Genomic DNA, 144,179 nt, shown 5'->3' with positions numbered 1-144,179 from the left:
ATAAAAGCCTGAATTTGATCCCCAAAATTCACTTTTAGAAAAGAGGGGTATGGTGCCACTTGCTTGTAATGAGGGAGGAGACAGTAGGAGAATCCCTGAGGCTCACTGTCCAGTCTGCCTAACCTTTTTGGCAAGTTCCAGACCAGTAAGGGATATCTTAAAAATAGTACCTGAAGAACAAGAGTAACAGTTGCACACACACACACACACACATACACACACACACACACACACACACACACACACACACACATATCAAAGCCCTGCCCCTGTGTTTGCACAGGATATGATTCTGGGTATGCTTTCTGCTTTCTGCATATACACCTCAGGGAAAAATATGAATCTTATGCTCTCCAGACATCCCTAGCACCACACTGGGCACATCAAAGATAGCCCAGTGGTATGTTCCAAACTTATTGGCTAAAACTATGTTAACAAATTTGGTGTTACTGTGGTACCAAGTAACCACCGGAGGGATTATCTGACTCCATTGTTCTGGTTAGGGATCCCTTACTGCAAGGTGGCCTGGATTGATTTACCTGATTAGAGACAGTGCTACCCGGCAGCTAAGACTGCTTGTCAATAAGTAAACACATCTCTCATCATCGGGGCTTTTAAAGTCACACTGACTCTGTGAGGATGACGAGCAAATTCTTTTTTCAGATTTGCACAGCAGAGCTCATAGATACCCTGCCCAGAGGGAGAAAGGCAATGGTACGAAAGATAACCTACTCAAATCACCTCCTTTGCTAAAGGACTGTGTAACTGCTGCAAACTGAGTTAAGGCAGCCTGGAGGTGACTCCAGGGCTTTGTCTGTTTTGATTTGGAGTGTGCTGTGCCATTGAGACAGCATCTTATTCTGGAGCCCAAGATGACCTGGAACTCATTCTGTTGCTCGGTATTCTAGTTTCCTTTCTGTGGCTGTGATAAAATATTTTGATCAAACAGCAACTTAGGAACCGGTTTATACTGTTTATAATTCCAGGTCACAGTCCATCACTGAGGAGACAGAATGCAAGGCAAAATCCTGAAGGCAGACGTGCTTCCTGTTCTACCCAGCATTGCCCCCCAAACGAGGAACTCAATTCACTGTCAAATAAGCGTGGTGGGAACTAGGAAGGATGCTGCTGGCAGGCATGAAGGTTTGTACTCAGTTATCCTTACATGGTTCTGGTTCACCTACCTAGGGAATGGCATTGCTCACAGTGGGCTAGGACCTCATACAACAATTAACAACCAAGATAATCGCAGAGACACGTCCACAGGCCAGCCTGGTTTAGGCAATCACTCACTTGAGACTCTTTCTGAGATAATTCTAGGGTGTGTCAAGTTGACAGTTAAAGCTAACCAGGGCACCCAATCTGACCTTGAATTTTAGAGGCAATCCTTGGCCTCAGCCTTCTGAGGGCTATGATTACAGGGATGTAGTACCATGTCCAGCTGTCCCTGAAGCTATTCATTTCAGTTTCAATGAAAGGTATTTTTAAAGCTAATTACATTTGCTTTTTTTTTTTATGCATTTGTTTGTCTTGACCAAATCTGCTCTCTGGATTATAAAGTTTACCCAGACTTAAGTGTATTTGAAATGGGACAGTAACAACCTATATTTGCTCAGAAATGAACTTTAAGCCTTGACCCTGGATCCTGGAGAGGCTCTATTTATTAGGAATTATCTACAAGTTTCCTTGGCTGAAGAGGGGTCTTTCCTACCAGAAATGCCATGTCTCTGGGAGGTATAGTCCTCTGAGAAAATGGTAATATGGGAAGGGACCCCACCAGGCAAACATAATCAAACCAACTGAGTTGGGATACACTGATGTGGCTGATGAGCAGCTGTCTCTGTGTCCCATTCAGATGGCAGAGTGGGGGGCAGGGCAGGGGCCAGGCTCTGCAGATACTGAGGGACAGAGGGGGATCTCTTTGTCTTTGTTACACTCAGACCAAGAGACTCAGTGTCCCTAGGAACAAGACCCTTTCAGTTCCAACTCATGTACAGAGAACGTGTTTATTTAAGGCGTGAATACAGAAACTAGTAAGATGGCCTCAAAGGGAGTTGAGAAAAATGGTGACTTTATATTTCCAAGTTTAAGGCAATTTCTCTATATTTTTATTCCATGTGTTTTACTTTTAAACTAAATGTTCCTTTTCCCCCCTGTCATCCCAAACATGACATATTAAAAAGTGGTGATACCCAGGCTGTATAGCTTCGTGGTCATGTGCATGTTTAGCAAATGTGAGTCTCTGGCATCAATTCCAGACAATAAATAAATGCCAGATTAGAACTCACACAAATGTGAACAAAGATGTAATGAGAAATTAGCTGGACTAGGACATTTAATTCTAGGAAAATGGTGCATTCAGTAGCGCTTTGGTTAAGACAACAACAATATAGCCATATCAAGGGGTATCATGCCATCGTCCACAGGAATGGCAGGACTCTGTCTGCTGAACAAAAGACACCAAAGAGGCATGCCAGTGAAAGCACAAACAGATGTGAGGTCCAGGGGTGTGGCAGTACGTGTCAAGATTCCATTTGGAGGAACATTAAGGAGTGTGTGCCTTGGTTGTGTGCACACGACATAGGCCTGGAAGGAGGTTTATAAAACTTTGCAGTGTTTTTGCCTGAGGGTGGGTTGGGGTGGGCATGGAGAGGAGAGAGAACACATACTCCATCCACACACACACATCTGGTGGGATGTTTTGTTCCACAAGCCTCTGTTCAGGTGGCAGTTCTGGATAAATAGAAACTGCCACTATCTATCCACCGACAGGGTGCTTGTACTTACTAATTAACTAATTAATTAAATAATGTTGAGAAAGGGTCTCAAGAAGCCTAGGCTGGCCTTCAATTCCCAACGGAGCTGAGAATGACTTTGAACTCCTGATCTTCCTCCCTTTCCTTCCCGAGAGCTGGACTATAGGATTACAGGTGTGTACCACCATGGAGTTTTATGAGTGTTGGCAATTGAACCCAAGGCTTTGTGCATGCTAGGCAAACATCCTACCAAATAAGTACATTCCTAGCCATTAATCTACTCTCTGGAAGAATAAGTCACTGGTTGAGCCCACCATCTCAAATGAAAGTGAATCCTTGACAATAACAGACATCTGACCACATGAACCACCTTCCATTAGCCATCTTTCTGCAGTCTATGCAGCCCCTACCCCTAAACTGGCATCCGTTATTATTTGTACTATGAGCAAATTATAAAATATGAAAAAACAAACATCAAATGCATTCATCTGTGGCCCTTTTGATTTACTGCTACTAAATCAAACGAAAGTATCAGGAAGTTAGCCCAGGCTTTACTCTTACAGCATCCCCATCTGCCATCTCACAGTATTGCAGGGGGGTAGGTCTTCTGGGCCACCCCTGTGGATCCAAACACCCACTTCCTCCCAGGAAGCACCAGAGGCCAAAACACCACAACAAAAATGATGTAGCCGTTAGAGATGACTTTTCCTAAGAACAAAGAAAGTCCTATGGATGCTCAAGCTTGATCATCAACTGGATGTGATTTAGAATCATCATAAAACACATTTCATGGTACATCTAGGAAGCTATTTCCAGAGAGGTCTAACTAAGTTGCTATCCTGGTTTCCTCCCTGCTGCTATGATTTAAAAAAAGAAAAGTGTAACTTAAGGGAGAAAGGATTTATGCAGATCACAATCCCAGTTCATAGTCCATCATAACAAGAAAGTCAGTGCGGCAGGAACTTGAAGCAGCTAGTCATATCCACAGTCAAGAGCAGAGAGAAAATGAAAACATGCATGCCTACTTGTGCTCAGCCCCCCCTGCACTTAATACATACAGTCTGGGTGCAATGCCCCGCTTAGGGAATGCCCCGCTTAGGGAATGGAGCCACCCACAGTGGGTGAGATTCTCCCACGTCAATTAATATAACTAAGACAACCCCCTACAGACATGCCCACCAGTCAACCTCATGGAGACTCTGTTTCCAGATGATTTTAAATTGTGGCCAGTTGACAATTACAATTAATCACAGTCAAGAAGAAACCAGCTAATTAACTAGAGTAACATAATCTCATGGGCTGAGTCCAGGACTGAATAAAAAGGAGAAAACCAACTGAACATCTGCACTCATCTCTCTCTGCTTCCTGACTATATATGCAGTGTAACCAGCTCCCTCATATTCTTTCCACCATGATTTCCCTGCCATGATGAACTCTGACCTCGAACTGTGAGCCACGCTAAACCCTCCCTTCCTTAAATCACTTTTGTTGGGCACTTTGTCACAGCAGCGTGTGAAGTGACTAATACAATAGCTGATTGAAAGTCATCCTAACTACATAATTTTTAAAATGTCTACGGTGATTAAACGGTACCTGGGCATCTCTTCAATGAGGGCATCTCTTCAATGAAAGCCTAAATATTTAGAGATAGCAAATGAAGCTCTCTTGACTATAGTTTCTCTGGACATTTTAGTTACTGTAATTTAAGAAAGAAAAGGATCAGGGGCAAAAAAGCCAAAAGTATTCGTACTTGGGATATATTTTATATTAGAAGGAGACATCATCTCATGTTCTTGACTATATAATCTACACACCCTGGCAGACCCTTGCCCATGGTGGGCAGGCTTATAGACAGGCTGTGTTAGCATTCTGTCTAACGCCAGCCATGGAAGAGTTTCCAAGGTAACCAGGAGTTAGCTATTAACTAGATCAATGATGCCAGGTTGGCCACCATATCCAAGGAAGGTGAATAATAGCAAAGATTCCTGCCTCCTGGCACTATTGAACCAGTGAGGAATGTAGCCAAGACATGCGCACATGACACACAACCATGAACATCTGCTTGTGACTTGGCGGGGAGGGGGTGTTCCCCAAGCAGGGGTTAGCATCCAGTTTCAGCATCCCACTTACTCCTCCTTCCTCAGGAGCTCCTCCTCAGATTCCGTCAGTCGCTGCTTCAGCACAGCGATCATTTCCACGGCCACATCCACCTGCCTGTTCAGGGCCCGTTCTCGCCTCTGAACTTCCTGCTTCTTCTGAGTCAGCTGCACAAAGGCTGCCCGGACTTCCAACAGTTCGGCGGTTTTCTGGGCCAGCTCTTTGGTGAGTTTATCGATTCTCTTCTCGATGGTCCTGTCCACCGCCTCTACCATGCGATTGAACTTCTCTCGGACGTGGGCCTCGAAAGCAGCTTTGGTGTCTGGGGTGGGGAGTCCAGGGCTCGATCGGGGGCCTTCCAGAGAGTCAGCCCGAATGTCCACGGCCGTGTAGGTCTGCACATAGGACACGGGCCTCTCTGCCACCATCTCAAAGGGCTTCGGGTCCTTGGCGTGTCCGTGGGAGATGCTGTACAAGTTAACATAGCTCGGCTTCTGCTTGGTCACCTTTGCGTGACCCCGGAGCAGTTTTCCCTGCTTCGGGAGTTCTGAGGACCTGACTAGCTCCGTGTCTTTGAGAGACGGCAGGAGGCTGCATTTTGTCAGGAGGGTCCTCTCCTCGTAGCTGTGACTGAATTCCAGATGGGCCCTCAAGGACGACAAGCTTCTAAATCGGGTGTGGTCTCCACACCTCGGGCAGCGGAATGGCAGGCACACAGCGACATTCTCCAGCGAGTCCTGCCAACGGTACCGGCTTTCCTCAAAGGTCGTCTGTTGCATCCCTCTGAAAGTCCTGGGAGGGGGAGAAGACACCAGTTGACATGTCTGTCAGAAGCTACTGAAATGACACCACTGACCACCAGGACGTCTGCCCCTCTCCAGAGAGGAGGTGACTCTTTGTTTTTAATTCGCTTTTTAGTATCAGCTAAGGAACTGGTTTCATTGTGGCTCTTTCATGCTTACTTTGTTCTTATTGGTCCTCCCCGCCCCCAATGCCCTCCTATATCCGCCTGCCCTTCCAGATGATTCTCTTTCCTCCCGTCCCATTATCTACCCCTACTTTCAAGTTACATGTTTTCGATTAGCCTTCCCTCTCTTTCCTAGACATGTCCTTTAATCCTTACTTCATGTCTTACACCCACCTAAACACACACACACACACACACACACACACACACACAAACACACACATTAAATTCTAAGACCCTTGCTTCAGAGAAAACGTAATACTCGTCTTCTGAGTCTCGCTTATTTCATTTTGCACAATGCCCAGTCCCTCTCATTTTTCTGCGAATGTCATTACTTTTAATTTTCTTAACAGCTGAATAAAATCCCATTTTGTATTTGTACCGTATTTTCTTTACCCATGCTTACGTTGGTGGGCACCTAAGCTGGTTCCAATGCTTAGCGATTGTGAACAGTGTAGCAATAGACATGGATGAGCAAGTATCTCTGCAGTCGGCTACAGAGTCCTTTGGGGATATGCCCAGGAGTGGGATAGCTGGGCCATATGATATTTCTATTTTTAGTTTCCTGAGAAATCTCCATGCCAATTTCCATAGTGACTACACCAGTTCAGGTTTCTTGGGTTTTAAGCAACTATTGCATATAGCATTTAGAGTTGATTTTTATGTTGAAATTAAAACCTAAACCCTGACGCTAAATGCAGCCACATCCGCCCACCTCTGTGCTGTACAATATCACCGCAGGTGGCATGCAGATGTCAAGACCTGCAGGGGCAGAAACATGTCTAATCCAACTCTAACCTAGCTGAGCGAAGGTGGCTAACACACTTATGTAGATGAAAAGGAAAAACAGAGCAAGGAGATGAAATAATAAGCCCCAGGGAGGGAGGACAGTGGTCCAGAAACAGAACTCGAGTATTTTGCCCTCCTGAATTTGGCATACTACACGGAAATGCGTCCCACATGAATAGGTCTTAAGAGAGCCAGCTTGGCAGTCTTTTCTCAAGTTTGGGGACGATGGATCTAGCTAAGCACAGTGGCTTTAAGCACACCATGAGCTTAAAAAAATTTCAACCTCACATTTTGCTTGGTATTTTTTATTTTTTTGTTTTAAATAGCATCCCCACCCCCCACCCCGTGTGTGTACGTCAGAAGACAACTTGTGTGTATGAGTTCTCTTCTTCCACCATGTGTGTCCTGGAGATTGAACTCAGGTGATCAGGCTTGGTGACACACGCCTTTACCTGCTGAGCCATCTTGTCTGCCCATGACTTTAATATTTGTAATTACTGGCTTGACGACATAAATCAACACAATAATAACAACGATCCAACACCGCTGAAATGTGAAAACCCAAAAAGGTCAAATTATCATTTGATATAGACAGAGCCATGGTCGATAACAGAGAATGTTCTAGGTGGAGCTGCCTTGCCTAGGATGCTGTTTTCAGCACAACTTCTAGAGTGTTGGAACCAGGTGGGCATCAGCCAGCATAACTCCTCCAAAAACAGGAAGTACTTGCTGTCTTTGCAAATTCTTCACCTTTGCCCTAGCAACAGATGACTATACAACCCAGTGTTGCAAGGGGCCCGGTGCTCACTTCCTCCAAGAATGATAATGAGCACCGGGTCCCAGAGAGAAGGAGCTCGGATAGCATCTTAGGGTGAAGAGTCTGTGTTACACCCTCAACTGCACCCAGAAGCTGAGATGGAAATGGTGCCCGGTTGGCTAGGCAGGCACATTTTCCAGGTTACTAAGTCTCTGGACCCTTCCGGTGCTGCGCTGGGATGTTTAACAGGATGCAACTCCTGGCTCAGCCCAGGGCTGAAGAAGCTGGGGAGGGGTGCAGGGATGGATACGAAGAGAGCATTCCAGGGCGGCAATGGGAAGGGAGGCATGTTTGGATGGGGAAGATGGGATAACCACGCACTCCCCCAGCACCAGGCTTCCACCCGCGCAGCGGAAACCCGGGGCACAGGTTAGCAAAAAGGGCTGCGATTTCCTGTGCAGATCTGGGCAAGCTGGGCAAGCTGAGCAAGCTGGGCAAGCTGGACAGCCCCTGCCTGGGGTCCCCTGCTTTCCTAGCCCTCCGCTCTGGCTGGTGATTGCGTGGATTCGTGCTCACGCGAGTTCGTGCAGGTGGCTGCGGGGAAGCCGGCCATTCCGACTCCCCGTGACGCTGCGCAGCCAGGACCAGCACCCCGTGCGTCCGTGGGGCAGGGGGCGCGGGCGCACGGCTCCCGCCGAGCCCACTTACCCGACTTGTTGCTGCCGCTGCAGCCGCCGGTGCTGATGCTGCGGGAGCCGCGCGAGCGGTTTTCAGCAGAGCCGTAAATCAGGCTGAGCCGGGTCGGCTCCCACGCGGGACGAGCGGCGACCGGGGCGGAGCGTGGCGCGGGCGGGACACGGGGGGGGCGCCCGGGGACGCGAGGCTAGAGCTCCCGGCCCCGGGCGGCCACCCCTGGGTCCACCCCATACGGCCTCCTCTGTCGGAGATCCTGGGCCTTTCCCTCAATCCAGCTCAGGATTCCGCTGACATCACGGGGAGGGATCCAGGATGGTCCCCTGGGAGGGAGGCGGGGACGCATGCCAGCCTTGCCCAGCTGAGATGCGTCAGGCCCAGGAAAGTGCTTCCCAGTTACAGGGGCCAGGGAAAGTGGGTGTGAAGATGGAGCCTTGTTGGCCAGCCCCCGCAAAGAGCTGCCAGCAGGAAGGCCCTGGTATTTATGCTAAAACTTCATGCAGGCAACCTGGCAAGGAGGGACCACATGACTACCCTGCTCCAGCCCTGGAAGAAAGTGTCCTGGGGCTAAGTTAAACAGAACTGAAGCTAGTAAATGTGCAGAAGTTAAGAAACGCTTAAATTCAGCACCCCTGAGGTCTCCGTTCTGAGAGGATGCCCCAACACCAGTCTCTTGGTGGAAGGAAGGTTTAACCTCCTGAGAGGTGTCATTTCTTAATTGAAATCTCAGCTTGTTGGGGTGTTGGTGTGTGTGTGTGTGTGTGTGTGTGTGTGTGTGTGTGTGTGTGTGTGTTTGGAGGGGCTTTGAGGGGCTGGAGAGATGGCTCAGCAGTTCAGAGCACACACTCGTCTCATAGAGATCCTACACTGATGAGATCAGCTACTGCTGTCAATATTATTTCATTGGTATTTACTAATAATTTGACAAGAGGGGCCTGCATGCCTGTAAAATTCAGAAAAACAGGACCAGAGAGTCACTCCCACGAAATGGGTGTTGGCCGCTACGCTGGGCCCAGCTCTCTTGGAAAATGTTATTCTTCGCTGAGGTTACCATTTTAGATCACTCTCTGAAGTATGTTTATTCCAACGGTTTATTGAGAGAGAGAGAGAGAGAGAGAGAGAGAGAGAGAGAGAGAGAGAGAGAGAGAGAGAGAGAGAGAGGGAGGGAGAGGGAGGGAGGGAGGGAGGGAGGGAGGGAAGGGAGGGAGGGAGGGAAGGGAGGGAGGGAGGGAAGGGAGGGAGGGAGATCTAGCCTGAGGGTGCACACAAGCGAGAGCCAGGGTGTATGGGTCATTTTAAGCAAGCAGGAAACTCACCCGGGCTGCCTTTGGGGACAGTGTGATCTGGGGACAGAGGGAAGACCAAGGTCTAGGTCTCAGCCCTCTCCCATCATTGAGGCAACTTGTTCCCTTTCTTGGTCCCAAAGTTTCTCCACTTCAAGTGAAAGCCTGGAGATTTTTCTAGGATCTTTTCTCCAATAATGGCATAAATATTATCAAATTCTTCATTAAACTATAATTTATGTATAACAGTACAATTCCCATATTAAAGAGCACAATGGTAGAATGATTTGACATAGTTTTAAACAGAAGCAAAAGGGGAATGCTTTTCAGTTTTAAAAAAAAAAAAATCCAAGAACCATTTTATTTAAAATCACCTCTAAGTAGGTCAATGTGACAGATGTCAGTGACAGGTCACTGCCACTTCATGTTGTGCTAAGGGTCAGTGACGCTAAAATAAAGCCGACTTCCACAACCCCTGCCTCAAGAGAACAATGCATGCTGGGTCTTTCAGAATGCATATATGGTTCTTGCTCCTTCAATACACAGAAAGTTGAATTCACAAATCCACAATGGAGAAAAAAACCTATGACACAGTTGAAACTTCAAAAACAAAAACAAAACCATTTTATATGCTCTTTCATGACTTATGTCCTTCTGTCTGTGTTCCATCCTTCCTAATTGCCCAGGACTTCCCTCTCTTGGTCCCCTTCCTGAAAATTAGATTATACCCCCCACTTATATTTGTCATCCTGTGTACATGTATACATTATGGGCTAGGGCTTGTTTATGAGGAAGAACATCTGGTTTATTTCTGAGTCTGGGCCACTTGGCTTAATATACTTTCCAGGTCCATCCATTTTCCTGCAAATGTCATGATTTCGTTTTCTTTACAGCTGAACAATATTCCGCACCTTCTCTGTATGCCTCACCAGTGAACAGACATCCAGGCTGGTTCCATTCCATTGCTATCGTGAATAGAGCAGCAATAAACATAGATGTGCAAGTGTCTCTCTGATGGGATGCAGAGTTCTTTGGCACATGCCTAGGAGTCATGCAGCTGGGTCACATGGTAGTCTCTTTGGCTGTAATTAATGGTCTCTACTTTGATCAGCAGTGAATCAAGGTTCCTCTTTCTCCACATCCTCTCCAACATCTGTCTGGGTGGTGGCCATTCTGACAGGGGTTGGGGTAGTATCTCAAGGGAGTTTTAGTTTGCATTTTCCTGAAGGCTAGAGATGTTGAACGCTTCTTGAAATACTTAAAAATTAATACAAAGAGGTTGTGCGCAGGGTTGAATCCGGCATTATGGGAGATTTGGCTTTGGTTCACAGGCAGAAAGGACCTTATAGTTTAACCCAGTGGTTTCTGAAGTGTCACTAGGGGCACAGTGCTTTGTCCCCAGCAGCAGGAGCAGCTGACCCTTGTTAGAAATATGTGTTCTTGGTGATGTGTCATACACATAGAAATCTGTGTTGTTACTGATGTAGTGCATGCAGTGATTTGAAACCTGAGTATGGATCCCCAGCAATCTGCGGTTTGACATGCCTTCCTGGTAATTCTGATGATAAGTCATTTCCCGCACAGCATGGCTTTAATTATGAAAATTCACTGCCATCATTTCTCAAGGAAGGGGTAAGTGAAGCTGTTCCAAGGGGCCTCAAACATTCACCCAAAACATCAACAGATCTCTGCTGGTCTGTCTCCCAGCTCAATGACGGGCCTGCCGTCATTCCATGGTGTCACAGTATACCTACTGTGTGCCAGCACAGTTCACTGATAGTCTTTAAGCTTTAAAGTCATAACTGTAATCTGCTTTAAAGCCCCCACCAGCATAATCCTCTAGAAACTCTATTTCCATTATATTTTTGGTTGTCATGGCAACCACCAGCAACAGCATGGAAAGTGTCTTAAATGCAGCGGCAGTCTGTGAGCCTGAGTGAATTTGCAGGGAGTAGGCTATCACAAAGGCTAGAAATAGACATCTTTCAGCAAGCTGCACCCCCGCTCAGTACCTAGGATGAGCGCTATGGGGTACTTGTGCTTTTTGGTGGAGTCAAACATGAGCCAGACAAGAAGATGGGCTAATGCTCCATGTTGCAGGCCTCTACAGAACAGTGTTTGAGCTAAACTGAAAGGCCCCAGACCTAATACCTGCTGTGCCCCTAGTTAGCGGTGGGAGTTTGGGTTTAAACTGGGCAACCGCCCTGGGCTTCAGTGTCCTCGTTGGCAAAAGGCACGAGTTAGATGGACTGAAGTCTTTCCGATGTGATCACCCTAGTAGAGGGTTCTCATCATTCACTTGCATCCCAGTGACTGCCCGGATGGGTGACCAGGACAGAGAACAAAGCAGGTAATCATGTTGGTGGAGTGCTTTGTCGATGGACGAGTTGGCAGAACTCACTAGACACTGCCTGTTATGGTAACAGCTACATGAGTTGAATCCTTGCCACGTGCCAAGGATGATTCTCAGCGGTTTTCACATTCTGTACCACTTGGCTTTCCTAACAAGGGCAGGAGAAAGGGATGATGAATAGCCTTAGTTCAAAGTGAGCAATTTTACCCATAGGCAAGGTTATAACTCACTTTTACAAAGCCAGTGCATTACATAGCTAGGATTTGAACCCAGGCTCCTTAAATTAAGCATCCAATGTGGGGCTGGGAAATGGCTCATCAGTTAAGAGCACTCAGGCAGAGGACCAAAGTTCAGTTCCCAGCACCCATACTAATGTTGGGCAGCTCACACCACCTGTAACTCCAGCTCCAGGGGATCCTACACCCTCTTTCTGGCATCTGCAGGCACCTGCACACACACACACACACACACACACACATACACACACACACATCTCCATCCATATTCAAGCCACCCACCCATGCACACCTACCCATACTAGCACCCTCACCTACTCATCCCCCCGGAGAGAGAGAGAGAGAGAGAGACAGAGACAGAGACAGAGACAGAGAGACACAGAGAGACACAGAGAGAGAGAGACAGAGAGAGAGAGCCCACAGATTATTCTATCATATGTCGTCTGATGCCTAGGTCCTCCCCTAGCCCCCTAAGGACATTGAGAAGTAATTGTTGAGCATGCAATATATGGTTGGTGCCCTAGAAAAGTCCCCTGTATTCACAGATCTTCAAGCCCCCTCCCTTCTTGGCAGTTTGTAATCTGCAGAAAAACCTTTGAGACATAGTCCCCTAAGCAAAATGGTTGCGGGGAAAGCTAGAAATCATGTTTCTATGGAATGAAATTTAGCAAAGAGGATACTGTAAAATATGGGGATTGTTAAATAAGGGAGTTGGAATTATGCAATGATGTGAGGAAGCCCGCTTTCTAGGACCTAAAACACACAGGTAATTTTATTCCCATTTTAAGTGAAAATTACCTGTGTTCTTAGATGCAGAAAGGCAGAGTATTTCGCTATAGGTAAGAGAGAATTGAATTTGAAAATAAATATACATAGACTTTTCCCTAGCACAGAAACATAACAAGTGGAACACATTAAAATGTGATTAACCTGCACCCCAAGAGTACATTCTGAGATGAATCACTTTAACCTTATACTCCAATGCAGGCCCTGAATGTTTAACTGGAACCCTTTATTTTTTTTATCCTTTACTGGAATATTTATTATGACTAAAAAGGCAAAATAATCTCCTCTGTCACCCCCATCAGTACAGGCTTGGCTTCTTAGATTGTACTAAGCAATGCATTTCACCAGGCATAATGCACTAAAAATTAATTCAAGATATAATTTCTTTAGAATGTTATTATGGTGGTGTTCTTCAATCTCTACTTTCTAATCTAATTCTACCCTAAAGCTAATTTTTCTGTTATTTTAACCTTTATTGAAAAACCAGCGTTTTTGTGTCCTAATTGGAAGTCCCAGTGAGTTTCACAACTGGACAGAGCCGTGTAACCAGCAACGCAGATTACAAAATACAGCAGTTGTCTGGTGGTGACCACCATAGGACCAGCACTCAGGAAACTAGGGTAATGGTGAAACTGAGGACTGTCTGGGCTATATAGCAAGTTTCATGTCAGTCTTGCCTACAAAGCAAAAACAAGTTTGTGACACCACGCAGTTTTTGAGGTGCTGGGACTCAGACTCGGGGCTTTGGGCCTGCAGGGGCCACCACCCTACCAACTGGGCTACATTCCCAGACCTTCCCAGTCATGTTTAAGACATCTTTTACACTCGTGTGTGTGCATGTGTGCATGGTCTCATGCCAGCTCATGTCCAGTCATGACACACCATTCATGTGAAGGACAGAGGGTGATTTATGGGAGTCAATATTCTCTTTCCACCCTCATGGGTTCAAACCTTTGCTCACTAAGCCATTTTGCTGGCTCCTAAGATGTCCTCAGGACTGGGGTGATCAAGTCAACTTAGGTGTCCTTTAAAAGCTGGCTTCCTTTTCCCATTTAGCTCTGCAACCCATCTGTAATTAAATTTTGAACAATGATATTTGGAAATGGTATTTTTTTTAAAAATGTATTTTTTAAATTTTATGGTCAATTTTTTATAATGGTCATTTTTTTATAATGTGGTCAATTTATCTAGCAAATTTTTCTGGCAATATAATTCTTTCCTCTAATACATCATAGGCTTTTTCACAGACCAGGTGACTATTTATGTGAAGGCTTTCTGAGTCATTGGTTAGTTTACCCTACATTGTGCTGGTCCTGATGTCCTCTTTAGAATGAGTTTTGTTCTCATTACGAATCTTCCAGTTTTGATTTTCCCCTTTAAGTGCTTTAGATATTCTTGGCCCTTCGCATTTCCATAGGAATTTTAGAATCAAATGTTACTTATTGCCCGCCCCCGATTTCCTGATGGGATTTTTACTGGATTAATATTGAATGTATAAATTAATTACTTAATTAAGTTACTTAATTGATTAATATATGATTAATGAAAATATAATTAATTTATAATTAATTAAAAATATTAATACCTTCATCTACCAGAACTAGATGGTAAGACTCTGCTGCTAAAACACACCACACACTTTGGATGCAGGATACAGACAAATCAGACTGGAAGCTTCCTCCCTGCCTCCTTAACAAGCATAAAGCCAGAGGGGCTTCTCAGGTTATTTGGGGAAGAAAGGTTTCAACATCCTTAATATAGTAGCTTGATGAGAAATGCCCCCTTTGTCTCAGACATTTGAACACAATCCCCAGTTGATGGCGCTGTTGAAGGAGGTTTAGATGGTGGGGACTTGTGGAAGGAAGTATGCCACTGGGGATGGGTTTGGAAAACAAAATGTCTAGCTTCACTTCTAATTTGCTCTCTCTGCTTCATGCTCATACTTCAAGATGTGAGCTCTCAGCTTTCTGCTCCTGCCACCATGCCTGTCCCTTGCTATCCCTTCTATCATGAACTCTGACCTTCTGGAACCATAAGCCCAAATAGACCCTACGCTCTACAAGTCACCTCAGTCTTGAGATTATATCACAACAACAGAAAAGTCACTAATACACTTATTCATCTTTGGCTCTGCATACTACCATACAACCTGTCAAACAAGATGTGTTCACTTGGGTTCTGATTATTGGGGGGGGGGGGGCGGCTAACCAACCCTTTTCTCATTGGATTTGAGCCCTTCGCCGCTGGTACTGTAAACCGGCTCAAATGCTTCTGGTTGGAGACTTCTGTAGTAGACACAAATGTACTTCTGATGGTATGCTAAATGGACATGTATCCAAACTGCCTTCTGCCTTCTACATATTTATGTTTATACCCCTTGACTCATGCTGTTTTTAGCCTTGGCCAGAGAAGCTTCCTTTTGTAGTGGGAGGTGGGTTAATACAGAGATTTTGAAATTTCTGCGTTCTGAGAATAAGTGACTATTGAATGCTCAGCCCTAAATGGAACATCTCTATCTTCCCTCCTGGCCTCTAGAAGAAAAAAAATCACAGAAGTGGGGATGGAAAGATTGTAAGAGCCAGATGATGGATGGGGCAGGATGCTATAAAAAGCCGTCTTCTGGAGATAAACACACTGCAGATGTGGTTTGCCTTGTATGACCCCATACACTCAAAAAACATGAAAGCTGAGAAGAAACAAGTTGGGAAGAAGAGATCAGCAGGAGTTAAAGGGGTCAACAGAGGGGGACTTGGGGGGACTGGGATCACAATGTGTAATATGCATGCATGAAACAGTCAAAAAAATTAAACAAAAAGTATCGAGATCTTTACAATTTTTAACTTTTCAAGATTAAAATTTTACATTCCATGCTGGGCATGGTGGTGCACACCTTTAATCCCAGCACTTGGGAGGCAGAAGCAGGCAGATCTCTGAGTTTGAAGCCAGCCTGGTCCAACATAGTGAGTTTCAGGCCAGCCAAGTTTACACAGTGAGGACCCTGTCCCCAAACAAACAAACAAATGAACGAAAATTTGCATTTGTTATTGCCAACATTGCAATGAAGCCGATTTTTGTAGAATTAACCAAATATATTTTTACCTTGATATTATAAATTGTGTGATTTAAAATCTCTCAGGACTGGGACTGCACCTCAGTGGTAGAGTGCATAGTATGTGTGAGGACTTATATTGGGTAGAAATCCCCATTATGGGTAGAAAAAATGAATAAAATATAATTTTCTGTCTGTTTCTGGATAGTGTAGAAAAATAAAAATTAAGGGCTGGAGAGATGGTTTCCTAGTTAGTTTCTGGTTGTCAACTTCTCACAGCTTGGAGTCATCTGAGGGAATGTCAGTTGAGGGGAATGTCCAAATCAGATTGGCCTATGGGACTGTGAGCATGATTGATGGCCCAGTCCACTGTGGGTGGCCCTGAACTGGGGAAGAAAGCTAGGTGCACATGAGTTGGAGAGGCAAGTCAGTAAGCAGCGTTCTGCATGGTCCTGCCTTCAGATTCCTGCTTAAGTTCCTGTCTTGGCTTTCCCTTGATGAAGGATAGTAACCTCTTACTGTCCTTCTAAGATAACTAAGATGCAATAACACTTCCCTCCTCCTGTTTCCTTTTGGTCCAAATGGTTTATCACAACAGAAAGGAAGCAGAACAGATGGCTCAGAGGTTAAGACCATGTACTGTTCTTGGAGAGAATCCACGTTCAGTTCCCAGCACCCATGTCAGGTAATTCACAACTGCTTCTAACTCCAGCTCCATGAAATCTGACGCCCTCTTCTGGATTCTATGGACACCAGGATTCACACGCATATACCCACACAGAGACAAGCATATATAGGACATAATTTTTTAACATGATAAAAATACTTATTTTTTTTTAAAAAAATAATGACCATGTATTCAGTCACATTGCACATTTAATTATTAGCTCAAATAGTTTGTATATTATTTTGTATTTTCTTACCATAAGGATTATGTCTATGAATAATGGCAGCATGATTTCTTACTCCAGATGCAATACCCTTTAAAAATATATTGGTTATGGCTAGAACCACTTGTCAAATGCTGGATGTAAGCATGAGAGCCAGTATCCATGTCAATTTCAGTCCATGTAGAAAGATTTTCAAGTATTCACTACTATATGTGATGCACCACAGGCTTTTTATAATGTTCATTGTTTTTCAACGTTGGGGAGTGGGGATGTAGCACAGTTGGATAGAGTATTTGCTTAACATACACACATCCTTGGGTTCAAATCCCCAGCACCAACTGAACTGGGTGTGATGGCACACACTTGTAATCCCAGCACAAAGAGGTGGCAGTGGTAGGATCAGAAGTTCAAGGTCATCCTCGGCTACACAGCCAGTTTGGGACCAGCCTGAGATACATAAGAGAAAAATACTATATCTTTTACTCCTAGTTTTCTAAGAATTAAGGAAAATGGGAGTACAGAGAGGGACAAACTTTGTCTAACTATTTCTGCCTACGTTAAGATTTTCCTATACAACCTATCTGCTTGTCATGGTAGTAGGTTGTGATTGTTTTTAAATGTCAACTCAATCTTACATTCCTAGAATGACCTCAACTTATCTATCATCAGGTTCATTTGTCTAACGTATCATTAGAGATTTTTATGTCTATATTTATGAGAGATTGATATAACTCTCTTTTTTTATTGAAGTTGCAATTGTTTCATAAAAGTGTAGGAGAAAAAATTCTCTATTTTTTTGAACAAAAGATCTTGTACAAGTTTGGATTACATTCTTATAATTTTATTTTAAAAGGAATTTACTAGTAAATCCATGTGACTTTAAACTTTCTGTACTGGCTGGTTTTGTGTGTCAACTTGACACAAAGTAGAGTTATCAGAGAGAAAGGAGGTTCCGTTGAAGAAATGCCTCCTTGAGATCCAGCTGTAAGGCATTTTTCTCAATTAGTGATCAATGCAGGAGGGCCCAGCCCTGGGCTGGTGGTCCTGGGTTCTATAAGAGAGCAGACTGAGCAAGCCAGGGGAAGCAAGTCAGTAAACAGCACTCCTCATGGCCTCTGCATCAGCTCCTGCCTCCAGGATCCTGCCCTGTTTGGGTTCCTGTCCTGACTTCATTCAATGATGAACAACAATGTGGAAACAATGTGGAAGTGTAAGCTGAATAAACCTTTCCTCCCCCAACATGCTTTTTGGTCCCATGTTTCATCACAGCAATTGAAACTCCGACTAAGACACCTTCCTTCAGAGATTTTTAGGTGAAAGTTAAGTACTTTTAATACATACTAAAGTATACTCTTTCTATTTCCCATCGTGTGTTAACTTGGTATTTTTTCTAGGATTTTTTCATTTTACCCCACCAGGCAAATTAATTCAGGCTAAATTTTTCGTATCTTCTTATTATTCTTAGGTTTCTTAGATTTTTTTATTACTGTTTAATTTGTGTGTGTTTTGTAAGACATGTGGGAGTGCACATCATAGCACTGAAATAGTAACTATTACACTGAGCATTTGGGGACAATTGATGGGGAAAACTGAATAGAAATTGAGGGGGAGGTTATTGGGGAATGTGAGTGCTGTTTGAGACCATTGGGTAGCAGTGGTGGCTGATGATACATAGCAAAAAAGTTAAGTGAAGAAAATGTTATTGAAAGCTAGAAAGAATAAAAAAGAAGACATCTATTACAGAGTGGTGGGAAGCTTAACATATGGTTGCCCAGGGTAGCTTGAAAAATGTAAAATACAGCCATTAAGCTGGAGGAGATTTCTGAGAGAAGTTTAAGCCAGGCAGTTAAATGTGTTCCTTGGCTTCTACTTGCTGCTCCTGGTGAAACAGACAGGCACAGGGAGAAGCTGCAAGGACTGAAAAGGATTCAAATCCAGGATTATTTTTTTGTTAATATGATAAAATGGCATAACCAAGGCAATTTATGGAAGAGTTAATTTTGGTTTACAGTTCCCGGGGGGGGGGGGGGGGGGGGGGGGGGGGAGGTCCATAATCGCAAAGGAGGAATGCCCACGAGCAGCTGAAGCAAGAATCTAAGAGATCACATCTTCAACCACAGGGAGGAAGCAGTAAGGACAAACTGGAAGTGAGGTAAGGGTATAAACTCTCAAAGCCCGCCCCCAGTGATGTACTTCCTCCTTCAAGGCCACAACTCTTAAAGATGCCATAACCTCCCTAAACATCACTGGCAAGTGGGGCCAAGTATTCAAATACCTGAGCCAAAGGGGGACATTTTTATTCAAACCACTACAAAAAAAAAAATCTAGGTACTTAAGAAATTAGCCCCCACAGTATTCAGCATTCATTGAAAACTTACTAGACATAAGAAGGGTGAGAAATATGTCATAACCAAGAGAAATAGAAATAGATTTAGAAATACAAGAGATGGTAGGGTTGGTATTCTAAAGACTTCGAAGCCTTAAGACTAAATGCTCAAGGACCTAATGTAACTATAATGGGGAAAAATACAGAAGTTATAAGAGAAGCCAGATATAACCGTTATGCCTGAAATGTGCAATACATGAAATATAAACTCACTGAATAAGATTATTCTACAATTAAACACAACAATATAAAGAGATCGGTGCACATAAAGAACTAGTTACATAAAATATACAGATATAAAGCAAAGGTAAGAATTAAGAAAGCATGAACTCTCAGTGACCTCAGAGACCTGTGAGATAAATAGCACCAGTCTTTATGTTGTTAGAGTCCCAAAAGAGAGCAGAAACAAAGAAATGCGAAGTAATGACTAAACTTTTCAAATTCAGCAAAATCTATGAACACACATATCTAGGTAACTTTTAATTTCTAGAGTGAATTCTGGATCAGATCAAATAAAGACAAACCCATGTAGGATAGACACAGCCCTGTACCATGAATGAGTATGATTTCACAGCCAAATTCTCCCTTCAGTGTGTGCTCATGAGGTTGGGAGGGGTTCGTTATACGTATTTTCCCTATGTAATAAACACAGTGTGAAACTTCATCACTAGTGTGTGCTGGACATGAAAAGGGCAGATGTCTCCTGGGTCCAGTGTCTGCTACTTTGTTTTTTCGGATGGCAGTCCTACTGTGTGCCAGAGGAGCATGTGCAGAAGCATCCCAAACTCTGCGTCACATGCAAGTAACAACACACAGTCCCTTAGGAACCTTGCAGCCCAGCTCCTGCACAGGCTGGAATGTCGAGCCTCTCTGACAGAGCGCTCCCGCAGCAAATCTGCCTTTTGTTGAGTGTGTCCACCCCCAGCCTTAAATGCCTTTTCACGTTCTCTTTATGGGATGACTCACTGTCTCTTTGCTGCTTTTAAAATTCTCTTTGTCTCCTGACAGGTTAGCATTGATGGATTGGGTGTGGAATCTTTAAACGTAGCCTGCTTGGGACCTGTTGAGCTTCATACTTTGTTGCTTAATGTTTTTCATCAACTTTGAGACATTTTTGCTCTTATTTTCTTGACATGTGCTCTCTCTCCCACTCCTCACCCCTGGGAATTGCACCGTGTGTCCTTGATGGTAATTCACAGGTTTCTGAGACTATTAGCCTTTCTGTATAATTTTTTATCTGTGGGTCTGCCCAAACAGATGTACTTTGCTGGTGTCACAGCTCACCAATTATTTATTTTTTTAAGATTAATTTGATTTTTGATTGTGTATGTGATGGGATATGTACATGTTCACATGTGGATGGATGCCCACAGAAGCCAGAAGAGGGCATCAGATCCTCTGGAACTGGAGTTACAGTTAGCTATGAGCCACCATATTTAGATGCTGAGAACTGAACTTGGGTCCTCGGCAAGGGCAACGTGTGCTCTCAACCACTGAGCCATCCCTCCAGCCCCTAACCAATGCCTTGCAAACTGCTATAATTTCAGTCTGTTTGATCTTTGCTCTGCGATGCATTAAAAACGTTGTCTTGACAAAAATCTGACTTGTGAAATATTAATAAGTTTTTTCTACCATTCTCAAATGACAAGTTATGTCATTGGTTTTATTGTGTGCTCAGTTTCCCACATGTCTGTCTCCCTTGACCATATTAAATTTCATCTGTTTGTGCTACACATTGCTACCCAGAATAAGGACTACATTTTCAAGATCCTCTCAGCTGAGTGTGGCTATTTGGTTCCCATCCAAATGGAAATGAAAATTGTGTAAACAACTCCCTAGTGTCCTCTCTGAAGGGAAGGGGTCTGCTCTTTTCTCCTTTCCCATCTCCTCATTGTTCAGAATATAGATGGAGATGTGAGCCATCCTCAGCCAGGTTCTGCCTGGATGAAGGCAGGCAACTCCTTCAAAACGGAGGAATACAGATTGATAAACCAAAAAGGAACTGCTACATTTAAATAAAGCTTGGCACATGAGTAGCTTTTACCTACTGTTTTGTGACTTGTTGCTATGGGAACAAAATCAAGCCTGTTCGCTTACATGTTCTCTATCTCCGCTTTCACACTGTTGCAGCAGAGGTAAGTCCTTGCAAGTGAGCTCTTATGGCTCCCTGTGAAGTCTCCTGTGGCTACCATAACAAATTGCCACAGATTGGGTGGCTAAAGCCTCTGAAATGGATTTTTTTTTTCTTACAGTTCTGGAAAAGTTAAGGTATCCACAGGGCTCCAGGGGGCATCTGACGCCCTCTTTTGGCCTCCACAGACACCCACACACATGTACACACACACATGCACTTGACTTAAATCTTGAAAACATCCTTCTACATGGAGTAAGGTAAAGATTTATTCTCATTAACTTGTCAAGATGAAAGGACTGCAGAGTGTTTTTCTTTACTTTCATGCCATGGTGTGCTTATTACTATCACACAGGGTCAGTCAGCCACCATTTATTTCCTGTTTGTCTTACTTTAGAAACACTAATCAGTATTCAAATTATTCCTTCACAGTGAATAAGGGCAACACAGAGCTTATCCACATACTTCCTGGGTGTTGGATATCCAGTTTATCCGTGGAGTAGATTGGACACAGGAAGTGACTAACACAGTTAAACTGCATGATAATATAAGCAAGGCGTCTCTGGGTCTGAAACTTATGAGACAGCAAAAGTCCTTTCCCTCTATTTCAGTAATTCTCAACTTGTGGGTCGCGACCCGGACCCGTTCACGGGGTGGCATATCAGATATTTACATGATGATTCATAACAGTAGCAAAATTACAGTTATGAAGTAGCAATGAAAATAATTTTATGGTTGGGGGGGTCTGCACAACATGTGGAGCTGTATTAAAGGGTCACAGTATTAGGAAGGTTGAGAAACACTGATCTATTTGGAAAACACACTCAGATATCAAATAATTCATTTTTAATAGTCTTATTACATTATTTATTTATTTATTTATTTATTTATTTATCTACTTTGTGTGCATGTGTGTGTGGGTTAAAAGATAACTCACAGGAATTGGTCCTCAATTTCTGCTGGTGGGCCTCAGGGATTGAACTTAGGTTGTCAGGGTTAGTGGCAACTGCCTTTACAGAATGAGATATCTCATTGGCCTGATTTTCTAGTTTTCTATTAATATACTTCTTATTTTCCCTCTTGGTTACTCGAGCTGATGGTCCTTATACCAGACCCGTCTCAAAACGACAAAAACAGACAAAAATTGTCAAGACAAGGAAATTCAGTATAAGTGGATGGGGGAGACCCTAGGCTAATAGGAAGGTATAGTCCTCTCTCTCTCTCTCTCTCTCTCTCTCTCTCTCTCTCTCTCTCTCTCTCTCTCTCTCTCCTCTCTCTCTCTCTCTTTTCATTGTTGAGTATCAAATTGAGGATCTCACCTATGTTAGGCTGTGAAAGGTAAGTACTCTATCCCTGAGTTACAAGCCCCAACTGAGTATATGAACTTTCACCCTGAGTGAAGGCTCAACAGAGAGGACTAAGAGTCCAGTCTCTTGATTCTAGAGCTTTCGGAGATGATAGAAACAGGAGGTATGTAAATCTAATAGAGAATAGATGCTGTGGCAACTGGGCATTTGGAACATCACTATTTGGTCTGTGGAACTGGATTTTCACTTTTATTAGATTTTAATTATTTACATATAAGTTGACATTTAAATCTCATGTGGCTAATAATTATAATGTTGGATAATACAGTCACTACATCACATTAGCTGAGGAGCAAAGACCCTAGATGTGGGCAATGCCATCCCATAGGCTGGGATCTTGGGCTAAATAAAGCCAGAGAAAAAGAAGAAAGCAAGCTGAGCGCTAGCATTCATCTCTCAGTTTCCCAACTGCACGTGCTTAGTGACGCCTCCTCCTGCTGCCATGAGTTCCTGTCCATGATGGGCTACATGCCCTCAAATTATGGACCAAAGTGTGTCCTTCCTTCCAGAAGTTCCTTTTATTGGGCATTTAGTCACAGCAATGAGAAAAATTAACTAATACAAACAAACAACAGCAAAAAGCAAAAAAACCCTCTGCCTTTTCCTCCAAGTCTGCAAGTGAACTTGAGGGGAAACCTGTTAACACAGGAATTCCTAAGAGCTCAAATTTGAGTAGTATTTGAAATTCAAACCCAAGTTTATCGGTATGCATACTTTGCTCCTCAAACACTTTTATAAATGATTTACCCATGGAACTTTTTTAACCTCTTGGACCACATTTGGGAATGCTGCTTTAAAAAACAGCTGAAGACATTTTAGTAAACTGGGGTAAATGTCACAGTAAAATATCGAATACTTCAGCCATGAATTCTGCATGGTAACTTTCCGAAATCAATTCCATTTCCTTAATTATAAAATTAATCATTTGATATTATTAAGCAAATATGAGGCAAGATTGAAATGATGATATTCATTTCCTTATACGTTAATTTAAAAATATTTATGGAAAACAGTATAATATTTTTCTTGGAGAATGCAAGATTACAGCTAAGAGCTGATTCGATTACCCAGCAACTAGGCTGCAAACCTTTCAAACCTTCTCCTGTCTTTTTTGTTGTGAGTGTATCCTTTAACAGCTGAGCCATCTCGCCAGCACTTAAACATTAAAAAAAATGCTACCTCATGAAGGCAATATTGATGTGTATGTGAGCAATGCCATCATTTTCTACTCACCTGGTAATGAGCCATAATTTTTCCAATGATCCAAGGACGAATGACTCTTTCAAGTACTTTTATTAGAGAGAAGTTTTTTCTTTCTTAGGAGAAGGGCATTTATTCTGTCTCCCTGTCTAATTTAACATCACAGAAAATAAAATTGTTTGTTACTTCCACTGCCCAGGAAGCCTCAAAGGATTATTTCTAGAATCCATTTTGATGGAGCCAGCTGGTTGAGGAAAACCAACTAATTATCCAACCACTTAAAGATCTGGTTAAAATGTGAGATGATGTTTATTCCCAACTTCCTATTCTCAAAATTTTATTGTGACTAGTGGTCTCTAAAGATCATTTTCCTTTCAGGTCACTCCTGGTGGATGGTAAGACCGACAGGTTGGTGGTAGAGGGGTAGTCTTTTAAAAAGGCAGAGTCCTGGGTCCCCAGTCCAGAGTGATTTCAGTGGGGAAGGGGGCAGAAAGCCAATGCAGAGATTTCTGTTAAAGCTGTTGAAAGATCAAATGCCAATCCCACCACTGAGTGGAGTCTTATCCCTCACCATACACAGGTGGGACCTGGAGACCAGCTGGCTAAGGAGGTGGTGGCCATTTCAGTTTTTTTGAGGACCATCAAGACATGAATTTTAACATGGCATTGTTTACAAGTTTTTGTGTGAGGCTTGTAAAAGGGATGCCTCTGGGGCTACCTCAGACAAGTGAAGGGGTACCAGGGAGAAAGGAGAGACTGACCTCCCTCCAGGATACTACTCCATTCTGTCTGTATATTGAGGTCCTTCTATTTTGTTTGGAAATAGGTTTCCACTGCTCAAGTATGCCAACACTGAGATTGGCCATCTAAAAGTGGGACCATAGTGTAACCAGTGTCCATGTTTGAAATTTTTTCACTGAACCTTAGGAATCAGACCTCAGTTCTGTTAGAGAGATGTAAAAACACTTGAGAGATGAGTGTTCATTCTTTTTCTTTCAGTCCACAGGTGTTTGTTCTCCAGTTTCAGATTTTCAGATATTTCATGAACTTGAAAGACAAACTGACCTAAAAATAATAATAATAATAATAATAAAAAAAACCCCTGCATCCCTGAGATATGGATGGGCAGATAAAAACCTAGGCTCTCAAGTGTCCTGTTGGTGCTGAGCTTGTTACAGCCTAAGTCAACAGGGCATGGCAGAAGAAATGTTCAACATGACATCCCAGACTTGACCCCTAAAGATCATGCACCCTCTTCCTTGTTTCCTGTACCCTTTTCTTCTTGGCGCTTTGACCTACCACATGAGACCCTGACCGCCTTTGAGCTTGCCTTGCTGTGAAGTGCTGGGAAGGCCCTCGGATTACCAGTCACTGCAGATGCAAGGCTCTCCATCAGCCAACCCAGCCATCAACACCGATAGACGAGTGAGGCCGACCTCAGTGTTCCAGACTAGCTCATTTTCCAGCTAACTGCCATCAAGCACACAGAGAAAAACAAGTAAAATAAACCTAGAGAAACCATGCTGAACTGTTAACTCTCAAGCTCATGGAAAGCTGTTACAAACAGTAAGTTAGACAACCATCGCTCCACATAGCATTAAGAGACAAGAGAACGCCGGGCGGTGGTGGCGCACGCCTTTAATCCCAGCACTCGGGAGGCAGAGCCAGGCGGATCTCTGTGAGTTCGAGGCCAGCCTGGGCTACCAAGTGAGTTCCAGGAAAGGCGCAAAGCTACACTGAGAAACACTGTCTCGAAAAACCAAAAAAAAAAAAAAAAAAAAAAAGAGACAAGAGAACAATATCAGAAAGATAGGAAATGGAATTGCAAAGTCGTGATACTTGTTTTTTCATCACAATATCTTTTCCTTTGGGTTGGGAAAATTTCCAACTAGGACCTGAAAAGAAAGGATGGATGGAGGGAGGGAGGAGGGAGGGAGAAAGAAATGTCATCAGGGAAAGACATTTGCCACAGAACAACATGTAATCCAGGTCAGGCAGGGCTACACAGTGAGACCCTGTCACAACCAGAGAAAAGGAAAGCAACAAGCTAGAGTAACCCAGAAACAGAGTCACACACTCACCCCACCCCCGCCGCCCTTAGACAGCCGGGCCATGCACAAAAGAGCACAGACCAACGTGGGGTGTGTCAAGGTGCCAAGACACGTTTACCCAAGTGTATTAGCTTTGTGATTTTCTTCAGCTTTGTCTAGGGAGAGCTCCAGGGATGTCCCGGAGTGCCATCCTTTCCAGGTAGCATCCAATACAACATTCCATCAATCTAGATCAAACTACACCCAAGTGGGAATAAGCGATAAGTTTCAAAACAGAAAAAGGCCCTTTGAGAGGATCTGTGAGGGTGGGCCACAAGAAATCAAGGCACCCCAAGTCAGCCTCCCAAATCCAACCTTCCAGGCATGTCAGCTGCGGAGCCTGCAAAGCCAAATAGCTGTCGGTCCCCAGTTGACACAGTGGAATCTTCATTTTGGAAGGTGCCAAAGGTATATTTTAAACTTTCTATTTTCACGTGCACTTAAAAAGATGAAGGGTCTGCTGCAAGCTTTGAGAACTCAAGCTGTAAGAACCATCTTTCCAACTCATTCTCTTCTTTCAAATGACTCCAATTTTGGCAAATTCATCTGCAATTCATCCACAAACGTTACATTTCATGGCTCCTAATTTAAACTCGAAATGTGTTTTTCTCTTCATTCAGTGGAGAAAGCTCTTTTTTTCTTCTGGCATTGTTAACATGGAGTAAATGTCCCATAGCGAACTAAAATTCTCACGAGGATCCATTTTTATTCTATATGAATGGCTAGGTTTCACACCTGAAAAATGTAAACAAAAATATCTCACAAAAACATCTCCTGATGAGTGTAATCATGGTGGTTCCAGTGGTGTAGGTGATGCTGTCCCCAACCTTGTCCCCAATTATCTACATAATAGGAATAAACTGTGACAAATATTGGATTGTGCCTCTGCTAGGCACTGAAAAAAAAAACACAAAAGTCCTTTAAAAATCAATCTCCTTTGTGAGTTGTTTTTTTTTTTTTTACTTCAGGTTTCTTTTCCTATAGAGCCTCCTTTAAAATATTAATATGGGGCCCAGAAGATGGCTCAGGCAATAAAGACATTTGCTGCCGAAACTTATGACCTGTATTTAATCTCTGGGACTCACAAGGTGGAAGATCTGACCTCTAAACGTGTACCATGGTGTGGGCACACACACACACACACACACACACGTACACTCTGGACTTTGTGTGTGTGTGCGAATTTTTTTAAATTAACGTGAAACTTAACATATACTTATGTATCTCCCCCAAAGAAAGATGACTTGTTTGTGGCTCTGGCTAGAAGTGTTACATCTTTGTGAGTCTCTGTGTGTGCATGTTTGCGTGTGTATGTAAGAGTGCTAGTCTGTGCACGTGGCTGTGGAGGCCAGGGGTAGACAGTGGGATGTCTTTCTCCACTTAATTTTTGAGACATGGTCTCTCACTGAGCCTAGAGCTCCTCATTTTGGTTAGACTGTCCGGCCAGCAAGCCCCTTGGGGGTTCCCCCATCTCTTCTCCAAACCTCTGAGATTCTGAGGGCACCACCATACCTGCTTTTAGGTAGATATTGGGGGGGGGTGCACATCAAAACTCAGGATTCCATGTTATAAATAGCAAGCCCTTTACCTCCTGAGCCATGGCCCCAGCCTGGGTTGCATCTTAAAACGGTATTCCTACAACACCCCACACCAGAGAACGAGGACAGGAAGCTGCTGCTTCCAGTAAGCTTGTTTTGTTCTGTTTTTCTGGGTGGAGAAAGTCATCTAGAAACTGAGGCTGAGGAAAGCGTGTCAGTTTGGGAACCCCGGTATTGTGGGGGAAACTAGGACTGAACTCATTTGCACCCTTAAACCCTCCTCCTCTCACAAGGGGTCCTGTGAGAGTGCAAGTTGGTTCATTCTGTTCAGTTGGCAGCTCTGCAGAGGCCTCACTCCCCCCCCTCCACCCCCCACCCCCCACCCCCCACCCCCCGCCCCCCGTTCCAAACCCTGCCCTTCTCCGAAAGCCCACCAAGTGGCAGCTCTTCCCCCGGAGCTGCTCAAGACCTCGCCTGCAGGGTAGTTAAACTCCAGTCCCTAGACCTACCATATGCATTCTCTTCCTCCCTCCTCCTCCTCCTCCTCACTTCTGGGGGGCTTAAGAGTCACCCTGGGGTGCTTGGCTCATTAAACCTGGGCTTTTAATTCAGCTTGATCTGGCTTATTGTGTTGGTGGAGAGACCTACTACTGGGGATCCAAAAATATTTCCCTCATTCATTTATTCATTCACTCATTCATTCATTCATGGGCACTGGATCTCTTACTTTAAATCACAATGTTTATCGGGGTTGGCATTTCCATGCTGTGGGATGTTCTGTATGGCAAATGTGTTGCTAATTAGTCAATAAATAAAACACTGATTGGCCATTGGCTAGGCAGGAAGTGTAGGCGGGACAAGGAGGAGAATAAAGCTGGGAAGTGGAAGGCTGAGTCAGAGAGACACTGCCAGCTGCCACGATGACAAACAGCATGTGAAGATGCCGGTAAGCCACGAGCCATGTGGCAAGGTATAGATTAATGGAAATGTATTAATTTAAGCTGTAAGAACAGTTAGCAAGAAGCCTGCCACAGCCATACAATTTGTAAGCAATAAAAGTCTCTGTGTTTACTTGGTTGGTTTTGAGCGGCTGTGGGACTGGCAGGTGAGAGAGATTTGTCCTGACTGTGGGCCAGGCAGGAAAACTCTAGCTACATTTTCACACATTACTTATTTGTTATCTGTCTCTCCAACCTGACTGCAAGTCCACGAGGGCAGGGAACCGAGCAGCTGAATACCAGTGTATCCTGCTCAGAACTCACCCTAGCACCCCATGCAGAGTGGAAATTCGATGTGTTTTTGTTAAATATAGTAAACACGACAGAAATGAAAGAAATTCTTTTCTTAGCCTGTCTCCCATCTCTAAGCTCCAGCAGCATCAAAAAGCTTATTTACCATCAGGAGCGAGCGGCACTGGGCAAATGGTACAGCCAGGGCTGGTGCCAGGGACCCGGGATCTGTCTCTAAAGACCTGATCCCTCTCAGGACCACCCACTGACATTTATTCTCAAGTACTAGCTGTTTGTCTCATTCAGAAGCTGCTCCCAATAGACCCTGGCACAGTCTGCAGTTGACTTTCTGCAGAAGAAAAAGAACATTTAGAATTCTTTGTTTGCTAGACACTTTGTTTTAAACATGTTTTAATCCTTTTTGTGGTGTGTGTGTGTGTGTGTGTGTGTGTGTGTGTGTGTGTGTGTGTGTAGCTCTGGCTGGCCTGAGATGTGCTGTGTAGAGCAGGTTGGTTTAAGCTCACAGAGATCTACCTGCCTGCCTCTGCCTCCCAAGTGCTGGGATTAAAGGCATAAGGCACCACACCCAGACCATGTATTTTTTTTTTTTTAATTTTAGAAAACCAGCATGTACTTGATGCGAAATTCAAATATAACTCTTTCAAGAGTCTGGTTCTATTTATTTCCTTCCTTCCTTCATTTCTTTCTTTCTTTCTTTTTGTTTTTTTGATTTTGTTTTTCAAGACAGGGTTTCTCTGTGTAGTCCTGGAACTCACTCTGTAGACCAGGCTGGCCTCAAACTCACAGAGATCCGCCTGCCTCTGCCTCCCCAGTGCTGAGATTAAAGGTGTGTGCCACCACTGCCTGGCACTGGTTCTATTTTCAAAGAAAGCTTCTTTTCATTTCTTCTGTGGCCTTTCACTAAGGATTTATTCACTTGCTCCTCCCTCCATTCCTTTCTCCCTCTCTCTCTGTCCCCATCTTTCACTCCCTCCCTTGTGTGTGTGTGTGTATGTGTGTGTGTGTGTGTGTGTGTGTGTGTATGTGTGTGTGTGTATGTGTGTGTGTGTGTGTATGTGTGTATGTGTGTGTGTGTGTGAGTATGTGTGTGTGTGTATGTGTGTGTGTGTGTGTGTGTTCTCAAATACTTTGAGAGCAGATGTATTTGTGTTAGTTTTCAGCATATAGTTCAGAGCATGAGCAAGTCTTAGTGGTTCACAGACATCACCTCAAAAGTTTTCTCAATTACTTGAGTAATAGAGCCCCAACTCCTCCCAGAAACAAACAAACAAAAATTTTGGAGGTCTGCGGCGGGATGGTCCTTCTGTGTGCTGTGAATGTGTGTTGCTACCATTGGTTAATGAATAAAGTTGTTTGGCCAATGGCGAGGCAGAATAAGGTTAGGCGGTACATTCAAACTGAAGACAGAGATGAAGAAGGGTGGAGTCAGGGCAGACACCAGCCTGCTGCCCAAGGAACAACATGCCAGCAGACCAGTAATGCCACAGCCGCTGGGCAACACATAGATGAATAGAAATGGGTTAATTTAAGATGAAGGAGCTAGCTAGCAAGAAGCCTAAGCCATAGACCATACAGCCTGTAATTAATATAAGCCTGTGTGTTTATTTGGGACTGAATGGCTGCAGGATTAGAGTGGACAAAACTTCCATCTACAAAGAAAGGTCTTAAGATAAAAAACAAACAAGCAAACAAAAACCTCTGGATTATTACTAAATGTTTCACTGTGTTGATTATCTCATGATTTCTTCAACCTTCCTTTGGTTCTTTCCATCTCTTTTTAAAATTAATTGAGAATTTCATGCAATGTATTTTGACCTTATTAACCTCTGTCCCCCGGACATATCCGCCTTTCCCCACCCACCGAACTTTGTGTCCTCATTTGAAATACAGCCAGTTTGTGCTGCCCACCGACTATTGGATGCATGGCCTTCCACTGGAGCATGGTCAGTCTAGTGGGAACCACACTCTTAAAGAAAACTGATTCTTCCACTCCCGGCATCTCTCAATGGCCACACAAAAGAGCAAGCAAACAAAAAACCTTCATGCCCACCTTCCCTCTGCATGATGCTCTTTTGTCTGAGTGGCACATGCTCAGGTCTCGTGCATGCTGCTGGCACAGCTATGGGTTCCTACGTGCAAGTGCTCTGCTGTGTTCTGGAAGGCAGCTAGGCTAACCATTACATCACTGATGCTCTGTTGGGTTCTGCTAACTCTGTTTCCTCACACTCTCTGGCTCTTACGGTCCTTTAGTCTCCTCTTCTCCAATGATCCTGGAGCCTTGGGAGGAAGGGATGCCATGAGAGTCACCAACCACTTTCTGATTAGATTTAAGGCCACAAGGTGAAACCCATTACTGGGGTGAAGAACCTGTGACCAGACAGGTCAGAGGCCCCAAGGGGGAACCTATCTATCCTCCTCTGCTAAACCGACGCAGTATTAAACCGACTCCTAATAACTTACCATTAAGCCATAGATTAAGGCCACTCCCAGCCCTGTTTATAGAGCAGATGGTGATTGACCCGGAGACCTACAAATGACCAAGGTGTGGAGAAAAAGAGACCGCTCAGTCCTAAATGGTACATCAGTGTCACCGCGCCTCCCCTCCCCCGCAGTGAATCTGCTAAACAAAACATTCCAGAAACCACTTACCAGCATAAAAGTCATGTAATGTGTTAAAAGAAGAGTGAACGTCCAGTTCTGAGAACTAATCTCAAACTGGGATGGTTGGTTTTGCTCTCTAGGGAAAGCCACTGAATTTCTCTCTGTGTTCATGTTCTTGTTAGAAAAAAAAAATCAAGGTAAGAATTTTATTTCTGTGTATCTCAGAGATATTGCAGAAATAAAACTGGATAATACAGTATTCGCTGTCAGAATATTGAACATCTAATCAATATATTTCCTAAAGTAGTTTATGAGCCTTTTGGTCCTGGTATCCAGACCAAGTTCATGCTAGTATGAGTTAAGAAAGACACATTCCCTTACACCAGTGGTTCTCAACCTTCCTGATGCAGCAACCCTTTAGTACAGTCCTGCATGTTGTGGTGACCCCCCCAACCATAAAATGACTTTTGCTGCTACTTCACAACTATAATTTTGCTGCTGTTATGAATCATAATGTAAATATTGTATATACAGGATATTTGATTTGTAACCCCTGTGAAAGGGTCATTTGACTCCCAAAGGGATCAGGACCCACAGGTTGAGAACCACTGCCTTAGACTTAATGTTCCTTTTGTAGTTTTGTGGTAAAGTTTTCAGTGATTATAGGGAGCCTATGTGTAACCTACCAATTCCAGTGTACTTTCCTCTAATTCTGAGGAATGAATCCATCCTAACCGATTTTTAAAAAAGAAAATGCACTAATGTTTATGCCCACGATTTGTACTGCCTTCGACCTTGGTCAGAAAAGCTGCTTCTTGCAGTGGGCAACAGTCAATATGGAGACTCCTAACCAGTCAAGGAGCTGAGAAAAGTGTCTGTGAGGTCTCAGCCATAATCAAAGCTCCTCTCAGCCCCCACCAAGGCTCAGAAAACACCAAGGAAGAGGAGGCACAAAGAACGTAAGGGACTGAGGATGGGGAGGAGAGCTGTGACATGCTGTCCGTCAAGCTGGACATGACACGCTATTGCACTCATGAACGCACAGCAGCGGCGATTACCTGCTTAAGGCCTGCACAAAATCCGGTCAGTCAAAATTCCAGTGCGAAGCAGGGCGGGGCTCCAAAAGCTCTGCCCCTAGCTGAGGAACTCTTGGCCATTGGTCAGTTGATAGTTGCTGAAGGAAGGAAAATTGGGTCTTATTGTGGGTGTGGCCACTGGTAGGCTGTCCATGCTTCAGTGGATGGCCCCACACATAGGCACATATAGGTGGCCCTGATTGGACTTGGTGGGTTAATTTTAAAAAGGAAAGAGGAGGAGGAGGAGGAGGAGGAGGAGGAGGAGGAGGAGGAGGAGGACGAGGACATGAAGTTTAGAGAAGGACACGTTGGAGATGAAGTCTGGTAACACTTGGAAGAGAGAAGTAGACAATGGAGGTGACCATATTTCATTGTATACACATATGAAATTCTCAACAAATGTAACTTTTTCAAAGAAAACATTTAGATGAGGAAGATCAAAATGTGCAGCAACACCTTTAAGAAGTATAATTTATCATCTAAGTCAAGATAGTTTCAAGGGTGAACAAAGTAATTATTCAGGGGTAGCAAGCATAAACCAAGGCTAACTTGAATAATCCTTGGCATGAGGTCATCCAAACTTGAAATGTTACCCGAATTCTTGTAGTGTACATCAAGACTGTGCCCATTAATGGCCTTGTGCCTTAGAATATGAAACTAGACAGATGCCCCATCCTTTTCCTTTAGAGATTAATCTTGTGTGTCTGTGCAAGAGACTGAACCCTGGGCTTTGCACATGCTCAGCAACTAAGCCACATCCCTAACCATTTGCAACTCAGCCTATAATAAAGCTTTTCTTCTACCAAACAAAGAACTACTAATATCTCACTGGAGAGTATAGTATACAGTAAATTCCTTAAGCTTGAAAACTAAACAACTCAGCCAGGCAGTCATGGTACACGCCTTTAATCCCAGCACTTGGGAGGCAGAGGCAGGTGGACCTCTATGAATTCAAGGCCAGCCTGATCCGGGACAGGCTCCAAAGCTACACAAAGAAACCCTGTCTTGAAAAACTAAAAAAAAAAAAAAAAAAAAAAAAAAAGTAAACGAAATAGCTACAGGAAGTCCCTGAAACTGAGAAGAATCATTAGGCCTCCCCACAACCCCTGCCCTGAGTATATAATCTATAAGAACTGCATACAGATACTCTCACACAAGCCAAACCACCTAGAAAACTGGCAGACAAGCTGTGCTGCCTGGAAGAGGCTCAAACCAGCTGAGCCACCTAAAAGAAACAGGATTCAGTCAATCTGCCTCAAAGAACTGGAGACCAGTGAGACTGTCCGTAAGACACAGACCATCCAGCTTGCCTGGAAGAGGCTCAGACCAACTGACCTCCGTGAGAACACTCTCTAACCTGTCTGGCTGCCTGCAGGCTGTGCAGTGTGCTCCAGGCTTCCATCTTTTGTGAGCTCTCATCCATGCTGCAGTGGGCTTTGGTGATGGAACCTTGGACTCATCTCTGCTCCCATAAGTAACCCCGCACCCATTTTCCTGTAATTAACAACTCATTGACTGACCAAGTTGGACTTTGGTGGTATCCTTATGTTGGTCTGTCATTTATTCCTTATCTGGGGGTGAGCGGATACTTGTTCACATTTCCCTAGGAATAGTGCCACACAATACCTGCATGTCCTGTCCTTGTAAGTGGTAATGGTCTTTGTCTTCTTTCTCTTAAGTTTTACATTAGTTCCAGTTTCAATTATGTGCAACTACAAAAAATCATAACCCATTAAAACAGAAACTACAACCCACAAAAGTGTTTGGAAGTTGCTGTCTCACTGCTGCTACAAAGACCCAGTGATGTCATATAGATGGTTGCGTACTGTCTGTACCACCCATGGCACGATGGTGTCTCACTTAAGGGTGGCAAGACAACTCCTGCAACTCTAGGCATCCCAGTCAAGCTCTGAGCAGGAAGAGCTAAGGAAATATAAGAGCCTTCTGCCTAGAATATTTAGGCAGAATAATATCCACTGTTTTTAAGTCTAGCAGGAGAGGCCTTCTACAGCAGAAGGCTGCCTACATTTCATTAGGCAGGATCTTAAGCATCCACATGAATGCTTAATTCAGTGAATCAGTGGGTCACCACCAGACTCATGAGCCACCCTTAGCCCTGAAGCAGAGGCCTAACCTTCCTATCAGGAGATCTTTCCTTTCTAACTGAATGTCTGACCACTCACAGGAAAGAGGAGAAAATGGCTGCTGTGTTGATAACAGGCAGTGTGAGCCACCATGCTTTCCCTTGGGAAATTAAGACATGTGAAACCTTACTTGGGTTCAAACTAACTCTAAAACCCAAAACTAAGGCCATAAACTCTAGAAGTCTCGTGGCAACGAACATGACTATTGATCTGTAACTCAACTTTGTCCTACCCCTTCAATGGGACAAATGACCTTGGGTTCTGTCCCCCTGAGTTGGAAAGCCCTTCCAGGTGGAGAATGACCTCAGCTGTCAGACTTTTCTGACTGACTCCCCAAGAGCCTTTTCCTTCCAGAGTGACCCTGTAGGCAGCTCCTTTGCCACCTTAATCTCCCTGCTGTGGAAAAGGGTCCCAAAGAAATAAGAGACTATTCTATATGGGCTAAACTCCTAAGATGCATCCCACTAATAACTCCTCATGACCACACTGGGCCTTGAGATCAACTGTATTTGAATAAGAAGACACTAACAAGAAAAATTTAGGAGTTAATAATTCCAAAATCATTTAAGTGGAACCCCTGGAAGGTGAGTTCTCACTCTGCCATCTTACTGCCTAGAAGTGTTTTGGCCTTGAACAGTACTCACTATTGGAAATATATCATATTCATAGACATGTGTTCTTTTTATTATTTGTGTGTGTGTGTGTGTGTGTGTGTGTGTGTGTGTGTGTGTGTGTGTCTGTACTTGTGTGCATGTGGAGGTCAGAAGTCAACCTTGGCTGTTATATTATTTTTCAGGTGATCTCCATCTTGTTTTTTGAGGCAGGGTCTCTCACTATCGTAGGGCTCACTGATTGGTTAGGAAAGCTGGCTGACCAGTGAGCCCCAGGGATCTGAATGTCTCTGCTTCCCGGGTTGCTGAGGTTACAAGTGTATGCTACTCTACCTTGTTTTTTATGTGAGTTCTAAGGATTGAACTCAGGTACTCATGCTTTCAAGGCAAACATTTTACCAACTGAGCCATCCCTTCCAAGCCAAAAATGCATTTGTAGTTTGTCTTCTAACATTCATAATTGTTTTCATTGTCTAAGCTTTCTCAGCCAAGCATGGTGGTGTATACCTTAAACCCAGCACTTGGAAGGCAGAGGCAGGTGGATTGCTGTGAATTCAAGGCCAGTCTGGTCTACAAAGGGAGTTCCAGGGTAGCCAGGGCTACACAGAGAAACCCTGTCTCAAAAAATGATACACACACACACACACACACACACACACACACACACACACACACGTATATATATGCTTTCTCTTTTAGCTTCTACTTATTCCCATCCCTTGATTGTTATAAACTAGTGTTTGGGATGCAGGTCATTACTGACCTAAAATTCTGTATGTACACATGCACATACGTACCTATGTATGTGCATATGTGTGTGCTTGTGTGCTTTAGTGCACACACACACACACACACACACACGCCAGTACATCCTGAATGTTTCTGTACAATCTAGGAGGAATAAATAGGGCTGTGGGTGAGAGACAAGCAAGGGAAGAACAGATCTCCACCCCCTGCTTGTGTGGAACATCTGTTTCATTCCATTAAATAGAAAATCCGACTCACCACAGCACAACAAAACAAATCCTGAGCTGTAATTGAGTAGTTAAGGTTCAAAAGGAATAGGATGTTCTGAAAAAAAAATTTTTTGTTTCTTGGAAAGTGGGACTTCAGGAATTTTGTATAAGACAAAATATCCTTTTACCACCATTCAACACTGAATTTCACAACAGTGTTGAAAGTGTTTTATATTCATTCGGTCTTAAAATATTGGGCTGGAGGGATGGTTCAGGAGTGAAGAGAGCTTGCTGCTCCTGCAGAGGACCCTAGTTCAGTTCTAAGCATCCATACTGGGTGGCTCATAACTGCCTAGAAATCCAGCCCACAGGGGTCTAACACCAGTCTGGCCTCTTGGGACTTGCACACACATGGCACACACACACACACACATACATACACACACACACACACACACACACACACACACACACACACCTAAATAAGTTATAAACACAGTCCGTAGCTTTCTTTTTGAGTTAGACAATGCTAAGACACCAGTAAAATTAGAGGAATAAATTGGGAAGTGAGTTTTTTCTTCCTCCTCCTCTTTCTCCCCTCCTCATCCTCTTCTTTTCTTCTCTCTTTCTGGATGTCCATAGATGGGCTGCAACTCTTATCACAGGCCTCGGCTCCCTCCAGACAGCCCTGTCTATACAGTCACGGCCACACTCTTTAAGTCCTTCCCACACCTTGGTAATTGCTTCTTTCATTATGTGATCCTTAAAGCAGCTCATCTGCTGCCCATAGCATCAGGAACTTGAGGGATAAACTAGAAACAGTGTGTTGCATTTTTACTCCCAACAGATTCCAGCAGAAACTTATCATTTGGTTTATAGTCACTTAGCATCATGCCATAAGCACTTTCCAGTATTTTAAAATATCATTTATAAATATTATCTCCATTGTTCCATGATTTAAGCATTCAATAATAATCAAACATTTTGATCTCTTCTGACTTTCTTGTCATTATGTAAGTGACCATAATGAAGACCATCATCTGGAATTCCTACTTTGTTTAAAAACATTTTCTCCTGTGATGGTTTGAATAACAATATGGCCTCTATAGACTCATATATTTGAATGCTTGGTCATCAGAGAATGGCACTACTTGAGAGGGATTAGGAGGTGTGGTCTTTTTGGAGTAGGTGTGGCCTTGTTGGAGGAAGTGTGCCACTGAGGGTGAGCTTTGAGGTTCCAAAAGCCTAAGTCAGACCCAGTGGCTCTCTCTTCCTGCTGCCTGTGAATACAGATGTAGAACTCTCAGTCCTTCTCTGTCACCAATCTGCCTGTGTGCTGCCATGCTTCCCGCCATGCTGATAACAGACCTCTGAAACTGTAAGCAACCCCCAGTTAAATACTTTCCTTTATAAGAGTTGCCATGGTCATGGTATTTCTTTGCAGGTCAGCAGGGCTTAAATAAGTACTCGACCACCCTAAGGACGGAATGTAGAGACAGGAGATACAAGGAAATACACCAAGTCTAGATTCTGATCAAGGTGCAACTTTATTTTTCTCCAGGAAGGTTTATATAGTTCCTGCAAGGTGGGGGGAGCAAGAAGCTGTCATCTGCATAAGGTGGGGCAAGCTAACAGGATGTTTGTATAGTATGTCCACAGGGTGAAAGGGTCAAGGGCTCTGACTCAATGTCCTGTTGCTAGGCAACCTGACTGTAAGATAATCTAGTTCCCTGTCTTATGGGGGTCTGTATTTTTCCACTAATTAGAGATTCTATCCTTGTTCCTGACATTTCTTCACAGCAATAAAACCCCAACTAAGGCACTCGCTCCCCCACTATGGTTTTGAACATGTTTGCATGTAGTAGTTTCTGAAAGCTTTGCTGAGAGCAGGCTTGAAGATTTTCATATGTACACTCAAGCTGTCCCTGTACCACTTATTGACACGGCCATCTTTCCACCAATGTTTTTCTATGTCATCTTCTATACCAGCTCAGTCTCCATGTGTGCATAGACTTATTCCTATGCTTTGGTCTGTTCCAGGGGCCTCAGTTATCCAATTCTTATAACCTAACTATAGCATTTCAGAGCCACAGCCTTATAATAAGTCTTGATCCTCAGAGAGGAAGTCAGGATATGCATAATTCCCGAGCATCAATGCTTGCCCACGCTGTCCCTCTGTGGGAATATCTTCAGGCAAACATCAAAACACCTCTATCGCTAGAGTCTCTTTCTTTTTTGACAGAGTCATCACAAATGGAAGCACATAGCATGTAGCCCTTTGAAATGTATTTCCTTCACTTGGCACCATGCTTCCAATAGTCATCCAAGTGGTTGTGTGAATCCAATCATTGCTCTTTTTATTACAAGCACAACACTCTGTTGGATGGTGGTACTAGTTCTGTTTATGCATTTACCATTTGGGTTGTCTCCAGAGTTTTATTTGCTATTACAGAGAACAGCTATGAACAGTAGTGTATGTGGGTTTTTTTTTGGGGGGGGGGCTGGACATATCTTTTCATTTTATTGGGGTGCATGGGCTGGATAGTAAGTAGATGTTTAATTTTGTGTGTTGTGTAGTACACCACATTGAATTTCATCAGCAAAGTTGGGAGGGCTGCAGAGGCCAAGCCCTTGATTTTGGTATTCTGAACCTGACTAATAGTTTTAAAATGGTATTGATTGGTAGTTTGGGTTGGCCTTTCCATTGATGTTGAAACTCTTAGGATAAGCACAATTTCCAAAGTATGTTCTCTTTGGTGAAGTGAACGTTCAAGTCTTTTGCCTGTTTCTTAGTTGGGGGACTTACTGTCTTATTATTGAGAATTTAAAATTTCAGTGTGCGCATGTGTGCTGTGTGTGTTTCAGAGGAATTGATTTTCTCTCTTTCTGCTGTGTGGGGTTCAGGGATTGAACCCCAGGTTGTTGGTCTTGACTACGAGTGTCTTTACCCACTGAGTTATTGCACCAACCCTTACTGTAGAGTTTTAGGAGTATTTTCTGTACATAGAATATGAGTATTTTTATAGGACATATGATTTGAAAATGTGCTCTTATTCCATAACTTCTCATCTTGTTAAGTATTTTTTCACAGAGCAATTTCTAAAATCTGATGAAGTATAAATTATAGGGCTTTTCTTTAGGGATTAAGCCTTTGGCATGAAATTTATACATCTTACCTAAACGAAGATTATTAAGACTTTCACCTATGTTTTTTTTTTTTTTTTTTTTTTGGTTTTTCGAGACAGGGTTTCTCTGTGTAGCTTTGCGCCTTTCCTGGGACTCACTTGGTAGTCCAGGCTGGCCTCGAACTCACAGAGATCCGCCTGGCTCTGCCTCCCGAGTGCTGGGATTAAAGGCGTGCGCCACCACCGCCCGGCTACTTTCACCTATGTTTTAATCTAAAAGTTTTATAGTGTTGTTTTTACATTTAAGAGAACATTAAGCAATACATTTTAACTTAATTTCTAAGTTAGACATTTCCATTAAGCATCTGTGTCTGTGTGTTTCCTATTGCTTTGGGTGGTCTTGGCCTTGCCTGTGGATGACCCATTGCTCGTGTTGAAAAGACAACCCTTTCACCAATGACTATCCTTTGTGCCTTTGTCAAAAGTTCAATCCGACTTAATACTCATAAATAAGAGCTAGGCTAATTATGACAGTACTTAGGAGTCAATGATGGAGTATGGGTGGTAAGATGGGGGGGGGTACAGATAGGAGGCACTGAAAGAGGAAATATATATGCAGTTATCCACACTTAAAATATTTATGAAGTATGAATGGGAAGTATACTTTTTTTCGTTTTTTTGAGACAGGGTTTCTCTCTGTAGCCCTGGCTGTCCTGGAACTTGCACTGTAACCCAGGCTGCCCTGGAACTCCCAGAGATCTGCCTGCTTCTCCTTCATGGATGCTGGAATGTTGTGGGAGAACTGTTCATCTAATCAATCCACTGTGTTGATAAAGCCACCTTAAATCAAAGGATAGAGTCAGCAATTGGCTGACTGGAATTAGCCGCAGAGTTCTTGTAGGATTTAGGAGGTTTGCTAGAGGGACAGGAAGAGAGGAGGGAGGATTTCTGGGGCTGGTGGATCTCAAAAACCGTGGAGAGAGGGTCAATCGACTCTCTGCTTTCCTTGGATTTATCAGGTTTTTATCCCAGTTTCTGACTCCCGAGTTTTTATTATACTGGAACAATTTATGTAATCACTACACCGGGATTAAGGACCTGTGCCACTGCTGTCCAGCGGGGAAGGGTACTTTGAACAGGATAACTTTGGGTGCCTTCGGATCCACATCCGTGTACTGTCTACTGTGGAATATGGGTGGATTTGACATGCTCAGCAGCCCTGTTTCTCTGACAGCTGGTGGAGCTCGTTCACGGTGCTTCTTCCCCCTTCATAATCTTCCTTTCTTGACTCTCAGTGCAGAAAGATAGTGGGCCACATCCCCCAGACAGGTGGTATGTGTGTGAGTAGCTGCTTTTTTGTTAGAAAAGTAGATGAGCAGTTTCCATAAACTGAAGGGAGATCTCTGCGCTGTGAGATGTGGCACCAGTGACCATGGTGAAGCTTCAGAAAGTTACCTGAGAGCCTCAGAGATGGCAATGATATTGAGTCATCAAAGATTGGTATGATAAGTGGTAACTCCCAAAGACCTTACCTTCCAAGAACAGACCAAGCCTACCAATAGCAGATAGCAACAGGCAGTGCATGACGATGAAATTAGATGTTCTGTGTGTGTGTGTGTCTGTGTGTGTCCCCACATGTGCACAAGCACACATGCACTCTGTACACATGCATATGGAGGTCAGAGGTCAAGCTCAAGTGTTGTTCCGTTAAGAACTGTCCAGATCTCTCACTGGCTCTGAACTCACCGAGTAAACTAGGCTGCCTAGCCAGTGAGCCCCAGGATCCTCCTGTCTCTGTCTCCCCAGTGTGGTGATATTGTGTTCCCCAAAATATTGTGCACCCTAATAAACTTACCTGGGGTCAGAGAACAGAACAGAACAGCCACTAGATATAGAGGTCAGAAAATGGTGGCACACACACCTTTAATCCTAGCATTCCAAAGGCAGAGATCTGTCTGGATCTCTGTGAGTTCAAAGCCACACTGGAAACAGCCAGGCATGGTGACTCACGCCTTTAATCCCAGGAAGTGATGGCAAGAAGCAGAAAGGTATATAAAGCATGAAAACCAGGAACTAGAGCCTGGTTAAGCTTTTAGGCTTTTGAGTAGCAGTTCAGCTGAGATCCATTTGGATGAGAACTCAGAGGCTTCCAGTCTGAGGAAACAGGATCAGCTGAGGAACTGGCGAGGTGAGGAAGCTGTGGCTTGTTCTGCTTCTCTGATTTTCCAGCGTTCACCCCAATACCTGGCTCCAGGTTTGTTTTTATTAATAAGAACTTTTAAGATTCATGCTACACCCCAGTGTTAGGATTACAAGTGTTTCCAGGATTGAACTCGGGGGCCAATGCTTACAAGGCAAGCACTATATCCACTGAGCCATTGCCTCAGGGCAGCGGTCAACTCTTATCCCTCACTGTTGTGGAGTCCAGAGCAGAGAGAAGGCCCCCTTTGGGCAATGGTAAACCAAGGAGCTCTATCCTTTGCACAGCATAGTAAGCTACAGTATTTCCTCTCCTCTCTTCTGAGTTTCCTACTGTACTGACAAATGCTGCTGACTAGCCAGTTAGTTCAGTAGAATGAAAAACACTCTTGTCTTCCAAAATAATGGCTTGGCTTCATCTACAGAGGGTTGAAATTTCCTAATAAAAGGAAATGCCACAAACACATTTTGAATAAGCTGTGTGTGAACCCTCTCATAGATTTCTATGTCAGAACCTAGAGAAAGCCCATTATTCCTCCAAATGAGTTTTCTGGTCACTTAAACAAGTAGAGCATTCCATTCCTCTCATTATCGGTCACAATGAGTACTTTTAAATCAGTGTATGACAAATTTAATATTTAAAGCATTGATGTTGTCTTACACATTCACTATCAAACTTTGAAACAAGTAGGCTTTTAGAAGATTACATTTATACTGTTTTAAATATTTTTTAACATTCATTTTATTTTCTCCCAAACTAATTCCTGAAAAAAATAACTGAAGCATGCTAAGAGGTTCTCTCTTCAGAATAATTTCTCGAGTCTAATGAGAGATACACAGCACTAAGAATGCTAAGCCCCAGCACTGAAATCTTCCAGTGTTTACCCAACAAATATTAACTTTTCTCTCAAGTTCAAGTTTCGAGTTTCTTAGACACAAGAATTCCCATAGTGGTTGATGCTGTTTTAAAGTGTGGGGAAAATCAAGACAGGGAGATCAGAATCCTCTTCAAGTTCATCTTAGTTTTCTATTGTTGTGGTAAAACACTGACCAAAAGCATACAGGGAAATGGTTTATTTCAACTTACAGTTTATAGTCCACTGTGAAGGAAGGTCAGGGCAGGAACTGGAGCAGAGCCCATGGAAGAATGCTGCTTACTGCTTGCTCCCTACAGTTAGCTCAGTCTGTTTTCTTATATAACCCAGGACCACCTTCCCAGGGTTAACATGACCCATAGGGGTCTGGGTCCTCTCACACCAATCATTAATCAAGAAAATGACCTACAGATTTCCCTATAGTCTGTTCTAATGGAGGCATTTTGTCAATTGAGGGTTCCTCTTCCCAGATGACCCTAGCTTGTGTTAAGTTGTCAACACACACACACACACACACACACACACACACACACACACACACACAATTACCCAGCACAATGTCTATAGTGAAAGATGTTTTCTAAGATAAAATTCAAGTGTCATCTCTCAGGGCTGAGGAGATATAGCTCATGGATAAATACACCTGCCAAGGTGTTGTCTATCAAGATAGGTATGTTCCACAATTATATAAACATCAGGACAGATTTTTAGAATAATGTAAGTTTTTAAAAAATGAAGAGGTTACCTGGCAAAAGCACTTTGATAATATGGCAAAAGAGTTAGGATGAAGCCGGGTGGTGGTGGCGCACACCTTTAATCCCAGCACTCGGGAGGCAAAGGCCCGTAGATCTCTGTGAGTTCGAGGCCAGCCTGGTCTACAGAGTGAGATCCTGGACAGGCACCAAAATCACACAGAGAAACCCTGTCTTGAAAAACAAAACAAAAAGTTAGGATGAAGAATAAATCAAAATTTATTAAACGAAAGGCATTCAAAGAAGAAGTGATGCATTTTGAACAGGTCCAGATGAACTGCCATCTGACTTGTGTTGTGAACCTCTCGCCATGGGAACCATCCCAGGAGAAACCTTTGAGCATCTCTAATCTACCTTGGTAGCTTTGGTCCCCTTACTGTCTCCCCTTTACTTTATGGCTTTGCTGTATATACTTTACACACGGTCTGTGAGCACAGTGGGGGCTCAGGAAGTCAGATTCCACTTGTAACACCTACCTACGAACATCCTAGCATCTGGGGAGATGAGTGAATGAACCCCAGAAGCCTTGTACGAAGAAAAGAAAGTCAAGATGATTTGAGTTTTGGCTTTAATTACTTGACTGTTTCCAAACTATATCTCAGAGAAGCAAAGCAATACAGAAATGACTGCTAATTCACCTCTGAACTTGAACAGCAGGGCTTCCTGGGGAATGGCTGACTGGGAAAGAGTAGGACATCACCATAGAGACGATGATGTTAACTTCAGGATGGGCTCCCAACATGACCGTTTCTGTGGCCTCTTATTCTCAGTGGCTGCACTCAGATGATCTCTTCCAGTAATAATTAGGAAACCGGGCAGGTTGTCACTTAATTACACGATTGATCAAAATCAAACGCTGAGTGTTTAGGTCTCTGTTGTATGAATTGGACCGATCTGTGCCAAGAACTTGTAAGGTAGTAGTGAGACTCCAGAGCTGGGGAGACTGCTCAGGGGTTAAGAGCACTTACTGCTCTTGCAGAGGATCTGGGTTTGGGTCCCAGTACCCACATGGTGGTATACAGTCTGTAACTCTAGTTCCAAGCAATCTGACACCCTCTTCTGGCCTCTGGGGTCACCTACATGTGCATATATATATGCACATGCACACACACACATACCTATGTATATATAGCATAAATAAGAATAATTAGATTCGAAATATGAAAAAACTTAGGAACTCATTAAAAGGCCATCCTTTCACTACTTTCCAAACTACCTGCAGTTTATTTAAAGAACTCATGAATAGCAACTGGTAGAGCTGGCACTAGAATTAACCAAGTGTAGCTAGAGAGTTTTCTCTCCAGGACCCGCCAAGCCCCAGCAGTCTGACAGCCCACTTATAAAATAAACACACTAATACACCCCCCATTCCCACCTCCTCCAAGGCAAGATCTCCACTGGGGAGTCAGTCCAGCCTGGTAGACTCAGCCAAGGCAGGTCCAGTCTCCTCCTCCCTACACCAAGGCCGAGCAAAGTATCCCAGCATAGGTCCCAGGCTCCAAACAGCCAGCCCATGCACCAAGGACAGGTCCCAGCTCCACTGCCTGGATGCCTCCCAAACAGTTCAAGCTAATTAACTGTCTCACTTATCCAGAGGGCCTGGTCCAGTTCCATGGGGGCTCCTCAGCCCTTGGTTCACAGTTCATGCGTTTCCACTAGTTCGGCTATTTGTCCCTGTGTTTTTTCCAATCATGGTCTCAATATCTCTCGCTCATCCAGTCCCTCCTCTCTCTCCCCGATTGGGCTCCCAGAGCTCCACCTGGAGCTCGGCTGTGCATCTCTGCAGATGGATTTCTTTATAAAAGCCGGCCAGTAGAAATGAAGTTTCTCTGCTCGCGACATTCTTCGTCACTTTACATCCTGTATGTGAGTTATGTCAACACGCATTTGCTTTCATTACTGCACTGAACATCTGGGTCCCATTTACTTACTCTTTTAGTCTGCACAGCAGCCGCCTGCATTTTCCACTGGCCAATCACCCGACTGTGTGTGTGTTGGGTGGGACGGAAGCCATTGCTAGCCCTGGCAGTGGTCAGGAGACCCGATCAGTATGTGTGGTGCCCCTTTTGCCAGAGGATGCTGTCTGTACAGAGTGTAGAACTCGTCAAGTGACGGGACGAACTCTGGGCCTGCTCTGGGGATTTTTCTGTGGGATATTCTCTTGACCTGAAACTGGAACAGGATGTTAGTTTGAACCTTCACGGGGCCAGCAATGCAGCTGGTACCAAGTAGTACAGAGAAACGTTCAGTGAGTTTCTTAATCTTTTGAAGCTAGCCATGCCTTTCGTATGCAATGTGAGAGTGCTTTTGACTACACACAATAAAACGTGTCATCGAAAGTGAATATTGAGGTCGGGAGGATGGCTCAGTAGTTAAAGCATGAAGTGATAAGAGCATGAATATCAGAGTCTGTGTAAGTGCTTTGTGGGCGTGAGTGCCTGTAATGCAAAGCAGAATCAGGGAATCCTTAGAGCAAGCTTGCAAGACTAGCCATATTGGTGTGCTCTAGGTTCGACTGGGAGACCCTGTCTCAAAAAGAGTGAGAGAGAAGGCAATTAAGGAATATTCTTGAAACACACACACATATACACACATGCACACACACATTCATATACATACGTGTGCATTTACACACACACGCACACATGGAAAAGAAAGAACATTTCTTTTCCTCATGGAGCAAGGAGCAGTCATAGATTTTTCTAGCATCGATTCAGAAGAATAAATCAGTTCTTGGCCCACACTTCTTATGCAATCTCTACAGCATCATATCCTCATGCAGTTATACTCAATAAAACTAGATCCTCCTAAAGGCCTCTTTCCTTTAATCAAGGAGAAAAATCTACACAAGGGTCCTAAGCAGATGTCTCCTATGTTTCATTAATTGGCACTGGCTTGTGTGCCTATATGATACCTGCAAGGGAAGCAGAGTAGAGCGAGTGTGTCATATTCCCATCTCCACAGTGAAAGCCAAGCTCTTCATCAAAGGGAAAAGTGTTAGTAGAGGAAGGAAGACCATTAACAGGGATCCAATGGCTAGATCACTGGAGTCTTATTTAATCATTAGTTAATGTTCTTGGAGTTAAGTTTCTGGCCTTTGCAGTCAATCACATGTCATACAATATTTTTAAATTTATGTTTTTATTATAAAGTTAAAAATATTTCAAAAGCAATCTCTTACAAGTTAGGACACTATCACCAAATAAATACATAGTTATACAAGTTCATTTTCATAATAAAGGGTGATTTTATTACAGTCATATAGGTGGGCCAATACATTAATGTAGGCTGAGTAAAACCATTAACATATAATTGAGTTGTTAATTCACAGCCGGGGCTTTGATGTTAATTTCAAAATAAAATTACTTCATATTTCATATGGTTCTTCACCTTATCCTGTTTTCCATCTTTGAGTTTAAAATATTTTAAGAGTAACATATTCTTTTGCCCACTACACATTCTCGAAGTGTATGCCATTCTATTGGCCACTTTTTCTCTTTTCAAAGATAATTTTAAGGGCCAGAGAGATAGCTGAGTGGGTGTTTACCACCACGCCTGATGACCTGAGTTTGACCCCCAGAGCCAACAAGGAAAAATAAGAGAACTGACTCCCATGGGCTGTCCTCTGATTTCCACATGGACACCATGGCCTGGGCACAAAAACACACACACATTCATACACACACATACACACACACAGGCACACATATACACACACATATACACACCACACATGTACATATACACCACACACACACACACATGCATACACACCACACACACATATATGCACACACACACGTGCATACACACCACATACACATACACATGCACACACATACATGCATATACATACCACACACACATGCATACACACACACATGCACACACATACACCACACACACACACACACACACACATACACACGCACATATACACCACACACACATATAAGCACACACATGTGCATACACACTACACACATGGATGCACACATACACATGCACACACACACACACACACGTATATACACACCACACACACACACACACACACACACACACACACACACACCCCACACTAGATAAAATACATGAAAAACCTAGATGGTTTTACAGTGCAAGCATGGAACTGAAAGCTGTGCTCTGAAGACCAGAATACTAGGACTTAAACATGTTCTCTAAAAAAAATAATAAACCAGGCTGAGCCTGGAAAAAATGAATGTCTTTAGTGTATTTTAAGTGACTAACTTTTAATGACTTGAACCATTATAAATTAGATAACCTTTCCATTTTTCCCTAAATAATGTGGTTTTATTTTTTCAAAGACAGGACAGATGGCTGTTATTTTCAAACGTAATTATAGCTGTATATGTGAGAGGCACATTTACTGCCTTTCACACCATTTTTTTGAAAAAAAATGTAGATAATTTTATAAGTACCTCATTTTCTCAGTTTTCCTAACAGTTTTACCAGGGGGAGTTTACTGGGCTAGTTGAACTAATCTAGAATGAGCAGTTTAGAAAATGAGACTTACCCTAATATATATAATAAGCATACCCTAATCTTAATCTCTTTGAGAATGTCAACTTTTCTGACTATTTTGGTTTAGTCAAAACATAATTTGGTTGTGGAGCTAAGGTTAATTCTATTTTGCACTTTGGGACCTTCCTTATTCATCCACAGTTTTTCCACCTATGATATATTTCAGCCTCTATGCTGAAATATAATTAAAAATTAGGGGCTGAAGAGATGGCTTGGCAGTTAAGAACACACTCTGCTCTTGCAAAGGACCTGAGTTTAGTTCCCAGTACCCACAGTTAATAACTCACAACCACCCTTGACTGCAGTCCCAAGGTATCCCAAACCTTCTTCTGAATTCTGAGAGGACCTGCAAATGCTTGCACATACCTATCCCAAACACCACACACACACACACACACACACACACACACACACAATTAAAAACAAAAGTGAAATGTTTTGTGAAATGATTGCAACTGATGTTAGTCAATTAGTACCTAAAATCTAAAGAATGGTAAAATATGTAGACAAACCGAAAAAAAGTGGGGGTAGGGGGGTGGGAGTGATCAAAAGCTGAGGTTGACCATGCCTCAAGAGTTTCTCGGGTCCACTGACTCTTCAGTAAGGATGGTTCTTAGTGGGACTTTGACTAATGGTTCTTTGTGCAAGGCGTTAAGGCTGACACTTTGGGCTGGGGAATTTCCTTAGGGCCCAAGTCTTAGGGAGTTGTCTTGAGCACTGTGGGACCTGCAGCAGCTAATTTGGTTTCTTCTCTACATGTCAGTAACACCTCTCCCATCTGTGACCACCCAAAATGCCTCTAGACACTGTCCTGAGGGACAAAAATTACTCCAACAGAAGACTATTACTTGTGATTCTAATACCGATCTTTAAGAAATTCAGAGTATAGGGAGTTTGGAGACTTAGTTAGGATTTCTGTTGCTGAGATGAAACACCATGACCAAAAAGCAAGTAGGGGAGTGTGGTAAAATATCTGTTTAACTATGCAAAGATGTATTGCATTTGTTTAACTATGTAAAGTTGTGTTGCTGTTTTATCTTTCCTGCCTAAGACATCTGATTGGTCTAACAAAAAGCTGAACAGCGAATAGTGAGGGAGAAGGTATAGGTGGGACTTCTGGGCAGGGAGAGTAAATAGGTGGAAGAATTTGGGCTCAGAGGAAGAAAGAAAAAGAGACACCAGGAAGATACCAGGGACATGATGTAGCAGGCATCTTAAAAGTTTTTATTAATAAAATCAAACCTGAGCCAGGTATTGGGGTGAACTGGAAGATCAGAGAACTAGAACAAGCCACAGCTAACCTCACCTTGCCAACTTCTCAGCTGATCTTGTTTCCTCAGACTGGAAGCCTCTGTGTCCTCATATCCGAATGGCTCTCAGCTGAACTGTGCTGCTCAAAACGTAAAAGCTTAACCAGCCAAATGCTTAACCAGGCCAAATGCTTCTAGTTTCTGGTCCTCACACCTTATATATGCCTTTCTGCTTTCTACCACCACTCCCTGGGATTAAAGGCGTGAGTCACCATGCTTGGCTGTATCCTTGAACACATGGATTTCTGCCTCTGGAATGCTGGGATTAAAGGCGTGTGCTACCACTGCCTATCCTAAGTATCTAGTGGCTTTTCTGTTCTCTGACCCCAGATAAGTTTATTAGGGTACACAATATTTTGGGGAACACAATACCACCACATTACCAGACAGACAGACATGGAAGAAGCAGGAAAGTGAGACATACAGAATGAAAGAAAGGTAACAAGTCCCTAGGCAAAATTTAGATTAATAGAAACAGATTAAATTAAAAGACCTAGTGGGACAAGCCTAAGCAAAGCCAAGCATCCACAATTAATCAGAACTCTCTGTGTCGTTATTTGGGAGTTGGTTGGTGACCCAAAGAAAACACCAACTACAAGGAAGGAAAGGGTTTATTTGGCTTACATTTCTGATCACAGTCTATCATTGGAGGAAGTCAGAACCAGAACTCAAGCAGGGCTGGAATCTGGAGGCAAGAGCGGATGCAAAGGCCATGGAGAGGAGCCACTTACTAGCTTGCTCAATCTGCTTTCTTATAGAACCCAGGACCACCAGCCCAGGGATGGAACCACCCACAGTGGCTGGGCGCCTACCCCATCAATCACTAATTAAGAGAATGCCTTACAGCTGGATCTCATGGAGGCATTTCCTCAACTGAGAGGCTCCTTCCTCTCTGATGACTTTAGTTTGTGTCAAGTTGACACATAAAACCAGCCAGTACAGAGACACAATGAAAAAAAAAAAGTCTCGAACCTGAGCTGTACTACAGATCAGATAACCTGTTTTGTTTTATTTTGTTTTTTTTTTTTTCCTAAAAAGCCATTGGCCCACTGAACTATGTGAGCTGTGTTTTGACCCTGACTCCCATGAGGTATAAAATGATGGGATGTGAGAACTCTGCCCTCACTTACCAGGTAGCTGACAGTAGGACATTATTGGAATTATGGGATTGAGGTCATGGCTTCTAAAAAACGTTTGTCTATCAGAGAGCCCACTGAAGGACTTCGGAAGCAAGGATATGCTGTCTGGGATAGACTGTGAGGGCTGGAGGAGGGGATAAAAGAAGATTTGCTATGGGTGGCTAGTGTTGAAGTCACATGACAGGTGTGAGATTTCATCCAATTATTCTCTTTAGATCATCGTAAGTGTCACAATAACACATTAAAAATACTTAAGCATGTCTTTCTAGTAGTTTTAGGCTTTGCCTCCTTTTTTAACAGCTTAACTTTTAAAGAAAGAGTGATTTAAGTTATTAATTACTAAGTTAAGTATACAGAGACAACCACAATGCTTTCATTTTCATATCAATTGAATAGATATATTGATCAATTTACAACACTATTACTAAGCCCCTTATCTTCTTCTATTAAGGGAACAGAGCAAAAACTATTCCATCAACTCTGGGGTCCACAAATATTTCAGTTACATTTCACATTTTAAATATTTTTCAAGTGATTTTGAAATTGTTATTTAAAAACCCAACTTGGAGTCAGACATGGTTGCATATCACTGCAATTTCAGTTCTCAGGAGACAGAGACAGAAGGATTGTAAAGTCAAACAAACCAACCCAGGCTGGAGGACTATCTGCCTATTGCCATATTTGTAGGTTAACTTAAAAGTCCCAAGATTAAGGAGTCAAGTTACCTCTGCAATCAGTGAGGAATGAATTAAAGAAAAGAACATTTTGGCATCACAAGGCATTTAGTTGAGAAAAAAAAAACTAGTAATTTCCTTTCCTAATTTGAAAAACTCTGAATTTTGTTAACAATTTCTAGTGTTTCAGAAATGTGCATGTCTCAAAAATCTTACAACTGCCTTTACAACCATAATATAAAATATTCATTTAGTAGCCATTATTTTTAATCAATGTAATCTCTGTAGTCTAAATGTTGATGGCCACCTTCCCAGCTCACGTCTAATAGTCAATGCGATGATTGGATTAAGGTGAGGCTTTGGGGGAAGTGATTGATGATGGCTCCACCCTTGTGGATAGAATTAACATCCTTATAAAATAAAGAAAAGGAGCTGCTTTCTGTTTTCATCATCTGAGAACAGAGAGAAAGCACAGCCAATAAAAAACAGATCCTCAGTAGACACCAGATCTGCTTACAACTTGGCCATGGGCCTGCAGGACTCTAGCTCCAAAAAATAATTCTGTGTAACTTCTAAATTCCTTAAGGTTTTATTATAGTAGACATACAGACTAATACTGGAATTGGTATTAATAGTGGATGTTTCTATACTACCTTAAAAAACGTGAAAACCACTTTGGAATTGGGTAGAGGCAAAATGGATTTGCCTGTGTATGTTGGAAAAGGTTTCTGTACTGACATGAATGGACCCTGATGACTTAGCAGGACAGGGACGTTACAGAGGATATGTCCCCAGTACTTAGAGATTACCCCAGTCACTGTGATCAGAATGTGGCTGGAAATACAGATGATAGTTGCTATTCTGGTGAGTTCTAAGAAATGAAAAAAAGGCTGCGCTTGTTAAAGTGGCAATGACCTTGACTGAATTTTGTATGCTAGTCTTCTGGGGAATCCAGAGCTTGCTGATGATGGGACAGGCTAGTTGACAATAGAGATCTGTTCCATTTCACCCCATTCTATTCCATTTGAAAATCTGATGCAGTTGGCTATAGAATGAGATAGATCTGCTTGCAGCTCCAGTCAGGATATTTGAGGTGCAGCTGGGTGATTTGGGCAAGTTTCCTTCTACGTATGTACCTGCTTTGTATTATAAGGATTACATAAAATAAAACATACAAAACACTAGATGCCATGATTGCAAAACAAAATACCCAAGCCAGCATTAGGGGGATCTACTGTTGTCCTCTGTACTGAGTGTCTACTTCTTCCTTCATATCATAACAGCTATGAAAAAGAATTATATTTTGGAAAAGATATTATTACAAATGCAAAATTATTTTTCTTCAATTTTCTACTATGTGCATATGTGTGTACTTGAGTGTATGTCTGTGTTTCACGTGTATGTGGTATCCAATGATATTGGATTCCTTGGAACTGGCATTACAAGTGGTTGTGAGCTGCTATGTGGATGCTGGGAACTGAACCCAGGTCCTCTGAAAGAACAGCCAGTGCTCTTAAGCCATTGAGCAATCTCTCCAGCCACGCCCCCTAAGATTTCAATTTTATTATTTTTGTTTTGTTTTCTTTTGAGATGAGGTCTCATGTAGTCCAGGCTGGCTTCAACTTCACTATGTACCTAAGGATAACCTTACTTATGGGACCTCCAATCTCCACCTCCCAAGGGCTGGGATTACAGACCTGCAGGACCACACAGGCACTGAATTCCAGTTTTCAATGGAGTAAATGTTGAAGGGGGGAAGGAGACACTCAAGGAGAGGATCTGCTTCCAGCTCATTTGTACTGTGGCCAAGAGAAATAATCAGTGTGTGAGTGTGTAAGCGACCATGCTGAAACCACTGGGGGAAAAATATGACTTTTCAATAACAGAAGCGAAAGAAGAATAGACCCCCCCCAATCAAATTAAATGATAATCTGTACATGAAGAAAGTAACTGCACGGTGGAATTTTCCAGAACAGATTGTGTCCCCAGGATGATGACCCTGCTTATCTTTGTTCTGTAGTTATTTTTGCTTCTTTTCCTCCCCCATTTTAACATTCACTTATAACTTAGCAATTGCTAAGTGAAGTGGTAAATTACCGGGATGTGTAACTTCCACAGCAACCACAGGAAAGGCTTAACCCTTCGTCCCAGGCCCAGCATCCCTTCAATAGGCTGGCGGTTCAAAGGTCTAACTCTTACTCAAATGTATCCCACTGCTGTAATGCACTAGATAACAAGACTCTCTTGGATCCCGTGCTGAGGAAAAAACATCAAAGAATTAGATTCTTAACCTCCCAGAATCTAGCTTAAATTAACGGGAGATTTGTGTGCCAAATATTGAGTCAAAACAAACAAAAAAAGAAGGCCAAAATGATTAAGAAATTAAAGATTAATGCCCTCCATTTTATGCTTTTAGTTAAATATTTTGAAAATTAGTTTCCCCTAACCAGTAGTGCAATAATGAGGGGATGTTTGTACTATAAAGTCAAATATGATTAATTTTAGAATAAGTCCATTTTAAAATGTCTTAGAACTAATAAAAATTACCCCCAGAACTATCCAGTTAGTGTGCAGTAATTAAAGAGAAAATGAGTATGTAAAATCTACGGGATAAAAACATGATTTATAACATCCAGAAGGATTAAGAACTTGCAAGAGAATCACTAATTTCTTTAAAGAGTTTCAGTTTATTAGAAAATGGAAGTGTGAAACGACTTGGATTCATTTCATATTGACCCATGTCAGGGGAAAAAAAGCAAACTGGTTATTAAGAAGTCAAATGAGAAAGAGCCAAGAGGAAGAGTCCATCTTAATTGATCATTAATTAATGTCTACTGGTTTTTCTTGCAAGATATTTGTAATAAATTAGTAATATTGAAATGGCTTCAATAATTTTGCCAAGTGTTTGACATAAGTTATCTTGATGATACATGAAAGACATCTTGTTACCATTCTGGAATGAATAACTTCATTCTCACAAGCATAAATATCATGACCATAACAGCAGATTCAGATATGCTACCTCATTTTTTAAACAAATTGCTCTGGTATCAGACATTGTTCCTAGTGCAATGTAACCTTTTGATATTAATCTTGTTAGCTTGAAGTCTGCAATGTAGCCACAGGAAGAAATAGTGGTTCTCAATATCATTTAGTTCAACGTGTAGGATTTCACAAAGTTTACAGGAGAATGGAGTTGGGGGTAGGGGGTTGAAAGGCTTTTTATTATACTTTACATCTGAAAAATTAAAGCCTTGCAATTGAGCAGATGAAAGCCTGTCTGGTTATTCTTCTAACAATGCCCTTTTCTACTCAAAGCTGAAGATGAATTCAGCAGTGCTGAGCCCGGCTGGCTTTGGAGAAACAGATGTGGCTATTGTTCAAGATCTCTCTTAAAAGTGAATGCTTTGCTTAGGTCCTGAAAATTGTTGCCACTGTCAGGAAGGAAAAAAAAACATATTGTGTCAGAGGACAAGTGAATGTATTTTTTTTTCTGTGATGGACGATGCTATACCATTACTAGTCATGGACCTGTGACTATCCTGACCACTGGGTACCAGCAGATCAAAACATGCTGTATAAACTGACAGGTATGTGTGTAAGGCAGAAAGACAAGGGACACAGTGGATTTTACACAAGGGGCATCTTTGCTTTTTCACTCTTTCCTTCTCATTTAACTGTCTGGCCTCCAACAACGGCTGGAAAAAGAAACCACAGTAGAAGCCTTCTACACATTACTCTTCTAGCCGAGAGGAGAACACAAGGCCACAGTCCCAGGAAGGTAATGCCCCTGGGGGAAGCCACTACCAGTTCATGCCCACTGGTCGATTCTGCCACTCAAAGGGCTACATCAGTACATGTCCTGGAATGTTTGCTTATGAGCTACAATGATGGCACTTGAAGATGTCATATGGCTCATCAGTACTCCTAACAGATAACAAAGCTGCCAATGTATCCTATTTGTAGAGATCATTAGGAGAAAATGATGCACCCCCATAGCATCCTAAGAATACTTAATAAGCATTCTTTTTTTTTTTTGGTTTTTTGAGACAAGGTTTCTCTGTGTAGCTTTGCGCCTTTCCTGGAACTCACTTGGTAGCCCAGGCTGGCCTCGAACTCACAGAGATCCGCCTGGCTCTGCCTCCCGAGTGCTGGGATTAAAGGCATGCGCCACCACCGCCCGGCTTTAATAAGCATTCTTTAGTTCAACGCTTTCAGATAGAAATCAGGTGGATGGTTACTACACAGAATATTTCAAAATATGTGGAACTACACAAAAGAAGCCTGCATTTAGTGGCCAGAGAGATGACTCGGTAGGTAAAGGTACCAGTCTCCAAGCCTTAGGATGTGTAATGGACCCCCAGGACCCACATGATGGAAAGACAGAACTGACCCCTGACTCCCACAGTTATTTTCTGACCTCCACACAAACACTGTGGCCTACACGGGCAAGCACATGCGTGGGCGCGCGCGCACGCACACACACACACACACACACACACACACACAAAGTGTGGAAAAAATACTTGCAAAAATTACCTTGAACTAAGAATCCTGTAAACAAAGACCAGGTAAGCTCACTTCAACAAAGATATTGAACTTTGGGAAGGAAGTCTTTGAGCAGGGTAATCTCTTGATCTTTCTCATATAACATTTCTTTACTATTTATCTGAGGGTATAATAACTTTTTGAAAGCATGTTTTGGCTCAACATTTTCAAATGTTAATCGAGGGTATGATTATGGTGGAATTTCCATATTAGGAAGGATCCCTTAAAGCTTGCTGAAGGTAAGGGATCTCTGCCAATCTCCACAACAGCAAATGAAACTCTAATGCTGAGATGTTGGGACTAGAAGCAATTAAGAGCACTATCTGATGATTATGTTCTCCAGCTTGCAAAGACATCCTTTCCAAAGGTCAGAACTGGGATCACAAGTGATGGAGAATCCCATGTTGCTGTTAGATGCTCTTATAGTCTAGGATTACTTATTTCACCTGGAAATTTCAATGTATGTTTTAAAAATGAATGGTCACCTTTTATTATGTAACCAAGAAAGAGTTTGAAGACATGAAATCATCATGTTCATGGCAGAGTAAATTGGCAGGAAGGAATTAGAACAAGCAAGTTTTCATTTTGCATTAAAACATCACTTGAATAGCTAACCGGGGCATAACTGCAGAGTGAAGTTTATTTAGCCCTCAGACTGTAACTCAGAGAGGAGATAAAGCTAAGTTTTCCCTACTTTCAGTTGTGTGTTGACTCCCAACTCCTGCCCTCACCCTCTCCCCACCAGCCTCATCATCCCCCCCCCCCCCGCCCCCGCCTGTGGTAGATGAGTAGATCCAGCTCTCCAGGTATTAAAGTAGCAAGAACCATTTTGCAATTCAAAAGAATATTCCTTTGAGGCAGTGATTTTGAAAGCTGGGCTTTCTTTTTAATTCCATTGGCCATTAGGACAATAGGAATTAGACATGATTAGCCACTAAGTACATCTGTCGCATTGACCCACTTAGAAAGAGAGATTTGTTTTGGTAGGAGGGACTTTGTAACGTGAAATTTTCTCCTTTTATCTTTCTGTTTAAAACTATATTAATTATTCTATAGTGTTATCTAATATGTAAGTTGTACTGCTGTATAAAAATAAAGTACAGCTTTAAAAATTTAAAAATATAGACCATCAGTTTAAGAGAAAATTACTTAACAGCTAATTTGAACCCAAATGGCCAGTGAAGTTTATTGACAGCTCAAAACACAATTTGAATCTTTTAGACTTCCGAATGCAAAATTAGAAAGGACAGAGATGGGTAATCCGTTCCAGGTGTTTAGTAAGAGGAGGTGCACACGGTCTGGTGTGTAATTATTCACTATCCATTGTTATTCTTACTGTGGTGCCCGTCAACACAGCACTTCCGAGCATTACCGTGGGGCCCTGCCCGACCTGTTTGGACATTTCATATCACAGCAAATGGAAGGCCAAAAACAACAGTGTCACAAGGCCCAGTGTTACCTCCCCGCTGACAGCTGAAGTGATGGGTTTATAGTCTCTGTCACCGAGGCAGAACCTGCTAACCGGCTTCCCAAATTCTTGTAAGAAGTCATGACATCTTCTCCCGTTCTTCTGTTTGCCAGAAAATGATAGAAAAGGCGTGTTCCAAGACTCCTTTTCACTTTTTATAATAGGGTGGTCTCATTGGGAGACAAGGATCAGCCTCCTCCAGGGGCTCTTAAAGGAAAGGCACTTGGAGCTTGAAGTGGTCTAGCAAGCTCGCCTGGAGAAATTGTGGTGGGTAAGCCAGCTCTGTGTTCGCTTTCCTGTAACAAAGCACAAAAGGCGAATATTTTCTACACTGCAACAAACTCTTGTCTCCTAAAATCGCCTTTGGTCTCCTAAAATTGGTCAAATGGTTAACTTATAATAGCGTTTCAAAAGCTTTGAGGCATCTTGGAAGCAGTAGGACTGTCAGAGAGGGCGTGTGTGGTCATTGAGATGTTTTGGATGGCAGCGGTTCCACTCTGGTGAATTTTTCAAGCCCTTCATTCCACAGTTATCTCACTGAGACCGTGAGTTTTGCAGTTTCTCCGGTGTTTTCTTCGGGATGCTGGCATTTAACATTTGAGATTACACCAGCTCCAGGTTGCAGGCGGCACTCTAGGCAAGTATTTGCACATGCTTTACATTTCTCAAACACCTTTACAAAACACCCAAAACAAGCCTGGGGAGCAGACAGGAGAACTTTTAGTTCTACTTTATAGGTTAATAAACTGGGGTTCAGATTTGAGATGGCCCATCAAATGCTTATTAGGTAGTTGTAGCTAACACCACACACTGAAATCCTTCCTCTCCCCATTTGGGATGTCTGACTGTTAGCTTCAATTGTTTATCTTGACACGATGTGGAGTCACATGGGAAGGGAGTCTGGGAATTGTCTAGATCAGGATAGCCTGTGGGCATGTCTGTGGGGGATTTTCTTGATTACCTTCATTAATATGGGAGGGCTCTGCTTAAAAATGGACAGCACCATTCCCTGGTTTGGGGTCATGGATTATTTAAGGGTAGAAGAAGCAAGCCGAGCACTAAGCATTCATGTATGTTCCTCTTTGCTCTTCCCTAGGGATGTGCAGTGACTAGCTGCCTTGACTTCTTTATAATAACTCTCTAATAACCCTCTGAAACCAGGGACTGTGGGTGAAAATGAACCCCTTCTCGCATAAGTTGCTTTTTGCCAAAGTGGATCATTGAAACCAGGGCCGGACTTGCATCCCTTGGGTTGAGGCAGGTAATGCTGTTGCACTGAAACTCCTCTGATGCATAAGCTCAAAGCAAAGGACATGTTCTCATACACGCACCCCAAGACGACTCTTTAGTTCTCCCATTCTGCAACCTGAGCTATCACACCATTCACAGTCCGGAAACTTGCCTGTCATTGGAATAAAGACAAAGAAAACTGCAACAGATAGCCAACACACCCCTTCCTGCTTTTAAACCTGTTTTCTCAGTCTCTTCTGCCCATGGTTCGTCAGCTAAAATCGCACAGAATGCCTACCTCCAAACGGGCAACCCTCTGACGAAGCAGAACAAATGGGAATTATTTTAAGATGTTGCGAATTATGTAACAGGCACAGAACGCTCACTGCATTCCCCCTCCTTTGGGTTACAGGCATTTGCAAACTGCAGGAGAAAACTCAGCTCTGTGGAGGGCGAACAGGAAGCTCATATTCAGGATCTTGAGTGACACGCTGTAGCTCTTACCTCAGGACGATTTGTGCTTCCTGTATGGAAGTGTTCTGAGCCTCAAACCTGTGAACTTAACAAGGAAAGCCATCTGCCCCCGTGTGTCCAGTACTCTGTAGGGATGTGTTCATGAAACAGCTTAGGCACTATTCCCATGTAGAAAGGAGAAATCTGGCTGTAGCTGTGAAATCTCATAGAGGAAATGCTATAGAGGTCTTCTGACCCCAATGGGAGGGGAATTTTCCTCGAGCTGAGCTGAGAGGGGACTATGCAGTCCATTATTCTTCGTGACCCTTGGTTCTCCTCCCCCAGAACATATCTCCTTTTCTGTTTTGCTCAAAATGAATCTTTGCTGCTCTGTGTTCCCTGGTGCATGTGTGTATGTGTGAGTGTGAAAGAGAGATGTGAGTGTGTGTGTGTGTGTGTGTGTGTGTGTGTGCAGGTGCCTGAAGGAAGTGTCAGATCCCTTGGAGCTGGAGTAACAGGCAGTTGTGTACCACCTGAAATGGGTGCTGAGAACTGAACCCTGATCCTCTGCAAGAGCAGCATACACGCTTAATCACTAAATCATCTTGTCAGCCCATGAGTGTGATATTTTTATATTTAGCTAAGAATCTTAGCTAACTGACCTCATAGCCTTGTGGCTCCCCAGTAAAAGTATATGCTTCTCATAAGTAACTGTGAACAGATAAATAGAACACACAATCAATAGTAAAAAAAACCCAAAGGAACAAGTCCCTGTAAGTAAATACCAGAGGAAGTGACGTTAGGTTAATATCCTCAGTAACTACAGATACCAGGATGACAGATACAGAACAATCATGAAGTCACAGAAGTGAGTGGTCAAGAAAAAAGAATTCAAAATGATTAGTGAAGCCTGGGTATGGCTGAGCAAGCCTGTAATCCCAGCACCCGGGAGTTTGAGGCAGGAGGATGGAGAATTCCAGGGAAGCCTGGGCTAAATAACAAGAAGTTTCTCACCACGCTCCTAAAAAACATCTAGGAAGGCTTTTAAAAGCAACAAAAATTATTTTGTTATACACGAGAGGTGCAACTATTGATATAAACTTGATAGTTTTAAGAGGAAATGAGACACAGATGAAGATACGTTTAGGCCTTTGTGGGGGAACTGAAAGTTTTATCAAAATACATTGACGATCTAAATCTTCAACATCTGTCTGGTTCATTGCCATGTCCTTGAGGCTTGGGGTCCTGGAACCCTGGCTAGGGGTGGCCAGGGAATGAAAGGACAGACACACAGACACATGTACAGCAAAGCTGGGGTCACGTGGGGTTCTCTAGAGCTACTGCCTGCAGCCCAGGCCCTCAGAATGTTTATTAGGTACAGCAAACAAGGAAGGGTTAGGTGGTGTCCGTTGGAGGTCTCTGTAGGCCAGGAGTCTCTGGCTGTAGCCATCCAGGAGGAGGAAGCCACAGTCGCTAGTCTCTGTAGGCCAGGAGTCTCTGGCTGTAACCATCCAGGAGGAGGAAGCCACAGTTGCTAGTCTTTAAATACATTGGTCAACAGTTTATAAACAGACAAGGAAAGCTTTGCCATTCTTCTTGAGCCTGGCTCATACAGGTTAACAGCTTTGCCAATTTCTCATGGGCCCATAGGTCTTGGAATCCTTGACATACTGTGCTCATGTCAAAATATGAATTCACTTATTCAGGGTTTCCTCCACTCCCTACAGTTCATAGACTGAAATAACCACCGTAGGGCCAGCAGGACACCTCAGCAAGCAAAGATGTTGCTCTGGAAACCCAATGACCTGAGCTGCACCCCCAGAAACTATTTCTTAAAATGTTGGTTTGCATTGGGGGCACATCTGTAATCCTAGCATTCCCACAGTGAGATGGAAGGCAGAGATGGGAATTACCCAGAAGCCCTCTGGTCAGCTAGCCTGGAGAGCCCAGCACAGCAGAGATAAGAGAGACCCTGCGTCAAAAACAGCTGTCTTTTTCACATGGGCACTGTGATATACACTCACCCGCTCGCTCTCTCTCTCTCTCTCTCTCTCTCTCTCTCTCTCTCTCTCTCTCACACACACACACACACACACACACACACACACACACACACACCAACCACACACACACATACACACACGGCAATATTAATAATAATAATAAATAAATAAAACTAAAAGGAAATATTCATCATCCTAAGCATCTCATTCCCCTCTAAATTCAGTACAATTCGAACATAACACATAACTTTCAATTTTATTGCATTTATTGTGTGTCTGGTGGGGGCATGCATGCATCAGCAGAGGTGTGGTATCAGTTCTCTGCTTCTATCTTGTGGGTCCCTGGGGTTGAACTCGGGCCGTTGGTTTCAGAGGCAAGTCCCCTAACCCTGAGCCATTTCATTGGCTCTTCAACTGGTGTCTATTTTGCTCCTTCCAGACCTAAGGAGTTGAGTCAAAATCTTACATAAAAGAGCACAGGGCATAAATAGGAAAGACACTCCAGAAGAGAAAAAGGTGGTATGTATCTATAAAGAGAATATTTCTAGAACCAAATGAGGGAGAGAGGCCGTATCTCTCTAATTTCTGCCTAATTCATAATAGCAATGCAGCTTAAGAACATGTTACCCTGACAAACTGTTGAGGATGTCCTGGAAAGCTGGTGGGAGATCGCTGTGGGGAGCAGGATGGGAGAAGAATTTGAGGAGGCAGATTGGGTTCCATGGCAGGTGCCCTCTGCTACCCAAAGATGTATCCAGCTATAGTGGGAGGTTGAAAATAGCAGTTTCCAAAAAATATGCAAATATTAATAAAAGATTAAAAGAACTTTACCCATACTATCTTTTAGGTTTTGACCATGCATTAGAGATATGCTTTAATAGTAACAAAGGACACAATTCCTGGTGCGGTGAAAATAAATCCTATTAAAAGTGTAAGCATTATTTGTAGTAAGTGTATTTAATGAAAGAGGTGATACTATCGTTCATTTAAAAAACAAAAAAACTTTATCCCTGGGCCCAATATTTTACATTCTCCCTTTCCTTATAAAATATGTGTATTTCACCAGAAATGTATGCTAATGTAAAATACATTATGAACAAGAGATTTTTATTGCTCACCTTGCTGTGTTTTTCTGCAACATATTTATATAAATTGAAATCTTACACACCTTCCCATTTTTTATGGAACGGACAAATCCCTTCTCCTATGATTATTTCTGTGTCAATGAGTAAATATTACTTATGCTAGAATGCAACAGGGTTCTGCTTCAATTCCACATCTGGGTTTCATTTTTATAAACATGAGCATTAAGTTCCCGGTTCACTGCTATAGCAACATCAGCACCAATGACCTTAATCATCTTTTCAGCTCCAGATGTATCTTTATAGCCTGGAGCAAAGCAATGAGATCTTCCTTTGGTTGAGTGAGAAAAGGTGATTGTGAAAGTCCAAGATTAACAGAAGGTCCAGGAAGTACAAAGTTACTGTCAGGACAGTGAATACAAGCTGAGGAACTTGATCATGGGTCCCCTTAGAACTGTTACATCATTATATAGATGAAGGAAGAGTGCTGATTCATCAAAGTATAACCCTGACTGACTTGAGAGCTCCATGAAGAGTGCCCTGGTAATGTCCCTTGATTTCTCAGGAGAGTGTGTAAGGAGGTTCACATTAGCAGTAATAACTTCTGTATGCTGTAGTTGAGTTTGTTGTTGTCGTTGTTTTTTACTCTTTGCTTTTTGGGGGCTTGCCACCCAGCTCCCAAATAAATACATGGAGACTTATTCTTGCTTATAAATGCCCAGCCTTAGCTTGGCTTGTTTCTAGCCAGCTTTTCTTAACTTCAATTATCCCATCTACCTTTTACCTCAGGGTTTTTATCTTTTTCTATTCTTTTCTTTCCTTCTTACACTGTGGCTAGTTGTGTGGTTGGATGGCTGGCCCTTCTAGTCCTCTCTCCTTCTCCTCTCTTGCTCCTCCCTTTTCCTTCTCCCTATTTATTCTCTCTGCCTGGCAACCCCACTTGTTTCTCTCTCCTGCCTTGCTAGTGGCCGTTCAGCTCTATATTAGACCATCAGATGTTTTAGACAGGCACAGTAACACAGCTTCACAGAGTTAAACAAATGCAACATAAAAGAATGCAACACAGCCAGGCAGTGGTGGCGCACACCTTTAATCCCAGCACTCAGGAGGCAGAGCCAGGCGGATCTCTGTGAGTTCGAGGCCATCCTGGTCTACAGAGCGAGATCCATGACAGGCACCAAAACTACACAGAGAAACCCTGTCTTGGAAAAAAAAAAAGAATGCTATACATTTTTGCATCATTAAACTCATGTTCACAGCATAAAAGAATGCAACACATCTCTAACTAATATTCTACAACAGTGTGTCTTAACTTTGCCCCCACTGTGGACAATGCATTCTCTTGTGAACTCCTTTGGACAGCCACTTCCCCAATATACTAAAGCTGTGGCATACACAGGCGGCTGTTTTGCACCAAGCATTATAGCATGGTGCCCGGTTTTCGAATTAAAAAGAAAGTATTAGAAGTAGATCAAATGTCAAGTCAAGGTAGTCCCAAAGCTGTATCATTATTTTGCCAAGTGAATACTTTTGCCAATTCCATTTATTATCACCAAATTTCACTTGGCTGTTTCATGAGGTACAGGATAGAAGGGCAAGGAAATTATGGGGATGTAAGAAGGAAGAAGAAAACTCATCTTAGGGTCTGTGAAGCCTTCTACCAGCAAAGAGGCAGGAATTCTGCACAATTAACATCTTCCATGATGACTGCTAACATAGAAATAATACTCTTTTCACATATAGACATTTGATGTTAAAGTAAAGGCTTAAGGCTTGAACATGTACAGCCTTGGGTGGCAATTCATCTTTCCCAACATGGCCTTTCAATCTCAGACAAAACTCTTTATTTATTCTTCAGACATCCTACCCTCCTGCATCCTGTGGGTGAGACTTCTATCTTATCAACCATGCTTCTACCACAGTGATTCTCAACCTATGGCTCTCGACTCCTTTGCGGGTTGAACAACCCTTTTACAGGAGTCACTTAAGACTACCAGAAAACACAGATAGTTACATTATGATTCATAACTATAGCAAAGTTACAGTTATGAAGTAGCAATGAAAATAACTTTATGGTTGGGGGTCACCATAACATGAGGAGCTGTATTAAAGCATTGGGAAGGTTGAGAACCACTGGATGCTCCTTGAAAAACTTTCAGCAATCTGTGTGGTGGTATTGTGTTTCCCAAAATACTGTGCACCTTAATAAACTTATCAGGGGTCAGAGAACAGAACAGCCATTAGATACAAAGGCTAGAAAATGGTGGCACTCACACCTTTAATCCTAGCATTTCAGAGATAGAAATCCCTCTGGATCTCTGTGAGTTCAAGGCCACATTGGAAACAGCCAGGCATGGTGACACACGCCTTTAATCCCATAAAGCGAGTCTTTAATCCCAGGGAGTGATGGTAGAAAGGAAAGATATATAAGGCATGAAGACCAGAAACTAGAAGCATTTGGCTGGTTAAGCTTTTGGCTGGTTAAGCTTCAGGCTTTTGAGCAGCAGTTCAGCTGAGAGCCATTGGGATGAGGACACAGAAGCTTCCAGTCTGAGGAAAACAAGATCAGCTGAAAAGTTGGCCAGGTGAGGTTAGCTGTGGCTTGTTCTGTCTCTCTGACCATCCAACATTTCACCCCAATAACTGGCATCAGGTTTGATTTTATTAATAAGACTCTCTAAGATTCCTGCTACAAATCTCACTTAGGTTCTTAGCAAACCCTTAAAGATGTTAACTTTAGGGGCCTTGGAAGATGGTTCAGCAGGTAAAGGCTCTTTCTTTGCAAATCTGGGGCCTGAGTTTGGTCCCTGGAATCCACCTGAAGGTAGAAAGAGAAAACCAACTCCACATAGTAACTAGCCATTATCTGATTGGAATTAAGACCCACTCATGTGATGGAACCCATGCCTGGCACTGCTCAGGTGGTCAAGAATCCAGAGACTGATCCAGGCGAGGGACCTAGGAGAAAATCAAATATGGTAATAGTACTGTTCTGCTAGAGGAACCTAGCAATAAAATGACTCCCAATGACACTCCGCTCTACTTAAAGATCGGTGTCTCACTCAGCCATCATCAGAGAAGCTTCCTCTTGCAATTGTTGGGAATAAATACAGAGACCCACAGCTGGACAATGTGCAGTGAGAGACCTTGGAACACTCTGTCCTAAATGGGATGTCTCCGTTAAATCTCTCCCCTCAGGGCTCAGGGAACTTTGCAAAAGAGGAGACAGTTTGTGTAAGAGCGAGAGGGGATGGAGGACACAAAGGAAACAAGGTCTTCTAGACAGAACAGGGCTGATGTACATAGGAAATCATAGAGACTGTGACGTGACTAGCCACCTAAGTTCCTGCCTTGACTTACCCAAAATGATGGACTGTAACTGGGAGCTATAATATGAATACACTCTTTTCTCCCCAAAGTTGCTTTTTTTTGTTAGAGTGTGTAGTGCTGTTTGCATCATCTTGCCCCACTTCTAGCTCACTCTGCTTCCCCTTTGCAGTTGAAGATGGGATCTCTCTGCTTCTGGCTCCAGCCATGCATACCCCGCCATTAAGGACTCTCTCTCTGGAACCATAGCCAAAATAAATTCTTCTGCAAGTCCTTTTGGTCACTGTGTTTTATCACAGCAACAGAAAAGTAACCAAATTCACCAAGATTACACCCCAATTACCTGTGTCCTCTGTTGTTGTTTATGCTCTTTTGCTCTTATAGAGGACCTGCCACCCAGCTCCCAAATAAATCACACACGGAGGCTTATACTTAATTATAAATGCCTGGCCTTAGTTTGGCTTGTTGCTGGCCAGCTTTCTTAACTTAAATTATCCCATCTATATTCTGCTTCTGGGCTTTTTCCATTCTCTTACTTCTGTAAATTTTCCTCTTACTCCGAGGCTTGCTGGGTAGCTGTGGGGCTGGACCCTGGAGTCCTCCTCCTTCTCTGGCTACTTCTTTCTTCATTCCTTCATCTCTTTTCTTCCTCTCCTCTTATATTTCTCCTTCAATATATTCTCTCTGCCTGCCAGCCATGCCTATCATTTCTCCTGCGTTGCTATTGGTCAGTTCTTTATTAGATCATCAGTGTTTTAGACAGCACAGTAACACAATTTCACAGAGTTAAACCAATGCAACATAAACAAAAGTAACACACCTTAAAATAATGTTCTACAACAGTCCTCCAATGAGGCCCCATCTCCTAAAGTTTTCACTACCTATGGTAAGCCATCAAATTAATCAATGGAATGATACATTGATGAGAAGAGAGGACTCACAGTCCAATCATCTGCTAAAAGCCACATCTCTGAACATTACTACAATGGAGACCTAGTCCCCAACATTTGAGCCTTTGAGAATCACTTCAGACACATACCCTTCAAAGCATTGTCTTCTGTGTTAAATGTAAACTTTTATCACATGGGTTCCAACCAAAAATATAGCTTCAATTCTCTGTGGCTGAAATGAAAAAAAAAAAAAAAAAACCAACAAACTATATCTACTGCAGTCTTCTGAAATTAGCTTTCTTCATTCTGTGAAATACCAACTTACCCAGATAACACACGGTCATGGTATGTTCCTTTTTAAAAATGTATGTCATCTGAGCAGAGTGCTATAATTTATTCACAGTCTTGAAATAAACACTTGGGTTATTTTGGTATTTTTTTTCTATTACAAGCACAATGTTGCCAGTACAGTTTTGCAAGCATTTTTTTAAAAAAGGAAAGGATATATACCTATGAGTGAATAATTTATATAAGGACACACATATGTGTGTACATACATACATTTTCAACTTTAGATTTTTTACTTTCCTCCCAAAGTGATTAGGCACATTTACATTGTCTTTGTCAATGTATCATATCGATCAGATTCCCACCTTCCAAACCTTAGCATTATTGGATTAGTATTGATCAACTTACTAACCATAAAATATTATCCCCCTCAATCTTTCATCTGCAATTTATAGGCTAATAATAAGCCTGAGCAATACTTATATTTTATTTGCTGTATGGATTTAATGTCTGCCATGTAGTTTGGGTACTTTCCAGCTGGATCTTTCGAGACTGTATTGATTTTCAGTACTGGGGATTGAACCAAGGGTCTTTGTTGGGTACTTTACCACTGAGCTAATATCCCCAGCCCCTTTCTATTTTATTTTGACGGGCTGGCTAAACTGTCCAGGTGGCCTCAAACTTTTAATTCTTCCTCAACCTTCAGAATAGCTGAAATGATAGGCATGCATCAGCCTTCCCCCGCCCCCCACTTCCTTCACACATATTCTCAATATTGTCAATGGGAGGTGATGAATCTTGACTATTTCTCTCTCTCTCTGTGTGTGTGTGTGTGTGTGTGTGTGTGTGTGTGTGTGTGTGTGTGTGTGTATGTTTTTCCCAATCCATTCTTAGAGTTCTTTGGGTCAAAATGGTTGACTTTAGTTGCTAGTATATTCTTCCCTTACTAGTAATGGCTCATGTTTGTGGGATGAGAAGTTTATAAGGCACTTTTGAAACCTTATCTCAATGGACTGTCACTGTCTGAACTTTAAAAAAAAAACAACCTAGCTATTAGCATTCTTGTTTTACAGGTAAGGAAACCAAGCAGCCTTTCTAACACTGTAGGGCTAAGTCCTCAGACTCAGCATCCTACATCCTTTGTAAGATTATATGATGCTTCAGCTGTTTGTAGATTATGGCTTATTCATTTAAAAAAAATACTCTGCTTAGCATCGTTATCCATTTCTCTCTCCCCCATCATTCCTTCTCCTCTCTTCCTTTTCCTCCTCTTTTTCCCTCCTTCTTCTCTCCTTCCTCCTCTCCTTCTCCTTTGTATATAATACAAACATACAACTCTTCTTTAGAGTCCATTTTAGTTCCATTATCTACAAAATGAATAGATAAGGAAAGAAAGCCATAGGTAATTTTCTCTAAATTAAAAAAATATTTATTTAATTGTTTGTTTGTTTCTTTATTGTGGGGGGCAGGGTGGACATTTACATGCAGCAACCTGTGTGTGGCCAGAGAACAACTTCTGGGAATGAGTTCTGTCCTTCTACCATGTCGGGCTCAGGGACAGGGCTCAGGTGTTCAGTCTTGGCAACAAGCTGCTTTCTTTAACTGCTAAGCTATCTCACTGGCCCTACAAGAAAATTTTCCAATTGGATTTTTTTTTTTGAGAGTCTTGAGTTAAATAAAAAAAAGCAGGAGTTGCCTATTCTGTAATAAACTTTTTTTTTTTTTTTTTTTTTAAGCAATGGGTCTGGGTGCAATGGGGCATGTTTGAATCCCAGCACTCCAGAGGCATAGGCAGGGGGCTCACTGCAAGTTCGAGGGCAGTGAGAGTTAGGAAGAATAATATAGGAAAATATACTTTTAACACTTGTTGTCTTATTTGGTTGCTTTCTTTTTACCACTCTCTATTTAATTATAAATTAATCTCCATTTGTTATAGCTAATTTAAATCATGCCCAGATTAGAATTAGTACTGATATGATCCCCTTATTCAACCTCCAGCTGAAGCAAATCTGAGCGACTGAGTGGCTATCTAACATCTTCTGGGAGAGCCAGAGGACAGGGAGTTGAAGGATGCCTCAATGTAGCTCTCAAATAATTACCAAAAAAGTACTTATTATTTTCTTCTAGTTGCAAAATAAATACATTGCTAGATAAATAAATTCTCAAGTTAATACAACTACTTCTTGTGAAGTCTTTAACCTGTTTTATTTTATTGTTGACAGTGTCCCCTGTAGCCCACACCAGCCTCAACTCACCTTGTAGCCAAGGATAGATAACTTGGGACTTTTGATCGTCTTGCCCCTACCTCTGGAGTACTAGGACTATCCGCATGTAGCACCAAACCCAGTGTATGCCATGCTGGGGAATGAACTCAGGGCCTTGGACAGACTAGACAAGCATCCTGTCAATTGGGGCACATCCTCAGGCACCTGTCTTTAACCCCTGGTGTTTGGATGGCTGGTTCTATTCTTACATGCATTACAGACATCAAAGAGAACTGTGTTTGATGAAACTAGCAGTAACAAGAAAGGACCTGGGGATAAATACGGAAACAGAAGTCCTATTTTGAGGTACTCTAATCACCAGCTAGTTGGTCAGCACTTAAGTATTTCCGGGACACATCCCTTGATGACGAAGAAAGAGATAGGCCCACATCACTTCTTCTACAAAGAGAAAGGTCTTTAACATCAACTGTCCGTGGTCTACAGGTAAATACTAACATGGCCCTTTCTTGATTTCTTCCTAGGATTATTACACCTACAGTACTCACCCACCAGTATTTCCACATCAGCGTCCAATTTGAAAATGGTCATCCTTTTGTTTTTCTCAACGTGCTGCCCTCGGCACATATTTTGATCTGAGTCTGAGAGTTGTGTTACACCGTGTGTCTGAAGATGAGCTCTTCGTGTGTATTATTTTGTGAGTCAGGTATTACGCCTGGCTCCTGCAGCTCACGGTAGTTGGGGATAATTACACTACAAAGTGGTAGCACAAGAGAGCTGAATGTTAGGGCAAGGGGCACCTAATGACCATGGGATTCAGACCTGTGTCTGGAGGGAACCGGGTGAGTTGGTTGTTGGTAATTTTGAGTTTCACATAATTTACATTTGTGGGTTGATCATTACAGGCTGTGGATGTAAGAATCACCCCTTCCTAACTGGGCAGCTTCTAGAATCACCTAGTCCAGAGGGTCTCAACCAGGCAATTATCCACTTGAGAGGAAGGGGAAAAATTGTGTGTGTGTGTGTGTGTGTGTGTGTCTCTCTCTGTGTGTCTCTCTGTGTGTAGGTATGCCCATGTTCTGGTGCACATGTGGATATTACTTTTGGGAGTCCATTCTCTCCTTCCACCATATGGATCCTGGGGACTGGAACTCAGGTCAGGAGGTTTGACATCAGGAACCTTTAACTTGCTGAGCCATCTCACTGGCCCTCTCATTTTATTTTTAAGAAGTACATCTTTCAATTCATTGCTTTAACAAAGAGGTTTGTGAGTAAGATGACCATATAATTGAAAGTCCACTTTGGGACAAGGGTTAAGATAGGTGCGACACTGGAACAGCAAACCCGATAGGAGATGTCCCAGGTAAATAAATAAACAAGGTCTGACTGCGTGGAGAGGGAAGAGTGCCCCAGGCCTTTCATGAGATGAGGTAGGAGGGTTGATTTGGTAGAGCCTTCCCTCAGGAGGAAAATGCCCAAAGCCCTAGACATTTCCTGCACAAGATAAACCAAGGGATAATTTTAAACACTTTACAAGGGTGTGTACATCCTTTAATTAAAAGTAGTGTTGGAGCTGGAGAGTTCAGGGGTAGGCCAGTTGCCTGCCATGCTTGAGGCTCCTAGGTCAATCCTTCAGCATCTCCCCCTTCCTCCGTCTTAAGGAAAGACTGTGCTAACGACCAGGCTTCTGGAGAGCACTGTTTGCTGCCCCCTTAAGAAGGGAAGAAACCCAGAGACAGAAGAACTCACAAAAAAGTCTGCTGTCCCCACAAACCTTACTAAGAGCATGATCTCTGGGTGAAGACACGTTTGAGAGCCAGACCACGGGGCCTTATGTCCCTGCGTGGTCCGTGCAGTCCGGTCAGTCCATCCCTTTCAAGATGCAAGAGTAAGCTTACTTCAAAACCTGGCAGGAAAACCATCATCTGCCTGAACACTCAATGGAGAGACCTTGCTGAGGTTCCACCCCGCCCATGGGCTCAGGCCCCGCCCACCAGCCCAGCCGCAAGTTCTTACCTCAAGCTCCGCCCACCACCACAGACCCCACCCACCCGGGCCGGCACGCTGTGCTCAGACCCCGCCCACCACTCTTCTTGGCCCCGCCCATGCCCCCCGCCCGCGCTTAAGGCCAGCTGTTGCAGAGGGTCTGTTCAGAGCCCTCGGGTCTTCCGTCGGCCGTGGCCGCAACGCCTGTAGTGCGCGTGCGCGGCGTCGCAGGCTGGGTTTCCCCCGCAGCCCGGACTTGGTACGGCCGGGCGGTTGGTGCGGTCGGCAGCTGCATCCCGGGGCGCGCTTTTCAAATCGTTCCCCGACTTGCACCGACATGGAGGGGCGGCTGCTGAGGGGCCTCCCGGCGCAGCAGGTGAGCGAGGCCGGGGACTGGCGAGCTGCAGCCTGGAGAGAGATCCGGAGCCAAGCGTGCTCCGTGGCTTTGCACGCCTCTAGGCTGCATCCGAGGAGGAGACTGAGGCCGGAGCTGGAGAAGGACACCAGGGCCCTGCTCACCTGCGGGTCCTCCTCAGGCTTGCAAAGCCAAGGTGATAGCTGGGGAGCGGGTGCCGGGGTTGCTCCCAGCGCCTCCTCGTCCCGCACCGCTGTGCATCTAATGGTGTGGGCGTGCATCAAACCGGAGCGGGGCGGGCGGCGGGGTGGACGCTCAAAAGGCATGTTCTTAGCTTTACGGGAATATAGAAGTTTACACGAGGATTCTTGCACAAATGCTAGGAAAAAGGGAGGACACTGAATTGCAGACAAATTCAGTGTTTTTTAGCGTAGTAGAGAAAGAATATTTCTTGGCCACATCAGTTAGTCAAGTGTTAAAAAGTATACTTCCTGTTCATTACTTTTAGCCTTTTTTTAATTGAAAGAAAACTCAAATGCCTTTCAAGCTACATCTTCACTTCCATTTTAATTTTCACCTTCTTTTACCGGCTTCTGAAGTATAGTAATTTGCACTATATACAGTTGCCAGATTTGTGGGTCAAGACTGGAAGACTGCTGTTGCATAGAATTTCCTTAGCAGATAAGGCATTGTTAGGAAGTAATTCCTCTGTAATTCTCTGAAAAGTTGAGCAGGCTTTGAGTCTTTGTGCGAACCGTATTGGTAGTAAAAGGTGCTGTTTTCTACTAACATTCACCAAACTTTCAAATCTCCTGTAAATTATTTCTTCTTATTTTGTTACGTATTTTTAGCTGTCCTGTTTGCGTATTCCAAGGATAACCTTGAACTCCTGAAGCTCCTCTTGTGTCCACCACCCTAGTGTGGATATTATTTGAGTGCCCCACCCTGCCTGACTGATGAGGAGCCAGAGTCAAACCCAGTGCCTTGTGCATTCTAGACAAGCACTCTGTCAACTGACACAGACTTGATTTTTAGTGAACTGTAATAACATCTGTTGAGTTTCTTGTAGGGATCATGTGAGTGCTGGTGTGGTAGTCCAAGTCCAAATGTGTTTATTAGTGTGTGCTGTAGCGACATTTAAGAATAGTGTAGAAGAGAAAGGAGAATAACAAAGCGTGGCTGTTTGTAAGGAAAATGGCGTGTGTGTGTGTGTGTGTGTGTGTGTGTGTGTGTGTGTGCGCGCGCACGCGCGCGCTACTTGAATATTACATATAGAAATATGGTAAGACTGGTTTGTATTAATATAGTAAGATATAATTGTTAGTAATTTCTGAGCATTATAATATCAAAATAAAATGCAGAACTGGTTTTTGTTTGGGTCTTTGAAGATAAACAGCAAAATAGTAACAGATTTCAACTTCACAGGAATACTGAGTCAGGAAGAGAATTTTTATACTTGACTAACACTGACTTTTATTTGGTTTGTGTCCCCTACCCCCACCCCAAAATGAAATCTATGATCTAATAATAGGATGAAGCCAGAGGTTCGGTCCTTTGAGCTCTGCTCCAACCTTGGAGGTGTCTGGGAATAGCACGTTGGTTTTGGAGTGAGATTTGGATCAAATCACACTCTGCTGTGCAATTCCCAAGGACCCACGGGTTGCTCTGAGCCGGGTCTCCACGGTCGCAGAATGGCTGAAGTGCCTGTCTTAGGAAGGTCTTGGGATTTGATAGCCTCTCTATCTAAGAGACCATAGCGGTGGCAGGAGGGCACACTTGTCCTCATCCTCTGAGCAGCCGAGGCAGTCGCCTTACCCTTCCTTGTGAAGTTTAAGCTCCTGCAAAAAAGCACCAGTGGACATAATGTTTGAGAAGAAGCATTTTGTCCCTGTAAAGTGTTTTCAGAACGTGAATGAGATTTCTATCCTCAGTTCTCTAGACTGGTTAGTGTCAAAACAACTTCTTATATAAACAGTTCTTCAGTGCATGGAATTTTGTTCAGAAACAGAGGTTAAGGCTGGTGAGATAGCGCTGGGGTAAATGTGCTCGCTCTACGAGGTGGTGACTTAAGCTGATCTCTGGGACCTGTGGTGAAGGGAGAAAACTGGCTCCCCAAAGTTGCTGTCTGGCCCCCACATGAATACCATGGTACTGCAAGTATCTGTATATGCACACCTACACACACACTCTCTCTCTCTCTCTCTCTCTCTCTCTCTCTCTCTCTCTCTCACTCTCTCATAATGATAATAATAAATAAAATGTTTTTAAAAGTAAACATACTCTATATTAGCTGCTTTTAATTTTCTTTATCTTCCCCTTGGTCTCTTTGCCAACATAGCATAGTTACAGTTGTTAGGTGGGTTGTAATTTCAGTCAGAATTACTTATGGATTATTTCTCTCTTGTTTTACCAAGCCCCCCATCCCTGCTTTCAATTTTCAAAGTCACTTCTTAGGATCAACGATGAGGCCATTCTCTGTCTTTGTGCTGTTCTAGCTCTAAAACCTGTCAGACATCTCTTCTCCATAATCTAGATGGCCTGTTTTGTAATCTTGGCTTTTCTGTGGCAGTAGAGATCAAATTTAGGACCCTGTGCCTTCTAGAGATACATTGTACTGCTGAACTAGCTCTAATCTCTCTTCCCTGTGTGGTTTCACAGGTATAGAGTTACGCTTGTCTGTGCACACACACATGTGTAGAGTTACACTTGTCTGTGCACACACATGTGTAGAGTTACACTTATCTGTGCACACACATGTAGAGTTACACTTATCTGTGCACACACATGTGTAGAGTTACACTTGTCTGTGCACACACACATGTGTAGAGTTACACTTGTCTGTGAACACACACGTGTAGAGTTACACTTGTGTGTGTGCACACATATGTGTAGAGTTACACTTGTCTGTGCACACACATGTGTAGAGTTACACTTGTGTGTGCACACACACATGTGTAGAGTTACACTTGTCCGTGCACACACACATGTGTAGAGTTACACTTGTCCGTGCACACACATGTGTAGAGTTACACTTGTCCGTGCACACACATGTGTAGAGTTACACTTGTCCGTGCACACACATGTGTAGAGTTACACTTGTCTGTGCACACACACGGAGGTCAGAGGTCAGCTTCAGTTCTTTTATTGTTCTCCACTGTTATGTTGTTGATGTTTTTTTTAAGACGAGGTTTCACCATGTGGCCCCTGGCTGGCCTGAAATTCAGTATGTAGAGAAAGCTGACCTGAAATCACAGAGATCTGCCTGCCTCTGCCTCCCCTGTGCTGAGATTAAAGGTGTGTGCCACTATTTCTGGCTCTGTGTGTATGTGTGTGTGTGTGTGTGTGTGTGTGTGTGTGAGAGAGAGAGAGAGAGAGAGAGAGAGAGAGAGAGAGAGAGAGAGATACAGAGACAGAGCGGGACACAGAGACAGAAGGAATCTTCTACTGAACCTGGAACTTTCCATTTCTGCTAGCCTGATTGCCACTAAGCCCAGGATCTGTGTCTTCACCTCCCCAGCACTGGGGTTACAGGGGCGCACTGGGGTTACAGGGGCACACCGTGGTGCCTGGCTTTTCTGTGGCTGAACTCAGGTCCCCATGCTCGCACAGCGAGTCATCTCCCTATCTCCCCATTTTTACTTTTATGTATCTTAAAGGTTTATTTTTATTTATGTCCATATATGTGTGTGTGTATGCACATGTGTGTGGGGCGCCTGGGAGGCCAGGAGAAGGTGTTGGCTCCCCTGGAGCTGGAGTCATAGGTGGTTGTGAGCTGCACGTTGTGGGTTCTGCCAACCGAACTCCTATCCTCTGGGAGAAACAAGCACTCCTCACTGCTGAGCCGTCTCTCCAGCCCTTATCTTCTGCTTTTAAAGGGTCCGACGTTTCCGTTTCTAGCTTGGCTCTGCCCTCTCCATCTTCGCTGCTAACTTTAACGACTTATCAGGACAGCGATGTGAGTTTCTGTGTGACCTGATTATACGCACGCCCTTATTCAGAAAATGGAACCCTGGAAAAGAGGATGACCAGCCCCACTCTTCTCGGGGACTTGCTTTGCAATGACGCTCCAGCAGGATGCATATGGAGCGGCTTGTCTCATTGGCCATGGTCATCCTTTACTCTGCCTGGCCGCGCCCTTCGGGCCCAGGCATTAACCGTGATGATTTAAGTTCCTCAGTCCTCTTGGAAGACAGTCAGCATCACTGCATGCTCAGCAGATGTCCTTCCTCTCGTGTTCTTTATTCTCATGGGATCGCCCCAGACATCAGTTTCTCCCCAGCAGTACCGTGTACACCTACTCAAAAAAGACTAGTCCTTCGGCTCTATAAACCATTGCTAGGCTAAGGCTGGTTAGCGCCGGTCAGAGGTTTCCTTCTTCACGGACGTGTGCTAACAAGTTGTGTGGGAAGCATAAGATTGCTGCCGCCGTGGACACCGTCAACTGAGTGTGTGCAAAGACGATGTGTACATACCCTTAGCAGTTAGTTCGCCCTGCTGAGGCAGCCCTTTTCCATCTGCTTGACGAGCCAAGGCGAAGGAGGCAGGGTCCAAGTCTACAGTGTGGATTCGCCGCCGTGGGCGTAAAAGGGCACATGGTAAATATTTTCCATTTTGCTGACCACAGCCTTTAACTTTCTCACCTTGACCCATTGTAGTTGGAAAGTAGCCACCGCCAGGATGAGATAGAGTGATTCAGTAGGACTTCATTTATGTGCTAGTGTGATTCAGTACAACTTTATTTACAAAAACGGGCACCCACCAGGCTATAGTTTGCTAACTCCTGCCGTAAAAGATGACATTGTAGTAATAACTGCCACTCATGCCTCATTTCCTTGGTGAGCATCAACTTAATCGCAAGGATAAGCGCTTGTTCGTTTTGTTTTAAGGCTTTAGGGTCCTCAGTTCTACTGTTTCCCAAGCCTCTGTAATTTCGTGAGTCCTCTTCATCTGGTGAAGTCTGGAGAAGGCTCTCCTCCTTGATCAGCTGGACACCCTCGAGTCCAGGCTCGTGTGTAGTGGGGCTGTGGCCCCCTGCTGGTTCCTTCTGGTTGTTGCAATTTTAAGATTGCTGGATCTCACTGTCCCACAATAGATGTTTGTCTGAGCCACTAAAGCACTAAGTCAGTGGTTCCCAACCTTCCTGATGCTGCGACCCTTTCATACAGTTCCTCATGTTGTGGTGACCCCCAACCATAAGATTATTTCATTGCTGCTTCAAAACTGTAATTTTGCCACTGTTAAGAATCATCATGTAAATATCTGATATGCAGGAGATCTGATATGTGACCCCCCCCACCAGGGGTTGCGACCCACAGGTTGAGAAACATGGTGCTAGAGGAACTTAAAGGAATGCCCAGTCCTGCCTCCATAGACCCTGATTTATTGGGGTCAGGTACTTTAATCAGGTTCTTTCTCTGTGCCTCAGTGGATTCTCAGATGTAGCCAGCTTTCAGAACCTCTGCGCCAGTTCAGTCAACTGTCTCATTGCTGCATTTAAAAGGCAATGCTGAATTTCGAGGCAGCAGATGGCATTTATTTGTATTTGCACTGTGGGGTAAAGCAGCTTATCCCAGCGTGCACTTGCTGGCGCTAACCAGCCCACCACTGTTTGTTACTGCAGACATGTGGGTCACGTAGATGGTTCTTATAATGAACTGTGGATGACGTGAAAAGAGAACAGTCATTGGGCTAACGAGTGATACACAGGTGACTTAAGAGTTGGGGAAATGCGGTCACGCGCAAAGAAAGGATACCGGCACGGGACAGCGTTTATGTGGTGCCCTAGCCTGAGTCAGCGTCCACCACTTGACGAGTCTTTGAGGTGATGACGGAAGGTGATGATTAATCGAATCTGTCCTCTGGGGTGAATATCTCAGCTGATTCATCTCAGAGAGTCAAATCAAGCCATCTAGCAGTTGGCTTTTGGGGGTGACCGTCAGAAACTGTCAACTCTCCTAACTGGCTTTTTCTGTTCCTTTTGGAATGATTGTCTTTTTAATATTCGGCACTTTTATCATTAGAGTCTCTTGACATTTTTAAGTTGATGTATTGGTGCAGCAAGGAAGTAATAGCTTTTACTGCCGAAGCTAGGATCGTCACTTAAGTTTTAGAACTAGACACACATGAGTTACGTGCTTGCACGTGCAGAGGGCCTTGGTGGCTTACAGTATTTACAGAGTTACTGTGCGTGAATTGAGAACTATGCATCTTGTTTATAAACTCTTAATGATATGAATGAGACTCATGTATTGAATGAGCCCATTACGTTGCCATTAAATGGAACAAAAGACCAAGAACCAGAACTAAACTACAAAGAAATTTCTTGGAGACTCCGAAATAAGCTGGCCCAGAGCCGAATCTCTGTCCCAGCAGCCGAGGCCTCTGGCATTTTCCAGGCACGGAGCTTCTAACCTTGGCTTCTGAGTTTTGTTTCCACTGTTGACTGTGATGACCAGCCCAGTCCTCTCTGCTGTTGAACCTCGGTTCCTTTATTCAGCTGTCTGCTCAGAAAGCTTTTCCTTGGCGAGTTCAGTGTCCTTCAGCCCTATCCGAACCTCCTGTAGCACGCATGATCTGTGTATGTGTGTAGTTTGGGACTCACAGTTGTTATTGTATACTTAAAAAATGTTTTTATTTGTGTGTGTAGGTTGTGTGTATGTGCACGTGTATAGAACAAAGAGGGTGTTGGTTCCCCTGGAGCTAAAGTCACAGGCAATTTTGAACTGCCAGGTGTGTGTGCTGGGGACCGAACTCTGGCCCACTGTAAGAGCAGCAAGCATCCTTAATTGCTGAACCATCATTTCTCCAGCTGCTTAGTGGACATTTCCTAAGGCTACCATAACAAACGTAACAACTAACCAACGTGTCCTCCCCCGGATCTGGAGGCCAGAAGTCAGAAGTCAGTGTGTTGACAGCACCATCCCCCTCTACAGGCCCTTCCTTGGCTCTTCCAGGTTCTGGCTGCTGTCATTAACCTGCTGCGTTCCATCTCTGTCTTCACATGGTCTCCTCGTGTGTCTGTCATCATAGGGCCTGCTCTCTGTGTGTCTTCATACAACCAGTCCCGTGTGTGGTGTGTGTGTCCTCTTGTCACTGTCTCTGTGTGCCTATGTCTTTATGTGGCCTCTGTGTGTCTGTGTCTTTATGTGGCCTCTGTGTCTCTGTGTCTTTATGTGGCCTCTGTGTGTCTGTGTCTTTATGTGGCCTCTGTGTGTGTCTGTGTCTTTATGTGGCCTCTGTGTGTGTCTGTGTCTTTATGTGGCCTCTGTGTGTCTGTGTCTTTATGTGGCCTCTGTGTGTCTGTGTCTTTATGTGGCCTCTGTGTGTGTCTGTGTCTTTATGTGGCCTCTGTGTGTCTGTGTCTTTATGTGGCCTCTGTGTGTCTGTGTCTTTATGTGGCCTCTGTGTGTGTCTGTGTCTTTATGTGGCCTCTGTGTGTGTCTGTGTCTTTATGTGGCCTCTGTGTGTGTCTGTGTCTTTATGTGGCCTCTGTGTGTGTCTGTGTCTTTTCCTGTCTTTTTGTGTCCTTCTCTCTGAGTTTGTGCCTTTACATGGCCTCATTAAGATTTGAGACCCATTGTAATCCAGTGTGACCCCATTTTAATTAATAACATGTGTAAAATTCTGTGTCCAAATAAGGGCGCATTCTAGGGTTCTGGGTAGACATGAATGTTGAGAACTCTATTAAGCTAATGGAGTTTATAGTGGCTTTGTTTTTCTCATCTTTGATTCTGTTTTGTTTAGCCAGCATGTTGGAAAGAATTCCTAATAATGAAAGAAATTTAAGAATTTTGCAAATAGCTGTATTTTTATAGAGTGACAAGTCAAAAACTTGGTTTCGTTCTCAGAATGGTATGAAAATAAGCGATGTCTAGTGCATTTCCCATTGCCTGTCTTCAGTGTTGTTCTAGACTATTGCTACCTCAGACAAATGCTTCTCTATTCTAGGGCTGCAACATCCGAGAGAAAATAGACTTAGAAGTCCGAATGCGAGAAGGGATATGGAAACTGCTCTCCCTGACTACCAAAAAAGACCAGGTTTTACACGCAGTCAAGAACCTCCTGGTGTGCAATGCCCGGATAGAGGCCTACACGGCGGAGCTCCAGAAGTTAGAAGAACAGATTGCGAATCGACCTGGAAGCCGGTTAGTGCTGTAGCATACCTACTCTTTAACGTGCTTCAGTATTTGAACAGAAGACACAGTGTAATTTAAGTGTAAGTAAAAAATGTCAGGTCACCAAACCTTTTAAAGGCCAACACAGAAGTGCCAGCCGACGTAACGGTTGTGTGGACAGCAGAGCCCAAGGTGAACTCCCGGAACAGCAACTCCTGTTGAACAGTTCTCTACTTAGTGTGGGACTCTAAAGTGAAAGTGTTTTAAGAGCAAAGACTGGGGAATGTTTTAAGAAGAAAGGACAGAGATGGAGAGAGAGTGGAATCCATAGAAAAGTGTCTTTAAGAATTTAATTGCTGGTGCTAGAGAGGCGGCTTAGTAGTTAAGATCACTGGCTGCTCACAACCATCAGTAACTCGAGTACTAGGGGAACCTATGCCATCTTCTGGCTTCCTTTGTGCTCCCAGCATACACATGGTTCACATACATACATGCTCACACAACACCCATACATCTAAAATAAAAATAACTCTTTAAAAAAGTTAATTGCTTAGAAACACACATATAATACTAATTGCTTATAGATGTCTATTTATCCCAAGAATAATAGCAACTGAGATCAGTTGAATTGAGTGGGCCACAGATCATAAACATACAAGTGGAAGGAAACTTAAAATAGACAAGCACAGCCCTTCCTATGGTGAGCAAGTTCCACAGAAGGGAGCGGTGTCCTCAGAAGCGCTGCCAACTAGTTCCAGTCAGGGCTTGCTGCTTCGTTTCTGGTCCTGAGGTCTCTGTTGCTCCACGTGGCCCTTGTGGAGCAGGTGGAACATTTGTGTATCACGTAGTATCCTATCCCACAGACAATGCCAGCTCTTTTCTGGATCTTGGGTGGACTCACTTTAGAGGCTAGATTTCAGGGTCTCTTAGAATAGCATTAATCACGCATGTTGTTTGTAGTTCTGGTACCAGTGAGAAGTCTCTCTGTGCTCTAGTGGTCACTGGGTGGGGGCACTGTGTCCATTAAATTCCTTAAAAGTAAGATATGGACAGGTCAGACAGGTTTCTATAAAAATAAAACAGGAACAGGGTTGTGATACAGTAGATACCTAGATACAAAGTGGCTCGTTTGTCACTGGCCTACCTTACTGAGGATGCTGAAACCTTCGTGCCTCAGCCTTGTGTTGCAGGTGCATTATGGTGTGATGAGGTAATGATGCCTCTATGTGGGGTTATAGACATACACCCAATGGGATGCTTTAGTACTTAGCAAATCTCCTATTCTCTGCATTCTATGCCCCAGCATTACTAATAAAAATATCCCACTGTCATCATCTAGGAAGGTGTTTGGAGGCTGATGTTCCTAACCCCGGTCATAGGTCACCAAGAGGATGTGCTTATGAATTGGGAGCTACGCCAGAGTTAGATGCTGACAGCACATGGCAGAGCAGAGTATTTTTAAGACAAAGCTTGCACGTCTAGAATAGGGTAAAGTTTGGGTTATAGACTCCTCCGTTTTGATGATGATTTTTTTTTTTTTTTGATGGCGAGGGATCATTTAAACAGCAAAATTTGAGAAGCTTTGGTTTAAGAGAGTGTGAGACCAGGCATTCACTGTTAGATTGTTTCTCTAGTTCTGGGAGAGTCTTCTGGGACTGTTTACTGTTCCTTAAGCATTTGTAATCAATTGTGAGTTTAGCATATTGTTAACTTGGCATAGCTTTTCTGGAGTCGATAACTTATAAAGATATCAAGAGAGCCTAGTCCATGTTAGATTTATATAGCAAGCTGGGGTAGGGGAATCGAGACTCTTAGTTGAAAATATGTCCACATTTCTGGTTTTTTTTTTTCCTCACTAGTAAGAATATCTTCTTTTCTATGCATGTACCTAGTTTACATTTTCATCATTCATATGAAAGCATTGTAACTCTTTCCTGATATTTCCTGGGATTTACAATGATTCCCAACTATCCTGTGTGATCCACCAATTTCCAGTTTCCCTCTGTATGTGCAGAGGCAGCTTGAGGCCACTGACCAACTATAATGGGAATTATAGTACTTGCCTCCCTGTTGGATAGAAGTCATTGCAAAGCTGGTCGAGAGTCCTCCCATAGTGTCTTTACTTCCTTGGAGAAAATGACGTAGACTCCACCCTTTGATCAGCCAGGTTCACCCAGCTCCTGCCAATGGCAGTGAACTCGGTAAGCACTGTGCTCAGATGTCCCTGTCAGAAGAGCGCAGTGTGACAGTATGTCGTCCCAGGGCAATGGAAGGATCTGGAGCAAACGTGTTGCCTTTAGATGCTGGTATCTATTCCTTAGTTTGTGTAGTCTCTGAGGGAGAGAAAAATGCTTTCATGTATACTTACATACATATGTAATATATATTACCGTCAGTTAAAATACCATTTTAATGAGAAAGACACTGATCTCACTCTTCTAAAACTTCACAATAAAATGTCAAACATTATTATACTGTTACTCTAGAGCAGTGGTTCTCGACCTTCCCAATGCTGCGACCCTTTTAATACAGTTCCTCATGTTGTGGTGACCCCCAACCGTAGAATTATTTTCACTGCTACTTCATAACTGTAATTTTGCTACTGTTATAAATTATAATATAAATATCTGTGTTTACTGATGGTTTAGGGGGGCCATGACCCACAGGTTGAGAACCACTGCTCTACATCTTTTTTCAGAGCAGAATCAAATCAGAGGGCAGTCGGTGTGGCTGAGGAACATCCGATGTGAACTGGATCTTGTGGACTGAAGGAAACAGTCCCACCAGATGATGAGGAGGAGGAGCAAAGCTGCTCCCCCAAAAGAAATAGCTAATGTGAGCCTAGAGGGAAGGGTGAGCTAGAGAGGACCTGGAAGAGATGCGCTTGGTTGACGAGCTATGTGGGGTTTATTGGCAGAAGACCTAGACTGCTAGGTGAGGTGTGGGATTGACCGCTGGGCATTGTGCTGCCCGTCTTCACTAAAGGTCTGGAAACCAGGACTGTGAGCCTGCCCAGGGTACATAGTGCTCCCAGAGCTAGGCTAGGTACCTGAAGACTTAAAAGGCTCTGTACCACGCCCCGTAACCCCCCAACCCCCTGCTTCCAACCTGAAACCACCCTTGTTTCCTTCTACCTCTCAACGCTGTCACGTGATTACAAGGTTTAACGTGCATCTTTTTTAAAAATTTCCTCTTACCATTTTAAGTGAAAAGAATTCATGATATAGTAGTGTTTGGGGGAGATTGTATGGAAGCAGAGGACTATGAGCAAAATAATGGAAATAGCCACATTTGAAGACAGATAGTTAAGACAGGGAGCCACAGAAACAGCAATGATCTTGATCTAGTTCTAATAATGAAATAGCTTTTGTGTGTGTGGTTTTTTTTTTGTTGTTGTTGTTGTTGTTGTTTTTTTGGTTTTTCGAGACAGGGTTTCTCTGTGTAGCTTTGCGCCTTTCCTGGGACTCACTTGGTAGCCCAGGCTGGCCTCGAACTCACAGAGATCCACCTGGCTCTGCCTCCCGAGTGCTGGGATTAAAGGCGTGCACCACCACCGCCCACCTAGCTTTTGTATGTTTTGTTAAGACAGGACCTCAGTGTGTAAACCGGGCTGGCCTAGAACCTGCTGTGTAGACCAGGCTGGCCTTGAACTCATGGCATCCCACCTGCCTCTGCCCCCCTAGTGCAGAGATTACAGATGTGTGCCACCATGCCTGGCATGAAATTACTTTAAAAAAAAAAAAGTTTACTTTACTTTTAATGATGTGTAGGCATGAGTGCATACATGAGTATGGGCGACCTTGATGACCAGAAAACGGTACCGGGTCCCCTGGAGCTGGAATTACAGGCTGTTGTGAGCCACCCAGCATGGGTGCTGAGAACCAGACTCAGGCCCTCTGCAAGAACAGCAGCACCTGCTGAGCAATCTCCCCAGCCCCTGAAATGACTTGAGTGAATGAGTTTCCCTGGGCCTTACTACTGAGCCTTCACTTACTGTGTTCTGTTTCATAAACCACCACTGACGGCTGATGAAAACAACCAGATTGTCTCACCGTGTTAAAGCCTTGAAAAACCAGGGCTGCAGGCCACCTGCGCCATGTGCGTCAACTTCATTTATGTCTACTGGAGTAGTGCTGGGCTTGTGTCACGCTTGGAGGAACTGAAAGCAGAGGGTCATCGCTCTGCAGTCAGGGAGGAGGAGACTACTTGTCCTGTTCCCTTTCTGAGCTGCAGTGAACATTAAGATTCACTTTGAGAGCAGTGAGCTGTGGGCTGCTTCCCCTTGATGCTTCCTTTCCTGCTCCGGGGTTCTCCCTGGCTACTGTTGCTCACAACGTCCCAGTGGGCCTACTTCTGCCTTTGGAAGAACCGCTTCTCCATCCTGAACTCTCTTATAAATAAACATCCGCAAGTGTTCGCTGAGTTGGCCATTAATTTCGTGGCATGGGTGCTCATCCACTGCCTTCTCTCTTTCTCTCTCTCTCTCTCTCTCTCTCTCTCTCTCTCTCTCTCTCTCTCTCTGTGTGTGTGTGTGTGTGTGTGTGTGTGTGTGTGTGTATGTGTGTACACATTGTTCTGTTGAAGCCTTTGAAAATGAGTTACAAGTGGGACACACACACCTTAATAGTTTGGCATGTGTCTATTTTCAAGAACATTCTCCTGAATAGTCAAAATATGATTATATGCAGAATGTTAATAATTTTCTATATTCACCCTTATCCAATTGCTCAAAATCTCTCATAGTTGGGGTTTTCTGTCTGTTTGTTTTTGCTAAAATTTGATTTGGTGTCATGCAGTGCATCTAGTTACATCCCTTTGGTTTCTATTAATTACCCTTTTCTAAAATTCACTTTTCATTTGTGCTTTGAAGAGTCTAGACGTTAAAACCTTTTAAATATCCTACATTCTGCACTTGTCTGTTACTTGCCTTAAGTTGTCCTGGGGCCTTCTCCATATCTTCTTTACTAGAGCTGGAAGTTGACTGTGGAGCCCTTTGGCATTGAACCTCCTTTGGTCTTGCACACGGTAGGCAAGCTCTCTACCACTATGGGATTGAACCTATGGCCTTGCACATGGTAGGCAAGCTCTCTATCACTATGGGATTGAACCTATGGCCTTGCGCATGGTAGGCAAGCTCTCTACCACTGTGGTGTTGAACCTATGGCCTTGCACATGGTAGGCAAGCTCCCTAGCGCTGTGAGATTGAACCTATGGCCTTGTACATGGTAGGCAAGCTCTCTACCCCTGTGGGATTGAACCTATGTCCTTGTGTATGATAGATAAGCTCTCTACCACTGTGGAATTGAACCAATGGCCTTGTGTATGGTAGATAAGCTCTCTACCACTGTGGAATTGAACCTATGGCCTTGCACATAGTAGACAAGCTCTCTACCACTAAGTCCCATATTCAGCTCTTTTTCTACTCTTTATTTTGCAGTAGGGTCTCACTGAGTTGCCCAGGTGGACCTTGAATGGGGGACCCTGCCTCCGCCTTTCCAGCAGCTAGATTCTAGGCCTGTTCCTCAACACCTGACTCAGCCCCTCTCAAATGGGACTGACTTCAGCTTCTTGTCACCTTTTTCTCTCTTTGCCTTTTGTAAGTGGAGTCTGAGTGCAGTTCCTGGTCAGACAAACCTCCAACCACTCCAACCAGCCTCGAGTTTCATGCTCGGCTTTCAGAGTATGGTATTATCCCGCAAGCTTCAAAGTCAGTGGCTTTATCATCCATCTGTAATCCTCACTTAAATCACTTAGTACAGAAGGGTTTGCAAACAGTGATCATTTGGTGCTCTCCCTTCGGTCCCCATTGGCTGAAATTCTTCCTTTGGACCTCCTGGATTTGTCTGTTTTTTTTTTTTTATAACCGCCTCAGTCCATACTCACATGGGTGTGGCCATCTATGGTTGACCCACATGGCCACACCCTGGAAGAAAACTGATTCTCCCTCCCCCAGAAGCATCATTTGCCAGTAGCTCCTCCGCTAGGAGAGGGAGCGTCAGGAGCCCCTCCTACTCTGTGCCGGATTGCTGACCGGCTTGATCCTATGCAGGTCTTGTGCCGGCAGCCATAGCTCCCGTGAGACCATGAGTGCAGGGTCCTGTCATGTCCAGAAGACACTATTTGGTTTTTGGTCCTCCCTGACCTCTGACTCTTAACAGTCTTTTCCTCCTTCCAGTTCTGGATGGTCCCTGAGCCTTGAGAGAGGGGTTGTGTTATTTCTACTTTGGTAGCGTGGAAAATATTTATATATTAAAGCAGTCATCTCCACCTGAGCTCTAGACTTCAGCCTGCTGTTAAACAGTATAACATTCACTGCTTATCATTGTGCTGTCCGATGACACTGGACATTGTGCTGTCCAATACTGTCACGAGCTAGTAAATTCTACAAATGAGTGGTTTTCTTTCTCTTCACAGTCTTGCATATTTCAAGTATTTTCCCTTAGAACTGCTACTTAAAAGGGCAGTGTCCCCAATTGCAAAACTTTCAGGCCACATTTTCTTCCCTTGAGTCTTGAAGAAAATCTTCCATGACTTAGTATTTTTTTTTTTTAACTAATGTTTAATTATCTTTCTGTTGTAAACAGCTTGGCCTTTTTGCCTGGAGCCTGAAAGTAGTGCTTGTGTTTGTTTTGTTTGTTTTCAATGTTGAAGTGGAATGTGTGTGTAAGGTGGACTCTTGGGCTTAGTTAGGGATACACATACACACACACACACACACACACACACACACACACACGCACACGCACACGCACACGCACACGCACGCACACGATTCTTTTATTTCCTGAAAAAGTTTATTTTAGAAAATGAACTGTTAATATTATCTAGGTTTTTTTTTTTTTTCTTATTTAAGAACTCTTACCACTTACACAGATGTTGGACCCTGGCCCCACCTTCCGTGACCGTCCCTTGTGATCTCTTAGCACCCAATTATTTATCTTCTTTCGGTCCTTTTTCTTCTGGCCAGCTGCATCCCAGATTTGCTTTTCAGTGTTGATCTCGGAACTGACTCGAGTCCCCCCGGTTCTGCTCCTCATCCTTCCCACCACGCAGCTGCCTCTGCTTCCTTCTCCCCTCGGAACGAACGTTTGGGTTTTCCGGTCCCGCCGGCACATTTACCTCCTTGGTCTCACGGCGATGACCTGTTGAACTGCCGGGAATTCATTCTGGAGCGTTGTGATGTTCGAGTTTTGTTACTTTCTCTCTTTTGGAGGTGTGGTTGCTGGAACATTTTTTTTTTTTTTTAATCAGCTGACTCTCTCCAGTGGCTGTGTGTGGATCTGAGGGTCTCTCTTTGGAGACTGTTGGGGTTGTTCATAATGGTTTAGTGGTGTTTGCCTGCACCAAGACCCTGGCGGGCTGTTGTTAGAAGGGCTTCCTTGCTTTCTTACTCAATAGTGCTTTGTTTTTAGAGTAGTAGATTATACCTTCAGTAATGATGCTTTTTGGGACATTGGTTAGTTGACTTTCTGGCTCTTGGATATGACGTTACTTCTTGGGCTTCTTAAGGTTAGCTGCTTTCTTTTTATTTATTTTATTTATGAAGGTCCAAACTTTGATAGGACCTCTCTCCCACTTCATGCCTCTCTTCTCCCATCTCTCTCTCTCTCTCTCTCTCTCTCTCTCTCTCTCTCCATATATATATATATATATATATATATATATATATATATATATATATAGTTTTTTTTGAGACAGGGCTTCTCTATGTAGCTTTGGCTGCTCTGGATCTTGCTCTGTAGACCAGGCTGGCCTTGAATTCACAGAAATCTGCCTGCCTCGGCCTCCCAAGTGCTGGGATTGAAGGTGTGCGCCACCACTGCCCATCTGTCTCCTCCACAGTATTAACAATTGTTGAACCTAAGTACATTTCCACCCCCAGGATCTAGTACTGTATTCCACAAGCTTTATCAAGCTTTATGCACATTCTTATCTCTTCCAGGCTAGTGTAATGTCAGCTAATGTTTCCCTAACTCTGTGGGACGAGGTCTCCAGGAGCTGGCTTTCATGTCTTCCAAAGATAGTGGTATTTGTGGCAGCCTGTTTTCTGGCGGTGCTGGTGATGGATGTTACAGGAGATCTTGTTTTTCTTGTTGATATGAAGGCTCTGGTGGGGTGTGTAGAGAGAGTCTTGGATGACTGTTTCACAGGAACTACAAGTTAGACTCTGGTCACGTTAGCAAGTGGCTTAGTGTATCTTCCCCCTAAGCCTAGGCTCAGCCAAAATATCTGTACTCATACTGCAGGCTCCTGTTGGTGTGACACCTTAGAGAATCCCACAGACTCATGCCTTAGAATTGTCGCTTTGTTGGGCAGCTGTGTGAGCTGACTAGGTATGTCTCTTCGCTCTCTGTGGGTGCTGTCAGACAAACAGCAACTCACTGAGGGAAGTAGTGGTGAAAAGTCCAAAGCTTGGGTCCAGATCTGCTGCATGCATCATTCCAAGGATGCAGCTGCCTGCCCTTCTCAACATCGCAGTCCCGCAGTCCCAGATGCCCCCGGGGCCAGGTGAGGCGCTGTTCTGGGTGGGGCACTCACCACACAGCATCCTCCTCCGCACTCACAGAGCTCACATTTTAGCTCTGTCCTCTGCCTGCCTCCACCCCTACCCCAGCCATTCCATCTCTTCTGAACTTAAAAGTCTGAAATGCTTTATTTGGCTTTGTAAAAAATAATGCTAATTAGAGTCATTTATAGGATTTAATTACGTGTGTCATTCAACATAATTGTGAGTTTTTAATAGTGCCGAAATAACTCTGTGAGTTGGATGTGATTGCCAGCCCTCACACTCCAGTCTCCCACTTTATTGCTTACGTACTGTAAGTTAAAAGAAGAAAAGGCGTAGATGGGAAGGAAAAATTCCGTGCTTGTAGTAGTTCTGTAATGAAACTTATTTAAAGACCTGCTGAATTTATTTCTTAAATTTTCGATAGTTTGGTGTCTCTGGAAAGGGGATGATTATATCACACTCGGGGTATAATCTAGGGTATCATGAGTCTCTTACCATCATTTGTCATAGCTTTAGGGTGGCTTTAAATTCTACACTATGTGTTTCTGAGTGTTTTAGTTTTTACTTATTTGCATAAAAGGTGGAGGGTTTTATAATATGCTTTCAAATGACAGAATACCACTTAGAACCCTGTTACTATTTCATTAAGAAAATGTAAAATATTGCTGTCATTATGCTATTTATTGTTCCAGTGCACCAGTTTTGGCAAAGAAATGCTGTTTAAAGCCCCCATATGGAACAAAATAACACAGACCGAGCTGTGTTTACTCAGAGCATTTTCATACAGATGTTTGAGCCACAGAGTGGCAGATTGGCTCCCTCTGTTGCTCATCCTCTGTACCTACAGGAAGAAAGCTAGTGAAAAACAGTTAGTTGCCTTTTATGTGTTTATCTCTTAAATCGACATTTAGGGGTTGGGAAGTTACTCAGTGGTAGAGTAATGGGCCCCAGGTTTGATCCTCAGCTCTGAGGAAAAAATTGCGTGTACAGGTCTTATAAAGAAAACATTCTAAACCGGGTTTGCTTGGATGAGGTACACCGTTTCATACCTTTGCTCTTTGCTCAGGTTGAGTCCAGTTGCAGCATTCAGAGCCGATGTGACCATTGCAACTTTCAAGCACATATATCGTTAACGTAATAAAACAACCATATTTAGCGTTTCATGGTTAATTTGGATAAATTGGGAAAACGTCCTCACTTTTGCACCTAAAATAGCATTTTTGAGTATTTAAACTGAAAATAAGTGAAGTTTCAGGCTTGAGTTTTCTCATATTTTTTTTAGACTGACTTAATTCTGAAAAATGTTATGGTTAATTGGATTTATAGTATCGTTTGAGAGTATTTTTTTTTTATATCATAGCTTTGCAGAGATCTGTTCTTTCTTGGCATGATCTGGGTCCTGGAGATCAAACTCGGAGCCCCAGGTTGACTGCAAATGCCTTTATCCACTGAGCCACCTCGGCTTCCCTTGCTTGGTTTGTGGGACACCGTCTTCACAGGTAGCACAGGCTGGCCTTGAATGCGTGATCCCCCAGCTCGAATGGTGAGCTGGGTTTTTTTTTTTTTTTCCCCAGCCTCAGGGATAGCAGCCCCACGGCATGACTCGGGCAGCCCTTGACCCCTTCAGGCCAGTGTAGCCAATGAACTCGAAATGTAGGTTTTTGCGATCGCAGTTCCAGGGACAGGGACGATACTGTCCATTGCGCTGAGCGTCAGCAAGGCCACCATCATAGTGGCACCAGTACACGTTATCAGGAAGCTTAATAGTTTATGTAAACTCAAAAGACAGTGCCTCTGCATCTCCCTGAAGCGAGATGGCTGTTGACGAAACGCCTTTTGAGCCAAATACTTTACGCTAGTCATGAATATCCATAGGTATGTATTGATTTTAAAGTTCAGCTCTTCGTGGAAGACTTGAAGTAACTGCTTATTTCAAAAGACCTTTCTTGGTGTCGATGTGTTTTTCTCTTGACAGTGATGTGAGTTGTGAGAGGCGAGAAGGACGGCCCTGCAGAGGGAAGATTGCCCTGTCAGGTATGCTCGGGATGCGCCACCGTGTGGCTGAATATGTTGTTAAAGGGGCTAGCATGGCTGGCCTGGGGCACTCTGTGTTTCTTGTCTCTCCATTTATTGTCCATACCTCCATCAGAATATTTATTCTAAATATTTTATCATCATGCGCTACAATGGCGTGGACCTTTGCGCTTTGGGGAAACCACGTCACATGTTACCTACATTGGGCGGTTTTGTCCTCTGTTCCTGCTGTGGGATGTGGGAAGGTGTGTTGAGTGACCCACTTGCTGCTGTAAGTGCTCAAGCCGGGCTGCAAACCCACAAGCGTTCTCTCCCTGACTTTTCTTTTCAATGATTGTCCAAGATACAAGTTCGTGGGGGGGGGGGGGGGGTTGGGACCGTGTTTATCTTGCTTATCACATCATACCAAAGCCACCGTCCCTGGGCTTGGCTCCTGGGGATTGCACAGTGAACGTTGGGTAGATGACTGACCACTTTCAGTTTGTAAAAACCAAACGGCCCCAGCCCCGCCAAGTTTTCCTTTCTGGCCCAGTTCTCTCTGTGGCTCTGTCTTCCGTTGCACAAGCCACGTGCTTTGGGCAGATACTCTTTTTTCCTTCCCTCGTTGGTTGAGACGTCTCCGTTGGGTTGTGAAACAGCGGTCTTTTCTCCAGGATCCTGCTGCTCATCTCTAAACCCGCCCCTTCTCACTCAGGCTGGAGTGATGGTTCCTGTCCGCAGAGTGAGAAGGCACCTGGCCACTAGAAGGCGCCTAGGCTGTGTAGTCTCAGTTTCTCCAAAATGGCAGGGGCCACCCAAGACAATGGCATTGGCATAGAGATGCCACGCGATTAGCATGGCAGGCTTGCAAATATCCCCTCAGCACACCCTATGTACACAGTGTGCCCTGCGCCGTCCTCCAGTCATAGCTGGCTTATTCCTTTGGCCCCGAGGTAGAGTGCCTGGCTGCCTGCCTCGCAAGGGACTGTCCTCCACCTCCATCGCTCCCAATCAGGGCTGGCCAAACGCTACCATGCAGGGAGAACAGACATACGTTTTATTTGGGACCTTCTTGGAGAGAAATTGCCCTCAGCTGAGCAAAAAGTGCTGCAGCTTGTTAGAGGAGCCGCACAGAAACCTGTTGCCGGTTTGGCGCTCGTTTGTGTTCACGCTTGGTCTTCCGCTTGCCGCGGACGCAAGGCCCCCGCTGCTGCATTGCCTGCGTCCATTAACTACTGTAGATCCTTAGAGGAGATTTTCCACCCTCACTTAAACATCGTCCTCCTTCCTCTGCTTCTCCTAAGGCACCACCCTGTAGGCAAATGAGGTAGGTGGCCTGTTCTGTGAGTTCTGTGGTTGTCGTCATCCTGCTGTCGTCTTGAGAGTGCTTGTTTACGCTTAGAAGGGATTAAAATAAAAATCTACGGGGTGTGTGTGTGTGTGGGGGGGTCTTTTCATGATCACAGACACCTTTATACAAACGCCGAGGTCGTCTTCCCCAAAGCATGTTTTTTTCTTCCCAAGACATTTTTTTTTTTTAAATGAAATTAAGGAAAGAAAACCCGGAAGAGGGGATGCGTGTGTCATTAACGTGATTTTGACTCACTGGACATTTGCAGCCAGGTGTCATAATGTTCCTCAGATTGCACTGTAAACAGGACAGACCTGGGTTTTGAGTCTCCTGTACCTGCTTCCACTGGCCCCAGAGCGTCATAACTATAAAAAGAACAGGTTCGTCTCCGATCCTTTCTGCAGCAGGTAATGGTGCTGTGGCCATTGGTGTGTGCTTTCACTAACTCCCAAATCAGTGACTAAGCCAAACTAGTCACCCACACACCTCAGTGGTTTCGTTTTTCGTTTTGTTTTTTTTTTTCATTTTTCATATGTGTGCATGCATGTGTGCATGTATGTGGACATGTAAGTGCATGCGTATATGTATATGTAGGGTCCTGAGGCGGAGTCATCCTCAGTCATTCTTCCACTTTATTAATTTTGAGGGAGGGTCTGTCGGTCAAACCCACAAATAATGACGAGTCTCTAGAGCTAGCTTTCTTTGGGGACCCCCATCCTCCTGAGGCTGGAATTACAGATGATTGCCACAGCCATCCTGCATGGAAGTGGGTTCTGGGGACCCAGACTATGGTCATGCAGCAAATGCTCAGCCACTGAGCCGTTGACCAGGTCCCCAGTTTTCCTTTTACAAAATTATAGCCTGGGACGTGATACATCAGGTTAGCAATCCTGCTCCGGCTGTCTTAGGTTGCAGTAAACTGTCAATGAAGAGAAAAAAAAAAAAAAAACAAACAAAGGTGGACGGCTGTATGTACAACCCGGGTGGTCGTTTGTCAGAGTCTGGGGGTTGGTTTCTGTCAGGCAGAGCTGGATCCTTTGCTATCTGAAGAGTACACGGCCCACCGGGAAACAGATGAGAACTTCTCTCCCTCCCTTTGCTTTACAGAGCTGGGGTGAGGCTGGCCAGAGCAGGATTGACCCCAGGCTGGGGGGAAGCAGCTAAGGAAGCCTGGGTCAGGGTCCCTCCACAGCATACTCACCTTCCATGAGAGCATGACTAGGTAAAGCTTGCCCACCACAGCCAGGACAGCTGCAGGGAGAAACCGTTGACCACTGTGGAATGAGAGGGGGCAGCCATTGTGGTCAAGCAAGAAGGGAGTCCTGACAGGCCATCAGCCGAGCTGTAGTTATAAGACAAAGACATTCCTATTAAAAATCAAGAGCAGAATAACAATGTCTATTATGTCAACATAATTTAACACTGGTTTGGGATGGTAGTTAAAATAATGACTGAAAAATGAAGCTATTGGAAATGAATAGGCAGACTGGATACTTTTTGAGGCTAATAGATGGCAGATGGATGTGACCTCAGGCAAGTTACTGAGACACTTGAATTAAAGCGTTTAATAAAATGTGACTGGATTTAGGATAAATAAATAAAAAGTGGTAGTTTTTCTTAAAACCAGCAATAACTTGCTAGAGAATATAATGGGAAAAAACGTGTAATTTACAATAAGACAACAACTCCCCTTAAAACATTAAATATACAAGAATAACCTTAATTAAAATGTAAGGGTAGGAGCTGCAGGCGGAGCTCCGTGGGAGGTTCTTCCAAGCCACTGGACCTGAGCTCCAGCCTTCACACAAAAAGCCAAAGTCAGAGAAAATGTCAAAAAGTAAATATATTGTGTGAAGATAAAATATTGAAAAAGCTGTTAGTTCCCTGGGCCAATGAGAGGGCTCAACAGATAAAGGCATTTGCCACCAACCCTGATAACCTGAGTTCAATTCCTAGGACCCATGGTAGAAGGAGAGAACCAAGTTTACAAGTTGCCTCTGACCTACACACACACACACACACACACACACACACACACAGAGAGAGAGAGAGAGAGAGAGAGAGAGAGAGAGAGAGAGAGGGAGGGAGGGAGGGAGGGAGGGAGATGGAGGGAGGGAGGAAGGGAGATGGAGGGAGAGTAAATGCAAAAAAAAAAAAAAAAGTTTTGAGTTCCTAAGTTGAGATGGAATTTTGACCAAATCGTAAAACTCATATAAAGAACCAGTGACAATCAGATGCCTCCGAAGGACAATTCTAGCACGGTGTTGGCACTGGGATATGTCGTTGTTGATAACCGAGTTGGTTCCATCCATGAAGTGTTTGGACCAGAAACAGACAGGGGCTCGTAATGGCGCAGCTGATAAGGAAGGCATCATAAAGCTGGGGCGGGCGAGGGCCGGGGAGGGCACAGATGTAGAGCTAAAATCATGATTTAAAAGAATGTGCTTTCACTTCCACTACCCCGAGATTTCACACGCATTTAAGAAGTTCTAAAATGATCACCTATAGAGCTAGAGAGACGGCTCAGTGGCCAAGTGCATATTGCTCTTGCAGAGGACCCGAGTGGGATTCCCAGCACCCACGCGAGGGCTCACAACCACTTGCAACCTCAGATCCAGCGCCCTCTTCCGGCCTTCGTGGGCATCAGGCATGCAAGTGATGCAGAGACATACATGCGGGCAAAACACCCATGCACATAAAAATAAATAAGACATTTTAAAAATCAACTGTAAACAATAACTAGAAAATGTGCCATGTATATTTCGTTTTGGCTTCAGTGGGCACAATTGATTATGGAATTCAGGGGTTCACGTCATGAGTGAAATAAAAATGATCAAAATAATTGTCTTTTTTTTTTGCCTTCTTTATAGATATTCGAATACCACTGATGTGGAAAGACTCTGACCACTTCAGTAATAAAGAATGTACGTATGTTTTTAATTTGTAATTGGGAGTGGGAGTGTTTTCTTTAGCGCGCAGGACACAGATTTGTGATCTCCAAGGACAAAACTCTTTGGTACTGAGATGCAGTGATGCCATTTGACAATAAGCCAGTGTTGTGAACTGTGGTTTTCTGATTTGGGGTCTGCGTATCAGTTCCCTGGTGGCACATACCAAGTACACTTTCCCATCATCGATGGGAACCTGAGTGATGGGCTCAAGGTGGAGAGATCGGGAGAAAGGTAGATCCCCACACCCCCCCCACACACACACCCCACACACACACACATTAAAAAACAGCGTGGAGTAAGTCAGCAAAGGTAGTACTACTGTTTTGTTCTCCGACTAAGGCCTGGGAGGTCTCTGCTTTGCTTTGTGAGGTTATTTAACAGGATGTAATGAAAAGTTTTTAGCTTGGTATGATCTTTTTTTCTTTTTTCCTTCACTGTTTTATTGGGTGTATGCAGTCTTCACAAATCTGTGTGTTGCGTGGATCACAGACATTAACCTCAAACGTTTCCTAGCTGTGTGAGGCAAAGCCTGAGTGATCCGATAGTCCCTTATCTGCCTTGTCTAGTGTGATGGCTTTGTTCTTCATATTCTAAAAGCTGAATGGGATTGGGCATAATTAGTTTTATATGAGGAATTTAAATCAGGTTAGTGTTTGTTTTTCAATTAGGACATAAAATTTACTTCCCCAAGGAAGGCATGTGGGAATTGAGTCAATCTTCCTGATTACTATGGAGAATAAACTTTTCCTAAAGAGCTACGTTTTCTCAATAATGAGGATTCAGCCCGTTAATCACTTAGTATTTTTAAGAATGTCACCAAACCGAAAGGCCTAGCAGCGCTGTTTTTGCATCCCCCTGTCTGTTTTATTCCTGCCTTTTGTATTCCCTTGTCTTTTTTGATTGTGCTGCCTACCTTTTGGTTGTTTGGGGTTTGGGGGTGGTTTCTTCCCTTGCTTTTAGTTTGGTAGAATTTGGCTGATATTAATGTGCCTACTCTAAAAAAATCACTTTTTTCTTAAGATTTGGACATCAAATAACAGAGGGACTCATTATGTGTGGTGATTCATTTCCTGACAGGGAGTAGAGTTGGTTAGTGATCAGATCTGACTCTGGGGATCTCTTTGGGATGCTGAGGGGCCTGACGTTTGTTTTTGGCGCTCCTTGGTTTGGGGTTGGTTTGAGTTGGGGTGAGGGGCCATTGCATACACAGGAAGCAGCGGCTAGAGCTATGGCGGGTTCGTGCTCAGTGTGCGAGTCGAATGTCTCACATGGGTGTGATTTGTCCCACTGGTGATGGCTTCTTCCGTTGTCTCTCCTCTAGGCACACAGCGCTACGCCATCTTTTGTTTATTCCGGATGGGAGCTGAAGTGTTTGATACCGACATGGTGATTGTGGATCAGACAATCACAGATATATGTTTTGAAAACGTCACCATATTGTAAGTATCTTTAATCTTTCAGGAGTGAAATCTGAAGTTCTGCTTCTTTGCCTTATCTGTAAAGAAGGGCTGAGGGCTGATTACTGTCTTTGCTTGCTGATGGCCTACATCCTCATGGGCCTTGGATCCCTTTCAAAGCATTAACAGCTTTAAATGTTTAAAATATAGACTTTTTTTGGGGGGGGAGATTCAGAATAAAACAGAAATCATGTAATGAATACAAGCAGCAAATAGTTGACTCATTGGCTTTGATAAACTTTATATAAATATTTGTATTTCTATCACTAACCAAGCTATGAGGATAATAGAATTTTGCTTTATGTTTGACATACAATGAATTTGAATTTGGGCATAAAGCTGATTTTATTTTATTTTATTTACTTCACAGGAAATTTAGTGCTGAAAGTAATAAAGTGTGATAAAGCAAGTTTACTTATGAGCCGTTTTCTAAGTTCTTATCATGGTGTTGGGGTGCTCTTTCTCTTACAGTGGACTTCTCATTCAAATAATGAAGGACAGCCTGGCTGTCTTAGGGGCTGTTTTATTGTCCTGCTCTGTGCAGGCTCATTTTATGATGGTCATCATACAGAGAGACAGAAAACAGCTCCTCGGGTAGCCGTGGAGATCATGTTTAACCACCATGAATTCTTCCTGGCCTCTCTTTCAAAGACTTTGCTGGCCTCCCTCCTCCTTGTGGGATTTGTTTCTTGGGAGCCTTCAAGATGCCATTTCCGTATCGGGTGGTTATAGCTGCCGAAACTGCTCACGTGGAGTCGGTAGCCCGTCCTTTGCCGTGGCCATTGACACTTGAGACTTCAGAGGCCTGCTTTCGCCGGTCACGTAACACTGACAGGACCATGACAGATAGCATCTGTGGCTTCTGTGCGAGTGTCTTGGAGTAACTGTGTAGGACAAAGCAACATGTCACCCTGGGCTATTAGCAGCAACACAGGCCGCTTCACAAGTTGTGTCTAAGCCAAAGGAATTTAGTTATGTCCCACCTCAGGAACCGAGCTATTGTATAATTTAGGCTCCAGTGTATTTCCTTCATTATTTCTATATCTTTATTTCTATTTTCAGATGTTGCTAATGACATTTTGTTTCTTGCCAAAGCTATCCCACTCACTCACTAATTGGCCCCTTTCTTCACATCACTCTGCTATTGTTTGTCTTTTACCACAAAGACAAAAGTTAGATGGACTCCCCTCCCCCACCGCAGGAAGAACAATACAAATGACTTGGAAGACAACATATGATTTATTGGAGGGTTTTTTTTTTGTATAAATATTTTAAATTGGCCTAAAAATAGCTGCTGACAAATGTTCTAAATGTTAAAAAATGTGCTTTTTGTTATGATGCTTGTTTTTAATAAGTCTTCAATATTTATGAATCTCTGGTTTTCTTCTAAATATTGACATTTGTTACTCATTACCAGGAATACTGTATGTTTAGAAGTTGCCAAGTAAGAAACTATAAAAATAACTGGAAGTTGGTCCTTGGCTCTCTCCAAACTGTAGATTGGCCATTTGAATTGTAAACCCCGTGATTGACTCCTTTCTGTCTTCAGGTCTTGTCTTGAGGTCCCATCTGCAGATGGAGGCGGTCCTTAAGTGTGTTCTGCTCTTTCCGGAACAACACAGTGGGTTTCTGTGCACATGGCAGTTCATTGTGCCTAGAAAGTGGGAAGCCGGTCTTTGTGCTCGCTAAACCATAGCGTTTCTATTGAGTTCTTTATCTGTTGATTTCCTTTGTGTGCATGTTTGTGTGTGTGTATGTGGGGGGGGTGGTGAGGGGACCGTTGTGCAATGGAGCGGGGTGTGGAGGTCAAAGGACACTTCCAGGGAGACCTTAGCCTTTTACCTGGTGTGAGCCAGGATCTGGTTTTTACTGGTCGCTGTTGCATGTACCAAACAGGCTGGCCGGTGGGCTTCTGGGGATTCTCCTGTGTCTGCCTCCGGTCTTACTGCAGGAGTGCTGGAATTATAGACATGGGCCACCACATCTGATGTATGGGCTTGGGGACCCAAACTAAGGCCCTTATGCTTGTTAAGCAAGTACCTACCCACCGAACCATCTCCCTGGCCAAACTGGAGAATTTCTGAATAGGTTTTAATCAACGCCTGTCGGGTCCCTTCTACTTGGAGGCTCGGTACTTCATCAAGGCAGTGCCTGCCCTCCGGGAGCCCATGCTTTTCAAGTACACCCCGTAATCTTGGTTTCTGCGGTCCTTTCCCTCTCTGTAACCAATCAGTGAGATGTTGATAGCTGTTGGCGACAGTGAGGCAGTGGATCGACTGTCTGGGTATGAAGACAAATGGGAATTTGAGGTCCCATGGATTCTGTTCAGGAGGGATAGTTGTTTCAGGAAATTACAGATATAATATAAATTCTTTAAAAATTTTGATGGGAAAGGACTGTGAAGGAAAAAAACAGTAGGATCGGAGAGTTTTACTCTTTATATTTTTTTCAGTATTACGCCTGTGTGTGTTGGCTCAACTGGAGTAAAGGGCTTGCTTGTTTGCGTGTGTTGTGTGTGTGCACACACACGTTCTTGTGTGTGTGCCTTGAATGTGTGTGGGGGTGTTCATGCTCATATGTGCATAAGTGTCTGGAGGCCAGAGGACAACTTTGGGCCCTGTCTACTGTGTTTTTAAAGACAGTCTCTTGCTGGCCTAGAGAGCTCATTGATTAGGTTAGGCTGCCTGACCTGGAGACCCCGGGGATCTTCCTGACTCCACCTCCCTAGCCACTGTGCTTGGCTTTTTTTTTTTTTTTTTTTTTTGGATGTGTTCTGGGGAGTGAACTCAGGTACTCATGGTTGCTTGGCAAGTATTTCACCAAAAAAAAATCATTCCCCAAGTCTCCAAGACTCTGGTTTAGGAGCTAACAGCCCTAAAAGTTACAGTGACCCTCTAAAGCTGTTCAGAAACTAAATAAACGTGGAAACTGTGTCTCCTCACGTATGTCTTAAAGGCCGGTGTTTGAATGTTGTAAAAAACGTCTAAGGCGTTGCAGTTTTATCTTCTCCTGAATCCGACTCGCAGCATTCTGACGGCTCTCGTTCTCAGCCCCGACGCCGGACCAGACTTCCGGATCAAGGTGGAGGTGTACAGCTGCGGCGCCACCGAGGACTCCAACTTCACCAACACCCCCAGAAAGCTGGCTAAAAAGTTGAAGACGTCCATCAGTAAAGCCGCCGGAAGGAAGATAAGCTCGGCGCTTCAGGAAGAGAACCCGGAGGCGTGCTGGCTCGTCAGCTCCGTCGCGTAAGCGTCCTAATGTAGCGGGTGCGGCATTTTCAGAGGACCGCCTTTAGACGTGAGTTTGCGTTTTCAGCGGGGCAACATCCTGAAACAGAAGGAAACCACGCTCGCGTGGTATTGACCCAGCTGAGATGCCCTTAGCCCCTTCCTTCGAAGGATGGAAGTCAGGTGACCTGCTCTGTAGTTGTGTGGAATTCCACATCTACCAGAAAGACCAAGTGTTTTCCTCCAAAGGGGCCTGTGTTTGCCAAGTAGCTGCTTCCTGAAGGTCTGCTAATTGGATTTCTATATGTGTGCCATTTTTTTAAATGTTTTATCCCTTTAACAAACCAATACAATATTGGTATCACATTTAACAATTTTAAAAGTAAGTCCTTGTGTAACCTCATAGTCTGTACTCAAATTGTACAGTCCTGAAGAAGTCCCTTTGAGGTGTGTTGGTTCAAATCGGGAGCAAATGAAGGCGGTAATGACACATTTGAGTGAGTCTAAATTTTAGGCTTATTTTAGTCGTTACAATTCCATCCACCGGTTTTCCTTGGCCTTATTTATGGAGGAGACCTGGTAGGGTGCCTGTGTTTGTCATCTAGCCGATTGTGTCTCTGTGCTCTTGTTAAAACATTTCCCTGGCTCCCGTGTTTCCTATCCCCTTGTGATAGATCTGAGGGACTGGTTGGATCAGGTTCTCCTTGGGGCTCTGATGCTTTCTCTCTTTAGATGAACTTGGACTGTGTTTTCCCATCAGGAGGCCCTGCCCCATGTGTGAGTTCGGGAGTTTCCAGCCTGATGTGTCCACTATGAAGCTGGCTACCTGTCCTCTAGTTGATGCTTTTAGTGGCCGTTGCCCATGGCTCATGGTTTTGTTGGAGATTATAATGCCATGGCTCCCTACACGTGCTCTGCATTTCTTCTTTTTAATTGCTTCTTCGAGAGTTTCATGCAATGTGTTTGATCACACTGGTCCTCTGTCCTCTTCTCCAATTCTCCCCAGATCCATCCCCCACTTCCTACCCACCCAACTCTGTGTGTCCGGCCCCTCCCCAAACCCTTCAAGAGCGATCCCTGCTGCCCCAGTATTCTTGGCTGTGTGGATCATGGTTGATTTACCAGGGAATACAGCCTTAGAGAATGCTGTCTTTCTCTTTGCCAGCAGCTAACAATGTCCAGTAGCTCCATGGCTAGTGGTGGGCTGTGTGTCCCACTTCGCTCTCCGTGCTGGGATTTGGTCTGGCTTGGGCTTACACGCGTGCACAACCACTGTGAGTTCATGTGAGTGGCTGCCCTGCTGGGCCCCTGATGTTCCCTCGTGGTCATCTGCCGCCTCTGGCTCTTGGATGCTTTTCACCCTGTCTTCCACAGTGATCCCTGAGCCTTGAGAGTGGGAGATACAGTGTCGATGTTCCACTGCTCTGTGTTTCTCCCAGAGAAAGAAGGCAATGCCTTCACCAGTCCTCTGGCTGCCACGGCAAGCAAGTCAGTGGAGAGGGGAGAGAAGAACAAAAGGACTCTTACACTTCACCAAGTTCTAGATCCAAGTGTGGGCTGGTCACAAGCCTGTTTTATTGGAGCTCTCGAGTTTTTGCACCTTGGTGTTTTCTCGTGTGGTAGTCCGAATTCTCTGTCCTCTGTCACGGGAGGCCTTCAGAATGACCCATGCATCCTTTCACCGAGCTGACCTTTGGAAGTGTCCTTGCTGCGTGCTGCAGCCGGCTGTTCCTTGTTCATTGTGTTGTTTCCTGCTGAGCCCGGAACCAGCATTTCTGCCCAGAGCCCGGACTTCCCTTGTGCAATTTCTTTAAACATTGTATTTTTCCTCCACAGTTTTGTGTCTGTGTTTCATTGGGAAGGCGTTGACTCGGCCACATTCCTGGAATTTTTTGTGTGTGTGTGTGTGGCTAATAGAGCTGGCTCTTCAGCATGTCCAGAAGGGTCTCTCATTACCGACATGAGATATTCTAAGTGTTGATCCTGGAAGCCTCAGTCATCAAGATGTAGCTAAGAACTCTTCCCATGCCAGGTGTCCTGATGGCTTTCCACTGTGTTGTTTTGATGTCTTTTGTTTGTTTTGTTTTTGTTTTTTCAAGACAGGTAGCCCTGGCTGTCCTGGAACTTGCTCTGCAGACCAGGCTGGCCTGGAACGCTGAGATCCACCTGCCTCTGTCTCCTGAGCACTGGGATTAAAGGCATGTGCCTCCATCGCCTAGCTTGTTTTGATGGTTTTGATAGAGGCTGGAACTAAGAACTAAGAACTGTGCTGTATGCCGTGACTGACTGCCCAAGTGTCTAATGGGTAACACTGTTAACACTAGGTGTTTGCAGTATAATACTAGGTGTTTGATCATAGTTCATTCAGATTTACCAAAATGTCATCTATAAGTCATTAAAATTGCTTTTATGATCCATGAATAAATTCATCTTAATTTGAGGTCTAAAAACAGTCCCCAAAAATTCTCTCTAACACAGATGTTAAAACAGAGGCACGGGGCTTTTGTTTTTCTTCCTTGAGATATGTATTTACATCGAGATCCTGTCGAGGGTTTGCTGGACCAGGTTTTAATTCCATCATAAGGTATTTGTGTTTGTTACTTTTCTGTTGCTGTGCTAATACACTGTGACTGAGGTGATTTGTAGAAGGAAAAGTTTATTTGGGCTTACGGTTCCATGGAGTTAGAGTTCATGATGGCAGAGCAAAGACAGGCAGGCAGGATCAGGAAGCTGAGAGTTTACATCTCAAAGTGCAAGCCCAAAGCAGAGAAAGTGTACTGGGAACTGCGCAAGGCTTTGAAACCTCAAAGCTCACCACCACCCCCACCCCATGACTGGCAAGCTTCAACAAAGCCACACATCCAGAGTCTCCTCAAACAGACACACCAACTGAGCACAAATCATTCAAATGCTGGAGACTATGGGGGGCATCTCATTCAGACTGCCACAGTAGTAGAAGCATTTCTTATTTATAGAGATTATGTAATTCAGCTTTCAGATCAGGATACCTTAGAATGGAAAGAGACCGTGGCGGTAATTACCTCATTCAGCAGTTACATGTCCAAAGAGCAACATTGCCTAAGAACTGTCAGAACCACTAGGGTCTTCCAGCTGCACCTGCATGCTGCATTTCCCCTGGGCCCTTGTCTCCTCCCCTGGAAGGCAGAGGTGCTTAGCCCCGCCCCTTGTTCTCAGGAACATTTGGGGAGTTTCCGACATCCTGAAATCAAGTGACAATAATGAACAGAATTCTAAACACTTGAAAACTGTCATTTGACAATGAGTAACTTAATTTTTTATTCTGTCACTTACTACTTGTGTGACCCAAGGCAGATTAATATACTCTTCGCCCTGCCCCACACGAAGAGAAAAATGATAATAATGCAATAATGTCTAATTCTATAGTATCATTATGAAATTCAATGAGCTAATTCTTGGACTTTGTATATGGTAGGTATTTAATAACTGTACCTTTACGTTATTGTTACTGTTTTTTTCCAGGGTTTTGTTTTTTGTTTTTTGTTTGTTTGTTTTTTTCTGAGTTCTTGCAGAAGCACTACAGTTAGAACCTTGACACGGGACCATGTAGTGCAGATGTGCTTTCATGTTCAGCCCCCTTTGTAATTTCGTAGAAGATAATGTAGACGAGGCTGGACCCTCTGTCAGGCCTGCATTTCTCTGTGAAGCATGGCAGTTTTCCTCGTGGTCTCCTATTTGTCAGATTGCTGCTCAGAAGGACAAGTGTCTTCCTCTTGATTCTTCTAGTCACATTTGGCTCCACGATTTGCCCCTAAATTCAAATGCTAAGGTTTTTTTTTGTTTTTTTGTTTGTTTGTTTTTATAGAAGTGTTTCAGGAAACTGATTATTTTATACCACTAAAAATCTGTCAACAGATGCGATAATACCACTGATTGCATTTTACCCAGCCATGTTCTCTGAGTACCAGCATTTTCTTGGCCTTCAGGTTTGAATAAAGAGTGTGCTGGCTCACATACAGCCCACAACAACTCTAAACATTCACTTTGGTACTTGGTAGGAGTTTGTGAATAGCATTGGTATTCAGAGAGCGTAACAGAATATATTTTTGCTTTTCTAATACAGATCAAGTTCAGTGTTGAGACTCCCACTGCAGGGCTTATTTAGTCTTTAACCAAAATGAGTGCATATAAAATAGTATGTATCTAGGAGATGGTATGTGACCAAATATAGCTATTTTTTTCTTGACAAGAATGCATTTTTTTCTGACAGCCATCTAAGTAGTCTTTATTTTTCATATTACTTGACCCCTCCCCCAAATATTATAGCAATCAGCCTACTTGATAGAAAAAATGTAGCTGATTAAACTTTTGGGAACTCAGTATTAGGGTTGGCGCAAAGGAATGTTTTAGAAACAAAATGTTAGCCTGACTAGAATGCTTTAAAAGTGAAGTCATTGTTGGTTTGGAAGATGCCCATGTAATTAGTCATGGGCTAAAAATGAAGCGACTTCAAATACCATCATAAAATGGTATTGTTGGGCTTCAAGAAGACAGTGAACATTTTTGGTAATTTTTAGTATGTTCCCTGTTGTGACTCATTTTCTCTTTTTATCTGTGGGATTTAGGCTTGATGAAATCTCTTTAGCTAGATCTTGCCAGTTCCTCTAACAGCTGAATTAACTCTTTTATGCTTATTGGTAACCAGGACAGTATTCTTTGTTGTTTAAGCACACTTAAAACAAAAATTCCATCAAAACCTGTAGTATCATTTGTGACATTTTAATTGACTAAAAGGCAAACTAAATTAAAAAAAAAAAAAAAAAAAAAAAAAAAACAAGCTACTCAAGGGAAGAGATGGCTTCCAAATTAAGAGCACTGGTGTTCTTTAAGGCCAACGCTTGTCTGTGACATCAGTTCCATGGCACGTGACGTCTTCTGGCCACTGAGGGTGCCGCGCGCGCGCGCACACACACACACACACATTGCACAGATGTACCTGCAGGCAAAACACACGCATATAAACTAAAGAGAAATACCCCAAGAAGGCACCGTGCCGCCCCCTAAATCAGAATGCAGGTCTAAACCAATGCTCCTAACACATCCCCAGCATGAATGGGGCCTTTGCGGTTTGAAACAACACTGTTAAAAAGTTTGACGGTGTGGAAGGTAAGATGGTTTCTAAATTTCACTGAGGAATCACTCAGCATCCACATAGAACTGGCCTCGGAAAAGACCACGCAGCAGCTAAGTCCTGAGGGCCCTTGGGCTTCAGAGCTTGCCAGTCACTCAGGATTCTTGCATGTGGTCACTGTGTTTTTGTTTTCTTTGAAAAGAGCCCTTTAATTTTAAGCTAGTTGTCCATGAGACATAAAGACAGCCTGGCATAGTGGGACCCCCGGCCTTAGCCGCCAGCGAGTCAGTTAGGTTCTCTGAACTCCATGCGCTTCATTTGCAAAGGTGAGTCAAAAGTATCTGCCCTGCTCACCCCGAGCCCAGAGATGCTGTCTCCCGGGGTCTTCAAGGAAAGGAAGTGGTCATGGTTCTGCCGTTCTTCCCAAGTAGGCATAGCCCTGAGATCTCTGCCAGCCATTGATGTGCAGAGGTGGTTTTCAGCTGCCACCACTTAACCACCCCAACCATGTCACTGGGAAAGTGGCCCGAGCTTCAGGACTAGAATCTAGAGAATGTTGTCGTGTTCACCTGCTCTGGAGAGGATGCTGTGTGCGTCTGCGCGGATGTCTTCCTCCCAGGCTCTTAAGCTCCTCCCTGTGCTGTGTTCACACTTCTGCTTAGGCTCCACCCCCAGCCTTCCTCCGAAGTCACCTGGTAGTTAACCAATTATCTTCCCTGGCCATATCATCTGTTGGCTACATTCTAGCGTACCCATGTTAGAGGGGATTATTTATTAGCGCCTTTCTTTTTCATATTGTTCTTTTTAGATGTGCCCTTCCTAGGACCTGGAGGGTAGTGTTGTGTGTATTTACCTTTTAGTACTTGGGGAAGGAGATTCTTGGGTTGGATCGTGTTTTAAAGCCTGTGCTGGTTAGTTTTGTTGTTATTGTTTGTTTGTTTGTTTTTTGTTTTGTTGTTGTTGTTTTTCTTGTCAACTGGCCACAAGCTAGGGTCATCTAAGAAGAATGAACCCCAGTTGAGGAAATACCTTCATCAGATTGGCTTGTAAGCAAGTCTGTGGGGTGTTTTCTTGATTAATGATTAATGTGGGAGGACCCAGCCCAATGTGGGTGGTGCCACCCCTAGGCAAGTAGTCCTGGGGTATATAAGAAAGCAGACTGAGTGAGCCATGTGGATTAAGCCAGTAAGTAGGCCTCTTTCCAGGCTCCTACTGTGACATCTTTCATGACTGACCCTAGCTGTAAGATGAATAAACCCTTTCCTCTTCAAGTCCCCTTTCCCGTGGTGTTTGTCACAGCATCAGAAAACAACCTAACCAATACAAAGCCTAAGAAAATAATTTAAGCCTGCAATTCAGTCTTTGTATAAATTTTTGCCTAATCTACCATTGCCCCAATGCTCCAAGTGAGCACAGATGCATGGGAGCTCTCGGCACCATGGGGCAGATCTCTAGTTCCTGTAGTCTCTCACTTTACCTCCTAAAGGATTTTGCAGAATTTGCTTTCTTCCCTAACCCAAAAGATCTCTCCATTTCTTGCTCAGAGCTCATCCTTGTGTTCCAAATGCTGTGGGTACTCTTGACCATCACTGAATTTGCATGCCCTTGCCCCATCCGATCCACCGCCCACTTCACTTGCCTCTGTATGTCTAGGGCTCATCTGCTTGAGTACTAGATCCCACTGGACCTGTCTTCTCAGTGACTGGGACACTCCCTTCCCACTTCCTGCCTCCCTGGGCTGTAGTTACAAGTTTTCCTGTGTCCTGCCTGGTCTGCAGCTGCTCAGACCCCAATAAACACACAGAGGCTTATATTAATTACGAACTCTATGGCCATTAGCTCAGGCTTATTACTGCCTGGCTCTTACACTTAAATTAACCCATAATTCTTATTTATGTTTAGCCATGTGGCTTTGTACCTTTTCTCAGTTCTGCCTTGGCATTTTGCTTCCTCTGTGTCTGGCTGGTGACTCCTCACTCAGCCTTCCTCGTCCTAGAATTCTCCTTATCTGCTTGCCCCACCGATACTTCCTGCCTGGCTACTGGCCAATCAGCATTTTATTTATCAACCAGTCAGAGCAACATATTCACAGCATACAGAATGACATCCCACAGCATTAGTGACTGCCCCTTGCCTGCCTCCTTTGCTCATTGCTTGTCAACTCAGTCCAAAACATTGTATTTGATCATCAGCCTCTATTTGGTTTTCTAACTTTCATTAAATTTCATCTCGTACCTGAAATTCCCAAACGTGGATGCTCGGTGTCGTCTGCCTCTAGACTCAACACCTGCCTGCCTGCCCAATAACGGGCACTTAAATTGAATTACTCCAAACTCGATTCCATATCCAGTCCTCCTTCAGTCTGTCCCGTTTCAGGTAATGATTCCCTTTTCCTAGTGGTTTGAACACACAGCCTTGACGAGAGCTGTGTTCACACTGACTCAGCTTGGAGAAGGCATGAGGAATGTCACCTCCTTCTGCCCTGTCCCAGTTAATGCTTCTGTTTTCACTTTCGTCCCCGAGGTCTGTCCTCCACACAACAGCCACAGGGACCACTTCATTCTGGTAGAACTCAGACCATAGCAGCAGCCTCTATCTGAAACCCACCAATCTCCAGGTGTCACTCGGAGAACAATTTGGTGTCTTTATGCTGCACTCCTGTGAGGGCTGTGTGTACTCCTGCCCCTCGCTGGCCCATTGGACATTGGTGTCACTGCGCTTCTCCCTCACTGCTGGGAATGTCTTTCTGTATGCTGGGAATGTGTTGCTCTGATGGATTGATAAATAAAATGCTGATTGGCCAGTAGCCAGGCAGGAAGTATAGTATAGGTGGGATAAGCATAGAGGAGAATTCTGGGGAGCAGAAGGCTGAGTCAGGAGATGCTGCCAGCAGCCGTCGCCATAAGAAGCAAGATGTAAGGATACCGGTAATCCACAAGCCACGTGGCAAGGTATAGATTTATAGAAATGTGTTAATTTAAGATGTAAGATCCAGTTAGCAAGAAGCCTGAGTCATTAGGCCACATAGTTTTAATTAATATAAGTCTCTGTGTGTTTACTTGGGTTCAAGCAGCTGTAGGACTGGCAGGTAAGAGAGATTTGTCCTGACCACGGGCCAGGTGGGACATAGGAAAACGTCAGCTACACTTCACTACAGTCCAGCACCTCTTGGGTGTTTGAGCCACGCCTGACCTGTGCTTCCATGGCCCTTCCTACTCTGGCCATTCCTCCTTGCGCCCATTCAGGTCTCTGCACAAGCTTAGCTTGTACATGAGGAGCCTCCTCTCTGCTCACCTGAGGTAACCTCTTTTCACCTTAATCCTCCTCCTGTGCCTCAGTTAGCCTCAACTGCCTGATACAATTACGTATTTTTTCAGTTTTCCCTTGCTTGTAAGAGAGCACGCCTCCACCCTTCACTGCTTACTGTCGTAGCCTCAGTGACAAACTCAGACAGCTCTACTTCATTGACAGCAATCTTTTTCCAAGAGACAGCACATTCTGCATTCAATCATTGATAGGAAGTCTGTTTCTTTTTCTTTCACAAGGGAAAATGATATTGCTTTATCAATTTAAAACACTTATAGTTTTCAAAAGATGTACTCGCATAAAACAAATGAGCATCCAGGGAGAATGCTTTATATTATACCTTGTTACCACACAGCTGGCATCGTATTAACAGGCAGCTTTGTGTGCTCTTAGCTCTCTCCTTGTGATTGTGGTCTTCGGCTACTTTGATTTGTTCTCCAGTCTTCTCCAGTGCTTCCTTAATTTTGCAGGGGTAACAGGGGACTCACATAGATGTTAGGGGAAAGTAAGAGCTAATTAGGAAAGGCTCTGTGGAAACGTGCGTAGTGTGAGTCAGTGCTAGCAGAGGGTAGCCCACATGGAGCAGAGGATAGCTCACACAGAGCATGAGAGGTTAGTGGCCTCAGTGGCGATATGATTCTCAGTGACCTTGTGCAAAAATGTGCAGGTTTGACGTCCCTGCAGCTGCTCAGAATAGCTGAAACTGTGTTCATGCCTCACTCTGTTGAAAGGGTCAAGTTGAAATATGAAAATAAAGATAGGAGTTTTCCTACATAAACATTAACCAGTAGCACTGTGTGTTTGGAAGTTGTTCTGATCAGTCAAAGTAAGGATTATACAGTGAGAAACCAAGAGAGGGGCTGGAGCAAAGGCTCAGTGGTTCAGAGCACTGGCTACTCTTCCAGAGGACCTGGGTTCAATGCCTAGCACCCACATGACTGCTCACAGCCATCTGCAGCTCTAGCTCCAGGAGATCTGATGCCCTCTTCTGGCCTCCATGGGCACCAGGCACAGACATACATGCAGGCAAAACACTCACGCATGTGAAACTTAAAACATAATTTTTTTTCAAAAGAAATTTCGCTGGAAAACGTTCTCTGGAACATCCTTTTATTTTAGAGGAGGTGCATATGTCCCCGTACGCCTGCTGTGTGCATATTTTATATTGTAGAGATTCCATAAAACAATGCCTACATGCTTGCTAACTGTGTGCATATTTTTATTATAGAGATCCCATTAAAGATTTAGTGGGAGGTAAGTTTGTAAAACATCACCTGGCACAGTGAATGAGAATTCCCATCAGACCTCTCTTTTCCCCAGAGTTGGCCTGTGTCTGGGTGCACACGTGTACCTTTAACACACTTGCCGATGTTTGGAGAGAAAAATAATAAAACCATAGAAACTCATAAAATTAAGGTTACTAGCATAGAAAAATACAGTTGTTATTTGTGAACAGGTGTTTTTTTTTTTTTGGTCCTTTTTTGGGCATTGAAATTAGGCCTCACACACACAAAGTGGTAAGTACTTTGCCACTAAGCTACACAACCCCAGCCCTGAATTCAATATTTATAACCATTAGCTAGCAAGATACAAATTCCATCTCCACAATGTCTAAGAATTCCGGCAAGTGTGCTATAGTGAGTAGTGAGATGTGACAGTCTACACTGCGGGTAGAAACTCCAGACCTTTCAAGTGCACGACCGGAAGGCGATTGTGTTTGTCAGACAAAGCCAGCAGGAAATAAAGTGGTAAAGGCAGATGCTAACAGTGCACACATGCACAGGGAGCAGAAGCCGGCAAGGACGATGCTCCACTTTAATTTGTATTGAGGTGTTTTAAGAGGAGATTAAAAGAGAGGGAGCTCAGAGTCGTGGAAGTGGAAATGTCAGACAGCCACAAGGAGAGTCCTGAGTGGGTCTGGGTGCAGCTTACCTGGTCTTACCAGCTGGGACATCAACAAGTTAGGCTGGCCGAACAGACTGGGAGACGGGGACCCACCTGTCCTTAGAGGTGGGCTGAGACCAACGTGAAGTTCTTCATGCAGCCTTGAGTTTTCTCAGCCTCAGACCGTGAGCTCTTAGAATATTGGTGTTGAGTTCTGCATAGGCCCAGGTTGAGGCCCAGTTCAGTAGAAGGCTCAGAGAAGCCTGGCTAGGGTTTGGTCAAGGTGGTCTCTGTCAGAGATTGCCCTCGGAAGTCCATGGAGTTCTGGGTCTCACTGCCCTTCTCTCAACTTGCCATGATTTCCCCTGCCTCATAGACTTCAACGCACCCTTCCTCTAGGGCTCATGTAGCCTAGTGTCTTCTGAGCTCTACCTGCGTTTCCAGCCTCAGGCTGCCCCATGAGTACCGGCCACATGTCTGCTTCCATTTCTGCTTTATAGCTGTTTGCCCAGCTCTCCCTGCACAGGCCATGTCTCCTCAGAGTGTCAAATCATCTGCTCAGCCAGATCTGGAGTGTCTGTGTGTGTGCTCCATACACTTGTCACAGTCAGAGGTCAATACTGAGTGTCTTCCTTGACCACTCTTCACCTCATTTGGGGGTCTGTCCCTCAACCTGGAGCTCATCCATCCCGTTAGCATGGCTGGCCAATGACCTCCAGGGATCCACCCATCTCTACCACCCAGTGTTGAGAGTACAGACATGTGCCCCTTGATTTTTACATGGGTCCTCATGCTGGCAAGCTAAGTCATTTACCTCCTGAGCCATCTCACCAGCCCTGAGATCTCTTTGTGACTGCCCAAGTGCCACTTCCTCAGAGACACTTTCTCTAACTTACCTTCTTAGCATGGCACTTCTCACCCACTTTGTTCCTTTCGTAGAAAAGGTTTCATCACCACTAGAAGTTGCTGGTATTTCATATATTTGTGTTTGTTGCTATGTACTCCTTTTTCCCTCCTGCCCATACCGGAATATAATGCTGGATCTTATTTACAACTGAATGCCCGTCACCTAGCACACGACTTAGCACATTATAGGGATTATGTAAATGGGTTTCTAACAAATGGAGACCCTTCATTAAAACATTTGTGTTACAAAAAGCTTACAGATTTTATTGCCAAAATATAAAGTGATAAAGATGCTAAATTGGTTAGTAACGTGTACGGACTCTAAAATCTGTCATCCATGATACAAATTTGAGGATGGGGAGACTCTGAGATAGGTCTCACTATGGAGTCCAGGATCACAGTCTTTTGGCTCTGCCTCCAAAGTGCTGGTATGATAGGGCATGCCACCATGTGTGTCTTGTATGACTAAACTTTTTCGTTTTTATTATGGCAGATTGTATGTGACTTAAATGGACTGTTTTTAACAGTTTTTAAGAACACAGTTCAGGGGTATAAAGTATGTTTGCTTTGCTGTTCTGAACGACCATCCCCAGCACCTGTCTCTATAACTTTCTCATCTTCCCGAGCTGAAATTCTGCACCCTTTCAGCACTGACACCCCCAACCCCCTTTCCCTACTCACACCCACTGTTCTACTTCCTAAGGATTTGACTGCTTCCAGTGCTTGGTGTGAGAGAAATCATAGAGATTTGTCCTTCTGTGGCAGAAATACTTCATTTAACATAGTGTTTTCAGGGGTCATCCATGTTGTATGTAGGATGTGTCAGAATTCGCTTCCTTTTGAAGGGTGGATAATCCTTTACAATGTGTGGATAGGTGATTGGTAGATAGATTGATAGGTAGGTAGGTAGATGACATTTATCCATTTCTAGATGGAAATTGGCCAGCGGTTTGGATAGAGAACATGCAGAAGAGGGAGAAGGCAGGGACTAGAGTTTGAGCTCTCTTGGTTCCGGGACAAGAAAAGTGTCTCCAGCCAAAAAGCAAGGTCTGCTAGTAGCCACTCAGCCTCTCTGAGCTAGCAGGTGTTCACCCCAGCCTTTGACTCCTGAGTCTTATTGATAGAGACTTGATAAACATACACATCATGGCCATGGCAGAGCCCGAGCACTGTACCAGAGCCCGAAGCCCCACCAGGCTGTGGCCTGGGAGTCTGACGGGGGCTGACCAAGGGGCCGTGGGTGGCAGATGATAATTAGAATATCAGTAGATACTAATGTGCAGCCACAAAGCCAACAGAAAAACATCAGATGGACACTTGTTTTTTTTCAGCCTCTCAGGTCCTATAAATAATGCCTCTGTGAACATAGTGCTCATATGTTTATTTCCATCCTTGTTGTCCATTCTTGTGGGTATGTATTCAGAAGCAGAACTGCCGGATCACCCTGTGATGGCCTTGTTTTTCAGTTTTTGGAGGAACCACTGCCCTGTTCTCCCCAGCAGCTGCTGCCTCATGCTCCCCCCTTGGCAGTTCTGCAAGGTTCCAGATTCTCCTTCGCCCAGCCAGCGTCCCTTATTCCTTACGGTCTGTGCCCACTACCCCAGATTTGTTTCCACTGGTGGCCATTCTTCCTAGTGGTAGATGTTCGATGGTACCTTTTTGTGGTTGGTTTACACTAGAAATGTTCAAGATGTTTCTGCTGCTGTCTGGGGCCTCTTGTGTGTTTTTAGAGAAATGTCGTCTGGGTCATTTGCCCTCCTTTTTAAGATCAGGTTGTTTGTTGTTTTTATTTTGTTGGACATTTGAATAGTTGACATCGTAGATATTGCACGTAAGAATGTTTAAAGATGCCTTCTATCTCGTTCTCAGAGGCGCGAAGTACCATCTGCTAGCTCATACCACCCTGACCTTGGAAAGTGCCGGGGACTGCTTCAAGACCCATAATCTGTCTATTCACGGCGATGGTGAGTGCTCTGTGTGTTATTTATTGTGTGTATCAGGTCTGTGCATGTGGTGACGGTAACTTCTAATTTTAGCATGCTCCCCTGGAGGGGATATTGACTTTAAAAATATACACATGGACGACTTTGGTTTTTTTCCAGCTTGTCTCTCTCTTCCCCAGAGGAGAAAAATAAAGGGTTTCTGTTGCTGTTGTTTTGCTAACCCTGACTTACAGTAGAAAGAACTGAAGTATTCCATGTCCTTATCTGTGACTCAAAGTTGATGATAGTCCACTCTGCTAGCTGACAGTCAAATGTGTCTGGACTTAAAGTTAACGATCAGGACAAGCCTGTTGGTAGAAAATAGAGGCTATGAAGGAAGCAGGGTGATGTTCATTTTTAACTCCTCTCTAAATAATAATGCTAATTTCATTTTTTTTTTTCTGAAAGGAATCTATGGGCACATGTCTAAGAAGCGTAGGCAGTAGGGACGGTCTGTGAGCACACTGCCAGCTTATAACCTCGGATGGGAAATACAGAGCAGTGTTGGGCAAGGAGCTCAGTGGTAGGAACTGAGATGTACACTCATTCATTTTCTAGGGGGAAGGGTATGAAAGTGTGCATATGGCTACCACTTCCTTCATGCTTACCGCTGTAAAGATCAGAGGCCCCAGTGCTAATGGGATGGGTGATTTCATGGTGACTTTTTAAAGTTATAATAAAATTTACTCAAAACAGAGGGAAGGTGATGGGCTGTAAAACACATAATTTAACCATTTTAAGGAGAACCTCTCCACACCCATTCTCACTGACATCACGTCCCCTAGGAACTCTGGGTGTGGATGTCCCAACTTGGGTTGCCTTTGTCTCCCTGCTGGTCTTTCATGACTCTGCCGTCTGTATATCCTTCCCCAGACGCTGGGATTCGGACTGTGTGTGGACGGAGGTGTTAAGCCCTCTTCGTGGCAGGTATTTGCTCCTCCTCAGTGTATGCTGCCACACTCCTCACACCGAGTTGTCTTAAAGTAGCTACTGGCTCTGCTTTCCTGTGCTTGAGTCATTTCTAAAGAACTATTTTCATAGGTCCACGTGGACTCGGTCTGAATGTGAGTTTTATGAACATGGAATCCCTGCAGTATTGTCTGCCCCCAATCTATTTCTTATCCTGACTTCTTTTCATCTTCTCTATTTTAATGCTCATTCCTGAAAGAGGCCCGTCAGCCTTTCTCACTAGCATGCTAATATTTGTTAGAAATAAGGGTAGATTTACATAGTCGATGTGACAGGAGGTGTGAACAAATCAAGTTGTACATTCCAGTTTTCATGGCTATTCGATTTTGCGTTGTCTGATTTGAGCCTTTGTTATTTGACGCACATAATTTTTAAATTGTGTTTTTATTTTTACACACACACACACACACACACACATACACACACATTTACATTACAGGCCTGCCTCTTTAAACAAGGGGTAATTACTTTTATCATTCAAATTTTCCTCTCTTGGTAAAATTATACATTATGTTGTAATATCTTAGAAATTACCCTTAAATCGTAATCACCAAAGTAAACAGTAAGAGCTTGTTTTCTCTTTTTCCCAGACAGTGTAAAAACTTTAGAACAGTTAGACTCCATTCCCTTAATCAGTGAATTCTTGTTGTAGAGTATACTTCTGTTTGTTTTTAAATTTCACAGGATACTCTGGGCTTTGACCATTGACCTTGTCTTACCCCATGTTCTAAGTGTCCGTGGGGACTACTTGACTTTCATATCTTGAATTTGGGATTACTTTCTTTCTTAAGACACAGTCCTTAGAGTTGCTTTTAGGAAGTTTTTTTTTTGGGGGGGGGGTTGGCGGCTGGGACTTTTGACTTCACTTTTGAAAGCCATTTTTATGGGAAGTAGTTGGCACTTTCGTTTCCTGTTCATCCTGTCCTCGTGTGCCCCTTGGTTAGAAAGGAATGATGAAGTATTTTGACAAATATTTTCGGCACAAGGATTGGAAGTGGCCTTGAGACATGGACAGAGTGGACTGTGGGAGTGAGGCTGCCCTGAGGTGTGATCAGAGAGGCAGCTGGCATGTGCCAGGGTGCCCATAGTATACACACAAGGACTCTGCCTAAGGCAGGTGATATTTTTAAGTAGAGAAATTGGTGCTCAGATGTTGAGTGTCCTGGAGGCCCTCTTTCTTGTGAGAGGCATAGAGAAGCTGTGATTGTTATTCCTCAGTAGTCTGGAGCTGTAGAAGCCTAGAAAAAAAGTAGCAGGTGATGGCAGAGTAGGTGGAGCTGGGGACCAACATCTGCATCCAAGGATGCTGTAGAAAGGGATTCTGCCTTCAGCATCCCCCCTCGAGGATACTGCAGGAAGGGATTCTGCATCCAGCATCCCCCCTCAAGGATGCTGCAGGAAAGTATTCTGCATCCAGCATCCCCTCTCAAGGATGCTGCAGGAAGGGATTCTGCATCCAGCATCCCCTCTCAAGGATGCTGCAGGAAGGAAGAGTTTTTGCTCCCTTACATGAAATCTGAGCTCATTTTATGAGATGCACATTATGAGATGTGGTGTGTTAGGTTCAAATACATTATTGATTGCACAAACTTTATGGACTTGTCTTAGAATCCAATCATTTATAATTCTGTGTCTTGAGGAATTACATTCTAACTTAAAAAATAAGCAACTTACAGATATTTACAGCATAAGCCATTCATAAATTTGAAATTCCTGTATAAAAGAAATTTATGTGTTACTCAGACGCTTGGCTGTGTGGAGTTTTTATTTTGTTTACTGCTTATTTTAGAAAAGGTGACTCCCACTTACTACTATGTGTCTGTACTTTGAAATCACTGTATGTTTTGTGTAGATGTGTGTATTCTACCAAGTCGCCTTTGCTAAGGCCTTAATAAAAAACAGATTGGATTAGTCCCAGAAGGTGTGTTGTGTGATAGTCTATAATAGGCTGATGTGTGGGGAAGTTGTTAAAGTATTTAAGTTTTAGTTCATGCTCTTTATTTAGGTTGGTTTCCCCCCTTGACTGATAACTAAACTTTGGCTACCGTCTATCTTAGTATATGCTCAGTGTCCCGGTCAGTTTCTAATATCATCTTGACAGACCTAGGAAGAGAGAGATGACCTCACTGAAGAATTGCCTCTATCAGGTTAGCCTGTGAGCATATTTGTAGACCATTATCTTGATTGCTGATTGACATAGCAAGGTCTGGCCCACTGTGGGCAGCACCATCCCTAGGCAGGTGGGTCGAGGCTATATAAGAAACCTAGCTGAGCAAAAGCCAGAGAGCAAGCTGATAAGCAGCCTTCCTCCGGGTTCCTATCTTGAGTTCCCCTCCCCTGACCTCCCTCAATGATGGACTGTCACCTGGAAGTGTACACTGAAACGAGCCTTTCCTCTCTGAATTGCTTTTGGTCACGGTGTTTATCACAGCCGCAGAAAGCAAACCAGAACACTAAGTAACTGTATGTTTACCCAAACCAGTATTCTTTCAGTGTTCCTAAGGCTTTAAGTAAATAATAATTGGAGCCAACAGCCAGCTATCAGGATGCAGTGAACATTCTAAAATCCTTTTCCAGGTGGGACAGCCTGAGGTGAGGGCATGTACCAGATATTTGTTTACACCCGATGCACAGAATAAAATACCCAGCGCTTTCCTTCCATATGAGTAGGAGGGATAGATGCCTACTGCTGTGCTGCATCCTGAGTCGAAGGAATGCCATTGTGTGCTTCCTTTTTTTCTTTTTTGAAAAAAATTTTAAAAATAATCTCAAACTTAGAAGAAACTTGCAAGTTTATGGCCAAGATCTTCCCCCAACGCAAACACATGACACCAAGTTGCTTCCAACATGTTTAACAAACCCCAAGAATCTTAACATGTATTGAGTACTGTTGAGCCATTTGGCTGCATACCCGCCCCCTGGGCCCCCAGCACCTGCCTCAGCAAGTGAGGTCCTTCCTAATGTGCAGACTCCATGCTTCTTGCCCTGCTCCGGTGCCGTTCTGTTAAAAGGATGCAGCGCCTCGGCACCAGTTCCTAAGTCTCCCTCCCGACTCTCACAACCTTGGCATTTTTAGAGCGATCTACTGGTTATTAAGTAGGCTGCCCTTGTTTGTGTTTGCAGGATGTTGGCTCCTTCTGTGACTTGAGTATCTCCTCCTGGCCCTGCTTTCTGCCTGTCGTGGACGTGTGCCTTTCCCGTCAATCAGAGCATCACAATGTGCCCACGTCCTTGTTCCCTTTGAAGCTGCATTTGTTGCAGATGTAGGCACAGGGAGCCACCCAAGAGGCTTCCTGTCATTTTAAGGCCTTTCTTGGAACACTTTCTTGCCCCCTGGAATACCGAAACATTCCAGCCCATCATATGCACTTTCCAACCTGCTCCATCCGTGATGGGGAACCTTGGTTTCTGTTCCCTGTCACTTAGTGTTCCCATACTGTCTGTCACTGCTTCATGGTATCTTCTCACTGCTCTCAGGGGCTGGGCCGCCCAGGGAACGTGGTCACTCTCTTTATTCAGCTTGGTTGTGACTCCTAACATCTGGCCCCCTCCGTGGCTTCACCTCAGGCATGCGTACCCTTCTCATTCTGTTCTTTCTAGGCTAGACAGACCCATCTAAGCTCTGCCTTGGTGTGGACACCCATTGGCCAGCTCTGATGCCTTATGCTGGCAGTCCTCCCCTCCCTTCTCCTCCTTTCCCTCCTCCTCCTCTCCCTCCTTCTTTCCCCACTCCTCCAGTCCCTCTTCACCCGGCTTGATGCCGTCACCCAGGGCAGACCTCACGGTCCCCTCCCTGCTCTCGCCCGCAGGCTCACACCAGAGACTTCTCATGGCTCCTGATTACTTGTTCAATAGGGGAAGAGAAAGAAGTAGGGGTGAAGTGTTTACATGTCTTAACTTGGGTGAAATAATATTCCATTTGGAGGCATAACCTTGCTAATTATAATGAAAATTAGAGTAAGAAGTGAAGTTCGGTGAACACAAATCGCTTTATTAGACTATTTTCTATAAAATTCTATAAAATTCCCTGAACAATTTTACTTTTGAATCAAAAGACGAAGGGCCACTCTTCTTCAGTTGACCCCACTGTGGGTCTGGGCCCGCCCTGACTTCTCCACATGCTCATATATCCTTTAGTGTGCCGTCAGAATTCAGGTAGATGAGCCTATATGTAAAAATTAACTTTGAAATAATGTTATTGTAGAAAGGGGGAAAAAACATAAAAAGAAAAATTCTGGAACGTGTAACAACCTTAAACGTGTATTTATACCTGGTTTTCCCCTCCCTTTCTTCTTTAAACAGAGGAGTGTTCCTTTTGGCTTCCGCTGTATGGCAACGTGTGCTGCCGGTTAGTGGCCCAGCCAGCTTGTATGGCTGAAGATGCGTTTGCAGGATTCCTTAACGAGCAGGTAGAGGACTTTATATACCCTTCAGCTGTGGAGTGCCAGTCGGACTCTTTTAGGACACAGGCATTCACTCCAGTGGCCTTTCTGGAAGTGTTAGCTTTTTAATATTACTGGACGTGAGCTGTGGAAGGTGTGGGGTGTGAAGAGCGGCTACAGGGAGGGCCTGCTGCAGTCTGGCCGACTCTGGGGCTGCTTCTCCAGTCCCCTCTGGTTCCCCATCCCACGGGCACAGGCACAGGATCGTGGCAACGGTTGTCTTGTGGAAACTGACTCCAGCTGCCCAGCACCTTTTCACATAAAGGCCCTTCTGGCAGACAGCGTTTGGCACAGTTTGGGCCTCAGGGCTTCCAAAGCTGCCTCTGTGCCACCTACTCCTGATTTATTTATAGCCATAGTTATTTATATTCAGTAAATAATTAATTGTGGGCTTCAATGAATCAATAGCTTTTTTCTAAAAGATTCCATTAGGAGGAAAGAAAATTTGCATTCTTGCTAGGTAGTCAACATTTTCTAGTGTTCTGAAAGAGGTGAAGGGAAATTATTTTCAGTGTAGAGAGAGTTATTTTTATAATTTTCCCGAGTCCTTTGATGAATTGCAATGTAATTCTAAGCACTAGATTTTAATAGACCAGCTTTCCCAAATCTGTGTTGATTTATGATTTTGTGTGTGTAAAATTGTGTGGTAATAATTACCTTCATTTTGCTTAATGCTTCTGAGAATTCCAGACTTCCCTGCTCTTGGATTTGGGGGTACTCAGACTTACTGTACAGCCAATGAATGGCTAATTCTGTCACATTTGAGAAGTTCTAAAGCCTCGACTGGTTGTGTAAATACCGAGCTGGGTTTAGAGTTAAGGTGGTAGTGATTTAGATGGATGGTTTCTTGACTTTTTTTTTTTTTTTTTCCAGCAAACAGTCAACGGTCTGGTTGGCTGGAGGAGGCTGTACTGTGCTCTGAGGGGGGGCAAACTCCACTGTTTTTATGGACCAGAAGAAATTGAAGCTAACATGGAGCCAACTCTGGTGGTTTCCATTGACAAGGTGAGTGGCCTGCTCTTCTATGGTAAGCCCCACACCACTGAGCCATAGCCCCAGACATTTGAGATGCTGCGTTACCAAGGGCACGTCGGTTCATGACGTTTATGTTCATGTATGTTCTTGACATCCTTGAAGTCATAGAGAATAGGAGGAAAGGATTGTGGGCATAGGTTATTAACTGAATGTTCTGTCTTTTCGTGGTAGGGGTTATTGATGAGACGGAACATCGTCTAGTCCCTAAGAACATATAATGATGGAAGTGCATGCTAGCAGGAAGTGCATGCTAGCCGGAGGCATGCTAGCAGGAAGTGCATGCTAGCAGACCACTTTCACAGTCCAGAGTTATGACCCCACATTGATAAGATATTTGTGGGAGCTGGAGACTTGGCTCATTGGTTGGGATGGCTTTCTGCCCTTGCAGAGGGTCCGAGTTCAGTTCCCAGCACCCACATCACGCAGCTCACCAACCACCTGTAACTTCAACTCCAGGGGAATCTGATACCCTCTTCTGGCCTCTGAGGGCACATGCATACGTATGACAGACACACAGAGACAAATGAATAAAAATAAACTTTGAAAGTCCTTTTTAGAAGATATATGTTTCATGAATTTAAGGGATGATATTTAAACGTATATCGTCAGCCCAGGTTACGGCGATATTCTTTCTAGTGAATATTAAAATGAGTACATAAAAAGACCTTCTCATTTCTGGTTTCTCATGGGATGAACGGACAGTTGTCCAGACCTCTGCCAGCGCAGGAAAGACTGGCAGTGTGTGCTTTGAACATGTCAGGGTGTGTGCTGTAATTCGACCTTTCCATCCGAGAGTCCGCCAGGGGTCTTTATCCAGGTGTGTTGCAACAAAGCAGTGTGGCGACCCAGTTACACGTCCCTCGCCTAAAATTCCGCAGGAAAGTGAGTGAGCCCAGGATAGACCAAGTATCTTTTATGACAGCCTCCACTTCATCTCTCCTGCCAAATGTCGTGTTTATCGCGTGTCCCCCACCCCCTGACTGTCCCCTTCCCTAGAATACTTTCAGCGACGTTTTTGGGAACCAAATCCTAATTGTTGGATCCATTTTCCATGCTTTCCTGTAGAGAGGTGCAGCTGGACTGTGTGATTGGCTGGGAACCATACCATCCCTCAGCTGTGCGTGTTCTGCTCTGAAGAGTATCGAAGTCTTCTGTGATTTCACATAATAGTCATATTCTTGAAAGCATGGGAACCATTTTTTTTTTTCTGATCTGTGTGGACTTTAGTTCTGTTATCTTTCCCAGAAGTATTCTTGTCTATCCCGTTTTAGGAAATTTTTGCTTTTTACCCAAAGGAAATTCTGTAGCAAGACTTTTTTTTATCACATAGTTAAGTTCACTTAATTTAATGTTTTTATTTGCAAGTTCTCCATAATAAAGTTTTAATTTAAAAAGTAAAGTTTAGGGTTATTCTTCAGAAAATATAAATAAGTAATGCCTCAATATTAAAACATAATGAATTTCTTGGTTTATAAAGTTGGGTTTATGGCATATATAATTTTATTAGTGAAAAATTCACATGCTTTTTCATTATTTGCCAACTTTGTATTTTGCTTTGTTCTTGTGGGGTTCTCCTCTGGCTCTTAGTACTTTGAACGATTCACAAAAGGTTGAAACAGAATACTAACCACCTGTACCGTGGACCAGCCAGGACTCGCTCCCCTCTGCCCTTCGGGTTACCTGCTGTTGTTAATGTGCTTTCTCCTATGGATTGTTTTGTTTTCTGCATCATTTGAGGATCAGTTGCAAACAGTGTCTTTCTCCTAACATCGAGGGTACTTTTGTGTATAACCATAACAGTGTCTCTTGCAGGAAGTTGATTCCTGGCGCTGTATTACTATAAACAGAGCAGGTTGCCCAGTGTCCCCATCACGTCTAATTTTCATTGATTTATTTCTTTGATCCAAGATCCCTGGGCACCAGAGTCCTTTATCTAATCATGTCCTATTCTGCCTTTGTTTTTCTTTGGTGACACTGGCGTGTTGTTAAGTCCAGGTCATATTTGGGAGGGAGGTGTATGCGACTAATTGGTTTGTTACATTCAGATTAAGTAATTTTGACTAGAGATATTCTGCATATGATTATGTGTTTAAGTTGGTTTGCATTCAATAGCTGTGTGATAAAAATGGAATTCTGCCAAAATTTCCTTTTGTTTTGTACCATAGAATGTGGAGTCATAAACCAAGATAAAATGTAGTCTAAACAAATGGTAGATTTTAGATTTTATTTACTGTGTGTGTGTGTGTGTGTGTGTGTGTACCCCTGTGCAGTCATGGTGTCTAGAAAGCATCTGATCCTTTGGGGGCTAGAGTTCCAGGCATTTAAGGGACACCCAGCTGTGAAGTGGGCTGGGATCTTACTCTCATGATTGTATGGTAGGCACCCTCCTGATGCTGGCCCATCCCCCTATCCCTGCAAATAACATTTTAAAACTCACTGGCTTTATTCAAGAAAGGGTTTTGGGTCAGCTCACCTTAGCGCTCTGGTAGGTCTGGCTACCTCCTTTTGCGGATGTATTCTTTTTTTTTTTTTTGGTTTTTGGAGACAGGGTTTCTCTGTGTAGCTTTGTGCCTTTCCTGGGACTCACTTGGTAGCCCAGGCTGGCCTCGAACTCACAGAGATCCGCCTGGCTCTGCCTCCCGAGTGCTGGGATTAAAGGCGTGCGCCACCACCGCCCAGCCAAGGATGTATTCTTTCTGTGTGACAAGCAAAGAAGTGGACATCACCCTTGGGTTGAACTTGCCGAACTAGTAAGGAATATTAGGCGATTTACTCTTTTCTGAGAAGGTAGAAAAAAAATGAAATCAATGAGCTGGGTTTATTTATTTATTTTATCTTATTTCTTGGTAGACAGCACTGCTCAATAGGTTTGAAAGGCAGAACTAGACTTTTCCCGTCGCCATCCCCATTCTGAATGGGATTTCAAAGTGACATGTAGCTCAGGACAGAAGGAATCCAAGCTGGAAGCAGCAGGTGAAAGTGCAAGCCTGTGCCCGTTCTTTCCCATCTGAATTCAGGAGGGCTTTGTGCGGAAACGCAGGTGACCACAGTCAGTGCGTCTACACTTCCTGTCTGAGGGTGAAGATGTCGTTCCGGAAGAGCGGCAGCAGGCTCTGCCTCCTGACAGAGCGTCCCTCTTCCCAGCGGATGGGTCAGCTAGCCCAGGTGGCTGATGATGCCGTAGTCCACCAGCAACAAGTGAGTCGGGTGCCAGGAATCTTCACGCCTGGCAAGGCCCATGCTTCTGCACAGCTCACCATTGAACGTTCTCGGGGACATAATTTATCCAAGAATTTATGTAGGTTTGGCCTTAGACCTGGAGGAGACACAGGTGACATTTGACCTCTACACGCTTGAAAGTGCTTTATTAACCAAAGCTTCATCCGTTGCCCCTAGGGTGGGAAAGAGGTTTAAGTCTTTGAGGTCAGCAGCCTGTTTTGATTTAAGTCCTAGACATCAGCCATTTCAGTACGTTACCGCTGGAACTTAAGTCTCAGAAGTGTTCTCGGGGCGCTTCCTTTTGCCCTCCCTGTCTTGAGCCCTCCCATTCACCTCAAAACTTCCCACTCAGAGTCAGTGTCCTTGATCTAGGTATTCAGACCCGTCCTGATGTCCCAGGAACATTGTCACTCCCTAAAACATGATAGCTACGTAATTGCTTATTCTTTTTTTATTCTCAATTCAGAAAGTGATTCAGATGTGCAGAAAAGTTGGAAGAAGCATGAGCGTGACCAGCCTCGCGCCCAGCGCATAGATTTGACAGAACCATGGTGTTTGTACCATCTCTTTATTGGCATCATAGCTTTGCTGATGCATTTAAACACAAGGCTGACACTCCTCTCTGCAGAACAGGCAACTTCTAAGACTCCTCTTTCATGCCTGTGTAACCACGCTGGTGTTGTAGCAAGCTGGGAAATGCGGCAGTGTGGTCCAGCATATAGTCCATCTTTAAACTTACCCATTGTTGCCTACAGTGACTGCTTAGCTCGTGTTTTCAATGCAGGACTGTATCTCGATTTGGCTTTCTTTCCCAGACAAGGAGCAAGTGTCCCACTGGTACCATGCTGGCCCGGGGACTGTGTTGTGGTTTGTATGGACAGTTTTCTCCAGCCCCTGCCTCATTCTCTCTCATTATGTGATAAACTCATGCATTTTTGTATCTGTCTAATTACTTGGCTTTAAAAGACATAGTAGATTTCTTCTTTTGATTACCTTTTCTCATGATGTTCAAAAAACAGTTTTGTTTAAGGCCGCTCTAAAGGTGACGTGAGCAGCTAAGTTTGGTAGCTGCTGCGGCACGTCCATTCCAGTTCTCCGCTTGGCTTGCAGGGTCTGCTCTCTGACTGTAATTCTTGTCCTTCTAAATAGCATTTCCTGTAAGGCCAAGTCGGTTCATTAATTTTCATAGGGAGCCATCTGTGGAAGCAGTCACATTAAGGGAAGAAAAGCCTAAAAGCTATTCCCCGCCCCCTTTCCATCCAAATTTGAAAGGGTGATTTACTTCAAAGTGATTGCTTCGACTTCAGAAACTTCGTTCTGAATGTTGTGGAGCAAGACACTCAATGACGGGTACTCAACAACAGTCCCCTGCACACTGCCGAAAGTGCTTGATTAGCTGAGGCTTTATCCGTGGCTGGTGGGGTGGGAAAGAAACAGGAGCCTTTGAGATCAGCAGTCTGTTTTGATTTAAATACTATACATCCGTCCTTTCAATAATGTATCTATGCTGAACCAATCAATAACTCTACTTGGTGTGATAGGTTATATTGAATTGTCTTGAAAATGCTTTTAACTATTGAGTTTATCAAGAGCTTTAGAGAGCCCAGTTACCACAGATTGCATGGCGTGTTTTCCCGTTCGTGCTAGTCATTTCAATATCTGAACCCTTCCAGCTACTTATGTGTCCTTATTAAATCTAGCCAAAAACAACTGTTTATTTAGTAACCTTTACCTTGAGGTGTTTATATCTGATGCTATCAACAAAAATTGAAAGTAACTATTTCACACTGTTATTGGCCGTGCCTGATGCTTGGCTTAGTCAATGACTGGGCTTCATAAAGTTAGATGCCCCATTTATGCCTGTGGATGTGTGCTTGCCCCATCACCAGACCTCTGTTGATGCCAGTGTTGGGTTTAAACACTACTGTTCTCATCCTCAATCAACCTGGCTTGAGACCTGGCATTTTTCAGACCTCACTTGTCTTTATGACGTATTGTGAGGAAGGAATGAAATGTTGCCTGTGGCACTAAGAGAATTTTTACAACATAATTTAGTTTTAAATTTTTCAAGACAGTCAATACAGACTCGTGTAATTGAGCCCCTTTGAACCATTCTGTTTAGTCAGCCTTTTCAGAACTCAAAGCAGTGGCCCATTGAAGTCCTGAATGTGTATCTATGGTGCACATACTTTAATTTTTAATTTTCCAAACTCTGTAAAATGAAACGCATCCATTTGCCGAACTTCATTTCTTTGAGTACCCTTTGGGTTACTTCTTGCCAGTAGTGGAGTTTGATTATACAAAGAACAAGTAGGACATTTCCTTATAATTTCCTTGGCTTGTTGCCAAGTGATAGAAAAATCTTTTTTCAAACCTTTGCTATTGTCATGGTGTTTCTTATGAAATTTGGGGGCTTCTAGCACATTTCCTACCAATAGCTGATCAATTTCATCATTACCTTGTGCTAGATAGGGCCTAGTAGACCCATATGGGACCTGATGTGTGTTGTATACAAGGGATGATTTCTATTTCTAATTATTTCTTGCAATTGAATAAATAACAAAGTTAATTCCGAATCATCTGGAATAAGTTCAGTGGTTTCAGTATGTAAAACAACTCTTTCTGCATATTGAGAGTCAGTAACTATATTAAGAGGTTATGGAAAATCTAATAATACCATGAGAATAGCATATAATTCTGATTTTTGAAGAGAATCATGAGGGCTTTGAGCCACTTTACTTGTTTTTCCTGACTTATAACTTGCATTTCCTGATTTATTTGCATCAGTATAGAATATAGGGGCTCTAGAAATTGGTATTCCTTGTACAATGTGGGGAAGAATCCAATTAGTCCTTTTTATAAACTGAAGTCACTTGCTTTGGGGATATTTGTTGCTAATCTCTCCAAAGAAATTACTTCAAACTCTGCCTCCCTCTAGACAGGAGTGTATTCACAGGAGTCATCAGGAACTGTTGGGTACTTAAGTGAGACAGCTAGAATTGAGTTGTGTTCTTAACCATAAACTACAAACTGAATTTTAAAGAATGAAAATGAAAAAATAATAGAAAGTATCTATTTTTATATCAAATATGCCATTATAATTAACTTCACCCACTTTTACTCTTTAAATGTGTTTGTAAAAAATTTCTAATTTGCCTCTGGCTCCCATCATGTTTCTACTGGACAGTGTTGCTCTCAGATGATGGAAAATGAATCTTTTGTCCCAGACTGCATTCCCCCAGTATTCTGCAGTCTAAGCCATATAGAGTTGCTGTTACTACTTGCCTGTGTGTAACTTGGGGACAGTCCCCCAAATCTTTTACACCATAAATTTCATGGCAATGTCCTACCCGATACCACTCAGAAAAAGATTGAGATTTCCAGCAGAAACGAGACCATTGCCCTTGTGGTAGAATGTTGTATTCAGCATTGAAGGAATATTGAACATGGGAATGTCCGTAAACCTCATGGATCTTGAGCTGTGAGCATTACCAGTGAATGCCATGTGTGAAGTGAATGTTAATGAAGAAAACCTGTTGTTATTTGTAAAAACTGCTTCATTTTTCTACTTTAACTGATAACAATGTAATATGTATGACTATGAGAATAGGGAAGAAACAGATGTGACTGTTGGAAATGTAATTGATACTTTAATCCACATTAAAGCCATGGCACATAAAAATGGCTTTATAGCAATTTTAAGATGTATATAAAAGGCAGGAATCTGAGATCCTAATGGAGTTATATTCCAAGAACATAGAACATGTCATATACAAGTACAGCGTACCCAAAGATCTTTGAATAAAGAAAAAGGTCTCTTGAAGACATTCTAGATTTGAGATTGAATACTGAAAATTCTTCAAATGACATATTTTAAATTTCAAACTAGCAGCTGTAATATTATACACTTTGCGTAAATGTGGTAGCTAAGCAATAAAACATTTGGCCATTTCAGAAATAGTCTCTTATGAACCACCAATTTTATCTTAATTTTTAGGAAACCAGAATTCAGGCCATGGAAAAGGATTCAAAGAAAATACATCATTTCTCTGTCGTCAACACTGTTGCCGGGCGAGCACTGACTCACATCTTTGTGGCTGACAGCCTGGAGGACCTTCAGGAGTGGATGGGTGCCTTCCGGCAGCATTTCTTGGATCTTAGTAAGTAGATATTTGTGTTTTCTAGTAGTGTATTCACGAGGCCTGGGAGGCTGGACACACAGAGGTCCAAATATTAAAATAAAGAATTTGTATCAGGGATGTTTCCCCCCCGCCCCTGGAAACCTTGGTTAAGTACCACAAACCTTTTCCAGAGAACGATCATCCATCCTGAGATCATAGTGTTCAAGAGTCTCATTTTTTGTCACCTTCTGCTAAGTGCAGATGTGTTGTGATGGCATCTTGTGCTTCATCCAGAGACGAGTTTTAGCCCCATGAATGGCCTTTTCCATCGCAGTAGCACAGTCCAGCACTGTGCATAAAATACATGAGAGTCTGGGGTTTCACTCTCCATTCAAGGGAGCCTTGCTTACAGATAGATTCTTGGCCTTAGTGATAAACCGAGCAGCCTATGTGTGATCTGCGATTTTATTTTGAAAATGGAGACTGTTGACAATGGCTGCTTCTGATCCATTTAAGCCTCCTGTTAGAGTCAGCCAGTAGTTTCTGTCTACAGAATGCTACAGATGTGTGCCATGGAGTTGTTTGCAAGCAATGGAGTGACTTCTGAACCACTGTAAAGAGGCGGCACCCAGGCCTGCTCTGATGTGCAGTTCAGCAGGTGTCAGGGTGGAGGTTGGGAAGAGGAGGCAAGGACAGGCAATGAGTGTGAACATGGCTCAGTGCTCCATGGCCCTGCTTGCTTCCCATGAGGTCCCCAGGAGGTACGTTGCTTGGCTCTACTCTCGAGATGAGAAAAGTGAGACCCAGGGAGGCCTATGTTCGTGGCATTGAACTAGGGCAGTCCTTCAAGCCGTCTTGAGGCACGTGGTAAAGGCCTAAGTTCTCCTCCAGGTGTGCAGCTGTCCTCAGTTTCTTTTTCTTAAGTTACTGCAGACCGTGTGTGCGTGAGTGACTTCAATAACAGCTTGCATTCTGTCACGCTGGTTTGTGCAGCTGGGTCTCGCTGTGTGCTGGCTGGCCTCAAACTTGACATCCTGCCTCAGCTTCCCGAGTGCTGACGTGGTAGGCATGTAGGGGTAGTGGCGGTGATGACCACTTGTAGCCCAGGCTAGCCCTTGCATTTTTTAATCTTCCTGCCTCTGGGATCACAAGCGTGTACTTGTGATCTGGACCTGGTCGACACCCTCCTTTCTTTTTCGGATCGTAATTAGAATTTTGATCACTTTCCCAGACTCTCTGTTTTGGAGAGCCTGGCTTACAAAAAGAAAAGATGCTGTTTTAAGAGATGATTCTGGTAGTTCATGGGCATAAAGACAGAGAAGGGGGATTGGAAGTACTAATCCAGAACACTCTAGTCTGGATGCGGAGGGGGGGCGCGCGTATTGGTTAGCAGGAGGGCCCACTTCTAGGTAACTCCTCACATTGTCACTTGGATGCTGACTTTTTTTTTTAACCAAGTAGTGCCAATCTGTCATTTTTAAAGTGCAAAATCTCTTACTTTTTATACTTTGTATGACAAGCAAAGATGGAAGTGTTTATACTCCCCAAAATATTGAATTACAATGTAGTCCTCTAATTTCAATGTGGTTGTTGCAGTACATGTGTGCAGGTCAGAGCGCAGTCTGTGAGAACTGGTTTTCTCCTTCTCCTGTGTGGGTTTTTGGGGACTGAATTTAGGTCGTCAGACTCAGCATTGTGCTCCATTGCCCACCAAGCCATCTTGCTGGCCTCGTTATTCTAATTTCCTTAGTGACAAGCAGGCCTTCCTCATCTTGGTTGAAGTATGGTGTATAGAGCAAAGAAGAAGCTATCAGGAATGGAATAGCATAAGAATAATTTAATATTAACTGAGTCAAACATCAGTTCTTTAGCCCAATTTTAAGAGTAGAAGACCAGGAGAGTGAGCTAATCAGGATGGATGAAGAAGTGAAGGTGGATGTGGGTGTGCTTAGCCGGGATGGACATGGTGTGGAGGTAGGGGGATAAGGGGGTATAAGTGCTGTTTTAGGATTTAAAAGTTTATAAAAGAGGCATGACCCCTGTTCCACATGGTCAGTAGCTAGGAATGGTGGGACAAAGAGGGAGTGTTTAAACAGACAGGATTTTGTTTTTTTCAAATAATTCCTATAAATACTGAGTCACAGGAAGAGCTTAGCACAATAGATCATTGTATAGGGAACGTGAACAGTGAGCAGTAGTGCGGTGGAGGCAGCGAGCTGGCCAGCAGGAAGCAACGCTCACTCCAAGCCTGACAACCTCAGTTCTGTTCCTAGGATCCCTGTGGTGGATGCAGAGACCAACTCCTACAGGTTGTCCCTTGACCCTCACAGGTGCCGCAGCACGTATGTGCTTACATGCCTGTGTTTGTGGGCACGCGTGCATGCGTACACACACACACTAAATATGTGTAATGAGGTAACACAGCGTTGTGGGAAACACCTCCTATATAGAGCAGATTATGTGAACACAGTATATCCTTCCTGATATTTACCTTGTGTTGACATATCGGCTATCATGTATTTGCATATATTCAGACTTAGTGCAGAATGCTTCCGTCGTAAAATCACCTCTGACACCAGGAGCATGTGGGACGGGACAGAGTTATGTTCCCATCGGCAGCATGGTTAGCATTCCGTTTCTAGTGCAGCTATGAACTACTTCATCTCAAGCTCCCCGGGCAGAAGTCACCACTTCTCAGCGTGGTACACCTAAGAGCGTGCAAGAGAAATGCCGGCCCCTTTTAAATGAGTCATCATTTTCCATCAAATACAATTTAAAAAATGGCTTTTACATATTTATTGAAAAAGGAAGGAGGTGTGTAAGAGGTCAACTCCAGCTTCTGGCTTCAGACCCCGGGGAAGGACCTTTGCAGCTGTGTGTCCTGGGGGTCCGTTTCCTGTTGGTTTGCTGTGTGGCAATCAGAGTCATCACAAAACACCCCGATGTGTTTTTGATGTGTCTTAACTCGTTACGGTAATGGATTCAAAATGTAGGCGTTTATCACCATGTGCCGTGACAACAAAATGAATATGTAATTAAGTGAACATGAAGTGTCTTTGAAATTTTCAGCCGTGGAAAGCTACCATGTTGGACAGATGGAATATACACATTGAAACTATTCAAAAATGAAAAGAAATAAGTCAACCTTAGAAGGCATCTGGTGTGTCGTCCCTCCCTTTCTAGTGATGTGAGATATAGGGTTGTGAACCCCGTGACTTCTATGATGTCATTGGATGGTCACGTGATATGGAGGAATGCAAGTCAGCAAATATCAATCTTTTTTCTTTTTAATCCACAGAGAAGTCTGAAAACCTTAAGGCTTAAATAGTGAAACAATGAAAATAAACATTGATGATGCCCACACTTTGAAATTTTAATTTAATAGTTGCTCTATTAAATAATACTTCTTAATTAAAAATTTCAAGTTAAAGATATGTGAGAACTTGAATTCTGTATTTCTTCTTCCGTCCAATGACAGCTGGATTTCAATGGGGTTTTATCTCCCACATGTCTTGAATACTGGATGTTTTCATCTAAAGTGTCGAACAGAAGCTGTGCACACTTGCACAGTGAATTCGAAGGTTAATGTGATTGCGGATGGTTTTGTGTGGTGGTGTCCTAACTGATAGCCTGGAGATCTTAGTGTCTACTCAGAACTGTGGGGTTTTTTGTTTGTTTTGTTTTGTTTTGTTTTTTAAATGAATCACTCATGAAGAATCAGCTTTGAAAACTGTGGATTCTACCAGGTTTTTATACATGCTTCTGGAAAGCTAGGGTTTATTGATACATTTTCAACATACACACACACACACACACACACACACACACACACACACACACGCACAAACACACACAGTGTTGATAGTGGCGGAAAATGAAATACATAGCTTCACATTTATATTTCAAACTAGCCTGCTTCTTTCTTTCTTTCTCTTGTAGGCCAATGGAAGCATTGTTGTCAAGAACTTATGAAAATTGAGATTATGTCGCCACGGAAACCACCTTTGTTCCTAACAAGGGAGGCGACCTCCGTGTACTACGATATGAGTAAGTGGGGCTTGCCTCCTCCGAGCTGCAGGGTGATAAAACCAGCATTGTCCACACCCCAGCCGCTCACTCTATTGACATTAAAATGCTAAAATTTTCAGGGCACAATCAAATTGAATAAAAAAAAAAAGACTGTGATTATAGACTGAGGAGCTCATGTTTAATAGATGAATTAATACGAAATTAATGAATGCGTATTTTTCATAGTTCACATGCTCACGATCAAACAGAAAACTCCAGGCTTAAAAGAAGAAAGTACTGAGCTTATGAGATTCAGAAAATGTAAAAGTAAAGAGTCTAAGACGTGATCATGTTCAGTCATTGTTTACTGGGTTTGTTTTTGTTTATTTGTTTTTGTATTACAGACAGGGAAATATAAATGAATGGAAGCATTCGTGTCTGGTCAAAAATAACTAGTTAGGTCTAGTATTTAAGAAATTTGTCTCTCTTAAATTTTTCGATTTCATTTTCCCACACTTTGAATGGTGTTTAATCTGTGGGCTGGCCTCCAGGATGGTACTCACAAGCTCAACTGGAGAGTAGTGTCCATCTATTCCACTCCTAATATACTTGCAAGGACGCGTGCGCGTGTGCGTGTGCGTGTGCGTGTGTGTGTGTGTGTGTGTGTGTGTGTGTGTGTGTGTGTGTATTTACAATCATAGATCCAAGTGATGACTTTAAAATATCAAAAATTCAATCAGCAGACCTTTATCTCAGTTTCCTTATTTTTTCCCAAGGAAAATTTTACCCAGCATCCTTGTCACCAGAAAGGGAGGGCTTTGGACTCCTGCCCTTGGGGCTTTGGTTTTGGAGATTTTGTCTTTCACCGTTAGCAGAGACTTCAGGGGTCTGTAGGAAAAACTCCTGACTCATGACCTCCATCCCTGTTCATATAGCAAACTTCCTGGTAGGCAAAGTAAAGGCTTATATCTAAGAAAACTTACTGTACAATAAATATTTATAGAGAGTCCAAGAAGCGCTCATGTGTGTCCATCTGTGTTCTGTATATGTGAGCGTATGTATTTTTCATATGCAGTGTATGTTATATATATGATATTTACTATATATCTACAGTACAGTACATGATAGCCTTGTTTTGGGACCTTCGTCATAGGATTATTTTTACAAGTAAGTGTTTTTCTTACTTATCACGCTCCCAAGTTTTTGATGGTCGTGATTGGTAGCATATTGACTTGGAAAATAATAGCTTATTTGGATAAAGTACATATGACTGTTGGGTTTTTTTTTCCCCCCATGAAGTTTCTTCTTAAAATTATTGCAGGCATCGATTCACCTGTGAAACTTGAAAGTTTAACCGACATAATACAGAAGAAAATTGGAGAGACGAGTGGGCAGTTCCACATTGGCCAGGATGAAGAGCCCGCACCACCCCCGTGGGCCGCCGTCTTCGATGGCGATCATGAAATGGTCATCCAGAAGAAAGTGTTGTCCCCCGCGGGCAAACCGACCCCTGACGGGAAGAGGAAGAAGAGGCGAGCACCGCTTCCTCCTACGGACCAGCCTCCCTTCAGCATGAAGACTCAGGGTGGCACCGATCAACCCAATGACAGCGGGGCCCAGGCCGGCGTCTCTGGAGCCTCCTCGCCTTCAGACCCCAGACCCTCATCACCAACGCGTCCCTCCCAGAATCCAGTGGCTGCCCCTCGCAAACTTCTCCCTGCCAGGAGAAACAGCTCAGCTGGTGATGAGCACACGGACACTAAAACCAGTTTTGAAGGCAAGCCGGTGCCGGCTCCAAGGCAGAAATCCCTCAGAGGCATTCTGGACCCTCGGTCATGGCTGCAAGCACAAGTATAGGCAGCCTGTGCTGTCTAGATCCCAGCTGTGAAGAGCCGGTCAGAGGCATTGTGCGTGTAATGTTACGTAATTGTATAGGTAAAGACCATGGCGATTTCCATGAACCATTAATAAGCTATTAGATACAGAAAAGCACCTTTTACTAGAGAATTGAATTTCTCTTTTACTTCTCATTTCCAGAATATAAATGATTTTTTTTTTCTTTCCCCACAGAGCAAAAGAGCAGTTTCTAGACAGTATCCTAATTGTTGGAAGGGTTAATTTATTCCTAACATAGTAGCAGGCCGTGAATAAGCAGTAGGCAGAAGAAAGCCTTGATGTTTCTTTTGGAGAGAGACTGTCTAGTAATGTAGAATGTGTTAAATACAAGCCGTATTCTCATTGTGAGAATTTTAATACTTAATGGAATGTTTCAAAGGTTTTATTCAAACCACAAATTACAGAATCCACCCAAGAAAATTTCCCCTTCAGCTTTCTGGAATTCTCATCTAACAGTTCGCTGGCTCCCCTCTATTGTTTAACTTGATGGTTTATAGGCTTGACCTTTTAAATTCCTGGGATAAGTTTTAGAATATTAAATTCTTTGTCTTTAAAGGGAATTAGTAATCCGCCATTCAGAGTCATTTCCTTGATGAGCCCCGAAATCCTGTTGACTCTGCTGCTCATCAGTGAGACACACGCTTATTAGTGAGAGAAATGGATATGAAATGTCCCACACTGCTCGGCTTGCTGTATGATGTTAATCTCCATTGTGCTCTCTGGAATTCAGGGAGGCAAGTAGCTGATTAATGTCTTAAAATTTATTTAATACTTATTTTAAAAGCAGATGACAGATTAAAAAATCATCAGAAAAGTTGACCATAGTAATTTTCAGGATTAATCCTTTTTCAGATTTTTAATTAGATTTCCTTTTTTGAGTAACGGTGGATGTCTGGTATTGATATTATTCATTAAAACTAATATTCAGTAATCACGTTGGCATCATTTCCATAGGAGGTAATTTCCATAGCAACTAATCATAGTGACCTAAACAGGATTATGAATTGAATGGGGGATAAATAGCGAGAGGATGAATATCTTAAATGGACAAAAGAAGAATCCACTTTTTATAATAACCCTTTTTGTAAACAAGAACAGCAGAACGGTTTTAAAATGTCATCAGAATTTCCAAGTAAAACGTCCTAGAAGATGTCAAGCTCAGTCCTGAGAGTCCAGGACCACCCAAGCCCTAACTGTCCCCATATGCCGCCATCAGGCTGTAGGAAGTAAACTACAGATAGAGTGGGATCAGAACGCCATCGTGTGCAACGAACGTCCGGCCCACAAAAGCATTAATGGAACCTTTCACCATTTTTAAGTAGCAGAGGGGGATATTCTGTTGTTCTGTTTTGCCTTGTTTTTGTTTTTCATTTCTACACTGTGTTGTGACTGCCGGGTAATACGTACACTATTGCTCGCCCGGGACTCCCAGGAAGAAGTGGGACCCAGGAAGAGCGACACATTAAGTCTCTCTCTGGTGTCACCTTGGTGCAGGTAGAACACTGGGCAGAGTCTCCTACACCCATGGAAACCTGAAGAGTAGATGGATGTGGGGTTTTGTCTTTTGTTTTGTTTTGTTTTTGTTTAACTGGAAGGTTCTCGAAAGTTTTGATGGTGATTGTCATTCCAATAAATCAAACTCTTAAGTTCCATTATTGTTCGAAATGCCTTTTTCTCAAGCCCTCACTGCTACCTCCAACAATGCCTGCGAACTGTTGGTACCAGTTCTTCTCTGTTGGTTTGTTTATTTGTGTTAGAAGATGCCGCTGGCAAAATTGCTTCGGATCACTGGCACCCAAGTGCCCCCCCCACCCCAGTGCCCTTCAGTTGCCGTGTTTCTTTATTACAAACCAGTACTTAAAAACACAAGTCACCGTCACCTTCTGATTTCTTGTACAAGTTGCGGCCCGAAGAGTTTAGATTGCGCAGGAGAGAGAGAGAGAGAGAGAGAGAGAGAGAGAGGGAGAGGGAGAGGGAGAGGGAGAGAGGGAGGAGAGGGAGAGGGAGAGGGAGAGGGAGAGGGAGAGAGGGAGAGGGAGAGGGAGAGGGAGAGGGAGAGGGAGAGGGAGGAGAGGGAGAGGGAGAGGGAGAGGGAGAGGGAGAGGGAGAGGGAGAGGGAGAGAGGGAGGGAGAGGGAGAGAGGGAGGGAGAGGGAGGGAGAGGGAGGGAGAGGGAGGGAGAGGGAGGGAGAGGGAGAGAGAGATTGATTGATTCCTGGAGACATCCTAGAGGAGTCATGTTCTCAGAGGGGAGCTTTGAACCAGATCTGAAATCAGGTTCCTTCCCAGAGCCCCGTGGGTGAATCCCCTCCCCAGTCCCGCCCCCTTTTTCTGGAGGTCCAGCTCCGTGTCACTCTGCCCCTCAGATACTGGTCCACCTCCATCCACCCCACATCAAAGAGCAGTGAGGACAGAGTTGTTCTTTTCCTTCTTCCCCACCTCTCCCCTAACTCTTCACACCTTCCCTCCCCCTCCTCCCTCTTTCCTTCACAGCCTAAAAATATCTGAAGATACTGACTTAAGAACTGCCCGGGAATTTTCCAGAAGTACTCTCTCATTCACTGAACTGGAGCGGCGATGGAGGGCCGTGCCACGTGATGTGAGAGGCGCCAGGGCTTCGTAGGAGCTGGTCCCCACGTGGCCTTTCAGTTCACCGCTTTGCTGTCAGAGCTTGATAAAATTATAATTGGAGAAACCTAATAGAAAAAAAAATAGATACTTTAAATTATGGTACTTCTGATGATGGGGAGATAATATCTTGGGCAATTGCGTCTATGTCTCAAGGTCTAGGGTATACATTACAACAGCATTTGCAGTGATATCATTTTTAATTGCTGCAAAAAATAAAACCCCAGTAATTTTCCTATTTTAACATCTTTCAAAGAGAAAGAACACTTCAATGTAAATATACACTTCTCAAGCTAAAACCTATCAAAACTACCAAGCATGGCAGCGCTTGCCGACTTCACAACATCTTAACTATCTGCACTCCTCTATACACAGCTCCTTTCAAACAGATATGGTTGCGTGTGGAAAACTCCACCCATCCCTTATGGATACCTGCCTCTGCCCTTTAGGATAAAATGTCTCTCACTTGGCACCATTTATTAAAAATGAATGGGTGCTGTCTTGGCTTAGAGACAACCTGTGTAAGGTAGGTGAGCAGCAATGATCTCAAGTTTTTCTCTTAGGTTACCTCAGCCACCTACTGTGAAGTTAGTTAATGCAGACCAACATGAAATTATAGGGGCGTTTGGTGCCGTTTATGTTAAATGCCATTCAAAGGCAGTCATCTGTACAACCACAGTGGGGACAGCCATGTTAGAGATGCAGCAGATGCTGGGGGCGGGGGGGCGGGGGGAGGGGGAAGAAAAAGGCTTCTGCTTCTGCATCTCCTTGTCAGAACTTACCAGAACTCAATCGTATGTTCAAGAGTGAATTGGTGGATAGCAGTTAAGCTGTAATTAATAGCCATTTGCATTCTGGTAGTTGTCCTCTCTGTTCTGTTTCAAAAGCTTTTCTATTTTTAAATTGTGTGTGTGGGGTGTGTGTGTGTGTGTGTGTGTGTGTGTGTGTGTGTGTGTGTGTACATGTGCCAATGGAGGCCAGAAGAGGTCTCCAGACCCCCTGGAACTGGATCACAGGTGAGCCTCCCAGCGTGGGTGCCAAAGAACTGAACCTGGGTCCTCTTCAGGAGCAGCAAGTACTCTTAACCACTGAGCCTTCTATCCAGCCTGAAATGTGTGTTAACTACTTTTTTGCTAATAATAGTTCCATGAAAATTGTTGTTCAGGACTGTGCATTTTCCTAGCTAACCCTGGGGAAAATAACACATTTGAGTTTCTTAAGGAATTTGTTTGTTTTTTTAAATTATGCTTGTTTATTTATAAAGGTGCATGTGCCACCAACTACATGTGGAGTCTGTTGACAACCTGTGGGAATCAGCTCTCTCCTTCCACTAAGTGGGTCCTTTGAATTGAAATCAGGTCCTTGAGTTTAGTGGCAAGCACCTTATCCATTGAGCCATCTAGCCAGCCCCACCTTTGAGTTTTAAAAGACAAGATTTCATTTGAAAGTAGATTGTATTATTTCCTAGCATGTTTATGTAATTAGCATGTCTAATCATATGTGGATCAAATGTCTGGATTCAATAGTATTAATTGTATCAAACTTTTTTTTAAGGTCAAAAAGTATTTGAAGGAAGTCTAAGTCACATGATTAAAACTTGTGTGATAGTTAATGGACATGATTCCTGAAGATGTTTTCTAGTATGTTCTCTGAGGTTCTTCCTCTGGGCTGAACTAATGGAGATGGATGGACAGTTAGCTTCTGAGGGAAACCCACCCTCAGATATTAGGAAACTCATTATCAGGCACCTTGAGGTCCTTAATGGTTAAGTATTTGCATGGAATCCCTAGCAAAATCTGTGTACTCCAAAAAGTCTTTTGAGGTAGTCCTGTTTTGAATTTATCAGGAGGCTAGGTTTTCCCCAGGCTGTAAGTCATTAGCCACAAGGAAACACCTTGTTTTAATTCTCCGCCCTCCTGCATAACTCATTCTCTTGGAGCCCTTCAGGTGGGGAGGAGGAGAAGTCTCTCCTCGAGTCTCTCATTTCACTATTTTATTTCTAAGTGTGTTATAGGGCCAGAAGTCATCTACATTTCTTTCTTTAAAAAAAAAAATTCCATTTTTCTCAGGAGAGAGACTAACCAATCAGTAGGCATGGATAAAAACAGAAGTCCTTAAGGTTGAGCAAATCCAAAAAATAAAAAATAAACTGTTACAGAAATGTCTGAAAGCATTGTTCCTCCTGTGAGTATGGGGGGTGGGGGGTGGCTGATTCTGGCTTGTTTGACAATTATGCAAGACCATGCAGAAAATTCTGTTTTCAATGGGTAGCAGTTTGCTTTGGGGGAACATGGTAATCTCCTACCTCCACTACTGAAGGAGAGATCAGTTGACAAAAAAGGAGTCTGTTTGCTTAATTATGCTGTGTCACAAGCGTTTGTCAGGACACCCAAATAAATCCTGTTGAAGGTGGAAGAGCTGTGTTGTATGTCAAAGTATCTATGGGAAAGAAAACAAAGAGGTCTGGGGAGACGGCTCAGTGCGCATGAGGCCCTGGATTCAGTCCTCAGTGTTCACAGCAGCAGCCTGGCAGAGCCACGTGTGCCTGTAACCCCAACATGTGGGGTCAGGGACAAGAAGATCCTGAGAGATCACTGGGCTACATCATAAGCTTCTGGTGCGGTAGAGACCCTGCCTCAAGGCAGTAAGGCAGGGTGCGGTGGAGGAAGACAGTTGACATCCTGCCCTGGCCTCCTAATGAGCAAAGTGGGTGTGTGTAACACACACACACACACACACACACACATAGAAAACAAACAAAAAACAAGTTTCCTTTTGGGGTTTGTGAATCGGTACATTTTTGTAGAGTTTAGTTATCTGAATAAATACACATTTTAACTTAGCCAAGATGCTTACCATCCTAAGTAAGGAAAGAAGGAAAAGTATTGAGAACAGTCTAAACTCAAATTTTAAAACCAATGGGTTATGTACATGGAATATAGACCTGTAGGCTGAGAACTGTAGAACTGGACAGTTACAGTCTATGATTGATTTTCTGTCCTTAAGTCACTTTTTTTAAACCAGTACGTGTGTGTGTGTGTGTGTGTGTGTGTGTGTGTGTGTGTGTGTATGGGTTTGTGCACATACATGAGTACGTACGTACCCATGAAGGCCAGAAGAGAGTGTGGGATCTCCTTGGGGCTGGAGTTACAGGTGGCTGTGAGCTACTGTGTGGTGTCTAGAAGCTGAACTCAGGTCCTCTGCCACAGTGGTCCATGACTCTTAACTTCCCAAGTTCTCTACATCAACAAGATGTTCTCACAAACTCGGAAAAGGCACTTTATAGTTTTAATGAGTCGCCTGGCCTGAGCATATTAAAGGCATTCTCCAGTCCTCTGGAAGAATCCAATAGGTTCTCAATAAATTATCCTACTTGAGTTTCCTCTTTGGCTTCAGTTCCATATGTTGGTTTCTACTTGGAGAAATGGAGGCCACAGGGAAATAGAGTGTTGAAGACCAAGTCACATACAAGGGCCAGTTTCAACACCACCTCCTCCCGTCCATCCTCCCAGATAAATACCAGATTGAGTGGCTCTCCTTCTGTTCACCTTGCTAGCGATGCTGTCCGCAGCCTTATGATCAAGTCAGTTTGGAGTCTACCCTAATCCTCCCTCTGCCCACACCAGCCATCATCACATCTGTGACAGGACTGGGCAGAGCTTCCCGGAACCAAGATGGATTTTTAGTTCAGGCTTTATTTAGATGGCCACATTTCTGTGAGAAGGAGTTTGGAGGTGTGTCCAGTGAGCTTGCTCAGGGCATGCATGTCGCCACTGTCGTGTATATTGGGGGTGTTGATATCTGGGAGAGAATGAAAGCATTCCTTCTAGATCATGACTGAGGATGCTCAAATCCTGTTCTGACTGCAGCTGTCCCCTCCAGGGGGTCCTCTCTAATGGTTGTGATGACTGTCCCACCACCCCACGGAGGTAAGGCATGACGTAGATGAACCCAGGCTGTTCTGTTGTGTCGGGGACTAGCAGAGGCTCACTTCCTGGGCCCTGTCCCAAGAACATCAAGCTGGGTGCTATAGGTTCTCCAGATCAGAGAGAGAGACATTAGCAGTCATTCCTGGCCTCTTACCAGTTAGGAAGGTGAAAAGGTGAATGAATAGCTTGTCCAAGGCAGTGTGGCTTAATGAAAAACTAGAACCCAGTTTCCTTTGTTCATAAACTAAAGGAACTCTCCACTCACTCTGCCATGCCAATAGTGAGGTCGGCTTCTCCTATAGAACTGACATCCAAGGCTCTCTATGTAGTCCAGCCTAGCCTACCTTCCTTCTACAGGGGGTCCTGTGGATTGAACTGAGGTCATCAAGCTTGGTGGAAAGCATCTTTACCCTCTGAGTGCTCTCACCAGCCCTGTGCCAGTGCCAGCTTTTTCTTTAAACTAAAGAGAGTGAAGCTTTAAGTTGTCTCTGTAGTGGATACCCCAGCGGGACTGAGTTGATTGCTTCTCTTCTTTGTAGAGAGGTGAAGGAGAGGCCTGAAAGCTTGGAAAAGGTGACCCATGGGAACGAGCAGATTGAAGCATGCAAAGGGTAGGGACCTAGGGCAGAACTCAGATACACGCATGTTCAACTTTGTAGAATGGACTTTCTGTTTCCCTCTGAGGTAAACCAATCTCTCTCTCTCTCTCTCTCTCTCTCTCTCTCTCTCTCTCTCTCTCTCTCTCTCTCTCTCTTCATCCCTCGCTCCCTCCCTATCCACCCCCCATAAGTAGTCTACTATGAGAAAGAAAAAAAAAAACTTAGTACAAGCTTTTTAGGGAAAGTAGAAGTAATCATGGGATATTCCTTCATCTACGCTGAACCATCACACAGAAAGCAGCCCATGAATTAACATTCCATAAAACCATAAGATAGAATTCCTCTTTAGACTGATTTCAGCCCCAAACAGCCACTAAAAGAGTAGAGGAGTCAGAAGGTGCTGAACCAAATGCATCTATCGCAAGTCTTACCAACATCAATGGAAAGTCTAAGTTTTCCGCCATGGATTCTCTGAAAATCATTCAGCAACACCCTACAAGAATCAGTGTGGGGAGGTTGTCTTCTGTCTGCACTGCCTTCATCTCTTCTGGCTGTGGGTCTCTGCTAGCTGCCAGGGCATTAGAAGAGGGAGGACGGAGGCCAGTCTCTCACCTCATGGGACTGCAAATTGGTTGGATTGATCCTTGGAGTTCATTTCCAGTGTTAGTGAAAAAAAAAAAGCTGTTTACTGATCAATAACCAGAAGTAAAATGATTATTTTGCTATGTACTTTTGTCCCCCTCCAGCTGTGTTCCCAAATAAAATATTACTTAGACCTTCACTAAATAAAAGATGTGCGTCAGAGGAGGAGGTGAGTGAGGAGCGTTTGTCCACCCGTAATCCATGACGCTTCCCCCACCCACTCCAGTCTCCAGACTTCCAGCCATTTCTTTGGGGGACTTTTACATCTCTCAGAATGATTTGAACACTGGTGTGGTGTTGCTTACTTAGTCTTTTTCTTTTTTTCTTTCCAAGACAGGATTTCTCTGTGTAGCTTTTGAGTGACTAACTCCACTCTTCCTGGTTGCAAAGAACCTTCTAGAACCTCACATTTTGACTACTTGGTACTGAACCATCCAGTTGGAAACCCTAAACAATGCTTGTTTCAATAAAATACACTATACATACACAGGAAAAAACATTTTTCTCTTAAAAAATTTTGGTGCCTTTGGAGATGGAATCTCATGTAGCCCAGGCTAGACTGGAATGTACCATCTTTTTGCCTCAACTTCCCTAGTACTGTAAAGACAGGCACCATCACACTGGCAAGCATAGACTTTTCAATAAAGACAAGCAGTCTTGGGACAGGGGAGATGGTTTGATGGATAAGCATGTTTGCTAGGCAAGCACGAGGACCTGCGTTTGGATCCCCAGCCCACGTCAATAGTTGAGTGTGGCCAAACACATGCATAACCTCGACACTGGTGGGCAGCGGTGGCAGGATCACTGCAGGTTGCTAGTCACCAGCCTAGTCACTCACACATCTGTGCTCACATCCACATAACACACACCACACACACACACACACACACACACACACACACACACACAGACACAAATTTAAAACAAGATGTTAAAGCTATTTCATTTCAGCACACAGATAGGGTTTGTATTGTTTTTAGTTATGAAGGGATTGCAGGGGAGGGCACCATTGTTAAGAGCATCCTATGGTTTAATTTTCAAAAGCCCCGGTGATGCCTGGGATATGATCATGGTTGGAGTATGTCCCTTCAGCCCCACGTCTCCTGCTTCTCTGCGGAAGGCAGAGTTGCTCTCTGTGGCCCTCCATGTTCATTCCTTCCTCAAATCAAGAGTCTTCCTTTGTCAATCTCTCTTAAAGCCGATTCTTCACTCACCTATCCATAACGAGAGAGAACAGGGCGAACTGCAGACGTGCAGTTACTATAACGACCCTTAACTGGGTTATGGAGAAAGGAGCCTTTTCAATCCCTCACTGTCCAACTGGCCATACTCAGTGAAAACTTGAACTGAGTTGTAGAAAATGCCCAAATGCAAAACAGTATGAAAAGAAAGTATATGTGTTAAGAACAGAGGAGAAAGAGAGACCGAGACACAGAGACAGACAGAGTGAGTTCGGGGGGAGGATCCCAGAAGGAAACGAGGCACAGAAATATAACTGACAGCCGTGTTGTCAGAAATGACTGGCCTTTCTCATGTTCCACACATCTTACAGTCTTATTAGGTAAGAGTCTAGCAGCCTCCACAAGCTGACCTTCAGCTGGTCAACTTAAGCCTGTTAAGGCCTAGACCTTATAATGTGGTACCAAAAAGGCCTTACCCAGCATGTTATCAACTATATGTAAAGTTCCAAGAAAACAGTGAGTACTCAATTACTCAATAAAATTGTTACTTTGGCTATGATTATTGCCCCAAACCTAGTCATTGTTACATGCACAAGACAAGCAGGTAGACTGTGTAGGAAACTTTCAACTTCAAGGTTAGTGGGGAGTTAGGGGTCATGTGTAACAGTACCATCAATTCAGATGTTAGCTTATCCAGGTCTCTCCCTAAGAGAACCAAACCAAAAGCTTCCTTGTATGATGTTACCTTGTAACTAGGAAGTGAGTCTCAATATCTTTGTCAGTGTCTTTGAAACATTTGGGTAAACAGATGTGGTAACTATTAAAAGATAAAATGAAAGCTGCTGGTACCCAGAACTGACATGAGGCATGTGAGTGTCAGATTGGGGAATCATAGGCAGTGAGAAAGATTTTAGCAAGATTTCATGTGAGTGGTAGAGGGGTGACTACCTAGCAGCTAATGGTTGGTTTCCTGTGACATCAGACACATGGTATACCAGTGAGTGGTGAGGATTATTTATTTATTTTATTCGTGTGTGTGTGTGTGTGTGTGTGTGTGTGTGTGTGTGTGTGTGTGTGTGTGTGTGTGCCATGCTCATAAGGACCAGAAGAGGGCTTCAGATCCCCCTGTAACTGGAATCATCCTATGTGGATGCTGGGAACAGAATTTGAGTCCTCTGCAAGAGCAGCCAATGCTTTGAATTGTTGAACATGTCATCTGGAGTGGTGAGCTTCCTGAATGAGCACTAGCCAAAAGAAATCTCCAGAAAACAAGACTTCCATTTTCTGTTCAGTCCTCCAAATGCCTGTTTGCTCTCCTAACTCATCTCTTGTTTGAGATCATTGCAAACTAAGTATAAAATGTGGACAGAATATTTGCATCTTGGTACACTTGCTTATTGAGGCATCTTTCTCTGGAGAAAATGTAATTCCTTAATCTTAGTGCATTGGAGCTCTTTAAGCAGAGAACATACCTCAAAGGCAATCCAGTTTCTCTCACAGGCAGAAGCCATGTCCCAATCTGGGATTAGCTAGCTTCTGACAACATGTTCTTTGTTCTGGTTTTATGTGTGTTGTGTATGTGTACATATTCATGTGTGTGTGCCTGTGTGTGCCTAAGTGTGGCCAGAGGTTGACCTCAGGTGTCATCCTCAGTTGCTCTCCAGCTTAGTTTTTGAGGCAAGGTCTCTCACTGACCCTGGAACTCACCAATTTGGGTAGAGTGGCTGGCCAGCGGCCTCCAGAATCCTCCTATCTCTACCCATATGCTCTAGGATAGGATTACAGGTGCGGAGAGTCATGTGCAATTTTTATAGGGTCCTGGGCACCCAAACTCTGGCTCTTACGCTTCAGTGGCAAGCAGTTTATGAGCCAAGCCACCTTTCTTTTATTTTAGGGTTATTTTTAGAAGATTCAGCCCTCTTTATGGTAAATTTCAGTTCTAAGAGGTTTCCTTACCTATCCAGAATCCATTATCTTGAAGTCAGCAACACTTTCTACTGATGGCCTTTATGCCTCTTGACTGGCCAAATTCTTAGGTTTCTCCTCATCTTTGTGGGGTTACAGATGACTTTCTCAAAATAGTAGTTGTCTTAGGGTTACTCTTGCTGTGATGAAACACCATGACCAAAAGCAACTTGGGGAGGAAAGGGTTCATTTCACTCACAGTTCCATGTAACAGTTCATCATCAAAAGCAGTGAGGTCAGGAACTCAAGCAGGGCAGGAACCTGGAGGCAGGAGCTGATGCAGAGGCCATAGAGGGGTGCTGCTTACTGGCTTGCTCCTCATGGCTTGCTCAGCCTGCTTTCTTATAGAACCCAGGACCACCAGCCCAGGGATGACCCCACCCACACTGGGCAAGGCTCTCCCCCATGAATCACTAATTAAGAAAATGCTCTACAGGCTTGCCTACAGTCCAATCTTATGGAGGCATTTTCTCAATGGAGGCTCCCTCCTTGCTAGGACAGTAGTAAACTATCTAATTTCCAGAAATTGGTATCACCAGCCACCTCCTGAGTCTTCCTTAAGTAGCACCTTAGATACTACGTGAGGCTTTCCATACAGAAGTTCATGAAACAGCATCAGATGAGTATGTGGCAGAACCGTCATCATTTATTTCCATGCAGTGTTTGCTAGAGACTCTCTTTTGAAGTTACGTGTTATTTGGACAGTCCTTTTGTTGCTTATTAGCCAATGGCTGGTAAGTATCTTACCCATGGAGAGAGAGAGAGAGAGAGAGAGAGAGAGAGAGAGAGAGAGAGAGAGAGAGAGAGAGAGAGAGAAGAGATTATTACAAACAATTATGGCATTCAACACCAATATTTCAGTTACTCAACTAATCCACCCACTGATAGAATGAACTTTGAATTGAATGCTTTGAAAACTAAAGTCAAATAAATCTTGATGCAAATCAAAGGCTGCAGAAATCTTATTTGACAAGAAGCATGGGAAGGAATGCTAAAATTCAGGCTGTTTGGGGGAGAAATACTCATTCCGTTGCATACTTAACTAAGAGTGACGTATCAAAATGCTTCCTGGTGAGAAGGCAGAAACAGGTCTTTGTTGTTGCACCGTTTACTATCACAGCACTCTTGTACTATTCCGCTCTCAGGAACATGAGTTTTTTGTGGTAACTTAGGTTATTTGATCAACTTATCTCAAGCCCCACCCCACACTTCCTGTGTGCCGGGTAGGCACTGAGAACTCTCAGTATTATTTTCAATATGAGTCAAGTGAATGAGAGGCCAGTCACACACTCCACATTTCCCTGAAGCCTTCGGGGAAGTGGGGGTAAGAACACAGTGAACATCTACTTTAATAAAGTGGAGCTACAGGACGGAGTGGCGCAAGCCTTTAATTCCAGCACTGGGAGGTAGAGATATGTAGATCTCCGTGAGTTTGAGGCTAGCGTGGTCTATGTAGTGAGTTCCAGGACAGCAAGAGCTAGATAATGAGACCCTGTCTCAAGATAAAAAAAAAAAAAGAAAAATAGAGCTGTGTATGGTGATGACCTGTAACCTCAACACTCAGGAGACTGTGTAAGGTGACCTGCAACCCCAACACTCGGGAGACTGTGTATGGTGGTGAACTGTGACCCCAGCACTCAGGAGACTGTGTATGGTGGTGCACCTGTAACCCCAGCAATCAGGAGACTGTGTATGGTGGTGACCTGTGACCCCAGCACCCAGGAGACTGTGTATGGTGACCTTTAACCCCAGCACTCAGGAAACTGTGTATGATGGTGTACCTGTAACGCCAGCACTCAGGAGATTGTGGTAGGATGGCTGCTTCATGTTGAAGGCCAGCCTGAACTTTAGTCATTTCTGGGTCAGTCTGGGTACAGAATGAGATCCTGTCTTAGGAAAAGGAAAAAATGAAATGAAATCAGTGTCACAGCTTAAGAGGTTGCGGTGGATCTCTCCATTATGGATTTCATGAGACTTGCTTGTGTTCACTTGACCCATTCTGTCACATAAATTCTAAAAGTTACATATGCACGCGTGCATGTGCATACAAACATAATGTATATAAATGGTAGAGAAGACAGTTAAAATCAGAACTGAGATGTATACCTTGAGGTCAAGAGAGTAAGCTTGCCCTGAAGTCACAAAGACCTGACCACCGGGAACCCACATAAAAAAGTTAGATGTGGCAGCACACGTGGTAATCTCAGCACTGGGGAGTGTAGAGACCTTGATGGATGCCCAGGGCCTCTCTGGCCT

The 144,179-nt window shown here is 43.7% G+C and overlaps 2 protein-coding genes across 3 annotated transcripts in view; one reads left to right on the top strand and one right to left on the bottom strand.

Annotated features, from left to right (window-relative positions):
- Znf365 (zinc finger protein 365) overlaps positions 1–8,187 on the bottom strand; it is a 24,221-nt gene extending 16,034 nt beyond the window's left edge. The window contains exons 1-2 of the mRNA XM_059282006.1: positions 8,075–8,187; positions 4,887–5,645 (exon numbers count right to left, since the gene is read on the bottom strand). Coding sequence (XP_059137989.1) covers positions 4,887–5,632 — 746 coding nt within the window. The 5' untranslated portion in view covers positions 5,633–5,645; positions 8,075–8,187. The remainder of the gene's footprint in view (positions 1–4,886; positions 5,646–8,074) is intronic.
- Positions 8,188–70,314: 62,127 nt separating this feature from the next.
- Positions 70,315–132,632, top strand: Rtkn2 (rhotekin 2). 2 transcript variants are annotated; one of them, XM_059282193.1, is made up of 12 exons: positions 70,315–70,498; positions 78,425–78,621; positions 89,076–89,134; positions 93,335–93,388; positions 94,737–94,854; positions 97,923–98,120; positions 111,178–111,272; positions 116,562–116,668; positions 117,575–117,706; positions 124,953–125,115; positions 129,016–129,123; positions 130,406–132,632. In XM_059282193.1, exons 1-12 carry the CDS (start codon positions 70,460–70,462, stop codon positions 130,939–130,941), a joined length of 1,806 nt encoding a protein of 601 aa, XP_059138176.1. In that variant the 5' UTR covers positions 70,315–70,459; the 3' UTR covers positions 130,942–132,632. The 2 variants fall into 2 exon arrangements, with proteins under 2 accessions (XP_059138176.1, XP_059138177.1); XM_059282194.1 differs by lacking the exon at positions 70,315–70,498 and adding an exon at positions 74,758–75,072.
- The last annotated feature ends 11,547 nt before the right edge of the window (positions 132,633–144,179 follow it).

The sequence above is a fragment of the Peromyscus eremicus genome, chromosome 16_21 (assembly GCF_949786415.1).
Source record: "Peromyscus eremicus chromosome 16_21, PerEre_H2_v1, whole genome shotgun sequence".
Lineage (NCBI taxonomy): Eukaryota > Metazoa > Chordata > Mammalia > Rodentia > Cricetidae > Peromyscus > Peromyscus eremicus.
This window is presented reverse-complemented; position numbering and strand designations above follow the sequence as displayed.

What these genes read in the sequence shown, in the direction of transcription:
- Rtkn2 (XM_059282193.1), top strand. Translation starts at nt 70,460, where the DNA reads ATGGAGGGGCGGCTGCTGAGGGGCCTCCCGGCGCAGCAG. An exon ending in GGGGCCTCCCGGCGCAGCAG is followed by an intron (nt 70,499 to 78,424) that starts GTGAGCGAGGCC and finishes TCTCTATTCTAG; the next exon opens with GGCTGCAACATCCGAGAGAA. An exon ending in TGGTGGTTTCCATTGACAAG is followed by an intron (nt 117,707 to 124,952) that starts GTGAGTGGCCTG and finishes CTTAATTTTTAG; the next exon opens with GAAACCAGAATTCAGGCCAT.